The sequence below is a fragment of the Hipposideros armiger genome, unplaced genomic scaffold (genome assembly GCF_001890085.2).
Source record: "Hipposideros armiger isolate ML-2016 unplaced genomic scaffold, ASM189008v1 scaffold_146, whole genome shotgun sequence".
NCBI lineage: Eukaryota > Metazoa > Chordata > Mammalia > Chiroptera > Hipposideridae > Hipposideros > Hipposideros armiger.
In genome coordinates this window covers 2,361,271-2,505,449 of record NW_017731496.1, presented here as the reverse complement: position 1 = coordinate 2,505,449, position 144,179 = coordinate 2,361,271, and the positions used below count along the sequence as shown (strand labels likewise).

Here is a 144,179-nt window from a genome sequence, read left to right as displayed (position 1 = left end):
ACCCTCCCTCACCTGGATTATTGCAACAACCTTTCCAATAATATGTCTACCTTATGCTTACTTTCAGCTAGCTAATTCACTCACCATACTGTTACCTGAATATTATTTTCAAAGGCACAAAGTCTTTAAGCTAGTACATAACACCCTTTCTGATCTAGCCTCACCCTCAGCAACTATTTCCCATCTGCACCTGACACCCCAGAATCACAAGCTACTTACTTGTCACTCCCTCATTCCCTCAATAAATTGTTATTTCACCCTTCTACGGTATTTTATTCTACTTGGAATGCCCGTAATTGTCTATTAAAAACAACTCAGTTGTCATCTAAAATTGGAGACACGCCCACTCCCCAGCCACCCCATCACAATTAATATCTCCCCTGCTCCACCATGCTACTACTTTTGTTGCTGTAATTGTTTTTTTGTTGTTGTTGTTGTTTTGTTTTTTGGGTTTTTTTTTACCAATCTATTATTCTTATTAGACTCTAAGCTTCAGAGTAGCTTTAATGAAATGTTCTCAACATTCTACAGTGCCTGGAACCTTATTTAGGACTTGCTGCACTGAATTTGACAATTTGGAGATGCCAATTGGGTAACCAGATGAAAGTCTGACACACGGACACAGAAAAATGTCTGTTGAATAGTTTAACTGGTTAGGAAACAGTTCTCTGTCTTAGCCTTAATAATGTGATTCGCTTCTTGTATATCATTTGGGAGACTCTAAATCTTTCTGTTCCTTATTTCTACATTTTCTGATTAGCAGCGAAGGGATTTGATATCCAACACCATGGTGACCAAAACATGTTCCTTACTCTCCATTATTCTGTAATCCATCAAAGAAAAGAAAGCATAGTTTACTTAAACCTAAGGTTAGTAATGGTGGAAACTAGAGGCTAAAGCATTAACATTAATCCCTTCCCATTGTGAAGTGGAGTACAAGCCACTTTCACAGCCATTATCTCACTTGATCCATTGACTTGTGAAGCACATATCACAGAGGCACTGAAATCTTAAATATATATTCCTGGCACATTCCCAAATGTTTAGAATTTCTCCCTACTATTTGTGCATATTCCACAACTCAATGTCTCATAAGATATAAGTTTTCCCACCTCCTGTTGCTTGAGAAAAATTTTCTACAAAAAAATATAGAATGAGACATGAGCTATTTGTGGTTAAAATGTTCTCCATTTCCTTTGGGCATCAAAGAAAGGGGATTTTATAGGTGCTTTGGAGTTTCCCAAATCCGATTGATCATTTCTTTGCTTAAGTAATTTTGCTTTCAATTTTAAAGCAATACATGCTCACTGAAGAAAAAAAAATTTAAGTCAGAAATTTGAAACGCCACCCTGATTTGAAGGCTTGGAAATAGATGATAGATCAATAGATAGATAATAGATAGTTATATAGAGAGAATATTTTATAAAACTAGGATTATTATAATAATTTATATTCAGTATTATACATTGCATTTTGGTTTTTCTTTCTATTATGAGCATTTTCCCTTAAAATTGAACATTGTTCCATTTGCCTGGGTAAAACTGTGTAATATAATTTTATTGTCTTTAAACTGCATGAGGCCAAATTGAGTAAATTTAACTTTATTTCTGAACTTGCTCACAACAAATGAGATAAAAAGGAACTCATGAAAGCTATCATTTTTATAATGTAAAAATTTGCGAATAGAATGAAGATATTTTTCTTTTTTTTTTTAAAGACTTTTATTGGGGAATTGGGGGGATGGGAAAAGTGCTGGGGAATCAGGGGAAGGGGAACAGGCAAGTTGCTGTTGTTTTGTTCTTCAGTCTAGTTGTGGAGGACGTTGCTTCACTGGCCCAAGTTGGCACCATCATTGCACTCTTCCTGGGGAAGGCAGATCAGTCGCCAACTTCTGGACGGCCGCTCACGGCGGCTGCTGGCCACTCACGCTGGCTGCTGGCTATATACAGTAGCCCATGGCAACCCACTGCAGCCGGGGCTGCAGCCTACGCCATCACTGGCGACTCACAGCAGCCCAGCTCCAGGTTGAGCTGTTGTTCAGCATCTTAGCTGTGGAGGGCAGTGTCACTGGCCCTCATATGTGGGATCCGAACCGGGGCCCTCTGGCGTCCCAAGCCAGTTCTTAACCATCGCACCACTCAGCCGGCCCTGAAGATATTTTTCAAAAGAGTTTGTATTTCCTTAGTAATTTTATGTTCACAACATCCCTCTGAAAGGTGAATCATTAATCCTGGGACATTTCAGTACTGTAGCAAGCAAACATTTTGGGAGGAAATTAACTGGCACATATGGATGTGTGGGGAGTACTTTCTTAAGTAGCTCTACCCTGCCACACATTCAAAACATTTGTTTCAAGCCACTGTGTTCTGCTCTATGAATGTGAGATTTCCAAATAACAATTTTATATTATATGTGAAAATCCCTGGTGTGCCAGCACCCATAAATAATATGGGCTAATTAAACATGGCAACCATTCTACATGGTACAAAACCACGAGGTATTTTTATTTATTTAATTTGTATGTTTCATTAACATTTTCTTTTCATGGATGTACATGGAACATGTAAGCAAAAGAGCATTTATCTACTGAAAAAAAAAGTTATCTCTAGGAACTATAATGGAGAGATTATATAAAAACTCATTGTAAGTCATTTGTTTTGACATTGTCATGAATCATGCTTTTAGCAGGATAAAGTTTTAGCAGAGATTTATAAAGCTGTTAGACAGCAAAACCTATGCTGCATTAAAAGTCACTAACCCTGTAAAAAGGCTATTTAATAGTAATTTTATAGCTAATGAGCCCCAAATTATTATATCATTTCAGGGAATTAAAATTGAGCAGCACAATACCATCCCACACTTCATCACCTTGATACATTTCCTTAAATAATATTCAGTCTTGACGTTTATGTATCACACACACAAAACAATGGAACGTTCAACAAATGAGAAAGTTGTTCCATAGAACTCTTGAATAGGCAAGATATAGGAAGAAATGCAATAGGTGTTTGAGAATTTAAGAGAATATATTTTTTGTAATTAATTTTGCGAAAGTTAGATAATTAAGCTGTACATCACAAGTTATTAAAATTAGTCATGTAAAACACCGTTTTAGTGCTTAGTTAGTGTTCTATCCAATTCTACACAATTTTAGCATAATTGACTTTTTCAAAGTAGATTACCTAAAAGCACAGGAGAATAAAACCTGTTAATTTCCCAAAACGTTGACTATATTCTTTTTGTTTTTATCTCTAATTCTCTTAATCTCCTAGAGGTTTAAAAAAAAACACAGAAATATATTTGATACTAAAATAATTCCAGTCCCTGACAACACTTTATAATTTGTTATACATTTCTCTAATCTTCTATCTTCTAATTTTAGTTCAGAGACTTTATAAAGCCCCAATAACTCAGAATGAGATTAACACCCTTATTAAAAGCTTTAGTTCATGTGTCATTATTTTGTAATTAACTTAAAACCTGAATATTTCATGGGAACAATTATTATTGTATTGAAAAATATGTTTTATTTTTCAATTCGTTTTAAGAGAAAATTCAAAAATTCAATTTTAAGTAATGAAAAAAATAGTTTGTGACTATTACTATCTGTAGAGAACTGTTCACATTTTTATTTTAGCCCCCAGACATAAGTTCAGGTAAAGACAGATTGCAGTTCTTGGAACCTGATACAAAATCCACAATTTGTTCTAATAGCTCACTATCTGCACTAATTTTTTCCTTTGAGAGAACTGAATTTTCAAAGAGATAAGCTTATCCCCCTTTAAAAATTATGTTAAATTATGATGTATACCTTGTTTTTTAAAGTCTGTTAACATGAAATGAATGAAAGAACTGTGATATCAAAGGCTACCCCAGGATCATAGATATTCATTTTAGATGTTCTTACATTAATAATTTTTGCTACTTTTGCTTTGACTGAAAAAAAGAAGGTATAAAATGGTCTAATTTTTCATACTCTGAGTAAAATATTACTTTACTATGCTTTATCATTTGGGAACATGTTTCGTTATGTCCATACTACAGGAATTCAAAGATAGCCTTGATTCTTATCCAAGTAGGATTCTTATAAACAGTTTTCATTTAAGGGTGATGAATTTCTTGATAAAAATATTTTGGTGAATTTTTTTGTACCCTGGAATATTTCAAAGGAAAGTTCATTTTCTTAAGTTTTAATCTATAATTTCAGTTGTATGATCCTAGCTTTTTAAAAATATGTTTTTGCATGTTAAATAGACATCATTATGTTTAAGTACATTTATTATCACTTGTATTAGCTTTGCTTATGAGCTTCCTGGTTTGTAATTTTTTTACCCATTTACTCTGATTTAGAATCAAAAGTAGACTAGAGTGAACCAAAACCAATAGATTGATTCAGTGAAAGAAATGATTTAGAGACTGTATTGACAAGGCAATAAATGGTAGTAATCTCAAGCATACAACAGTTTAAGCAGTAACACAAAACTGATAATTCCAATGGTTAGTAATATTAATTAGATGTCAGCAGACATTTTCTTAAGAAAAATAATCCATAGTTTTTCTTAGGAGTATTTTGCACTATGAAAGGCAAAGACAAAGTGCTCAAAAAAGTATATTTGCTTTTGTGCATAAAATATGGCCTATTTCCTACTTAACAGTGGAATTACTAGAATCCTTGGTGTGTGTTCTTCTAATCATGATTTGTTCCATGAAAGGTGAAAAGGCAAATATTGACACTCTGTCAAATGGCAAAAACAGTTGAAGAAACTCTTCCACACTGAATATACGAGAACTATTTAGAGACCATTTACAATGCATACTCACTCCCCCAAGTAGCCACCAGTTTGATGGCATCTGAAAGCAGTTCTGACTCTACTCAATATAACAAAATTTTACGTGTTAAATCTTAGACATGGTGGTATTTAAAATACCTACCTATGAACTACTTTTGCAATTGAAGAAACTAGGTGTAATAAATTCTTCCTAAAACTGGGTCATATGGGTAACACCTTGAGGAAATAGATTAAAATTTGAAAGAAGCAGTAGCTTAGAGAAGAAAAATAATTTGTTTTTATTTGGGAGGATGAAGAAAAGATTGTAAAGGGAGTAAAAGAGACATGTAGGAGAAAAAGAGAAAAGTTGGAAAGAAAAGGAGAAGAAAGGAAGGAGAGTTAAGTAGACACAAGAAAAATGAGGATAGATACAATTATTCAATATATTATATTATATTATATTATTATATTATATTGATTATTCAGTTCTATTTCAATTTCTTAAATGAAATAGTAAAGCTGTTTCACGTCGATACTATTTATAAAATTTATTTCCTTTTTCTTTCACAGATGGTTACGTCCTTCGGAGTTACTTGGTGGACAAGTAAGCCCATTTTCTACTGTATACTTGTAAAAAAAGTTATGCTTTACTTTAAGAAAGATATTAATGTCATTTAAATAATATAATCTACTGACCTATCATAAATAAATTTTAGAACAATATTCTAATATCAATATGGTGGTACCCATAATGAAGTGAAGGTTTCCATAAAGTGTCACTATTCAATAGACAAGAAGCCCTTCTCATTCATGATTATACAGCTCATAGTTTTATATATTCATTGGAGACAGACAGGTCAGAGTCACTAACACTTTCATTAATACTTTGCATTTCACTTGCTGATTAAAGCAGTTGGTTGAATTGAATTAATCAGGGATCAATTAGTAAGTCTACACAGTAGGTGCTAATATCTCCTGTTAACAGTTTGTATTTTAACCCCTAACTGAGAGCTTTTCTTTACTCACACCAGGCATAGTAGAGTATTAAGTTGCCTTTTTTGGAAGCATGCCAGAAAAAAAGATAGTAGTCAATGATTCTTCTATTTTTATGAATAAGACATTGTCACAGTCTGGTATTAGCGTGCTATTAGAGTCCCCCCAAAACATAATAAGATTCTGTTCCAAGTAAACCAGTGCAAGAAATGAACTCCATTATCAAATCAGGACATATACCAATACAAATATTTACTGAATTCAGCATAATAAAAAAAATCAAGGAAGATTCACAAACTGGACCCATAAACAATGTGACACCGGTCAGAAAGACACGAATCCATGTTAAGTGCTCTGTCTTCAAACTAGTACAGCGTCAAAAGAAAACAATCATAATACTTTTATTTTAATCAGAGCATACATCACGGTGGTAGCCATGGGACTTTTCAATAGGTTTTAGTCTACGAAAGATACAAATTTCAAGGAAAGAATATGTCGCAAACAAAAATAATCTTCATCAGTGATTATTAAGGATGGTTAACAGAGGATTTAGAAATTGTACTCTCTAAGTAATGATTGATTTCCCACCTATTGAAGTGAATACTTCGTAAATGTTTATGGAATGAATGAAAGGAAAATCTGTCCTCTTTGCATTTCAAATTTCCCTTAGCCAAACCCTCCCTCAATCTCCGAGAAAGGATCCAAACAGAATACATAGGGAACTCACAGCATCTGCCATAGTTGGCAGCAATTTGAAGGGCCTGCTGCTGTTACCATGATGAAAGCACAGAGGTAGTACAGTCATGAAAAGTGGGTCTGGTCTAAGTGACAGTCACCTTAACATTTACAGACTTTGAAACTGTATTCTACATTTCAAGGCTATGTTAATATTTGTAATACTTTCTGTTTTAATTACTTGTATATCATTTTCTGTTCCATTAAATTATAAGCCGCTTGAAATCAAAGCTAGTGTCTTACTCATATTTATATCTTCTGGTACATAGGAGGCACTCAGTATGTATGTAGAATAGAATATTTCACAGATTCAGGGCCAGGTAAAATGTGTAAAAAGAGCCAGAACTATTATTATGAATGCTGCCTATAACCATAAATTTTTTAGAATTACATATATAACATAAGAATCACCATACTAACCATATCTTGGCTACTTATTTTATAATGAATATTTATGTTTTTTTATAATTAATACTTTTAAATTATAATTAAAAACATGCAAAAGTGATGCACCCATTTCCTATGTCAAATATTATCCTTTTTCATTCAATGTTTGAAGTTGAAGTAAAAATAGAAAGCTTATATTAATAGATATAAATGATGCATTGCAGTTTGGGATTAGAGCCCCCAGTGGAATACTACACCATGATTTTTCAGTTTGCTTAGTTCAACACTTCTTACCAAGCTCAGCTGTGTGGTAGGCTCACAGGTGGGTCTAAAGATGAGTGAGGCGTGGTCTGTGCTCTTAAGGCACATTTCCATTATTCTATATCTATGATAATCAGAATAAGTTGAGGGTTGTTGTTGTTTCAGAATGAAACAGAGGATTAGGTTAAGCCAATGAAAGGAGATGCAAATAACTATGATATTTCTTCCCACTTATAAATGCATAACATGTAACTTCTCACCCTTAAATGCTTTGCCATATAAAATCAGATCCCTAAGCTTTTAATCTAAAATTGTTTTAATGCTAAGAAGATTTTTTTTAATAAAAATTATTTTCTACATTTACAGTGATGGAGAGATCTACGATGACATTGCTGATGGTAAGTCTCCCATGGCACCACTACAGGAGACAGGAACAGTCAACTTACTGTTCTTAGAACTACTACAAATAGCTCGCTGGATTAATTAGAGCTTTCCAATCTGATCGGAATTTGAAGCACTTGAAAACGTGAGGAAAGATAAATGCCCTGGAATAATGAGAAACAATTTATTTTTGCACATGACCAGAAATCAAGGAAGCATCTCTTATTTATTTTCTTTGAAAATAGAAGTATGAAAATATTTGGTGAATTTTTCGTTATAGTATGAATCTTAATAAGAATTGCTTTTACCCACAAAAAAATATGTGTACTTCGCCAATAAGTAGGTACTTATTTCATAACTTACAATGCTCACTAATATGCTCTAAGCATTGTACATTTCTAAATTATGATCTAAAAAATTAACCTCAACTAACATGAAGCATAATGTTAATAATGTTGCCTTTTGGTCTCCTTTTAAACTTATGATGCAACCTCATTCAAAATGACTACCAAAAAGCACATTTAATTCAGTGCCAAATAAAATAACTCATTTTTGATAGAGAATAAATTTGTCCGGAAGCTTTGTTGGAATTGTATACTGAGCAATAAAAGTTAAATCAATATGTGGCCTTCCACATGTGGCCTTCCTCTACTTTTTCATAAAGTGAGCCAATTCTATTTTTTAAAATCCTAAACCAGGAAACTATGAATCACCCATATTTCCAACCTTGGAACTATATTTAAATTTGTATTTTTTTTCTTTCAGGTTGCATCTATGACAATGACTAGCTTTCAGCTTTGATCATTCTGCAGTGTTCATTTGATGCCAATATGAAGTCTGGGTTTTAATTGGGTATCATAGCAAGTGAATGTACAAAACTACTTAGTATCATTTGTTATAAAGTTCAGGTTATCTTTATAAAGTTTTGAAATTTCGGACATAGAAAATGATATCTTTGCTTAATCAACATCTTGGAAGACTGCATCAATGAGATATAATATCTTATAATAAAAATAGTAAGAACTATTTTCTGCCTCAGCTACAATTACGAAGGCACTTCTTTCATATCATCAAAAGACAGCCCTTCTTTTAAAAAGCAAATCATTTGAGAAGAAATGACTGTGTTGTCTAAAGAAATATGGGAAGAACAATAAGGAAATATAAAAAAAGGAAATTTTAAAACATCCCACAAGAAGAAAACTATTGTTTGCTCCTCTAATTGCAATTATATCTTATATTCTCTATTCAAATTATCTGTCTTTAAAAAAGCAGAACTGTCTTCTCTGTTGCTGGCGGGTTAAATGTTTTTGAAAATTACAGTAGTAACAGAACTTTTGTATAAAGTTTGTCCCTATTTGTTAATTGTGAATATGTGTTAATTATTTGATAAGGATGTATGCATTTTGGTATGCACACATGAGATTAAAACTATAGAAGAGTCTAAAATGTTTTCTTTTTGCAGATTCATATGCTAACAGTATAATTCTGTATTCTGTTTAAAGTACTATTGTAACTAGAGTATAAATGAATGCGGGCTCCCTAAAATTATTCAAAATGGACTTTGAAATTAGCCTTTTATGGCACTTCTTCATTATGAAGACTTTTAAAAAGATTTTTATTTCTATTTTTGTTTTTCAATTACCTCAATGGAGCTTTTTTTAAAAAAACTACTTTACTGGAAAGTTGGCCAGCAGAGGGAGTACAAATTAATAAACCCCGGTGTTTGTATTAGGGTGTTTCTAGTCATACATACTCTTTCCCAAAGCAACCTAACAACAAAATGTGAAGCATTTGGGTCTAAAATGCTAAGAACACTAAACACCATGATACAAAAAGCAAAACCCAGCACCCAAGGAAAGAGCTTCTGAAGAGTGGCCCCACTGAATCGAAATATTTTCAAATAATTGTAAAGGAACTCAAAGCCTTCATATGGGTAAAGTGGAATTTCCATTAGATGCATTGAAATTTGAAAATAGATCATCAACTTCTATTGCTCAATTGACAGATTCTGGAAGTCTGAGGCCGCCCAAATTAGAAGCCACCAATCTCAAAGACCCCCAGCAATTATGAAATACTTTGATGTCTACTTTTTGGTAGGGGAACTTGCATATGCTCACATGATGAATTTATTTTAATACCAGATAATATTACATGGTCCAAAATGTTTTTTGTTTGTTAAATTTGGTAACAAGTATGCCTAATACGCTGACAGTGTATTTCCAGTAACATTTTTTTCTGATTGAAAATAGTATAAATTCAACAGAGTATGAGCTTTTAAATTCCAAATTAGATCAAGGGAATGTTTTAGAGTTTTGGTTTATACACCAAGAAATAGACATGCACACCTATAAAGATTTATGTAATAGATGACCACCTTAATATAAAATAAATATTTGAAGTATTAATTTTAATATACTAATTATTTCTGTGTGTGTGGAATCCTGTCATGTGAGAAGAGCAACAAATAAATAATACCTTCAGCAAATAAGTTTGCCTCCGACTTCATCAAGAAATTGAGGCCATCCGCCTTTCTCTACCGAAACTGGATGCCAATCTACAAGAGTCTTTCTCTGAGTCCATCCGTACCTATTTTTGCTTCAGTCTCAGGGGATGGGGTACCTCCTGTTCAAGACCAAACCTTCCATCAGTGCCCCTGATACTTTGTCTTCCTATTTTGTAGTAGAAATTGAGATAATCAAGTGCAATTTCCTTCAACTGCCAACAATGTTGAACTTTTCTTCCTCTTGCCTTTCTTCTTCCACAATTAATTCATTCTCGTTCCCTTTCTCAATCTCCCAACCTCTCTCTCTCTCTCTCTCTCTCTCTCTCTCTCTCCCCCCTTCTTTCATTCCCTCCCCATTCATCTTTCCCTCCCTTCTTCTCCCATTGTGTAGATTCCTTCCTTTAGGCTTACAAATATACTGAAGTCTTTCCCCTTCAAAAAACAACAGGAAAATATAGCCAAGTTGTTGTCCTTCAATCTGAGTTGTGGTGGGTGCAGCTCAGCTCCAAGTCCAGTCGCCATCCAGCCATCTGTCGGCAGCTTGCAGCCACTCAGCTCAAGGTGCCATGTTCAATCTTAGTTGTGGGTGGGTGTAGCCCACCATCCCATGCAGGAGTCCAACTGGAAACCTTGTTGTTAGGAGCATGTGCTCTCACCAGCTGAGCCATCCTGCCACCTGTTGGCAGCTCAGCTCTGGTGCAGTTCACTGGCCCATGTGGGAATCAAACCAGCGACCTTGTTGCTCAGAGCTCACGCTCTTAACCAACTGAGTCACTCGGCCAGCCCAGGAAAACTTACTTTAATTCAGATACCTCTCCAACTACAGCCTATGTCTACCTACCTTTTCTCATCCCATTGTCTTAAAATTGTAGGGTACATGTAGTAACCAGGAGAATGTGCCTCACAGACCCACAACTATGGGGAGCTTAACTGACCAAAGAACCCAGCTTCTGCACTCTGAAATCCATCACCACAGTTGTGCCAACACCAGGCCTCCCCCAACTACTCCTGCATAGCTAATGACTGGGCATGGCTGGCCCATGCCTGAGAGATACAGAAGCCCTTGGGTGGCAAGCTTTGGTTTGAGGACTCCTCAACAGCCTTGCTACACCTTCCTTATCTTGCATAGCACTCTGAGATACTGTTTTGGAACCATCCTTCCCTTCCCTAGGGTCAGACCTGCATTGCTCTCGGATGGCTCTTCCAGCCTTCCCCAGCTCCCTCCCATTTTCTCTAATACACGTATTTTTCTCAGAAAAAAAAAGAAAGAAAAAGAAAAATGATTGCCTTTCACTCCATCTTGGTGTCATGCTTTCCAAAGGATCCAAACTGAACACAGTACAACTGAGGATTTGAAGAAGTATACATCTTCCTCCTCAGATCAACTCTGGGGAATGAATTTTTTATTGTCGTTGTTCTTAGTCTTTATTAAAATCAGTGTGATAGGATTCTGCAACTAGCAAAAAAAGAGGGGGGAAAAAAACAGTCATTGTCAAAGATTAAGTTGTCGTATCCAAAGGCTCAACTCTACTGTTTTCCATATTAATATTAATGACTACTTTTCTTCCCAGGGAAGGAATTTTTAAATCAATTTTTAATTAACTTTAACATGAGTGTAGTGCTTACCACTAGCATCTTCGTGAACCAGACTTGGAAGTAAATGCTGCCCTTCAGAGTTATCTTCCTTCAGGACAAAATGGCCAACCTTTTTACCCCTGCCTCACTCATCACCATATGTGGGCCACCCTGGGAAGGGCATGACCTTGTGCCGGATAACTGAAGCTGAGGCAAACCCTGAAGGGGCAGACGGCTGAAGGTGGTCTACAGATCGCACTCCTCCCAGTAGGAAGGTTAGCTGCATGCAGCAATTCCCCCTTCCTTAAAGGGGGTCTGGCAGTCCGTGTCCATAAATGGATTGAGAGGTAAATGGAAGGTTAAAAAATTGAGACAGACTTTATGGACACCCCTTTCTAGAAATTTTATGGTAAAAACGAGAAACATGATATAAAAATGAGAAAACGAGAAACATGAGAAACATGATACAACTGATAGCCAGATGGGAAAATAAAGTGAAGAGAGGTATTTTTTATTTTGTTTTGAGAAATTGTTTTCAAAGAAAAGACTTGAGCTTATTCAAAAGTAAATGAGAAGGATCTAGCTGAGAAGGAAAAATAAAAACATAGGAGAGATGAGGAATAGTCAAAGATCTAAATTTCTTGAAACGATAGCATTTCTTGAACAGAAATAAACCACAAATTACAATTTTTTTCCCTAACAATTTCTTATTACATCTCTGAAATGCTAAGTATTGTTCTGGACACATGATAAGGACTCAAATATTACCACATTATTATGCTAATTTTAAAATACTTGCTGATGCTGCTTATATTGTCATAATTATGCCACATACTTAAGGGTACATTTTAGTGACTGTGTTCGTCATTTTTTCTGCCTCCTCCTTGAGATTACCAACTAAGTCATGTAACCTTAAATAAGAGTCTAAATTTGGCTAAGATTCAGGATCTTCGTTTATAAAATATGAAAGTACTTACTTTACAGGGTGTATATACTTAAGCACTTAGTACAGTGTCTGACACCTATTAACTATTATTGTCATCTCCCTGCTTGCTAGTTTGCTATTATACATTTTGAACATGTCAGTGCAATGATCCTATTGATGAGCATGCCTTTGATGGTGGTAAACTTGCTCTGAGTCCTAGTTATTTGCCAGCTGATATGTGAGGGTAATACAGAAACATTTAAGATTAAATACAACAAAAATAAAATAATAATAAATAAATGCAATACCTGGGCCAGGTCCAGTTTCTACATCTGAGTATTAGGTTACAGTGTGGTACATCTTTTTTCATTTGGTATGAACTACACTGCAACTACACTGTAGGGAGAAAGCCATCATTAGTTATATAGATAGATATAGATATAGATAGATATAGATATAGATAGATATAGATATAGACATAGACATATAGATATATGGAGAGAGACACACACCAAGGTATATTTTGTTTCCATATTAAACACAGTAATAAGGAAACACACACACACACTTTCTCGGTTTTCTTGAAGGATTTGGACTTCTATCTTTTCTTGTTCACTTTGGATAGAGACATTGGTAAAGAAATGGTTCTTTCCTATAAGAAACATGACAGTGCCAACATGATGATAAATGGCAAATAATATTTCGCTTTGGTGTACAGATAATAGAGAATGGTGGGGACTGTGGCAAACAGTAGACTGTAAGCTCTGTCCACAGGAATGAGTGGCTAATTATGCTATTTTCTATTTGGCCTTCCAGATTCCTCTCTCCAACCTTCCCCATCATGTTCTGTGCCCCTCAAGACTAACCTTTATGGACTGCCTCAAGAGGCTCCCTTGATTTACAGCTTCCAGTTTCATTTGGCCAATGAGGAGCAATAGCAGGCAGTCACAGGGTCAGGAGAGTGAGGTTTGGATATTTATTCCTCCATTTTCTCTCTGAGGCATCATCATGAGCTGGCTGTGTCCTTCACCCAAGGTCACGGCTGTCAGGCAGGCTTCTCCACATTGTGCTGACTCTAGGTCCCAGGTCTTTTCCTTCTCTCTGCTCCTTCAAGATTGCAACCACTCCCTGAGGTTACCATTTTCAGAGGATGATATTTCCTTTTTGATTACCCTACACACTGTCCACACATTTGTAAACAGTCCCTTTATGAAACCTTTCTCAAATTTCCCAACTTGAGATTGCCGTTTGTTTCCCATACGGGCCCTAATGATAATATGACTCAACTTTGATGGATTGTAAGTCCGGTATTGATAGATTCTCCAATTTTTCAAAAGAAGCTGGATATCAAGGTATCCATAAAAGTAGGACATATAATTCCTACTTTTTAAAAAACTGTCAATTTGATTTTTCTTAAATGCACTATTCAGACCAAACAAATTATCCCTGTATGACAGATTCGACCCAGGCAGTCAGTTTGCAACATCAGCCATTTATGACGGGAAATTAATCAGATGAAGCATGGGCTACTCTGTAGCTGTCCAACTTGCCAAGAATGAGGAGTCTTTTTATGTGGGTGAGTGACGGACAAATTTATTTAGTGTCCATGACAACCAGTTTACATTTCTGCTAGCAGCACCAAATGCCACTGAGAGGTCTAATAGGAATACAATCATAAAAAACTAGAGCTGCTGCACACAGATTCCTTAGAATCTGATATGTTGGAACCAAATAGAAATCTAAAGTCGAACTGTGGTTTGGCACTTGCCCAACTGAGAATGATTTTCAATAGCTAATATAGGCTATTTGTGGCCATGTTCTTATTAGCAAAGGAAAGCAAAGACATACCTCCTGTGACCACCAATGTCATCTCGGTTCTTGGGAATAGACCTTTGAAATATAATCATGTTCATACACTTTAAGTCGAGAAAGAGTTTTAATCAGGCACATAAACTATCTTTTCCATTTCAAATTCATAATCTAATCGATGTCATCAGATAACAAAGCTTGACTCTCCATCACATTTCTTGAAATTTAGGTTCTTATACTTTAGCTAATATGATATGCTTGTCAGAGCTTCTCCCTACATGGTGGAAGTAGTGTTAGGAAAAGCATTGAAATGCTGTTGCCACCCACACATCTCAGGGGACCAGAGTTTTCTTTTGGTTTCTCTTCTTTAATATGTATCAATCTCAGAAAAGTACATTAAGCTATGACGGTTACTAACCTCCAAAAACTAAACAAATATACAGGACTAGAAAACCAAAACCACAAAGTATTCAAGGACATGTAAAGGTTTTTCTGCAAGAGCAACAGCAAAAATCTCTCTTATTCTCAATATAGCTGTAGAAGTAGACATATTAGGAATGTTTCTTAGGTAGCGTCCCCTAGAAGCAGAGCTTGCGACTGGAAATCTTGTGTGAGGGGTTTGTCGAAGGGGCTCTCCCAGGAGTAACTTGGAAGGTGTAAGGAAGCAGGATAGCTCAGGGGAAGAAGTTGGGCAAAGATGTGGATCCAACGGCAGCCCAGGCTCAGCCTGATTCGAGGAGGAAGCTCTGAAGCAGGAATGACTCCACTGAGTCAGGCCACACTGATGCTGGGGAGCTCGGCTTGTGTCCCCACACCCCACATCAGGCAGCCCTGGGCTGCCAGAGGCTTGCTCCTCCCCCAACCTCCATCTCCTGTGCTAGGCTTCTCTGAGCAGCAGTGCTCCTTTGGTCTGAGGGCAATTCTCTGAAGTGAGGTGCAAATGTGAGCTTTAGCAGACAATTCTTATGGCAGCTGAGGGATGGAAGCACCTGCCAAAAAGTTACCAGGTATAGAATAGAAATAAATTTCCTACAGAAATTGTGGGTTTTAAAAATAATCTTAATTTTTCAATTACAGTTGACAATGTTACATTAGTTTCAAGCGTACAACATAGTGATTAGAGTTTATATAAACTACGAGGTGATCACCCCAATAAATCTAGTACTCATCTGACACCATACATAGTTATTACAATATTATCGACTACATTCCTTATGCTAAACTTCACATCCCCATGACTATTTTGTAACTCCCAATTTGTACTTCTCAATCCCTTCCCCTTTTTCACCCATCCCTGCAACCTCCCTCCCATGTGGCAACCCTCAAAATGTTCTCTGTATCTATGAGTCTGTTTCTGTTGTGTTTGTTTTGTTCTTTAGATTTCACATACAAATGAAATCATATGTGATTTGTTTTTCTCTGACTTACCTCCACTCAGCATAATGCCCTCTAGGTCCATCCACGTTGTTGCAGATGGCAAGATTTCATTCCTTTTTGTGGTTGAGCAATATCCCATTGCTCAGCCACCTATCTATATATGTACCACCACCTCTTTATCCATTAAGCCTTTGATGGACACCCAAGTTGCCTCCGTATCTTGGCTATTGTAAACAATGCTGCAATGAACATATAAATGTCCCTTTGAAGTAATATTTTTAATTTCTATGGATAAATAACCAGAAGTAGAATTACTGAATCCCATTATTACTGGGTCATATCAATTATAATTGATATGGGAGGGTAGAAATCTCCTTTGTAGCTATTTGTATAATAAACTTCTTAATTAATCATTGTATACCTTGAACTAATATTGAAACACTTCATATATCATATGAGAAGTTTATAACAGTCCAATTATATTACATATTTTGCTTCTATACCTTAAACCCACAATGCATTGTTATTGCCTTTGTTTTAAATGAGATATTATCTTTTAATAAACATCTTATTTATTTACCACTACATCTATATTAATCATTTTTATTTACCTATATATTAACCAAAGCATTCTTGTCCCATCATGTAGATTTGAATTTCTATCAGATATTATTTTCCTTAAGTTTGTGGAACTTCTGTCAACATTTTATTACAGAAAACAACTGTTCATGACAAATTCATTCAATATTTTTTAATCTGAAAATTCCTTAATTTTACTTTCATTTTTGAAAATTGATTTGACTACATATAGAATTCCAGCTTATAGACATTTCTTCCCTTTTTTATTTTAAGGATGTTATTTAATCAAATTCTGGCTTGTATTGTTTCTGACTAGAAGTCATCAGTAATTCTTATTGTTGTTGCCTGTAGTTAATTTGCCTTTTGTTCTCTTCTCCTATTACTTTAGCTGTTTTCTCTTTACCTTTGACATTTGACAATTTGATAATTATGTGCCTGGAGATGATTTTCTTTGTGTTTATCTTGCTAGTGATTCGCTTAGCTTTTTGGAGCTGTATCTTAATTTTCATCAAATTTGGAACATTTCAGCCATTACAGTCATGCACTGCTTAATGATGAGGATACGTCCTGAGAAATGCATTGTTAGATGATTTCATCGTTGTGCAAACATGATAGAGTGCACTTACACAGACCTAGATGGTGTAGCCTATTACACACCTGGGCTATATCGGATAGCCTATTGCTCCTGGGCTACAAGCCTGTATAGCATCATACTGTAACTGTATAAAACATGAGATTAAATCAAACACAAAAGAAAATGATACAATCAAGAGATACAGTAAACACAAGATGTATGAGGCTGCTGCCAGTGTAACACGGCATACTGTTTTACAGCAAAACATTTCTTTATAAGTAAAAAGAGCACTCTAAAATAATTATAAAAAGTATAATACAGTAAATACATAGACCAGTAACAGTCATTTATTATCAAGTATTACATACTGTACCTAATTGTTTGTGCTCTGCTTTTACACAACTGGCAGTACAGTAGGTTTATTACCAGCATCACCATAAACACATGAGTAATGTGTTGTGCTGTGATATCACAATGGCTATGATCTCCCCAGGTAACAGGAATTTTTCAGCTCTTTATAATCTTGGGAACCACCATTATATGTATATGCTGTCTGTCATTGACCAAAATGTCTTATGCAGCACATGACTGTATTTCTTCAAATATTTTTCTGCTCTAATCTCTCTCTCCACTTTTTTGGGAACTCTAATTACACATATTTCAGGCTGTTTGACTTTTTAAATATGGGTGACTAAGGTGCTTTCTTCCTTCCTTTCTTTCTTTTTTCCTTTCTTTCTTTCTTTCCAGTCCTTTTCTTCTCTATTTTTTCTATTGGTCTGTTTTCAAATTCACTAATCCTTTTATTTTTTAATGTCCAATATGTTATCATCTGGTGAATTCTGATATTTTTGGTATTGTATTTTTCATTTCTAGAATTTTCACTTGATTCTGTTTTACAGCATACATTTCTCTAATCAGAGTCTCCATCTGTTTATTCATTGTGTCCAATGTTTCTTTAAAATCTTTAGCCATATTTATAAAATTATGCTAATTTCAATGGCTGTGTTATCTCTGGGTCTGTTTCCATTGACTATTTTTTGTCATAACAATGAATCACATTTTCCTGATTTTTCACATCTAAAATTTTTTTTTATTACATGATGGACATTATAAATGCTGTGTTTGAGAGTTGGGATATTGCTGTTTACTTTTTAATGAGTTTTGTGTATTTTTTTCACTATTCATTTATTAATTTATTGGCAGATTAGCTTGATCCTATTGAGACTTGGTTTTAGGTTTTATTTGGATGTGTCCTTTATCGTAGCCTTTATTTTAGGGCTAATACAGCTTTTCCCCTAAATTATGGCCTTTATGGGGTCTCCATGCAACACATTCCCTAAGTATAGCCTTCTGGGGGTCTCAGAGTGTTCACCAAAGTCTCACTACTTGCTGGTGGGAACTCTAATGTCTTTTAGAAATCTGCAACTCCTGCAATCTCTATTCAGTTCAGAGCCTCCAGGAGCTGTTCCCTGCCAGGCCTCAGAGTCTCACCCTGTGGTTATGCAGCTTAAAAATTTAGTTAAATAATCAAGAGGATCCATGTACAGGTTTCTGGAGCTCCTGCTCGTCCCAGGAGAGCTTCCCGCTCGCTGATATTCTGCCCCTCAGATGTCAATTGCCTCATTACCTCTGAACTTTAAGCTTTCTTTCCTTTATCTGGCTAGACTGATGTTATCTGTTTGGTTTCCACAGCTTATGTTGCATTTTGAAAGATGTCCCCAGGAGCTCACCTTGTTTTGTTTCTTTCATTTCAAGGTCACAGTGCCACACTATCTATTGTCCAAAGCCTAAAAACAGCTTTTAATACATTTTTTCTAGGTTAATAATTGATTATTGTGGGAAAGTAAATCCATTCTCCATCATGGATGAAATCAGAAATCCTTCGTTTAAAAACATCATTTCATATATAGCTCCTTTATATTCTGCTTTCTAACATCAATATCTGGAGTCCATGGAATATAATTCTATTTTTTTTCTTTTTATTAATACTTAAGGTGACTTTTTCTTACGTGTTTGATGATCTTTAACACGTGAGCTCTTAATTGTTTTATCTTACTTTATGAAGAGCCCAGGAACTGACAGAGTGCATCCTTTCCTCTGGAAAGGATTTGTAATTGCTACTATTAGAAGCCAGGGGGCGCTACCAACTTGGGTCCATTCGGTCCATGTCTAGGATCCTGGACTTAATGGAGAAGTCTCCGGTTCTGCTTTTCTACCTTCTGGGAGTGGCTTAGTCTTCAGATCTAGGGTATGCTATTGCCACTTGTCCTCTGTCTAGCTCTTCTTTTCCAGTTTATATTTGCTCACTCTAATTTTAGTCACTGTTTTGTTTGTATGTTTTTTGATGGAGTTTTTGATGTTTTTTTAACCAAAAAAAGAAGGAAAAAGAAAGAAAAAATTAAACTATTGATGTTTATTATACAGATTAACAATGGAATTGTCATTTGGTCAGTAGGTTACATTGGCATGAATCATATAAGTTTTCCTGAGGGAAGATTGGGAGTTCTGCCATTCAGAGCAGTTCACAAAACTCCCTCAGGTATTCTCTCCAGTTAGGTACATGACTACATATTATGCTCAGGTAAATGGGTTTAAGGAGTATAAAGCATGCTTCACAAAATGGACACATGCCTTAAAAAGAATCTGCAAAGAAACTGCATGTATATAATATAAATAACGAAAGCACATGCACAGGATTTCAAAATATGAAAGATCAGATACTTCTACTTCTGATATTAGTGCTTTATCAACATTACAAGAAAAAAGCAACAGTAATTTAATCACATGTCACAATGTCAGCCAAATTGTTTTAAATTGAAATTAAAATTATGTGAAATATGAATTCATGTACGTTATTCTTTACTATTATTTAACTCTACGTGTACATTATTCGCTGAGATGTTAGCTGATTAGCAAAATATTTAAAAATAAGTATTCAGAATACAAAGGTAATTTTCTATATTTTTTTCAGCGATGTTAGTTAGAAGTCATGAAGTATTGAATCCTTACTTTGCAAAAAGAAAGACTTCTTTTTAGTAACAGACAAAAAGGTAAATATTTGTGGGGAATATGGTGGTATTTACTGTTATTATTTTTTAAAGTGGCTAAAAAGAACCATCAAAGAAGATAATTTGTTGACAAAACTAAAATGCATTTGTCAACCAAGATGGAAACAGGAAAAAAAGGGGAAAAAAGCTGAAGATTTGAAGTAAAAGGTATTTGAACAAACAGACATTATAGAAGCTTTGCTGTACAGTTAGATGGAAGCATAAATGCTTCTATGCTTGCCTGAGTATATGGTATTTGCTAAATTATGTTCAGTAATGAAATACATAAATAACTACTTTTTTTCTGTGCCACCAAAGTAAAGATGCATCAAAGAATGTGTATTCTTATCAGTGAACAACTTCCTTCATAAAAGCTATGTTTTATGAAAAATCAACAAGCAGTTGCTATAAATGAAATTTAAATATTAGGGATTCACAAAAGAACAGAGATAGTACCACATGTGATAGTTTTATATAATGAAGACCTTTAAAATACAGTTTAATTTTCACACACTTTGGAAAGAGAAGGAGAGCGACTATGAAAATCTTTTGTACCATACATACAAATGTTTGATACTTACTGAGTGGCAAACTTTTTTTTCATGATGACTGGTGGCTTAGAGTAACATGCTATCTGTCAGGTATTTTTTTAAAATATTAAATCTAATCTTTCCTTTCAAAGTAAATGTGAAAACAATGACTAAGTTATTATTCATCAAAAGAAACTTGTCCTACAAAGAGAGCATTTAGCTATTTGAAAACATTTCCACTATTTTGTGATTTTGTGTGTGTGTGAAGACAATTAAAAATATAAATGTGTCACCTTTGTAATATTTGCAAACTTAAAAATCTTGAAAACAGAGTTTTCTAACTGCTTAAAATTCTTTAAACAAAGAGTTTTAAAACCATTTGTTAAAAATTTCTAAATTTTATGCCTTCCAGTTGGCTATGAAAACAGGTTGACATTAAGAAAGAGAGACAACTATTAGCCAAATTACATAAAAAAACCTTTGACTAACTGATGAGTGAAATTGAAAAATGAGTGTTATGATTTAGAAACTGCAGCCAATAGAGCAGTTCTTCCATTTTTAATTTGTATTTTGTGAAGTTTCAGCTACGAAATCTGAACATGCAAATAAACTTTTCTTAAAATTAGACTTTTGAGTTGCTGTATCACAAAGTTTTTAACAAGAAATTTAAAAATATAATGAAATATATTCAGCCCATTGCTTTTATTTGTGCCATAGTAACATAACATTAAAAATTACTTCTAACCATTTTTATTTCATCTTTATGTTTTATTTACTAAAAAAGTAAATATACATGTATTGGAGTATATGGACAAATGCTTTTTAATGAAAAGATGCACAATTTTGATAGGTCCATAACTTAACAAATTATAATCAAATATATATAATTGTGGTTTAGGATCACCAACAAAATTTCTCTAAAATATTTTCCTTAAAAAAAATGCACAAGTAGAATTTTGTTTTAAAACAATTAAAATGATAAAAAAAAGTTTAACAATCACTCAAAATTCTACCAACCAGAGATAATCACTATTGAAACTTTAATGCATACCCTTCTAGATTTTTATAAATATATGTACCTTCTTCTTTCACAAACATAGGTTTATTCTTCATTTAAAATTGTGCTCATAGAGGGCCTTTTTACCTTACAGATTTAAAAAAAAATTATATTTAAAGGAGACTTCTGTGAGAGAGATTAAAATTTACAGGAACAATACTAAAAGGCTACTTCCTGTAGTGACCTACGCTGAATCTCTATAATCAACCCTGTGTAGGAATAATATTTGTTGAATTCAGTCTATTGCCTGTTATTTTAGTGGTCTTTATCTAGATGTTAAATGTGTAATTTAACTATAAAGAGAAATTACCGAAAAAGAGACTGACCAAATATTGTGGTTTTAGACTGGCTTTATCTTCACAAGGCCTATGCAATAAGGCAGATAAAGGGAACTAAAATTTTTGCAAGACTTTGTTCAACGTTACCACTGCATCTGAAACTGATAAAATCTGCTTTATAAACTACAATTATTAACTGTGTACAATAGGATAGAAAAAAGAAACCAGAGAGTGACTCTATCAATGGAGCCATTGTATCTTCAGGATCAGTTATCTCTTAGAGGTGTGGTCCTGGACCCAATCTCACATAACATTTTTTATCAATGACTAATACCATGAGAAAAAAACAGCAACATTCATTCACACAGCAAATGTAACCTAGTTGGGAAATGAAAACTAAGAAGAGGAAGTCACATTCTCAGTGACCAAATTAGAATCAAAATGACCCGGAAAATTGGAGAAGTAGTAAGAAGTAAACAAAATGAGTAAGACTTGGGGTGGGCTAAAATAAGGAAGAAAAACAAGTTTCAAAAAGAGAGTGGCTAGCAATTGGCAAGTGTAGAAGATAGAGATTTTAACAAATAACAAGCTAACTAGGATCAATAATGTAGTGCTATTGTTTAAAAAGCAAACACAACATTATGAAATGTATTCCTTCCCAAAATTTGCCTAAACTCCTGCTTCCTAGTTGAGTGTTACTTGCAAACACTCAGAACTTGTTCTTTTTACCAGAAATGCCATTCACCTTAAGAACAAATGTGGAGAACACAGTCACTCAAATGACTGAGACAGTAACAGAGGAAAAACTAGTTTCATTGTAGATTGGAGAAAGATGATGTTTTTCTTCTGGAAGAGGTGGGTTCATTGAATAACGATCTTGCAATAGGAACATACAGTTATAAAGATGAAAGGCAACTACTGGATTCAGGCTCTCATGTACCCCAAGTAATTTAAAGGTAGATCAATCGTTCTCAACTTTCATGAAAGACAGAGAGAGAAAATAAAGTGAAATTGTATTAGTAAGGAGTTATCTTAGAATAGATATGGATAAGAAAAATAATATAAAAAGGGTTGGTTGGAAATTGGAACAATTTTAAGAATCTGGTAGACTTTCCATTGATAGATTTCTACTCTTCTAAAATGGTGAGATATGATGCAAGAAGAGATGAAATACGAAATTTTTAGTGTCCTAGCCAGACCTCAAGTTTTGTGATTTCTGACTTAGGTTGTAACTATAATTATTTGCACCAAGACTTAAAAGCTAGAAAAGAGGTTGCAAATTTGTTGTTAAAATTAGTACTGGTGATGTCAGGAGATATTTTTAAAAAGTACTCTAATTCTGTTGTATCCTTGAATCTAAGTGCAATATCAGCATGAGACATCTGATTGCAGACCTAGTAAGAAAAGGACCTGGGATATACAGAGAACATTTTAAAATTATAGATAAGCAAACAAGAACAAAAACTGTATATGTAATTCCACTACTGAGGGAGAAAAAAATCAGTTAATATTTTCATGTATATTTATCAGACTTTTTTCTACGTGCACAGATATGTAAAATATTTTATAAAGTATTCTTTTAATTTGATATTATTTTAAACATTTATAAAATGGGAATTTTGTAATCTCTCGCTTGATTTAATATCATGAACATTATCTCATATATATATATACTACACCTATATTGTCATTTTTAATAGCTGCAATAATTTGCATAATCCTTGGGTCAAGTGTTTCCAATTGTTCCAGTATCTCCAATATTATTATTATTTTTTAAGCAACAAGAACTTTGGAACAAAGTAGGAATCAGAGCATTTACTCAACCAACAGATTATGTATTGAACATTTATTTGTGCGGGACACTGCATTCGCTGGAAGCTGGGAAAAGAGAAGTGGTTACGGCTAGATCTCCACTGTCAATTAACTTCGTCTCACGGAATAGAAAGACAAGGGCTGAGGAATAGGAAGCAACAAAACGCCCACCCTCTCTTTAAAGTTAATCTAGTTTAAGAAAATGGTGCTGGCTCAGGGGCCAGGGGTATATACATTAATTAGTAAAGCAGTTTCTAGCATTAAACTCTCTAGAGCTAGCAATTGTCAGGCTTACATATTAAAAATATCAATCCACAATATTTATATTAGCCACTTTTCTAGGAGCTACACAGACCGAAAACCCGGACACAGCCCTCAGCAGCCTCTCCTCCGTTCCAGGCAGAGAGGAAACCCTTTCCTCGGGCCTCCTGGCGTCCGCGCGCGCGCGGGACCAACCCCACGCACTGCCCGGGACGACCACCCTGCACTCCAGCCACACAAAACCTCCACGCGACCACTTCCCCTTGTAGTAGCACTTTGGCCGACTGGGGCTTTGAAGATCAAGTGCAAGGCTGCTTAGTTCGGTGGTCAGAGCGAGGGTGGAAAACAAACTTTGTTACGTGCGTGCTAAGTTGGGTGGGAGCAGAGGGACGCGAGAAATGGAATGGAGTTATGGTAAAACTGTGCGCAGCGTTTTGTTTTCGTTTTTAATAAAAGTCGCTTTAATTCATGGGTAAGGAAGGGGCGTGGGGCTGTCTATCCCAAAGCTTGAAAGCAAACACGAGAAGCACGCCGGATGGTTTCAGCAGGTGGTCAGCCGGCCGCAGCCCGGCCTCCTCCCAGCTCGCTGCGGTTTTGACTACGGTTTCCGCGGCGGCTGGAGGGGACGCATCCTCCACGTTTGTAAACTCGTATCAATGGGAGTCCCGCCGTGGGAAACGTCCCCTCCCCGCAGACGTGCTCCCAGAGGGTCAGGCGCGTCGCCGCGCCCTCTAGGTCCCGAACGAGACGACGCGTAACCGCGAGCTCCACAGACCCTGAGTCTGCACGGAGGTCCCTGCGCGCCGGGGGCAGACTCGCCGCCGCCCGCCGCCACGGAAGGGCGGGGGAGATGCCGCTGGGGGCGGGCGAGGCGCGCGGGGAGGGGAAGGGGTTCTCGCGCGATTGGGCGAGGTTTCCGGTGTTGTGACTGAAACCCGTCAATATGGCGGCGATCGGCCGCGGCCGCTCGCTGAAGAACCTCCGAATACGAGGTAAGCTCGCTGCAGCCTTCATCCCCGCCGCTCGGCGCCCGCCACCCCTGGCCCTTGCTCCCCCTGGCCCTGGGCGGGGGGAGCAAGCGGGGCTCTGGCCGGGGCCAGGTCTGCCGCCGCTGGCCTGCCCTCGAATCCTAATTGGGTCTGTGTGTCTATTTCGCGCAGGGCGGAATGACAGCGGCGAGGAGAACGTCCCGCTGGATCTGACCCGAGGTAACGGGGGGCGCCGCGGGCTCCGGCGAGGGCGCGCTGCCGGGAAGGAGCCGGGTCTGGGGGCCGGGGACAGGGGCGGGCTGCGCACGGGACCGACGGGGGTGCGGGCGCCAGAGACGGAGCCCGGGGCCGCCTCCCCGGACCCATCCCCCTTCCCGGAGCCCGCTTCCCTCGCCCGGAGCTCCTCTCCGGGCCTCTGGGTGCTGTGGGTGCCGGGAGCACGGAGCGGGACACGGCGCAGCCGGCGACCCTCTGGGTTTCCTGGATTCCCGAGGAAACGCTTCGCTCCTGTCCCGGGGCTCGTGCAGCCGAATCCTGGGGGCGGCCGGAGGGAGGTGGAGGCTGTTCTTTAGGTTGCCGGAGGATGTCAGAGGGAAGAGCGACCACATCCTGCCTTCCCCGTCTCCCCGAGCAGAAGCCGGACCTGCTCGGTTCTTGCTGACTGCGTGAAATGCGTTCCCTTTGCCCACCGCCCTGGGGGACCCGTAGCCCTGATCACTCGGTAGCGAAACCGAGCGCGGGTGGGTACTGCAAAGTGTCTGATTTGCGCTGTATTTCCCTCCCGTTTCCCTTTCCCGGGCGGCTGGGATTGTAGTTGGCAAAGACCGCCCCCTCGCCCTCGCCGCAGGTTCATTGTTTACCTTCTGCAGTGGCGATGGGTTTGTTTACACCTTCGAAACCGGGTAAAAACCCCGGTTATATTTTTAAAGATCTAATCCGGCTACTGGTCAGCGTATCTTCTCAGTCATCGCACTGGAGTCCATTCGATAATATCTTCGCTGAAGATTTAGTAGTTGTGTACAGGGTTTTTCCTTTCTCGTCCACGGTAAACAGGATTTGGTCTGCTGATTCCGAAGAAGTCATATTTCACACCAGCCTCAGCGTAGAGTGTAGCCTGGTTCAGCTGTACAGAATCAGTTTCCTTTTTGAGATCCGAAAAACACATTAGGAAGTTAAGAAAAGTGGTTGTAAATATTCTACAATATATAAAACAAAACAAAAAATTTTTAACCTATGTTGTACTTGACAGATGGACTGTTATCTACAGTGTTAGACGCAGGGTCATTGTTGAGGCTCATCTCTGTATTTAAAGCATAGTGCGTTCTCTGTTTTATTCTGTATATCATAATGTAAGATTACTGTTTAATAAACTAAAAGGCTAGTTTTTAGCTACCAGAATACATTTTTGTAACAATATCTTATTCTGAAAGTTCAGGGACTTAACTTTTGGATGAACTAGGTCCTTTTACTGGCAGAAGAGTTTCTAAACTATAATAAGGCTTAGGTATAGAAATGGCAACTAATTAGATCACTAATGCTGTAAATTGGAACATTTTTTCAGCAGAGAGGGTTTGAATATTAGTATAGAAAGATGTAAAGTTTTTGACTTTTTGTAATAGTTTGGGAACATATGTAACACATATATGTTACGAACGTGAAATGTACATTAAATATATGTGGGAAAAGATTTTCTGGTAAATTTCCTAACAAAATTAGCAAAATTCCATCAAGGCTCACAATTGGCATTTGAGTTCTGTAACAAATGTAGTTTATTAGTGACTTAATTTGTATATGAGAATATATGTTTTAGATGGAGGTGAAAGAGCATTTATTAGATAGATCTTGAGTCTAACTTCTGCATTAAAAACCTGGTTGGATGTGGTGCTAGAAATAAGTTACAGTTGTGCTTTAAATTGAGTTTGTTGTCAAAATTTTGGATTGTGAAAGAGCTGTGTACAGTGCAAATTTGATGTGATACCTTTGGTTTACTCCAATTTTCCTCAAATACACAGATAACTCTCTATGTTTACTATTTAAAATGCAATATTCCCTGAGCATTTAGTAGATACCTATGTCCATAGGCGTTCCTAGATAATACAAAAAGTGCAGAAAATGGTATTTCTACTTTCTCTGACAAAATGTACTTCAGTTCAGAATGAAATACACACAACCAATTGAAACCGATTGCAAAAGCAATATACAACTAAGAGTGAGAGGTTATATGAGAACTGTATTCCTAAATGCTAAGGAAGTTTAGAAATAAAGTAATCTGGGTTAGATTCATTATATAGTGACGCTATTGTTTAAGCAATTGCTATTCTGACAAACATTTCATTGTTAAAAGAAGGCTTGCGGATCTAACATGAAGAAAAGTTCATGAGGATTTAAACTTTAGTAATAATTTGAGAACTGTGGGGGAGTCTGAGTTGCAGCTGAAGGGCAGCTGTTTGTGGATTGGATTACAGTATGTTTTAGGTAAAGTTTAGGTAACCAAAAATAATATATATTTTTTTAATGGTACCTCAATGATTGTGCTCATTCTAATTTTTTAATGTAATCTTTGAGAAATTCATTGTGTAGATATCTAACAAAGTTCATTATAAAATAGAGGTCATGGTCATTGTAATTCCTTTAAGAAAAGAGCAGATTGTCAAGTCAAATAGTTCTGGGTTTTAATTCAGCTGTGATGCTTAATAGTTAGGTGATTTGGGGCAAGTATTTGACCTTGCTTAATTAACTCTTGGTTTCTTCATCTCAAAAAGAGAGAGGGAGAGGGAGAGAGAGGTTGAGTGGGAGAAAGAGAGAGAACTTCAAAGGTTATTAAGAATGGGAAAGTAAGTGAGCTAGTGCTTAATGGAAGTACTCAGCATAGTACCTTAAACTCTGTGAGTGATGTTAATGAAATGCTAGTTGCCTTCTTACACTATGAAATCAAATGATATATTTAAAATATTTCAAATGATTGTTTTGAATATTATACACTTGTTAATAAAGAATTATGGTATTGATGTCATTTTATTGAGACATTCTATTAAATTGAATATAGTCTGAAGTAGAGTTCTTGAATATAACAATTGTAAAAAAGTAATGGGAGATTAACAGCAAATTAGGTCTAAGCAAAGAGCAATGTATTAGTGAACTTAACATAAAATGGGATATTTTATTTTATAGAACCTTAGAATTTTTCTCCCTGACTCCAGAAAATGTCCTAGCAGTCATAACTTGGCTGGCCTTGCAAGTGTCTTGGGGCCCAGAAAAGCTTTAAGGTTCTTTGGTTTTGATGGTGGTGTTAGTGCTGTGGTTCATACGTAGTCTGTCTGCTTCAGTTAAACATTGTTGATGGATTAATTTTGATCTAGTTTAGAAATTTCATTGTAGTAGATGTTGTAGTCAACTTATTGTTAATTGTTGCTTTCAGTTTTGTTTTGACAACTACTCTATTTAATTTGTGAAAGTCCCTGATACTTGCTATTGATATTAAATACATTCTCTGTTTTGCAATCCAAAATCTAGTTTGAAACCCACAGGCTTCCCTTTTAGCCACTTCTACTGCAAGGATACTCTATTTTTTATCAGTCCAGTTGTGCACCTCTTCCTGGTCCAGAACAACTTGAAAAGACACAGTATTTTTCCTGTGTGAGCCCTTCCTAGTATAATGTAATTGTTGTATTCAAAGTGAATTCTGAGGACATCACACGCTTATATTCAAATATAACTATTAGAATATAATTTATTTAACAGTATTGAGTTATATACTTTTTGGTTATCCAACCTTTTTACTTTCCATTAGCAAGAATAAAAAAAGTGATTGTCTTAGGTGATGTTTTAATAAATAGAAAAGTAGGAAGGTTTTTTGAATAATGACTTGAACACTAACTTTTTGTTTTCTAATTTCTTCTGGTTAGGAGATTACTCATGTTGTTTAATTGCTCACTTCAGTTAAAACAAACATTGAATGCTTGTAATATACTAGATGCTGAATTGAGTGCTAGAGGAATAAAGATGAGGAAGATGTTACTCCTGTTTTAGAAGTTTACTGGAACAGACAAAAAAAGTGATTGCAATATGGAACAATAAATTGAGTAATCAAAGTGTACAGGAACAGAAATAGCGCGTAGGAGAAAATGATTAACTGGTGGGTAGAGGATCAGAAAAGGCTTTACTGAGGGGTTGACTTCTCATAAGAATAGTCATGGACATAGTGGAAGGAAATGTGGGCTCTCAGAATATACCACACACCTTGGGAAAGGTGGAGGTAAAGTCAGTGGGCAGAGGAGCTGCCTAGGAGGCTACTGATATAATCTAAGAGATGATGGGGAACTAGGCCAGGGTGTAGGGGGCATAAATGAAGTTGAATATATACTGGAATGGAGGAGTCACCTAATTTTTTCTTCAGATTCCATACTGGGAATCCTACGCTGTACAGGGAATTTTTATTTCTTTATTAAGAAGGTACAAGCTGTCTAATGTGAATTCGCTTGTCTTCCTTTTATATTTTACCTGTACGTAGCTTCTGTTTCTGTGAGTCAGAGAATAAAGAATCTCTGACCCTTTCTGAGATTAACCTGGAAAGAAATTTTATGCTCCTAATACTTTTCCTCTAAGATGCTTTGTAGAAACTAGTATCTCTTGCTTCTTCATGTTTCCTTCCTATTGGCTCACATTTCTCATGTTCAGCAACATTTGTTGTATCCATATGGATCAGATACTAGACTAGGTAGGCATAGGATGATGATGGGAGATGTGGAAAGATAAAAACAAAGATTATGAAACAGTTATTTTTCTGTAGGCTCTACAGACAATAGTTTATCTTCACTCCTCTGCTTGCTTTCTTAACCACTATAGTCTTGCAAGCACACCTTTCCCCCTGTACTGAGAATAGCTTCTTAAACAATGCTAGTAGGGCCGGCTGAGTGGCTCAGTTGGTTACAAGTTAGCTTAAGAGCACGAGCTCTGAGGAGCAGGGCCGCCGGTTCAATTCCCACATGGGCCAGTGATGCAGCTCCTGCCGCTGAGCTGCCAGCAGGTGGCAGGATGGCTCAGCTGGTGAGAGCACGTGCTCCTAACAACAAGACTGCCTGTTCGATGGTGGGCTATGCCCACCCACAACTAAGACTGAAACCTTGAGCTGAGCTGCCACCCGGATGGCTCAGTGGATAGAGTGTGCACTCTTAGCAAGGCTGCTGGTTTGACTCCCGCATGGGATGGTGGCTACGTCCACCTGCAACTAAGATTGAAGACAGCACCTTGAGCTTAGAGGCCACGAACTGCTGACAGGCAGCCAGATGGTGACTGGTGCCCTCCACAAGGAATATTGAAGAACAGCAACTTGGCTGGTCCCCCTCCCCCAATTCCTCAATTTAAAAATAAATAAATAAATACAAATAAAGAATGCTGGTAATCTCATGCAAAATTAATTGGCATTTTTAAGTCCCCCGTTCTATTAGTAGTAGTATTGTATTAATAGTTTTGTTCTGGGCACTAAAATATATTTTCTCACTTAATCTTCAGCGGCTCTTTGAGGTACTCTTATTATCCCTATTTTACAGTTGAGGATATAGGCTTTGAAATTGTAAAGGATCGGACTCAGAAGGTAAGTAATGCAGCCCCGGTCACAGGGTAGTGAGTGAATAACTGCAGATCATGCATTGTAGCTACTACACTATTGCTGTTCCTCCCGCTCTTCCTCACCTGACTTCTGTGAAGTAGTCTCCTGGTTCTTTCCCTGCCTCTCGTGCTGCTGCTGCTGCGCTCTCACTGGTTTTCCAGCTCCGTAAGCCAATGAGCTCTAAGGTTCTGCCCCTGCCGTCTTTTCCTCTCTACTCCTGGTGCAGCCTTTTCACTCTTGGCTTCAAAAACCCATGAACTGAGAAGGTTATGATAATTACATTTTTATTTAGACTTTTTCTTCTGAGCTTGCAAAACATGTTAGCATCTGTATTTGGTAATCATCTCAAAGTCGTGATGTGTAAAATGTTGCACCCCGTATCCTCCCTACTTCTCACTTCCTCGGTACCACCACCACCCTGTTATTCAAGCTAGAGACCTACAGTATTTCCTCATGTAAGACAGACCCTGTTTTGAAAAATTTGGGGTCTAAAAACTGGGTGCGTCTTATACAGTGGTTGCAGATTTTATTTTACTTGCATTTCCCGCAAGTGATGAGTTGTATGAATTGTATGATGAATAAAACTTGAGTTCAATAACTTTATGTAATACATTTTTTTCAAATTTCGGGCCCCCAAATTAAGGTGCGTTGTATACATGGGAGCGTCTTATACATGGGGAAATGCGGTCCTGTTCATCCTCTTTGTTCAGTTGCCAGGTTCCTCCAGTTTGCCTCTGAAATATCTAGTGAATCCAGTTTCTCCTTCTGTTCCCATTGTTTGCTCTAGTTCACATCCTCATCTCGTTTGGATGATAGTAAAATCTTTTCTCTCACCTGTTTTCAATCCCTCTGCTGTATGATTGCCAAGATTTCCCTGAAATCTAGAGCTGATCTTGTCATTCCCCTAAATAAAAAAACAAAACACAGACACTCACGCTGTACTGGCTCAGTTTTGCTCACTGAATAAAGTCCAAATTCCTTAGCTTGGCATTGAAGGCCTTTTATGATTTATTTCAGCATTTTCTTCTGTACTATATTAATCTTACTATTCTCAATCTATCTGCCTCTCTGCAGAGTTCTCTTATGTAACACACTCCATCCCTGATTCACACACAGTACTTCTCAGAGGGATTGGGGCGAGTTTGCCAGCTTAAAGCACCACCTCTGCTTTCCTGATCTTTCCCCTTGGAGACTGTGCTATGCCCCTGATTGAGAATCACTGCTTTAGTTGAAGATGATTGTTTGTTATTCCCTGCACATGGCGTGCAGTTTCTATTTACTTGAGCTTTCATAGGTTGTTTCCTCTGCCTAGAATTCCATTTGCAGCACTACTTATCGAAATTCTAGTTTAAGGCTTAGGCCACGTGCCACTCTGGAAATTCTTCCTAATCGTCGCAGTGAGAATTCGTTGCTTCCTCCTTCACTTCTCCACATCTCTGTTTCTTTTCAGATATCACTTATCACTGCCTGATTTAAATGTTTTGTCCAGCTCTTTTTCCCTCACTGGATCTTTAGCTTCTTCCCCAGTATCTATCATGTAATAACTGATATATTTAGCAAATGGAGAAAGAGACTGGAAAAGGAGTGGTACTGAGCTGTATCAAGGAGAGCAGACGTATTATATTAATAAAAGAGCATTTTAAGTTTGCACTCCTCAGGGACAGTGCAATTGATGGTGCCATGAAACGGAGAAATCATTCTGGAAGGGATGATAATGAGCTGCATTTTGAATTGAAGTCGGTTGACTGTCAGAGATGTGTAAGAGGTAGCAGCAAGTACTGGGATGGAGGTTTCAGTAGTTGTGAATTTGTATCGGGCATTGAGGGAAGAATGTAAATGTCGAAACAGCGGAAAATAGGAGTGTTACAGGGTAAACTGATGAGAGTGTGTGTCACAGTGGAGGAATCAGTACAAAGAAAGGGGCCAACAGAAGAGGAGAAAAGGAGCAAGAGTAGGACTTGTGAAGCCAGGAGGAGAGTCTTGGGTTGAAGGGCTTGTGAGACTAGCATTGAAGTGGAAGTCTGGAGCACTGTTCTGCCCTTTATAACCTGAGGGTGATTTGGGGTTGCTATTTACCCTCTGGGCTTCAGTGTCCTACTCTATCACATGCGTACTTTATTGCATTTGTAGCACTTTCGCTTTCTGTCTTTGTGATTCTCAGATATCACCTTGTTTCTGGGATATTGAAAGGTTAAAGAGAAAGCATTTATAGCCTTGTTAAATCACTGTGAGAAGTATTCCCATAAACAGTAATGAATACATGTAGGAGTGATCGTGTTTCATAGCACTTTAAATGTAAATTATAGTCAACTCTCAATTTCCTTTTAAGTGATCATCTGCAGTGACTTGCTGCCTCCTCCCCTCCCAGGTCTCAGACTACTGAAAATAGGGCTCTGAAAAGCACAGTGGGGTGAGTGAATGGTTTGCATGCCTGTGTATCTGTGCCTCAATCACCAAACTAAATACAGTCCACTCTCAGTTACCTGTACTTAATAAAAAAGTGAATAATGGTGGAAGAGTGCTAAATATATAATCTAAATATCATTATTTATATGGACTTTGGGAAGATTTTATTTTCTTTCCTCCCCTACAATAAGTTGGTGTATCTGAATTTTGTATTTGAATTATTAGCATCATTTTTTTATTTCCTAAGCAAGTACTATTAAATAGTGGAAGTAAACAGGCTCAGAAATTTATTAGGTAATACACATGAATAATTGAGAGTTGACTGTGCTTTTTGGATCATCCATTGTTTTGTATTATCTGTGATTTTTTTGTTAGCGTGGCCAGGTTAAAGCTGAATAGCTACTTTAAAATTATATCTCTACAATTATTGTACTTATAAAATTATATAGATACCAAACTAAATTGAAAATAATTATGTAAAACTAGCTAAATATAACATTCATATGTCCAAAGTCATAAGGATTGAAATAGAGCCTAAACCTAAATACATTCTTAAAATTCTTCTTCAACAGTCTTGTAGCCCAACAGATTGCATAAACTGAACAATGTACCTGGTAATGATGACTTTTATGTAAAATATAATAAAATTGAGGATATACTGAGACTTCAAACATATCCTGTTTAAGGAGTCGACTGAGTATATTAAGAAATACAGAAAAGAGTAATAACATTAATTACCAAGATTTAAAAGAATCTGATTTCTTCAATTATTTTACCATTTTTTACCCCAATATGTTGAAGAATTTGGATTTGTAGTGGTTTGTTAATGTCAGAATTTTTTTTTTTAAGATTTTTATTGGGGAATTGGGGGAGGGGAACAGTGTTGGGGAATCGAGGAAAGGGAACAGACAAGTTGCTGTCCTTTTTGTTCTTCTGTCTAGTTGTGGAGGATGTCACTTTACTGGCCCATGTTGGTATTATCATTGTGCTCTTCCCAGGTGAGGCAGATCGGTCGCCGGCCACTGGATGGCCGCTCACAGCAGTCACGAAAGCTCACGCCCGGCCAGCCCCACTGCAGCCTACGCTGGCAATGGCAACTCATGGCAGCCCAGCTCCAGGTCGAGCTGTTGTTCACCATCTTAGCTGTAGAGGGCGCAGCGTCACAGGCCCTCATGTGGGATCCGAACCAGGGCCCTGCTGTTCAAGTTGGGAAGTGTTATTATAAATCAGGAAGGCATAATTCTTGGCTTCAAGGAGTTTATACTGTAATTGGGATATACCTATATTAGGACATAGCATAAGACAGTAGTATTTGAAGCACCTGCCAATTATCTTTATAAGGGAGTCAAAAGCTGGAGAAATTTAGGAAAAAATGCAAGATAGGTAAGGAATGACCTAGAGGGAAGACTTCATAGCAGTGTTGATACCTGTAAGACCTTAAGGTAACATTTGACTAGAGCTCTGGATCAGTGTTTTAAAAAACTCATAACTTGTTTTTGTGAACTAACATATTTCTGGCATATTACTCAGTTTTTGAAGAAAATGTTGGGGAAAAGTTGGTGATGTGTTTTGTAATCTCTTAACTGAAGATTGATTATATTTTAGGGTTCTTCTGACCTTTGAAGGCAGTGCGGGGCTGGACTGAGAGATTTTAGACATATTTTGAAGTAATTGTGTGCTTCTGATTATGAATACATAAATGCTTGGTTGCATTCCAAACCCAAGCATAAGTGATTCTCTTCCATTGCTTTGTAGTATATGTGTCTCCTCTCCCCTTCATTAATACCACATGTCCAAAGGGCTCTGTAAATTTGTTATCCAACTTATTTCTAGATGTATGCAGTTTGGAAATAGAGACTAGAAATGGGATGGTTAATATTTTTGTTACTTTTAACACTAAAATGACTGTATTTTCTGATGTCTAAAATCAAACATGTGACCTGACAGTAATGTAGAATATTTGAAATTAAGATTATCCTGAAAAACATGGAATGTTTCATTGCCAAATCTAGATACCCTACCCAGACCTCTAGTTATTTGGGTAAAGGATAAACGGTGTTTGAGGAAATTATTGCTCTATTAAAGCAGTAAAATGAGAGTTGAATTGCCAGTTGCAGGAATTTTAGTAATTTTGTTCACAATCCATTGTAATTTTATGTGTTTCTTATAATATATAAAGAGTAAAGACACACAGAAGCTGTAAACAAAGAAGATTGCCAAGTAATTTACTTTTAGTGACGAAGAAGAAACAGTTTGCCAAATAAAAGTGTATTTAACGGTTTTAAAATGTGTGCACATATATATTATCAGTAGTTTCATACTTTGAGAAATCACATATTAAAATAGTATTGCTGATTATTTCCATGCTTAATGTTCATCCCTCATATACTAAAACTTCTAATTGCACTATTTTTTTCTACTCATAATTCCTATAATCCTATAATACACTTTACCACACCACCATCACCACCAGCCCTCTACCCCCAAGGGGAAGAAAAAAAAAAAAAGAAAACCTGAGGGGATAGAGTGGCAGAAAGAATGAGAGGACTCCAGTGGTTGGAGGTAGCTGAGCTGTGAACTGTAACATTTAGCTGTATGGAGATTTCTGTGTGTGTGACCAGGTGGCAAGTGGAATACTGGGGAACATTTTATTTAGCACATCTGTTGTAGATAAGTTTTTAATCCTGTCACATTTGATATTAGTATAAAATCATGATAATGGAATTTTGAATACAAATAGGTATTTCCTACCTTGTGTATTTAGAATGACTTGTGGTTTTATTACTAAGGTTGTAATTTCTAGTATTATTTTTGAATGGCATAACTTGGTACAAAGCAGATTGTATTAATTTTTATGCCACATAAGATTTCATGTGTCATGTAAGAATTTTTAACATGAGATTTTATAAGTTTAATGATTTAAATTTTAGATTAGCATAGCCTTAAAATGTTTAAATTACTTTATGTATTTTATTAATAAAAACCTTAAAATAGCCTTTTTCTCCTTTGTTAGGGGAGAGTTTAGCATTGTGTATTCATTTTTCAACATTGTTTTGAATACATAAATATATATTATTGTTTTTACCTAGCAAAATGGAAGACATTTTAAAAGATACTAGTTGTTTTTAGAAGCAAATGAAAAAGAGAAGATTAAGATATTTGGATAAACTGTTGCAGTTGCCTTTTTGTATCTTATTATTTCTTCTAATAGTTTTGTTTAAAAAGTTTAGACTTATTTTTGAGTCCTAAGAATATTTTTTTCACTTACATCAATAATTATTTATATATTGTATAGCTACCACAAGAGAAAAAGTGTAATTATTTTTAAAATACGTAATTATGTTGCCACTAAATATTTACCTGGGGTACTTGAATATGAGTGGATTTGGGGGAGATATGTGTGTATGTAAGTATTATGTCCATTTTTAAGCATATTTAGAAGCTACTTTAGGAATTATTTTATTAGAACCCTCATTCAAAACACATCTTCTCTACAATATCTGACAGGTGTCATCCATCAAACCTTCCACTGATAGGTAGCTTATTCAGCTTATTTGTTGAGCAGCTGTGTTTGCTAATAAAATTCATAAATTAACCAAAAATATAATAAAATAATACTTTCGTAGTAATAGGTCCTAGTTATTTTTTTGAAACAGTTCTTTTATAAGTATTTACAGATAAAAAGTATTAGGTGTAATCGGATTGTACACTGCCATAGGCTGTTAGAGAGAGACTCTCACTCTTCCTTTCCTTTCGTGGGCCAGTCACCAAGTATTTTCTGATTCCATTGTTGTGTCCAACATTGTTCTGGTTGCTAGATGTTTAAGGCATGGTCTTTGATTACAAAAAATTCCAGCAGCTACCGTGTTTTGAACCTTATTATATGTTGGGGACTGTGTTAAAAAAACATTACTTAAATTATCTAATTTAATCTTCTTACAAACCTAGGAAATATGTATTAACATCCTTAAGTAACTGATGAAGAAAGTGGGGCCCAGAGGCTACCTAATTAGCCCAAAGGTCATATTGGCAGTAAGTGAGAGAGGTAGGATTCAGATCCCATTCTTTGTTTTTGATTGTAAAACCTCTGCACTCAACCTTTACAATCTCTCTAAAAACAAGTACGATAGAAGATAAATCATATTGCTGGAATAATTAGTAACTAAATGAATATCTATTGTAGGACTGTTTGTTGATTTGGAGCCCTCAAGAAGCAAGTTACTTACTGGCTGAGCTCTGAAATGTACATTTTAAACATTTTAGATAAAATTGTTTCTAGAACTGTTATATATTTCTCTCCTTTCTGAAGAACATATCAACTATATTTTAACTTTTTCTCTTTGGTTAGGGTCATTATGATATCAATTATTGTTTATATTACTACCCTATGTAACATTGGACTGCTCTTTTTAATCTTACGTGCTGTTTCATTGCTGTCAGCTATCACTTCATAGTGCAATTATTGTTCCTATTTTAGTGGTCTATTCTTTATTTTTTACTTTTACTGTGCTATAAAATGAAAACTATTGATATATAACTGGACTTGTTAATATATATGGACAATAAAGTTCAATGGGTTCCATTTTAAGGAATTAAGGGGGCTTTACTGTCAATAATATATATGACCTGTAGTGAATAAATTTGATGAGGATACATACTTTGAATTTTTATTGCCATTTTTTTTGAAGTGCTTATTTTTGCATCCTGGTTGTTTTCTAGGTAGGTGATTGCCTCATAGCATAGTTCGAGGTAGATGATGCACGACTTGATAAGTTGGTGTATTTGTATACAATATTAATAGCAGGATTATATAAAATAGATAATAAGGTACCAGACATGACTAATATGGACAAAGGAACATTTAATGACAATTGCATGATTATTAATGCTTAATTAATAAATGATTAATTGCATAATACAGAGCCAGTCTAGCACTGGAGCTAAGAACATGGGCTTTAGAGCCAGACAGATCTGGATTTGAATCTTGACCCTGGCCTCTTAGAAGTTTTTGACTTTGGACGAGTTGCCTTTTCCGAGCATATTTTCACATCTCTATTGGAGATAACACTTAATTTGAGGCATGAATGAAATGTTTGTAAAATACTTACCACAGCTTTGGCACACAGATAAAAATAAGTAGATATCAGGTGTTCTTTATGTGGTCAGTTAAAGCAAAGGAGATGAGAGAAAGGAGAGATCAGTGTGAGCTGGAAAAAATAAATGCAAGTGAGGCATTATTTCAACTTTGATTAGGATATGGTTCGATCAAGAGGAATGGAGCATGAATAAAGGCATGGAACATTTTACTGAGAGAGAAATAGTAAGGATGTAGAATTTTAGTATTTATGTTGGATTTGTAGGGTAGGGATAAGTTATTGAAGCCCTTGAAGACTATGTGGGGACTTTAGACCCTCTTCTCTTTTTACATGTTAAAAGATCTAATATAGTGAGAGAGCAGTGAATATTATTATTATTATTATTTTAATTTTTGTTGGGGAATTGGGGAAGGGGAACAGCCAAGTTGTTTTCCTTCAATCTTAGTTGTGGAGGGAGCAGCCAGCTCAGCTCCAAGTTTAGTCGCCATCTGGCCGGCCGACGGCAGCTCAGTGGCAGCTCAGCTCATGCAGAGCTCACTGGCCCATAAATGGAGTCGAACCGGTGACCCCGTTGCTCAGAGCTTGCGCTCTTAACCAACTGAGCCACTAGGCTGGCCCGGTGAATATTATTTTTAAAAATATTTTGGAAGAAAACTTAGATCCAAAAAATGCTTGTCATCATAAGTGTACAGTTCTGTGAATTTTGACAGACTGAACACATGGATAATCAGAACTCAGATCATTAATTAGAATATTGCAATACCCTAGGAGCTCCCATTCTGCCCCTTTCCAGGTACTACTTCCCCTACCGAGGATACTACTACTCTGACTTCTGACATGACAGATTAGTTTTGCCTGTTTTTGAACTTTATATGATGTACTCATACAGTATATATCCTTTTGTATCTGACTTTATATGCCCAATGTTGTGTTGTATTACTGTGTTGTATGTAGAGTTAAAGTTACTTTAATCCAAGTCTGCTTATGTGTGTCTGGTGTGTCATGGTGTGGATGAATTCTCTCTTTTTGACTGGGCAGTAGATTTGTATGAGTGGATAGAGTGGAATTACACTAATTCCAACTTTCTTTAAAATGTTTAAATCATTTTCTGAATATTTGTATCATTTTCCTCTTCAGCTTAACCTTTTAATAGGTTTCAGCCAGTTATCACATCTAGATAGGTAATTTTTTAAAAAAGTTTTTTCTTATTGACTGTTTAACTAAAACAAAGCATAGATAATCAGATCACCATAAAGAGTTCAAAGCTACAGTTTAGAAAGTTGGAAAAATCAGAAGTCCAATTCAATAAAAGTTTTTGTTAACCTAATTAAATTGGTGGAATGATACCAAAATTGGTTTAGAATTTCTATAGAGAAAAAGGGAGGATGATAAACATTACTTGGTCTTCCTTCAATAATACGCTCATGTGGACAATAATATGCTTATGTGGTAATATCAATATGTGTTACTATGTTAAATTTACAACATGTAGTTTTAAATGCACATCAAAGTTGAAAAGCTGTTCAAGTACAAAATAGAGATGCTTCTCCTTTAAAAGGCATGCATGTTTAAATGTCTGGTTCTTTTACTGAGATCTCAATAGGACATGCTATAGAAACGTACCACGTTTTTCTTTTGCTGTATGTGATAGTGTTTTGTGTTCCTTGACTTAAAATTATTTTTATTTTAACTTTATTAAAATGCAGTTGTTGCTTTTTTTAACTTAATTCTTCATTGAATTTTAGTTCTTCCCTCCTGAGCGTCGGTGATGCTTTGATAGAAGATTCCATTGTCCATCTCTTGGTGCTTGTCCCCAAGAAATTAGAACTGAATGTTGCGTAGGAAATTGATTAAATACTTACTGGAAAGCAGCCTGGCAACATGTGCTTAGCATAGATGAGTAGAATGAAGAGCATTTTACTTATTTCAGTATGCAAAAGAAAGAGTGAATATGAAAGTGAAACAAAAATATTCAACTATACTGAAAGTGAAGAAGTTTCTGATGAAGTGCGTTTTCTAAATATTGATAATTTAAAAAATTATTAGTACTTCATTTTAAATATTCACAATGTTTTAAATTTTTTATGCACTTACTCTGGAAGTATGGGAAACAATGACTTTGGAATTCTTTGAAGGTGAGAACATTTAATAACCTTGGAAGATCCTTGCTGATTTTGAGTCTAGACTATTTATTTCACTGAGCAGATTTAAATTGAGTATGGATTATTAGCTACCAAAAGAATACTTGTTTTTAGTGGTGAATTTTGAGTGATTGCTTGTTTGATTTTATTTGATGATTTTATTAGTTACGAATTACAAAATGCAGTAAATCTACATTTTTATCCATGTTTTTCAGGATTACATTACAATTGTTCTTATACATACTGGCACATCATCTTTTTTTTTTTTTTTTTCAACTGTTGTACATGATTTTTCCTAGAATAGAGCAGGAGTATGGTAAACTGTTGGCTGGCCAACATGATCAGAACGTGGTCTGAAATAATATTTTAATTACTAAAACATTACAAAATATGAAGGGTTTATCAAATGAAGTGTTGTTTTAGCAAACAATCTGGAAATTTTATATGCTTTGAAGTACATGTTTCCTTCTAAGCAGTCAGTCCCCTTGGAAAGGCATGTACTTGATCCAGTGGTAATGGCACTGTTCAAAACATTTTTAAAATTCTGTTTCAGAATTTTATGTTTCAGAAGATTGCTGAAACTTATAATATAGTCCTTTAAATTGCTGCTTGGTTTGTCCTTTGGGGATGAATTGGATTTTGGGAAATGTCAAATACAAATTGGGCTCAAATGTAATGGAAGTTCATTAATTCATTGATTTATTCACTCATTAATTTGAAAAAAATTAGTTGAGCACTGGACATACTGTCAGCACTGTATTAAATACTAGAAGGTGTATGACAAGATAATTTTTCTAAAAAATATACTATCATTATTTGTGATGACGACTGCCATTATAATCTAGCCCCTGGCCACCTCTACAACTATTCTCATAGCCTCTTCTCCTCTTATTCATTATATTTGGCAGAATGGCCTCTTTGCTCTTCATACCTACTCATATTCTCTTTTCAGGGCCTTTGCAGTCTGCTGCATTCTGTCTGGACTGTTCTTCCTCCAATATTTGTAGGCTTGGTCGCTCACTTTATTTAATTCTTTGTTCAAATATCACTTCGTCAGTGAGGCCCTTCTCTGATCATTCTATATAAAGTACAATAGCCCCCATCTCCATCACTTTTCATTATTTTATACTGTCTTTTCTTCCATAGCTCTTGTCACTTCTGCCATTACAATATTACTTATTGTCTGTCTCCCTAGAATGTAAGCTTTATGAGGACAAGCACTTTGTTTTGTTTACCATTGTATCTTCAGCGCCTAGAACAGCCCCAGCATTTTGTATTATGCTTGGTAAGTATTTATTAGCTGAATGAATGACTATCAAATTTGTGCTTTAGCTTGAGGGCTCCAGACCAAGTTTTTCACTGCTTACTCAACATCTTAACTATGTAGTCATGTATATCAAGCTTTTCTGTTTCAAAGTTACTAATTACCTTATTCGGAAAGTCTTTCTATATATCCCATGTGGGTTAAAAGCAATACTTTAATGGGGCCAAATCAGACACCCAGGAGACATCCTAGCCTCGTTCTTTGTCCTTATTTTACACATCAGATCTACAACCCAAAAGATGATTGTATCTCTGAAACGCCTATAAAATGTTTCTTTTTTCCATTTCTGTTGCCATGCCTTTATTCAGGCCCTCATATCTTTTCCTGGATGATGACATTTACTTTTAACTACACTCCCTGTTTTAGTTCTGTCCCAATCCACTCTTTTCATTGTAGCCAGCAACAGTTTTTCATGGAGTCAGTCTTAATTTCCCAGCAGCATTGAGCATCTTCCTTCTCTGAGCTTCTATAATACATTATGTTACCTTTCTTATAATATTGCTATAATTTGTTCACAGTTAACATTTATTGACTTTTACTATGTGCCTAGGTATTATTCTTCTGCTGGTGCTTCAGTGATGAAAAAAATGAAGTCTCTGCCCTTGAAGAGTTTATATTCTAATGGGGAGAATGCAGACAATACACACATGAATACAGAATTTTAAGTAATAATACATTCTCTGAATAATACAAAATTGGGATATGAAAGAGAGTTGAGTGGTGGTTGGGGACATTGTATGAGAAAGGTTCTCTGAGGCGGTGATATTTTCAGTTGATAACGGGACTAACCAGAAGGAACCAAGTGAAGATGGAGGGGAAAAGTCTTCCAAGCAGAAAGTACATGTAGTACAGAGGCCCAGAGGCAGGAAAGAACCAGTGCGGCTCATGCTTCATGAGGGAGAGGGAGAATGGAGAATATGAGACTCGAGAGGTAGGCGAGTAACAACTTGGGGATCGTGGTATGTTTGTAAAGGGGAAATCATTAGAACGTTTTAGGCAGGAGAGTGACACTATCTGATTTATTTAGAGAGATCACTCTGGCTGCTCTGTGAAGATTGGACTGTAGCCCATGGAACATGTCACTAAATCAATGTTAATTGAATCAGTGAATGAATTAATCCTTTCACTTTATATCCAGTTTGAATCACATGAGATTTAAGTATCATCATCAAGAGGAGAAAGCAGCAAAACCAACATTATAGAAATGATGGTTGTACTAAATGTCACTTCTTTGTAAACTGTGTATATCTAACCCTAATTATTTTAATATTTGAGTCACCAGATAATACCTGAGTTATCATTATTTAATGACAGTTCTTTGTCACTGTGTGTGGAACTGCTGTATTCATTCCATTAATTATTGTCTACCATAGACAGAGTATTCTGCTAAGTTCTCTGAAATTTCAAGGTTGAGGTTACAAGATGAATCAGACCATGCTCTTAAAGAAGCTCCAGTTAGTTGCATGCTGTTCAAAAAATGTAGTCGATTGGATGGATAGTTAAGCTTGACTGACAAAGCAGAAGGCCAAGAAGGGAGTGATTAGCCTTATGTGACCTCTGTAAAACGCGATTCTGCTCATTTTACTTTCCTGGTGCTGCTGCCAGATGCTTTCACTTAAATATTGAATCTGTCATTGGAAGTACAGAGAAACAGGGAAAATAGTAGAATGGGTGAAATTAATGTTACCTTTATTCTTTTAATGTTTTAAAATTTTGTTCTGAATTTGAGCTAAGTAAGCAGAATGGCTAATAGGCAAATTTTGGTGGAAAGACTTCTCTCGTATCACATTTATTTGCGTATTTTTAAAATTATTGTTTGTATGTCTTTCTTTTTTTTTAAGTGAATGAAGTCCCTGTAATCTGTTCTCTTTTAGCATGTAGATTTTCAGCTGGTTGTTCAAGCTAAAAGCTTTTATTTTTTACCTGATTTTGCCTTTTAAGTCTGTGGATGAACATTTATTTAATAAATAATTATTTTTATGTGCTATTGATGTCCTGGGTCCTGAATAATTTTAGAGGAAGGGATAGCATAAGCATATTTGTGCCTTTGGTAAAGTAAAATCATACTTTTGGGTTGGCAAGTGAATGTGTGGACTGTGGCAGAGGCCGCTCAGGGACCATGGCACTTTTTCCCTGGAGTGACAGGCACTGAAGCTTCATAATCCTCAGTGTGTCATCAGCGTAGTGTTCCCAGCAGCACTTGGGTTGACATTAGGCCTGTCTTGCCATAACAAATATAACTGTATAATGTCTGGGTTTGGGTTTGTTGATTGAGGGATGTTTTGCCCTTTTAGCAAAAAGAGGCGGACTTAACTGTTTATTAAATTGTATTGTTTTTTTACTGTTAGCATTTCCTAGAGAAAGTATGGTAGGTGCACCAGGAACATTGTAATAGCCTAAAATAAATAAGAGAAAGATTATGAAAATTTTTGATTAATTATCTGCCTTTAAAAAACAATTTTGGGTGAAAGTTTTTGGGTGTAGTCTCAACACTGAATTGAACACTAATGTGTTGTGTAAGTTCAATTGCTAGAAGTAGCATGCGTGTGATTCTTAACTGATAATATTTTTTTGATGGCTATCCCTTGATCTGACTGAGCATTTTTAGTAAGCCAAGCTTTGCACTAAGGAAGGGCTTCATGGGTTATGAAGTCGTGTAGTTGAAGATTACTGGTGTGGAACGTAAAGGTAAAGCTGAAGAAGCACTTAGAGTTTGTTACAGTTGGCAGAAACGTTAGGGATCACTTAATGCAGTGAGGCTTTTTTAAAGAAAAAGAGGGCTCCCCGTATACCAAAGGTAGGTCAGCTGTTTATGCATTTTGAGGAGACTGGTGACAATATTAAGATCGCTTGAGATAAACTAGTCAGAATATCTCTCCCCATCGTTGGTTGTATTGTACGTTAACACACACGCACACGTAAAATAATAATTCCAAGCTATGTGAAACAGTATTATTTCAGACCTTATTGGTAATTTGTACAGGTCTGGATTAACTACAGTTTACTTTTGTAATACTGTAAAACTAAGACATGTAAATTTAAGCTATTTTGCTTTATAAAATTAGCATATCATTCCTATTTTGAAAATATACATCTCTAATTATGACTGTGAAATGAAAACTTAGTTTGTAGTAGGGAAGATCTAGAATCAAATTCTTGCTTCATAATTTGCAGGGAAATATCTGACTTGCTATTTAATTGAGCCTAAGTTTTCTTATTTGTGAGTAGGAATATGATGTGCATCTTGCAAGGCTGTTGTAAGTGTTAAGTGAGAAAATTTGTTCAAGGACACTAGCACAGTGTCTGGCAAGTACTTAGATGAAAACCCAGAGGGCATATAAATGATCATTTTATTAATAATATAAATAATAGTTATTCATCCATTCTTTTGATCATGGATGTTTGGGTTGTTTATAGTTACAAACAATGAATTTTACACAGTCTCATACATAAATCCTGGTACTCATACTCAAATTTCTCTAGGTTATAAAAGTTGGTGTAGAATTACTGCTTACATGATTTTATATATATTTATATACACACATATATCCTCATAGTAGCAATATGTAAGAGTTGTTCTTGATTCATACTTTTGTGAACAGTGGATTATCAGACTTATATTAAAAATACTTTATTATGAAAATTTCAAACATATACCTAAGTATAGAAAAAAGTATAAGGCACCCTCATATATTCTTCACACCACTGTAACCGTTATAAACATGTGGAACAGTCTTATTTCTTCTGTATATATTCCTCCTCCTCCTCATTTATAATTTTAAAGCAGATCCCAAGCATATATTATTTCATTTGTAAATATATCAGTATGTATCTCTAAGGATAAGGGCTTTTGAAATATATAGCTGCAATACCATTGATACAACTAAGTAAATTAACATCAATTTCTTTATATCATCTACCGTAATATTCAGTTAGTGTTCAAATTTTCCTGATTGTCTTACAGATATTATTTTGAGTCAGGATTCACACAAGATTCACATACTTTTAATTTTTTATATGTTAAAAAAAGGTAAACTGTTCATCGAATTGCTTTTCTCTCTGGATAATCTGTCTTTTCTGTCTGCATTAACAATTTCTTTTTGTTTTGGTCCTAAACATTTTGAATAAAGTGTGTTTAAATGGTTATTTATCCTACTTTGGGATTCATTGGACATCCTGATTCGAAGCATTTCATGTCCTTGAACAGTTATGAAAAATTCTTAATCTTTGACTTTTAGAGACTTGTATCCCCTTCATTTTCTCTTATTTCCTTTAGGAATTCTTATTACATGCATGTTAGACTTTCTCATTATCTTTCTTGTTTTTTAAAGTCTTTCATGTATTTCACCTCCTTTTCTCTTGGGGGCCACATTCTGTATAATATCTTCAGATGTATCTTTCAGTTCATTAATTCTCCCCTCAGCTGTGTTTATTCTGTTTATCCCTCCATTGAGGTTTTTATTTCAATCATCTTTGTATTTCAAGATGCTTAGAACTTTTCTTTAAATAATGTTTTCTTGAATCTTGTTTTTAATTATTTCTTTCCTTTATGCCTGAGGTTTGCAAGTTATGGCTTGCAAATCTTGCAAATATGGCTTACAAATACTGCATTTGTAAGTAGTTTTATTGGGACGTAGCCATGCTCACTTAAGTATAGTCTGTGGATGCTTTGGTGCTACAATTGCTGAGTTAAGTAGTTGCGATCCAGATTGTATGGCCTTCAAAGCCTAAAATATTTGCAGTCTGACCTTGTATGGAACAAGTTTGCTAAACCCCCTATTTAGAAAAGTAAAACATAATTATTATTTTATTGTATATATATGATCATTGTAATAGATAAAGTCATTTTAGATTTTTTTTTGTTTATTGTTTCTTTTATGGTGGTTTATTTTCATGTTTTCTTCTGCGTTTGTGATTTTTGCTTGTGTACTTAAATTGGTTAGGTTATCTTGACTAAGGATGGCTTACCTGGTTGGGTGAATGGATTAGGTGAGTCGGGGTTAGTGGTTGAATTTGCTTCAGCTTGCTGCCTGGGACTATCACGTTGGGATTTTTTTGGACCATTCAAAAGAGTACATCTGAGTTCCAAAGCCACATGCGGTGGCTTCCAAGTCTCAGGGAAGTCTCTTTTTAGTTCTTTTGTTTTTGTTTTCAGCTTTGACGAGATCTACGTTTCTTTGCTCTGTGCCTGTTAGATGAGTGTTCTTCTAATTTACACTTTTTCCTAGGGTGTATTCTTTCCTAAGGTCTGACTTTATATACAGTGGACTCCTTGTCTTGCACTGGACCAAGGATTAGCCCAGTCCTCAAGTCCTGCACTAAACTCCAGAGCAGTACTCCTCAAACTTCAATGTGGAGGTCCCCAAGGCCACCCCCACGTTTGATAATTTGGTTGTAGGACTCATTATAGCAAAAGGATACAAAGCAAAATCAGCAAAGAGAAACAGTACATGAGGTGAAATCGGGGGCAAACCAGGCACAAGGTTCTAGTGTCTTCTCCCAGTGGGGTTACACAGGACACATGCATTCTCCCCAGCAACGAATAGGGACAACACATGAAATATTGTCCCTCAGGGAAGTTCATTAGAGACGCCACCCCCAGGGTTTTTATTGAGGACTTGATAAGTAGGCATCGTCAGCCTGGTAGGTAACAAAATTCCAGACTCAAAAACGGAAAGCAGGTGTTCCGCATAAACCATATTGTATGTATAAACAGTTCAGGCCCAGTGAGCCGCTCTTACCAGTTAGGGTGGTAAGAACCCTCCCAAAATTTGTTTTCAGATGCCAGCCAAAGGCCAACCTTGTAAGCAGGCCTTTTTAAGGAAAAGCAGTTAGTCCTGCTAGGTTAACTTTCTTCTGTATAAATGTACGAATGAAGCACCAAGAATCTTGTTTTAATGAAGAGTCAAATTCAGTAGGTGTTGGGAAGGCCCAAGACTGCATTTCTGATATGCCCCCATGTGGCACCTGTGTTGGTAGTTCACAGATATACTTTGGTAGCCAGGTAGTTTCTCTGAAGGCTAGAAGTCCTTTTAACACTAGTATTTTTATTGTAAACAATAATTCTTTATTTTGAATTGATAGAAAATTTTTTTGTCGGAGGTTAAATTCTCTGTGCTGACAAACGTTTATTTTTGGAGTGATATGGTTTATTTCTTATTAAACTTTGACTTGAATAAAGAGATCTACATTGTGCTTCAGTATTGTCACATATTTTGTGTCATTGGGAGAATAGAAAAAGTGACAGTTTCAATAATGACAGTTTTGTAGAAAAGAGTACAGGATCTGAAATTCTTTAATTATACAGGCCCTCAATGTCTTATCCACAACTTTGAAAACCCCAAAACTTTGCAGATGAAAGCTATTTCCATCAATAATTTGACCTGACAAAGCCTAATCTGACCTCAACTCATTAGGCAGCAAAACCTTACCAGAATGTGTATTATCTCAATGTGCCTATTCACATTTCACCTAAAAAATATTACTGTATGTGAATATGCAAAGCTGCCCATAGCCCTGCTGGGGATGTTAAATCTGTGGTATATTATATTTTAAATAAAAAATTTTGAATTCCTAAACCTATTTAACCCCAAGATTTCAGATGAAGGATCATGGTCCTACAGTAGAAGCATGTAAAACAAATATGTCTCAAAAGTACTACTGGAATGCATAAATAAATATAAAAAATATTAGCAATTAATGGATCATATTCAAACTCCCTGTTCATGCAGCATATAACCAAAGAAATGCATTATATTGGTTTTAAATATTTCAAAGCTTTTAAGGGTTAAATTTAAAGAGCATTTGTAAATTTACTTTTAGACTTCGTTAGTGTTAATGCAGTTATTTATGCATGTTCAAGTGAAATGTAGGGAAAGTAACAAATAGTAAATTTGTACTAGAGGACCTGTTTACACTTGTACAAATTAATTTTGTGTTATGGTATTTTTGCCTGATTAAGATCATCATTGACCAGGGCTCATGAAAAAGATTAATTTATCATGTTTCCATTCATGCATGGAACTCCGGATTAGTCAGTATGTTTTTGTTTTGAGAATATTAGGTGAGCTGCGTATATAAATGATGTATGTAAATGATTTTACTTAACCATAAAAATCACAAATAGAATGCTAAATATGGTAATATCTGCAAAGTTCTTAATATTGTGTAAAAAAGGAACAATTGTGATATAGTCTATATAAGAGGAGCTTAAGATACTGTCTCAGTAATATTTGGTGACTACCCAGATGTAACTTCCTAATTTCCTACTTCAGTTAATATTACTGTTGCCTGAGGAAGGAAATTTTGGAATTTTTTCTTAAAGGGTGAGTTAATTTAATTACAAGACACATTGAATTTGAGGTGCACAGACCACCAAACATAGATTGAGACGTGTTGCTTTAGTTGAAGATAAAGTATAGAATTGAATCTTTGAAGCACTGCTTTTTTATTTATTTAAAGATTAAAATTGAATATGTTAAAGTTACGGACAGTCAAAAGAGAAATCTTGAGGGCAACAGAAGAACTTTAGGGGATGCTAAGGGGAATGAAACAGGAGAAGGGAATACAGGCCTTTAAGGGGGAGACACACAGTGAACCGTGAGAAATGAAGAGGACCAAGGTAGTGTAATTGTAATTATAGGAACCGAAGTAGAGAAGGTGGCATTGATTGGCATTGGACGGTACTGTAATGGACAAGTCAGGGAGTTTGAAAAGCTGAGAAAAAGCCCTTGAGTTGGGCAAATAGTAAACATGAGGGAAACATTAGTGGGATGGTGGCCTAAGACGCCTGCGATGGAGTTTGGGAGGTGATGAGGTAAGAATTAACTTGAACCTCAGGGAGATTTGATAAAAGAAAGGAATGATGTTACTTAGAAAATGGCAACCAGTGGGCAGAAGCATCTTTTTTGAAGACAGGAAAAAGAGTTAATGAAAGAGACTGAGATCAATGAGAAATAGTGAATAATCAATGATAGAAGTATTGTAATGAGATAAGATGTGGAATCAAGAATACAAATGGAAAGATTATAACATTATAATAACATGTTTTTCAGATATCTAACCCATACTCAAATTGAGTGTCCTGCAGCCAAAGTGTATTTATACCCTTTGCTCCTTTATTAGTTTCTAAGAGGGTAGACCTTAATTGCATTCATTGAAGCCACCTGTCAGACAAGTGATCTGAACTATAAATAGTCATGTTTCATGGAGAAAACAGAAACAAAGTAGCTGTACACCAACTTCTAAGTAATTCTAATAGGCTGGGTGTGTATCACAATTGTGTCAGCCCCTAGGCACAGCTGCTCTATTCTTTTACAGAGTTCATTTATGGTGAATTGTTTCAGAGACAAACAGCATTTTTCTCTTATAATAAGAGACTTAATTAGGGGACTGTGGAAACCTAATGGTTTTACAAATATCTTTGTGAAATATGAGAGATTGAGACATGGAAACTTTAGCAGAACATCCAGTGATTGTAATCTATACATAATAATTGCTTTTAGTTATTTTTTACTATCTTAGAAAATGTTCTAGTTGTAGACTGTATTTTCCATGTTGATTTTCTGTAGAAAAATAACATTAAAATAAATGTCATGACAAAGATTTCTTTGACAGCCACTTCTGTAATGTGGTGAATGGCCTTTGTGTATTCTTTGTATAAACTTGTGTATACTTTGTACTTGTGTAAAAGTAAAAAAGCTTTGTGCACTTGGTTACAGTTCTTTATCATAGTTATCTCATAACAAGTGTTATAATCCAAACATTCCACCCATCTCTTAATATTATTGTGAAAAAGAGAAACATGAACTTTAGGAAAGCACTTTATGATTTTTTTTTCTATCAAGCAGCTCTTCTCCATTTTCTGTCTCAAACATCTGAGCCATCTTTACAAATTCGTAAATTACCGTGTAGAAGTAAATAATGCTGGAATGATGAGAGGATTGTTAGGTAAGGTCATAGTTAGGCTTTACTTGTTTATCTGACTAGTGGAGCTTGGGAACATGATGTCTAGCACTGCCATGAATGTAAATTATAATGCCTGAAGCAGGTAGGGGAGTAGGAAGTCAAGTATCAGAAAGGTGATTTTCTGAAGGTAGATAGATAGAAGGCTTAAATTTCTACCTTTTTGTTTCCTTTTGTATGTTTGTAGGCATTGTCATTTAAAAATTTTTGATGTTTGACAAATTTGAATGGGTCAAGGCAGTTACACTGTTAATTATGTAAATTGATTTGTTCTTACCTTAGAAAGTGAGATTCCTTTTCAAAGCAATAGAAAGATATTTTGGGGGAATAGTATTTTTTGTTGTTTCTTAGAGTTTGAAAAAGAGATGCATTTTAAAGCAGTATGATCTTTTTTATTTGTTCCTCTTTTACATACAGCTGTACTGTAGCTATTGTTTTTATAATTAATCATAAGATAGTATTTCATTGAAAATACTTGTACTTTAATATTCACAGTTCTGACCTGGGTACTTCTTTTGCTATAAATGCCAGATTGTGAAAAGTCAAGTTAAAGTAGCAAATTCTTGTTTACTATAAAAGGAGAATAAACGTCTGTAGTATCTAATAATATTAAAAAAATGTTTTTTATTCTTGTTTTTTTTAACCATTAATTGAATTATACTTAGAAAAAAGTGAATATATTACGTGTATTGCTCCATGAATTTTCACAGACTGACACATTTGTGAAACCAGCAACTATTGGGTTGTTGGGAAAGTCATGACATATTTTTCTGTTTTTCAATGCAAAAATGCGTCATGACTTCTGACGACCCAGTAGATCAAGAAATTGGTCTATTTTTAAAGTTTTTATGTTTTTATTTCTGAATAGTGTGTTCATTTATTCAACAATTATTTTTTGAGTGGTTGTGTGTCAACCATTGTTCTTGGTATTAGGATGATATCACAGTGGTGAACTAAAACAGACTTGCATTGTGGAGAGATAAATGTCAAGTAACTGTACAAATAAATGAATAATTTCAAACTGGTGTGTACACTGAATATACACTCTTTTATGAAAGGCAGTATAATGAAGTACACTGTAGGGTATTTTATAGTGGATAATAAGGGTAGACTCTAGAGTCATATTGTTTAGGTTTAAATATTATTGCCACTTCTGGTATTGATGTGACTTTAGACAAGAGAACTAATGTCTCTTAACTCATTTCTTAACATAGAGATGATGATAGTAATAGTACCTAGTACCATGAGGTGTGGTAAAAAAAATATGATGAATGTTTAAATTAAAAAATTAGTTACAGTAAAAGACACATTGCCATTACTCAAAATACTCCCCCTCACTTCGAACACACTTATCCCATCATTCTTGCCACTTTCGGAAGCAGTTCTGGAAGTCCTCTTTCGTAAGTGTCTTTAGTTGTGCTGTCATGGCTGCCTCGATGTCCTGAATCATTTTGACTTTGGAGGAGAGCAAGAAATAGCACGGTGCCAGATCCGGTGAATAAGGGGGATGAGGATACACCATCATTTTTTTATTTGACAGAAATTGCCATACCAGCAGAGATGTGTGACACGGAGCCTTTCTGTTGTGATCACAAAATATGGTGAATGCTGCTGCCGAGTGCTATCCAGTGGAAAAGTGGCGATCTTCAATATGGGAAGCAACACATAGAACTTTAGTAACAGTGTATGACACGTTTCAGCTTGTTCGGTGCAGTAAGTCGGGTGTGAGCTACAGTTGAGAGAAGGTGTGTTTTCAAGAGTGCAGTAAATCCCCTCCATCATGACAGTGCTCAGTGTCACACATCGCTTCTGGTACGGCAGTAGCCCGAAGCAGTGCTTCCTCAGCTTGTGAACCTGTGGGTAAGGGTGAGAAGATGTAACCCCAGTGGCTTTTCTGGTGGAGGAGACAGATTTGCTGCTGGCTTTGCAGAGGTGGTAATACCAACTATCATCGTTTCCATTATTTTTAATCAGTTATGCCTGCTCACAATAATCATAGGTAATGGGAAGGATATAATTAAGTACATATCAAATTTATGTAGTCATGTTCCATTTTGTTATATTAAATTCTTAAGGGCCCAACTTTCCTATCTTGTTACTTGTGTAACATTTGTTCATAAATATTCACAGTAAGTCACAAAAAATATTGTTCAGCTCTGCTGTCACTCTGATTTCCTCTGAAAAATTTAAGAAGGCAAATAAGACGATAAAAGTTTCTACTTTAAAAATGAACAAACCTCGGATCATGAAAGTAAAACTAAAACATAATAACAAAAATTTATTAATTTAGACACACTATTATGTGAGTTAAACGTATGCTTCAGCTACCCACATAACTTTCACTTGATAGAAGCATAACAATTGTCTCTGCTAAACAAATAATAACTTCTAACTACAGTTGCTACTATTATCTGTTATGGATTAGGCACTGTATTAAATAAGTTACACCTCACAACACAATTTGGAACAATGCTGTCAATGTAGGTAATTACTGTTTTCACTGTTGATAGGAGAAAATGAATGCCGGTGAAGTTAAGTGATTTAACCAAGGTTACATGGTTTGTAGATGAATAAGCTACATTTGACTTCAGTTCTTTTTCATTCCAAAGTTTTTGTTCTTTCCATTACTCCCAAACAGCTATATGCCAGTAGTTCTTGGACATTAATTTACTATGTGTACTTGAACCTAAATTAATATAAAAATCAATTTTGTGTTATATTTATTAACAGGTAAAGACATTAATATAGTTTATTGCAACTATATGTTTCAAAGCAGTGTACATTAAAAACAGTTTTAAATAAATGTATGTTTACTCACACACATATACATATATGTGAGTGTGTATACACACACATGCACATTACACAGAGAATTAAGCCAGAGAGGGAATTTATGTGTATGTATGTCAGTAGATATGTAGATATAGATAAAAGATTTACTTACTGTAGTTTGCTCTTGGTGGTTTTCTGTATGTATGTGTGTATCTCTGTATATGTGTATGTGTTCATATAATATTAAATTGCTGGATACTTAGAGTTGACTTCAGTTATTTCATCACCTCCAGAGAGCTACATCAGGAACAAGCATAGGACTTACAAGTTATACAATAAGAGGAAAAGAGCCCCTGTAATTCTAGTAGTTCTTTTGTGTTTTGCTTCCTTGCAATTGAATGTTTGGCTATCATAGCCAGCTAGCCACGTTTTTATCCCTCCTTCCTCTATACATCAGCAGGTTTCCTAACCTTCAGGGCTTCAGAGAATATCCTAGTAGATTATCTCATTTGTGCTTTATACTTCTCAGTACTGTAATCAGTAGACAGTTTTGGAGAAGCTAAATTGGAAACATTAGGTGAAAGTAATAAAGAGATGTAAACCTCTCCTTGAATTTCTTTTTGTTTCTCTCCCATGTCTCCCTACCCAAAAACCACGTTGGTTTTAGCTTGCTCACAACTCTTCCTAGTGTAAGTTCTGACTGTCTAGTAGTGTAGGAGTTGACAAACTTTAGCTCCTGAGCCAAGCCCATTTTATCAAAATGTAGCCACATTTATTCATTTATGTATTTTCTACGATTGCTTTCTTGGTACAATAGCAGAGTTGAGTAGTTGCCACAGAGACCTTATTGCCTGCAAGTCTATACTTATGCTAATCTTATTATATGAACCTTTACAAAAAAAAGTTTGCAGCAGGTGAAGAACCCAGGGATTTCTCATCCCATTACCATAGGAACATGGTAGCACATCAGCATTTCATAGTATTTCATGTATAAAATGGCCCTTAAATTCTTGAATTGGTCAGAGAAGCACTAGTTTCTGGGAGGAAACGTGTTTTGTCTTTCAGCAAATATATCATGAAGAAACTTTTAAATTTTCCATAGTTGGGGGGTTCCTAGGAATTAATTATATAAAAGAAAGGGATGAGGAGAGGAAGGAAGGAGAAAGGCTGGTTCACTTTGATTTGGATTGACTAACGCCTGTATGATAGTGTGTTTGGTTCATTTTATATCATTATTCATTAGACATTTGACCCAATGCTGGTTTCTTACCACCTGTCAATTTTCAAATCATGTGCATGTTTTTTTGTTTTTCTATTAATGTTGTTGATTGTCGGTTTTCTTCCACTTGTAGGTAAGGTCCATTAAAGAAGGATCTGTCGTGCTCATTGATGTGTTTTCAGCACCTAAAATGTACCTGACCATAATAGGTGTTCAGTTAATAATAGGTGTTCAGTTAATAACTCAGATATGAGATTTTATTTTTAATATGATTGTGTAACACAATTGTGTAAGACGATTATAACAAGATTATGGATTTTTCAAAAATGTCTGCAACCAGTTTGTACCTAGAAAATAAGCAGTAATTAGAAATCAGAAAGCCTTTGTGAAGTATATATCTTCTCAAACTGATCATCTTAACTATTAGTCCTATCGAATCATTACATAGTAGTAAGTGGGTTGTCACTTCAGTGAAACTTTTTGTTTGGTGCCTGACAACCTAATTATAAATTGATGTAAAATGGTTAGGTTATATATTTCCATTAGGCGAATGGCTTTAATCCTTAACTCTGACTTTGCAAATTACTGTAAGTTCTAAATTACCTTAAGGGTGGTTGTAAAGTTTTTATAAAGTTCTCAAATATAGTTAAATCATTTTAACATCATTGGCTTATTTATAATTTTTCTTCCTCAGTCTCTCCAAACAGATACCACTTATAATAACAAAAAGATATTACTAAATACTAACAGCAATGTATCCATGGTACCTTGGAATTCTTCTTAATTAGATTTGATCCCACCCAATGATAAGCTGTTTTCATTCCACTTTTAAGATAATTTCAAAGAGTCACTAATTATAAATGTATATTCTAAAACCACTTAAAATTAGATTCAATTTCATTGGAATTAAAAAACATATTATCCAAAATTTGTAGGAGATGCTCTATGATCAAATGAATGATTTCAGTATGGTGTAATTTCAAAGTGATTGGAAATAGCTGGGTTATGTAGCGTGCTTAGTGGTTTGACACTAACCAGTTTGTGGTGTCGCGGCCAGCATCCAGTATCACAGAATGGAAGAAGGTAGGCAGATGCAAGCTAAATGCAAATTAGGATAATACAAACAGTTTCATTTACTGAAGAAAACACTAATTCAAAATACATAGCTCCTTGGTTTTGTGTGAACAGATAAAAATCTCAAAAGGAAATCATAATGGCTCTTACACTAAAATATCAGCAGTGCGATAGTTTTATTTTTTTAGATTGTGCTTTTTTTTAAAATAAATAGGATGCTGAATATATTAATAGAAAAATAGCTTATAGCAGTCTGAGGTAGCTGACAGTATTCCAGTGGTTGGCAGCTACAGACCACGGGGCCGTATTTGGTTGTGGCCTGTATTTGGAAAGTGAGGGAGCTAAAAATGGTTTTTATACATTTTATAGTGTTTTTTTCCTTTAAATATTTTAGGGATGTTCTCCTGTCTTCTCATTTGCCTTGTTTCCCACGAGAAATCTGCTGTCATCCTTTTCTTTGCTCCTCTCAGTAACTTGTCTTTTTTTTTTTTTTTAATCTGGTTGCTTTTAGGATTTTTCTTTACCAGTAGTTTTGCAGAATTTGGTTTGATTCTGATGTGCCTTGGTCTAGTTTTCTTCATGTTTCTTATGTTTGGGCTTGGTTTTGCTTCTTGGATTTACTGGCTTGTTTTCACCAAATTTGGAAAGTTTTCATCTATTATTTCCTCATAATCTTTCTGTCCCCTATTTCTTTCCTTTGAGGACTCCAGTTGCACATATTTTAATTGTTAGGCTGCTTGAGGTCCCGTAATTAACGGATGTTCTTTTAATGTATTTTTTTCTCTTTGTGTTACAGTTTGGACAGTTTCTGTTGCTTTGCCTTCAAGTTCATAATTCTTACCTTCCGTCAAGGCTACTATGGTGTTATTCCCATCCAGTATATTTCATCTGAGATACTGTTTTTATCTCCAGAAATTCAATTTGAGTGTCTTTTATACTTTTCATGCCTCTCCCTAACTTTTTGAACATATAGACTACAGTTATAAAAACTGTTTAAATGTCCTATTCTGCTAATTCTAACGTTTGTGTCAGGCCTGGGTCATTTTCACTTGATTGATTTTTTCTGCCAGTATAGGTCATGTTTTCCTGCTTCTTTGCATGCATTCCTGATAATTTTTGAGTGCATGCTAAGCATTGTTTTGCTTTATTATGTGCTTCATATTTTTTCCTGTTCTTAAAAATCTTTTTGAGCTTTGGTCTGAGACACAGTTTAGTTACTTGGAAACAATTTAATTCTTTCAAGTCTTGCTTTGAGGATTTATTAGGTGGGATCAAAAAAATGTTTAGTCTATATTTGATTTTTACCCACTGCTGAGCCAAGACTTTTCAATCTGGCTTTTAGGAAAAAGCACAGTTCCCTGTCGTGTATGAATCCAGGGTATTCTTTCCTTTAATTCTTTTGAGAGGTAATCTCGCACACATGCACCAGTCGTTGCTGTACTCACTACCGAAAGGATCCCTTTGCAGATCTTCAGAGAGTCTCCCTCTGCAGTGCTCTTTTCTCTAATACTTCTTGGTCTCCTTGGACTGTGAGCTCTGTCTCTTCAACTCATTTTGCCTAGGTTTCCCCTCTCTGCACCAAGGCCTGGAAACTCCTAAGACAGTAAGCTGGGATAAATTGTGAAGCATACTTGCTTGTTTCTCACAGATCATTGTTCTTTATTTCCTGATGTCCAGTGTCTTGAAAGCTGTAGTTTCACATAGTTTGTCCAGTTTTATAGTTGACTCAAGTAGGACAGTATTTTTTGGTGCCCATTTCTACATTGTAGCTAGAAGTGAAATTTGGGATATTGAAATTTAAGGTTTAGTGGTATAATTCCAGGTGATGACAAGAGGTGGACCATAGGTTTGAGTGGAGTATAGATGTGAAGGTGATTGCATGAATCATCCACGTGGACCTTGAAGTCACCTTAAGTAGATGGATTTGAGATAGAGAGTAAGACTTTAAACCAAGAGCCAAGTTGTGAGGTTTTAATACTGCATGTTTTATGTATTTGGTTAGGAAAATACTTTTCTAAAATTATGTTAAATTATCTTGTCTCTTCTTCCAGAACCTTCTGATAACTTGAGGGAGATTCTCCAAAATGTGGCCAAATTGCAAGGGGTATCAAATATGAGAAAGCTAGGCCATTTGAATAACTTCACTAAGGTAAGTAAATTGAATCTTTATTAATATTATCATCTAAAATTTTTTGTTCCTTATTATACTTAATAGATGCTTCTTAACCATCATTGATAAGGAATTCTTGAGTATTCACTCAGAGGTTAGTGCTTTCCTATAATGCTTCTCATGGATTTTGTGATGTGTTTTTAAATTTAAAAGTGTATTTGAATAATGAAAGTATTATATGCTCGTTGTAGAAAATTTGGTAGGTTCAGAAAAGAATAAAGCAACAAAAATCACTGAGAAGTCCATAATCCAGTCTTCATTGTGTTTATTTCTCTTGCCTTCTTAAACTTATTTTTATGTGATAATATATGATCAATTTATTTGTACATATGCACATATATGTGGTTCATTTCATGGACATAATCATAATTCCCAGAGAAATACTAGAACTTTCTTTCTCTGATACTCTATTTCCATTATCTGGATCTCAGTTAGAGCCCAAGATAAAAGTAGGGACCCTCATCCCAAATAAATATTGACTTGATCTCTATTGGCAGCCAAGAATTCCCGAGTTTGATGAATTGGTATGTTTTTTAGCCTGTTGGACAGCCAACTCTTGGAAAAACTAACATGCCTATTATTTGAGGTGATGTTGTAAATAGAAATCAGAATGGATCCTTTGGGAAAATTTTTTTACCCTTTTTAGTTTACTAAATATAAATTGTCCTCCATTTTAAACGTAGGTGTAATTGTATGTTTTAACCCCTTCCTACTGTATGATTCATGTACCAGCAGCATTGGCATCACCTTGGAGCTTGTTTTCACCCCACCCCTGACCTACTGAATCAGAATTTATACTTTAATAAAGATTCTCGTGAATTTCTATGTACATTAAAGTGTGAGCAGCACTCCTTTACAGCACTCTTTTAACCCTCCAAAATCTTTAATTCTTTGCTATCTAGTAACTGGACTGTAGCTTGGGTTTGATTTGATTTTATAGAAATAAAAGGGGATGAGGATATGGTCACTATGTAACAAAAATCTTTTTAATATGATATTGTGTATAAATATAAAATAGGTTAGGTTTTTTTTCATGGTTAGGGAATAAAGTACATATGCATTTATTTTTCTTTGGCGAAGTTTTGAAATATTCTGGCATTTATTTTTATATAACAGTTGAGAAAATTAGGGATGAGAAAGTGATTTTTTAAAAACAAATTTCAAAAACATTGAATAGATGCTTGAGAAGGGGTTTTCAGAAATATCCCTGTTTATGAATGTAATGAAAATCTTCAAACACCTTTCTTCAATGTGCTAGTCAGATAACGTTCAAGTCTTTAAGACCTCAAGTTGTTCAAAGGTTGCAGAACGCGACTCCTGATTTCACTCCCTTCTATTAAATTTCCAGTTTTATTTCACCATTCTTCACTCAACTCTTAAGTCTTACCACTTGCTTAGGTTTAACTGTTAAAAAATTAGTAGAGATTTATATCCTGTTTAAACTCATGGTTTCTGTCATATCAGGTTGATACCTAGACACGTAGCTTCACATCTCTTGACAACTAGGATTCTGAAAGTTGGAGACAGATACAAGAATCACACTGGCCCCAGTGCAGGTCCTAAAGCAATCTTAGAATCTAGCTCAGCACTGTCTAGAGGAAATGTAGTGTGATTTTAAAACTTCTAGTAGTCACACTTAATAAGTAAAAGGAAACTGAAATTATTTTAATAATATATTTTCTTAATCCAGTATGTCCATATTATCATTTGATGTAATTAGTATAAAACATTTTATATTGTATGGGATATTTAACATTTTTGATACTAATCTTTGAAATCAAGCGTGTATGTTACACTTAGAGCACACCTCAGTTCAGGCTAGCCAGTTGCCAATGCCCATACCCACCTGTGGCTAGCAGGTACCAACCATAAGGCACAGGGCACATATAGAACTTTTTGGAATAGGAGTGATTTAAACATGTATTTCTAGGAATCTGTTGGACACCTTTCTTTTTTCTCGTCTTCCCCAGTTATTTCCATCTAGTCACAGATTGTCTTGGGTTAGGGTCAGTTGCCCTCTCTCCCTTCCTTTTTCCCTCCTTCATTTCCTTGTTTCCCTTTGAGTTTTCCTCCAGTTTTTCACTAAGCTGTTTTCTCCACTTGGTCTCTCCTTGGTTTGTGCTCTCCCAGGCTCCTCTCTACTTTATCCTTCCCTCCCCTCTCTACTCTTTTCCCCTTTTTCCTTTCATCTCCTTTCTCTTTACCCTTCCCTGTCCACTCAGCCTTCTCTCCTCCCACTTTCCCTCCTCCTTCTCTTCCCCGTTGGACCACTGTAGAGTATAGAATGAGTTATCTTTGTAATGAAGGTCCTAGGCTTTGGGACTTTTTGTATTGTTTGGTTTTTGTCTGCCGTACCCTTTCTTTAGAATTTTCACATTTCCCTCTGGCCCTGGTGCTAGCTGATAGGAGCCCTTTTCTTTGTTGTTTTAAATTATTTGTGCATTTAAAAAACAAAACAACCAAACTTGCTAGAATTTGTCTACAATGTGAGGGACTAAACCTTGAGTCAGGGTTTGAGGGGCTATCCCATTAGTGAAGTCCGCAAACCTTGGGATTGATACCGCCTGTTTTGGCTGCTTGGTGATAAAATGGGAAAAGCATGAGCTTTAGATCAAATAGATGGGGACTTACAGCCTAGCTTTGGCCCTAACTGGCAAGGCAATCTCAGGCTTATTTCTTTACTCTTAGGTAATCCTGTTGTCATTAGAGAAGCAAAGTCCCGATACAGTGCCTGGCACATAATATGTACTCTGTAATAAGTAGTGCCTTTCAACTGGGGACTTGTTTTTTGTTTTGTATTGTATTTTTGCCACTAAAGTTTTTTGGCTGACTCTAAGGAGATGAGTCTGCTTAATAGCTTGAGTTGCAGATTGGTAAGCTGTTACTGTAACAGGATTTTTCAGTCTCAGCAATTTTCACATTTCTTTTTGGAGGCTGTCTTTTCACTGTAGGATGTTTAGGAACTTTCCTGGATTCTACCCACTAGATGCCAGTAGCATACCTCCACCAGCTGCAACAAGCCAAAATGTCTCCAGACATTTCCAAATGTTTCCTGAGAGGGAGAATTGCCCCTGGTTAAGAACCACTGCTGTGAATAAATGTCTGTAGATTTTATTATAAAATTTCTCCAAAGAGCACAAAATAAATGTTTACTGAATTTAATCATAATATAATGTGTCTTTGAATTCATTTTGTTGGACATGTAGGTTAATAAATATTTAAAGAGTTGGTATTCCTACAAAATATGTAAATGTATTTCCTGAGAGTAAAATTACCAGAATTCTCTTAAGAATAGCTCTATAAACTAAGAAAATAAGAAAAATAATCATGATGCGAGGAGACTAGTTAATTAGACTAGATAGTTAGGAGTTAGTTGGTCGCCCTTCTCTGTTTTCCTATAACAGGATATATATGAGTCTACTAAATTTTGTCTATTATTATTTGTTGTGGGTTACTCTCTTATTAAACTGAGTTTGTTAAACACAAATACCCAGTTTTTATTTTGCTACTCTTTTATCTCTCTCTACCCCAAAGCCTGGCACATAACAAGTGTTTAATTAAAGGTATTATTGGGAAGAGTTTGCATTTCAAATCTATTTTTGTTGTATTAGCATTTGTTTTGTTACTGTATAAGCCTATCTGTTAGGATTAAGTTAATTTAGAAGATCAATGGGGCTAAAATGTTGTATACGGTAGACTTCATCTCCAGAATTAAAACCTCCTTTTAAGGTATGAAGAAAGGGTGCTAGTGATGTGATCCTATAACCATGTGAATGTCACACACCCATGCTTGCCTTCTGACATCATTTTCCTAGATAAAGTAATATGTATAACAGACTGCTGATGAATATAATCTTAGTATTCTATTTTTAAAACTATCAACATGCTCTTAATCTAAAGACCTGTTTTTTTAAAGATGAAAATACTTCAGCTCTTATATTCTAAAAGTTCTTTTTTTCCATATTAAATTTCATATATTTATATTAAAAACTCCAAAGGAATCTTTATTTTGTTGTTTTTAAAAACTTCAAAAATAGTATAAGCTAAATATAAAAAATTAAGGTGGTACAGAACAATATATAGTAAAAAGCTAAAGTCCTTTTTCACATACTTCCCATCCACCTTCCCACTCTGACAAAAATATTGGGTTGTCGGAAACGTCATGATGCATTTTTGCAGTGAAAAATATAGAAAAAATACGTCATGACTTTTCCGACAACCCAATACCATTCGCCTGAGGTAACCACTAGAAGGTAGTTATTCTTCTCTGGTATGATTATCAATGTGTGTGTGTATGTGTTATTGAGTTATGAGAATAAAAGAGTTAAACAAAAAGAAATGTTTAATAGAGTGCTGTTTATTTACCATTTATTAGTATATGTGTATACACAAAGGTGGTTTTTTTTATGAGATGAGATATATTCATTTTTAGTTTCTGTTTTTCCAAATTCCAATATATCATAGAATCCTTTCTTTTTCTATAACTATATATACTTTTATAGCTGCATATGTATGCATAGATGTGTGTATATCCACACATACATTTATATGTGTATATATATACAAATATACGCATACATACATATATCATAATTTAATCATTTCACCTTTAAAAATATTTTTTTCCTACTTTTTGCTGTTTTAAATAATGCATTAGTAATACTGTTATGTACTTTTTTTGTGCCGGATAGAATTTTAGAAGTGTGATGACTTAGCCAAGCGCATTTGTACTTTTATTTTAAACCTACTTCTGAATTGCCCTCTGAAAAGACCAGGCTATGGAATTCTAATCTGCGATAAATTTTTGTAAAAAGTTTGGGCTGTTGTATCTGCTGTTTATTTAGGAGAACTATTCATTTAACCTTCAGAGTAAAATGGGAATAGCATTCAACTTCCCAGTTTTAACTGAGCATTATATTTTAAAAATTAATAATTTCAATAGGCATCTCAGACATTTTCATTATCAAGACGTGTTTTAAACTTCTATTTTAACTTTGTCAGAATATAGTTAATAACCCTCTTTGGGTATTTGTAAGAAAGTCATGTGGATTAATTGTAACAAGTACATTGATGTTGGACATGGATTTTAATAGCAGAATATAACAGTGATAATGTTATCAAAACCTTTACCCTATTTTAAAATAATATATGTAATAGTATTTGTTTTGTTTATATGAAACATTTAACAGTTAGGCTTATAAAATAATTGTGGACTTTGTATGATATTGAATGCTTAAAGTTGGTTTATAAGTAGCAAGTTCAACAAGCGTAATTCAACTGAACTAAATAAAATAAAAAGAAGTTATTTGCCATCATGATAAGGAAGAACAAATGTTGGGTCCTAATTTCAGGCAAAGCAACCCAGGGGTTGAAAAAAATGTTAATTGCATTCTGTCTTTCCATTTCTCAGCTTTCTCTTTTTTTAGGTTAGTTTCATTATCAAACACTTTCCAAATGACTAAGATATCGTCTTCACAGCTTTCAGTCCTAAAAGGACAGAGAGGGGAGCCCTCTCTTACCATGGCATGCTATTTGGTCACATTCAGGTAGGCATTGTGACTGATAGTCACAAAAACTCATGGAATTAGGAGCGATAGAACCCCAGTGAAAAATGTGAGTGACCTCTAATAATTTAACATTTTAAGTGACTAATTCTTACAGTTTGAAAGGTCTTTAATGATTTCTGAACATAATCAGTGATTTATTCTTTATTATAACAAACCTATGTGATAGGGCAGGCCGTGTTACATTTTAATAACTTACACAGGAGACAGAAAGTTACCTGTAATGGCTAAGGTAGTAGTGAAGAAACTGGTCCTTAATGATTGAAGATTAATTAGTAATTCAATCAGTAGTTGAGGTAGGATGAGATTTCCATTCAGCTTCTTGCTACTTCTGCCTCTTTCTTAAAATAAGCTAAAAGGTTTGATTTGTGTTGTAGGTCTTGGTTATTTAAGTCAGGAGATAATTAGTAAGGTAGTGAGTCAGTCACTACAAGAATTTTATATTAAAATAATTTATTCTTATTCCTGATAATTTGAAACTTATAGGCAAATTCCTGGTGATGAAAAGTAAAATTATAATATTTCTTTGATAATCAAAAATTAGAGTCTTGTTAATGTCTTTTCTAATTTCCTATTCCTGATATATGTGAATTATTTACATATAGAAAATTTAGTTCCTGCTTGGAATAATTCTAATTGAAAAGAGATATTTGCATTGAAGACTGATCAGTAAGGCCCTCTTCTATAATTCTGGAAACAATTTGAAAGCATTATTTAAGCATCATTGAAAGCATAGCCCTAACATCTATTATTGCTGGAAAATAGGCACATATTATGACAAATATGCTGTTTCATTGTAAATAGTTCTTTTTAGTTATTACTTGTGATTTTATAGTTTCCATCTTGGTTGACATTTTTCTCAGGAATGTTTCTTGCAATTGAAATGCATTGATATTAGATAGCAGAAAATTATACTCCTGTCTAAATACTTTCCAAATTGTGTGTATTTTTTGAGATCATAATAATTTTGATTTTTTTTTTACCTTTTCATCAAAACTGCTAACTCTAGCAAATGATAAATAGTGAACAATTATATATTTTGTGGTCTGAGAAGGTAGGTAACTTGGAAATTATGTTCTCTGAATCTGTAGTTTTTTTCAAGTCTATCTGGCAAGTGTGAAAAAGATAATGCAGGAAATGAGAACCAAGTACAGACTTACGGGAGAAACCAACCCTTGACAGGACAAGACTTTATTTGCATACTTTATTTTTAGGATTTCAAAACATTTCATTTTAACATTCTGTAGCAGAATGGAAATACTGCCTTTTTAGAAATTGAATTGATGTATACAATATATGAATCATTGTTTTAAGAAAATACCATTTTCCCATTTTACAACAATAATATTTTATATGTTGATATGAACATAAAGCTTCATTTTTCTTTTAAGTTTATGAATTAGAATATGTCCAAGGTCTCAGTAATCATAACGCCATGATAAACAGTCCTGTTTTTCTTTTTTATTAATATATGGCACCATACAGTGACAATGCTAATAATCTGGAATATCTGGGAACGCTCAAATAAATACTAAATTATTTTTAGTAGTGATAAGTATAGTTCTTTGTGTGTTTTTATCTTTTGAAATGGGCAGTTTTTGGATGTGTTTTTTTTATCCTTTTAAATGGGCAATATTTTGGAAAAAACAATAGTTAAATTCACTTACTCATTTTATGTGTATATAATCAGAGTGCAGTTCTGCAGACTCTTGATTCATACAATTTTTGAGGCTGGAGAAATGAAGTAAGATGGTAATATTCAGTTATTAAAAAAAAAAACAATATCCAGTTCCCTTTCCCTCCCCCTATGTAACTAATTACAGAATTATAGTAGTGTTTTTCACAGTGGGCTCTGGACTCCGACTGGTTTGGTCTGACTTCTGGTTTTCCCATTTACTAGCTTTGTGGCCTCGGGAAGTCATATCACCACCTCTAAGTCTCAGTTGTCTTCGTTTACAAAAATATTGCTTATTTTCTAGGGTTGATAAGATTAACTCAAACAATGTTACTTCTGTTACTATTCATAAATACTATATGTAGTATTTCTATATGTGTGTGTGTATGTATATATTATACCATCCCCAGATTATGTAAGTAATACATGTTCATTGTAAACATTTATAAAATACAGAAAAGCACAGAGGAAAATAAATCACCTGTGATTATACTTTCATTTTTTATTTAAAAATTTTGATGTATAAACTTTCTTTAAAAAGTATCTTTAAAAAATTTATCTTTTAAAAATGTGTATTTTAGAACCTTTTCCCTCACCAGTGCATTATGCATGTTTTTAAATGTTATATAATATTAACAGCTGCATAAGATTCCTCCTTTATGAACATTATGTTTCCATTTCCTTACTATTGGGTCTTCGGAAAAGTCATGACGTATTTTGTCTATGTTTTTCAAAGGTCATTTATTTATATAAAGAACAAAGATCAATAAATGATATGGTGCCCGTTCGATAACCTTTTGCCATCTTTCAGTGAGCTTCATAATTCCTCGTTCATAGAAGGACTTATCTTTATTTGTGAAAAACTGAACAAGGTGCTGATTTACAGCCTCATCTGAATTGAACGTTATACTATGCAAGGAGTTTTGAAGAGAGCAAAACAAGTGGAAGTCTGACAGCGCAAGGTCAGGCGAGTATGGTGGGTGTGGCAACACTCCCATCCAAGCTCCAATAATTTTTGACTTGTGTGTGGTCTCGTGTTGTCATGATGGAACACAACTCCTTTATAATTAACAAGCTCTGGACGATTTTGGATGATGGATTTGTTCAGACTGTCCAATTGCTGACAGTACACATTCGAGTTGATTGTTTGGTTCCTTGATAGCTCGAGAAACATGACACCTTTAAAATCCCATCACACTGAGAGCATAACCTTCCTCTGACGAATGTCTGCTTTCGATGTTGTTTGAAGGGAATCATCACGTGGAGCCTAAGACCGTTTGTGCACCACATTGTTGTAAACAATCCACTTCTCATCACCAGTTATCAGCCGCTTCAAAAAAGGATCGTTTTCCTCACATTTAATGAGCACATTGCAGATGTTTATATGCGCCGTCAAATGAACTTTGAGTTTATGTGGAACCCAAATATCGAGCTTGCTTACATATCCCAGCTTCTTCAGGTGGTCTTGAATGCTTGAATGATGGATGTTCAATGTTTCTGCAATCTCTCGTGTCATGTAATGTGGGTTTGACAAGATCAATGCCTTTATTTTGTGATCATCAACCTCGGTGGGCCTCCCTGACCGAGGAGTGTCGTTGAGATGAAAATCACTAGCACGGAGTTTTGTGAACCATCGTTGGCACTGACATTCTTGTAGAGCATTATCACTGTAAGCTTTATGCAACTTTTCACAAGCTTGATGAGCTTTCTTCCCTTTATGGAAGTAAAACAGTAAAATATGGCAAAAATGCAGTTTGGTCTTTCATCTTCGACTAGTAAAATCTCCAAAACCCAACCAAATCGCTCAAATTTTTTTTTTTAGAATGAAGCTAGAACTGTCAGCTGTCAAATGACATAGCAATAACATAGATGCGAATGACTCTAGTACTTCCAAAAATGAACTAGTGCCATCTGTCGCAAACATGCATCATGACTTTTCCGACAACCCAGAAATCAATATTGTTATGAGTATTTTGTGCTTGAACATATTATATTTTAGATTATTTTAATATAAATCACCAAAAGTAGATTCTGATCCCGGTGCATTTTTCAGTTTATTTTACAAAATATTTTCAGTTTCTAATCCAATCAGCCATGTATTTTTTTTTTTTTTTTTTGCTTTTCTGGTATAATCATGTTAAAAAACAGTTTCTTGCCAATTTGGTAAGCTTTATTTAAAATGGCATTTTTTGGTGTATTTGATTTAGGTTTTGGGAAACAGAACTATGTCATGTTTGTTTTATCAATTTTATTTCTTCAGTAAATTCCTTATAATTTTCTTTCTCTTTTGAAAAGTCTTTCCTCAGTTTGCTTAGACCTTTTAAGTTGTAAGGGCCTGCCTGTATTACTTGGCTAGGTGGGTATGGGTTTTATGGGTTGAATTGTATCCCCCTCCCCCAATTCTTTTGTTGAAATTCTAACTCTCAATGCCTCAGAATATGTCCCTATTTGGAGATAGGACCTTTAACGAGGTAACTAAGGTAAAATTCGGTCATGTGGGTGATCCCTAATCCAGTATCACTGGTGTCCTGATAAGAAAAGGAGATTAGGGCACAGACACACACAGAGGAAGGACCATATGAAGGCACAGAGAGCAGCTAGCTATCTGCATGCCAAGGAGAGAGACCTCAGAACAAAGGAACTCTGAAGATACCTTGAACTTGGACTTACAGCCTCCAGAATCGTGAGAAAATAAATTTCTGTGTTTAAGGCACCTAGTCTGTGGTATTTGTTACAGCAGCCCTAACAAACTAATACAGGGCTTTAACATTGTGCCTGTCATATTTTTGAAAATATTTTTGAGTAATATCTTATTTAATTTTTAATTTTAGGTATGTAATTTGTTTTTCAGAGATATAGAAATTTCCCTCTTGTCTCAAAGCTTAGGAAACCTTACATTTTATTAAATCTGTATATATGTATAAGAAAGTTCTCATTCTTCTCAATTTTTAAGTACTTACAAACATGTAACTAAACACAATAAAAATAACAAAAAATATACTCTTGAAAGTGTAAAGCTCCTTTGTTTATCATATTTCAGAATTTTAAGGATTTTATGGGAATACCAGTAAAACCATTTTGGATAAAGATCTGTAAAGAAAAGCTTTTTATTGGGTTGTCAGAAAAATTATGACATATTTTTTCTATGTTTTTCGTTGCAAAAATGCATCGTGATTTTTCCGACAACCCAAAAGCTTGTTTAGCCTACTTACCTATATACACATGATTTTCACCACACAAAGTGATCATTTTTAGTCTTCATCCCTGCTATGATAATGTTGCAGGATCTGAGAGCTACTCTATTCCTATCCCTGCCTTGTTCTATTTGAAACATCTCTTTTTTTTTTTTGCCCCCTAAAGAAAGTGGATAGGAAATTTTACAAGAATCCCACCAATAGGATAGTGAATTTATATCATTAGCTTTTTCTGCTGTAGTGTTGTGCCTCCTGAAATACAGTTGACTCTTGAACAACGTGGAAGTTAGGGCTACTGACCCCCACCGCCCCCCACCCCCATTGCAGCCAAAATCTGCATAAAATTTTTTTCTTTTTTTATTGTGAAATACACATTTTTAAAAAATTAGTTTCAGCTGTACAACACAGTGCAATAGTTATACTTTTTACCCCTCAAAGTGACAACCCCCTCCCCCAAATTCGCCACCCCACTTCCCCCCCAATATCATACATATCTATTACAGTTCCCTTGACTCCACTCCCACACTATACTCCATGTCCCGTGACTATATATATATATTCACTTATAGTTGACATACAATATTATACAACATCAGCTTCAGGTGTACAGTGCAGTGATCAAGCCTCTACCCCATCCATGAAGTGGCCTCCCTAACAAGACATGTGACCATCTGACACCCTACAAAATATTTACAACATTATTAATTATATTCCTTGAACTGTCTTTTATATACCTGTGGCAATGTTGTAGTTACCTATTTATGCTGTCTAATCCCTTGCATATAATTTTTGATTCCCCAAAAACTTAATTACTAAAAGCCTCCTGTATATTATTGTGTATATTTTATGATAGTAAATGATAAAATAGATTAGTATCTACATATAAGCTGTACATACCTAATCTATTCTTGATATTTCTAGGCTAGGTGGCTCATGTGTGAGTTTTTTAACTTGTCTCAAATCTCCAGAAAATTTTCCAGTAGATTTATTGAAACAAATCCACATATAAATGGACCCGCACAATTCCAACCTGTGTTGCTCAAGGGTCAACTGTATACGTTCTTAGATCTTTGTTTTTCCCAGAGGCAGATGTGATAGTCACTTCGGTTGGTTTATTCTGTATGGTTAAGATATTCATAAATTCATACTGAGGAAGAATAATAATAGCATTTGGAAACTTCTGATTTTTCAGTGTTAATTAAATGAAATGATCTAACTTCTTTTTAATATGTTTTAGGTAGGCCTAATAAATTACTTGAGAAATGTTTATGTAACTTTCATGTAAAAGTCATTTTCAAAACCCAGACTACTTTAAAATGGTATGTGGTTATTCAGATAGAATATAAATAGCTAGTATTAGATCAGTGTTCTTAATGAAAACCTGTTTGAAGGCAGTAGGGAACTGCCCAGGCAACAGAAGTATAGGAACCAAAGCTTCAGAGAAGGGAGAATGTTGTGGAAGTGGGCTTACTTCTTTAACAACTCTTAGCCTGGGGTCTACTTGCTGGCGATTGACGTGTGTGGACAGGAAGCTAAGCATTCAGACTTTAAGCCCAGGAGTACTGTTGCTGAAAGAGAAAACAGCACAGAGCTTTCGGTGGGGATGTAGGAGATAACAGCAATGAGATATTCCCCTCAGTGCAATTGTTGAATCCTGGGACTACCTGGGATGGGGAACTTAAAAACCTAAGCAGACAATCTTTGTAATCAGGGTGGAGCTTATAGTTATTTTTGTAAGACAAAAATTAGATATGTCATGCTCTTCACACTAGTCCCCTAAACAATAAACTTTCATTTGAAACCTGGTGGTGGGTAAGGAGGGAAAGGAAAAACCAGAGTAAGACTGAGTCTTACAAGGACAGCAGCATTGTCCAGTGGATTAACAGAAAGAAGGATGAAGATAAAGATAATATTATTGGTGGAGAAAGATAATGTCATCAGGCAAGTTTTTATATACAAAGATTATAGGCTCCACCAAAAGACAGGACTTATAGGACTAGAACAAAAGGAAAACAGATAATAGAAACAGACCCAGGGATGATCCACATCATTCACGTCCACTTAGATAATAAGTACTTTAAATATTTAAAAGATGATTAATATGTCAAGAAAACAGAAGAAATTATGGAGAAAGTAGATTAAAATTAGATGTTTAATTACAATATTGGATGTGTACAAAATTTAAATGGAAATTCAAAAAGAAAATATATCTAAACTTAAATCTCGTTAGATACATATAATAAATTAGCCATATCAGAAGACAAATAAATAGAAAATATCCAACTGAAGCACAAAGAGAAAAGTGAATGGAGAAAACAGTAAAGAAAACTTGTGGTTTTGTGCTATACACAGAAAGATCTGATATTTGAATTACTGGGAGGAGAGAAGAGAGAATTGGCCAGAAGTAATTTGGAAAAGTTAATGTACAGACTTTCCTAAAACTGGTAATATATATCAACCCAGAATTCTAGGAATTTCCAGTTTCCCTAACCAGGATAGATACAGAGAAAACCACACGGGAGCAATAAGATTGCTGAAAACCAAAGATAAAGAAAAAAATCCATGAAAGGATTCTGAGAAAAGGTTATGATCTTCAGAGGAGCCAAGGCTGGTATGAAACTTCTCAACAGAAACAATGGAAGCCATCTTGAAACTGTTTTAAGAAAATAACAGCTAACCTAAAAATCTACAAATCCAGGAAAATATCCTTCAGAAACAAAAGTGAAAAAAAATAATTTCCAAGCAAACAAAACCCAAAAGAATCCACTACTAGCAACCTTGGCTAAAAATTACACAAATGAAAACACCAATAAAACAAATCAACAAAAACAAACTGAAGGAAGAATATCCCATTAAGGTACCCCTGAAGTGAAGAATAATAGAAAAGGTGAATTTGTGAGTAATATAAATTGATACTGACTAAATATTAACTAAAAACAAAAATAACAGAAATATCTTATGGGGTTTAAAATATAGGTAGAAAACACTAACGATAAAGTGAAAGATGGTGGCCATAAATAAAGTTAGTGTTCTAAGAGTCTAGCATAATTGAGGACAGGGTAAAGTAATAATTTCTGTTATACTGTAATAAGTCAACAATGCATGTTGTAAACTCTGTGGTAACCACTAAAAAGAATAGTTTTTCAAACAGTGAAATTATTGAGCGGGGAGAAATTAGAAAAATAAAAATAATTATTGGTTAATTCAAATGAAGGCAAGAAAGGATGGTTAAATAAACCTAAAAATGGTAGGTCAAATAAAAAACAAAAAAAAACAAGACAATAGGAATAAATCTGCAGATTTGAACTATAGAATCATATATATTTCACAATTCTATTAAAGAAAAATACCTTATTTTCCAGGCTAAAAAAGTAATGCATATAGACAAAAATATATAACACATACTTGTATTTGTTTTTTTGACAGCTTCTTTGTGATATTGGCCACAGTGAAGAAAAACTGGGTTTTAACTATGAGGATATCATAATTTGGTAAGTAAAGTTCAGTTCTTTTTCTCACTTCTCCTGGGTTTTAATAATATCAATTTTAGTAATTTTAAAGTAAAAATAGGATAACTTAACACCTCATTTTTGATCTTATAGAAATAGTTGTTTGAACATTAGAAAAATTCAGGATTTAAATATTTTTAATTGTTATCCTATTCTGATAGTTTGTACTTATTAAATATAAAGAAGCAAAGCTAATGTTGAAAAATATTTGGACTTCTACAATTTAAACTTCTAAATTAAATTTGAAATTCACAGAATAAAAGTTCTCATGTTATTCCTCCTCTTTAAAAAAAAGAACCTAAACGATTATCTCTCTATCTCACCTAAGACAAAGTGTGCTTATGGCAAACTTGATTTGCTGAAGCCCACCAGTAGAGGCATAACGTTAGAGTGTACAACCATCTTTTTGGCACGCTTAGGAATTAAAATTGATATAGTCTGTGCCTACTGTCATTATTATTTTTTATTGGTTTAAATCAGTGATTTTTTTGGAGATGAGTGGAAGCAGATAGGCAGCTAGAGGGGAATAAATTATAGGGACATTTGTGATACAGCTTGAAAAAGGCATATTTAATTTCCCAGTATTTATATAAAATAAACTACAGAAGATAGAACAAAACTCGGTGCGTTTGTACCAAGGAGACATAGATTAAAAAATAAGAACATTAGAGAAGTTCTGTGGCTTATAGCAAATGATTGTAATATGTGTAAAATGACTAGCAGTTTTGCTTATTTCAAATGAGGAAGAATTTGGTACCGTAATTTTACGTGTATTTGAATTATGTGTATTACGTGCAGCCAAACTTGCTTTCTGTTTGTTTTTATACAGTTTGCGGCTAGCGCTATTGAATGAAGCTAAGGAAGTGCGGGCGGCCGGGCTACGAGCTCTTAGGTATCTCATCCAAGACTCCAGTATTCTGCAGAAGGTGCTTAAATTGAAAGTGGACTATTTAATAGCCAGGTAATTTTCCCAGAGCTATCTATGTTTTTATATGCCTTAAAAATTATGTATTAAGTTTTAGCATACCTCCCATGAACTGTACACATTTTTAGTGTAAAGCCTGATAATTTTTACAGAGATATACAACCAAGTATCCTATTACCCCGAATTAAGATATCCCAAATAAGATTTCAGCCTCCCAGTCAAGTTTCATTGTGTCCCCAACCAGTAGTAAATGTTATTCTGACTTTTCTCATTGTAGACTAGCTTTTCCTGTTCTTGCGCATCATGTATGGGAAGGAAGTATGCATAGTTACTTTTTTCTTTCCTCATTGTTATCTGTGAGATTTATCCATGTTGGTTTTTTTAAATTGCTGTGTAGTATTTCATGTTATGAATAGACCACAATTAATTTATTCCATTCTGTTGATGGTTTTCTGGGTTGTTTCCGTGTTGGCTATTTTAATAAAGCTTCCCTGAACATTCTTGGATGATTCTGTTGGTGGACATATGCACTTACTTCTCTTACATACATAGGAGGAGATTTGCTGGGTCATAAGGTTTATGTATATTTAGCTTTAATTGATATTGCCAGCAGTTTTCCAAAGTGATTGTACTGATTTGTACTCCTACCAGCACTGTTTGAGAGTTCCAGGCTCTCCACATCCTCATCAGCACTTGCTATTTTCGCTCTTTAATTATAGCCTTTCTGCTTGGTTTCTTGGATTTTAACCCTACTTTTGCACAACATAGAAATTGGCAGGTAGCTTGGAGAGGAGATTGCATGCTTACTTTTCTATGTTTTCTTCCCTGTGGGATTTTCCCCCTCAAGTCTCAGCCACTTTGGCTGCCCTAAAGTTCAACCTGTCCAAGAAGACTTCCACATTCTGCTAGGACTCGATTTCCCTAAAACTAGAGTGGACAGGTGCCCCCAGGGACAAAACCTGGTTGGGTGTGGAGTTTGTACTTTTCTTTCCGTGGATTATTATCCACTCCTCTATTGACAGTTGCTTTACAAAGCAGTTCAGCTTTTATAGTTGGTTTTGGTAGGAGGGTTGGTCTGAGCCAAGCCTCTCTGTTGTGGCTAGAAATGGAATTCTGAGTCTATTAATGTTTAATGATATTGCTTTAGATTAATTGTATACAGAGAAAAGAAATACTTTTTGAATAGCAGACTATCTTTATATAAAGTATTGATTAGAACAGTGAACTGCCCAAACATAAGTAAAAATGTATTATTCTGCTATGTAAACCAAAGGCTCTTCAGAAATTGAGTAATTTAATAAATTTTAGAGAGCAATGTCAATTAAGTGATATTCGAGCATTGATTTTTTAAGTGCATTCAGATTTCAAATTATATTTTGGTAAAAGAATTGTGGTTAATACATAAGACTTAAATTAGTCATAATATATAAAATTTAGGCTTTAGTTAAAATCACATTTAAACTAAATCATAGGCTTGAAATAGTTCCCCTTCAGTTTTTATAAAATATCTGTGAATTTCATCAAAGATGGGTGAATGTTTTTTTCAGGAGATTTCTGGTATTTTGCTCTATGTCTATTATTTCTGTATAGACATATATAATTCTGCAAATTATTTACTATATTCTTTCCTGGGTTTTTAAATGAAATCGTTTTGAAATGTCTCATTATAGCAAATATTTATCACTAGAGATATGTAAGCTAATTAATTAAATATCTGCTGGTACTGAAAAGTCACATGCATTAACATTTGTAAATACCTTATTGACATTACAAATATGGGTCTGATCTAGTGGTATTATACAAAATTGTTTAATAAGATTTTTTATAAATTTTTTTGTTATTTAGGTGCATTGACATACAGCAGAGCAACGAGGTAGAGAGGACACAAGCACTTCGATTAGTCAGAAAGGTACGCTCTATGTCTAAGAGTAAAGGCAGATTTATGGTTTTCATATTAAATATTTTACATTTTTAGATTTAGACTTTTGTGAAATTTTTCTATTAAAATTTAAAGACTGAATTCTCATTAAACATTTTTATTTTGTTAAAATTACATGCGAGTTAAATAGGTCTGATCAGTTTCAAGGTAAGCATTAATATTTTGCATGATTCTTCTGTGATATTGGGTATAGCTAGGACATTACTTTTTATAAAACATTCATTATAAAGAATATTTCTCCCTTCAGTAGACATGTAAATGAAATTACTGCTTTGATATGTTATTGGAGAAAGAGGATTACTTGCTCCCTACCCTGATTTTCTCTTAATTGTATGTTTGGAGTTAGTACTGTTAAAAGGATGTCACAAATAGTTATATCGGTTGTTTTGAAGATGAATTTGGATGCAATCCATAGGCAGTTGCAATAAACAATTTAGGCCATTGTACAGCATAAAAAACGAAAATCTAAACTCTGCAAGAGAATGTGTTAAAGATTATCCATAATGCTTTTAATGAGAATCCTTCAAGGAATTTTTTATTATTATGTAACGTAATGGGATGCCCTAATGGCAGAGGACGAAGTGAACTGAGAGTTAACTTGGCTAGGACACAGCTTGTGTAAGAATTTTATCATGTCTCATCTTGAAGTATATTGTTTGCTTCTAAACATTCATGAGACTCATGAAGTGTATATTTGTTCTGATGTAAAAACATCTAAAATTATTTAGCAAATAAAATTTTTAGCTCTTCTCTTTCCCTATATTGGAGTTTAGTGCATGCTCTAGAGCAGGGGTCGGCAAACTTTTGAGAAGAAAGAGCCACCAGGTGTCAGCAAACTGCGACTCTCCAACTGTGGCTCTGAAGTAAAATTTAAAATGAAAATAAAACTGTCATAGTTTTATTCATAAAAATTTTAAAGGGTATTATTCACACAATGGTGACTATGTAAAAATACATTTATGACTCTCGAATAATTTTTAAATTGTTGTGAGGGACAGGATTGGCTCTTCCAGGGGTCGGCAAACTTTTGAGACAAAACCTACCTAGAGAGCTGCATGTGGCTCGCAAGCCATAGTTTGTGGACTCCTGCTCTAGAGTTATGGAATGTTGAGTTTGTACGTTAACTAGAGTCCTCCTCTTCCTTTTCTTTCAATTGTCTAGCTTTTGGTTAGTAACAGTATCCACCAGTAAGCATAGTAAGGAAGAAGTAAATGGATGAGTAGTTGTCTTAAAAGAAGTTTGCAATTTTATGAAGAGTGATCTTGGAGCTAGATTATGAATTTTTGTTGTAGGTTAACTTATGTTGGGACCATGATTTGACTCTTCAAATTTAAAAATTAGATTTATGGTTTTTATGTACTCATACAAATCCTTCCTACTGCCATGATTTTGAAAATTCAAGATAAAAAAAAATTGTTTTCTGAAGAACCTAGAGTAATTTTTTGGTTAGTAGAAATATATATGTCAATGTTTATCATACTAAGAATTAAAAGTGATACATTTTAAAAACACTAATATATTAAAAATAACAATAAACCCATTACATGTAAATGTAACTTTTTTTTTAAAGATTTTATTGGGGAATTGGGGAAGGGAAACATTTGTGTTTTTCCAGGACCCATCAGCTCCAAGTCAAGTTGTTGTCCTTCAATTAGTTGTGGAGGGTACAACTCAGCTCCAAGTCCAGTCGTTGTTTTCACTCTAATTGTGGGGTATGCAGTCCACCATCCCATGCGGGAGTCAAACTGGCAACCTTGTTATTAAGAGCACTTGCTCTCACCAGCTGAGCCATCCAGCCGCCCTTTGGCAGCTCAGCAGCAGCTCAGCTCGGGCACAGCTCACTGGTCTATGTGGGAATCAAAACGGCGACCATGTTGTTCAGAGCTCATGTTCTAACCAACTGAGCCACTCAGCCGGCCCCTGTAACATTTTTATTAAACTATATTTTCTAAAAAGAAAATTAGTGACTAGAGTGACATTTTTGGATTTTACAAAACTCTTTAATGTTTGTCTTGATAGAAGATAGCTGGATTATCATATTCGCTTCTACATTCAATCTGTTGTGATTTCACATACAATTGAGTCTCTGGAAAACTTCAGAATATACTTGTGAGAGGATGAGAGTAAAAATACTAAACAATGTCTTTGTTTTATTATGAACATAGTTTCAATTTTGTAGAATCCCTGAAAATATCCTAGGGACCCTGTTTCCTGCACCACACTTTGAGAATTGTTACCCTAGCAGTTATATTCAGAAGAAAATGACAACTCCACATGGATTCAGACAATTAAATTCGGCTTCTTTAGATTATTCAATGAATATTTTATTTTAATTTTGTAAAATGATTTGTACGTTACAATTTATTAAATAGCCCAGCAATTGTACCAGATCCTCAAAAACAATTTAGGAGCACCATAACAAAAGTACATTCTATTCTGTTACCTTCTGCAGTACAGAGTGATTTGTGGCAGATATCATTTGTAAATCCAAGAGCAGGAACATTTCTTATACCTGGTGATAGTATGATAAAGGCTCAGAAGAAGAGTTGTGGCACAGAGTTCCTCCTTGGTTTAGCTAAAAGCTGTTAAGAGTTATAAAGGGAGAGCACACTTGGCGTATGAACAGTAGCCTCTATTGGCCAGAGGAACTGTACTTTCATTAGTACTGTTAACAGCCGAAGCATGTATTTCTTTTTTCCAGTGACAACTTGGCAACTGAGCTAGTAGAAATTAATGATCATATTATAATTTCTGGGTCACTGAGGTTTTTTTGTATACATTCAAAAGTTTTAAAATTTTCTGAAAAATTTTTTCTTTTATATTTTAAAAGAAAAACATTTATTGCTTTGCTTTAGGGTAACTTGCTCTATGAATAATTAAGGAATACTCATGTTACTTTTCTTTCTGTTTTACCTATCTCATTCTTTTGGAAGGTTTTTGTTTGTTTGCTTGCTTCTTTTTCAATGTCTCTCTGATTTTATTTATTTATTTATTTTTTCTGTCTCTTTTTTTCCAATCCAGGCAATCCTTCCTGGTTTTTGCCTCTCCGATTTTCTATAATTTCCCCACTGGTCAGCTGTTGCTTCTCTTTATCCTATTTAAAATCTACTTACTGCCTACCTAATTTGAATCATCATTTTTCTTCATATATCATGTCTTTATTTATGAAATTTAGGGACTAATATATCATAGTTTTTTTACAATTGAAAAGGATTCATCAGGGAAATCATTTGCCCTTGATTCACAGCAAGATTTTGGCAAAGTCAGAGCAAGATCCCAGTTCTCCAAATTTCCAAACCAGTATTGGCCCACAAGTCCTTTTGGTATTAAGCACAATCTGCTTACCTTGGCATTCAGAACCCATTTTTGGTCCAACCAATTATGACCTGTTTCATTATACCATTATGCGTAGAGACAAGCTGCCCTCCACTACTACTATAATCATTACTTCTTTCCTACTCTTTTCATTTTATTTTAACACTTTTCCTACATTATATTCATCTTGCAGTCTCAGCTCCAATTTCAGATATTCCCCTTACAGAACTCAGTGTTCCTCTAGTTCTGTATAGCAGTTTGCAAATTGATTACCTACTCATGGTCTTTAATTTATTTTATGTATGTGTGTCCTACCACACCTGAAAAGATGATTAAATTTTTATGTTAATAAAGATAAATTCCATGACATTTCCCTTATGTATATACTCATTGATTTGTGAGAAAACTATTTGCTGATTTACACAGAATTTAATAATTTCTTTGCATATATTTCCCTGGAAAATAAGAGATTTCACTTGTAAAAATTTAAACTACAAGCATCCTTTCCATAGCACTACATTTGAGGTTTATAAAATAGAATTTTATTCTTGAAATTCTAAAAATCTTCTGGTCATACATATCCTCCTTTTACAAATGAGAAAACTAAGGCAAAGAGAGGATTGTTGGCCAAAGTAACAATTGACTAACGGCAGATGTAGTTCTGAAAGCCAGTTGGCCTGGCTTCCTAGCCAGCTCTTTTCAGGATACCATACGAGTATATTTTATTGCTTTGGAAATTTTTCTTATAAGGTCCTTATAAGCACAATAATATATCAATAAGTATTAAAATACAAATTCATAGCATAAGAAGTTAGAATTTTGTCACCCAGGAAGATGTTTTCAGTATTTTCCCTTTCCTTCCCTCTCTTCTCCAACATTTTTTTTCAATATTTTTGATAAATGGAAAATATTGATTTAGAAGTGATTGTGAAAGCTTTTGTAGATTCTGTAGTTATTGGAAATCTCTTTATTTTATGGTTGTGGAATGGTATTCTATCATTTCAGTTGAAGTTTGTCATATCACATAATGCTACTTAAATGACATAAACCATTTACAAGTACTGTAACCAACACAGATGTTTCCTTTGAACCTCTATAGGACTTAACTGGTATCTTTAATTTAGTTATATTGCACCCTCTAATTGTTTCATAGCACAAGTCTTATTTTTCAACAGGATTATAAATCCAATAACATTTAGTACAGATTAATTATCCCCAATATTTTATCACCACTTAAGCAGAAGAAAGTATTTTCTTGTACTCCCACTCCAGGTACCTGTCATTTTGAAATACTTCATCTACCAAATAGTCTTTATTTATTAAACAGTAATTAACTACATAATTTGTTTTCTTTCTATTTTTCAAACTGAAGACATGTCATCTGTTTTTAGTTTTTCAAGTGTGTTAAACTAAATTTTTCCATTAAACTTTTCATTTAAATGAGGTTCATCCAAAGTTTTATCACCATATGCTTACTATTTCTATTTTAATTTTTGAAATATTAAAAATAGGTTGGGTTAACTTTGCCTTTCAATATAGCAGCAGGTGATTGGTAGAGATAGGGAAATTATTAGGCATCTATTGCAAAGTGAGAAAGAATGAGGGGTGAGTGTGTTCAGTGAATTTATTGGGGGCGAGAGTAGGGATAATGAGGTACATGGGTATATGGGGAAAGAGTCAGGAATGCAATAGTATAGTAATTTGTTGACAGCTGTTGTCACCACTGATTTACTTTGTCTAGGTACTGAAAAGTTGTTTAAAATGTAAATCTTATTCTAGAGGAGCTTAGAATCTCAGGAACATTACGTGTTATTGGTAAACGAATTTATAGCCTGGACTATTAGGAGAAAAGCCAACACATTTTTCCATAGTAATGATATTAACATTTATTGCATCAGTTATTAGTGTGGTCAGCCCTTTGAAATGTTCATATGAAGCAGAAGGTTAAAATTGATGCCTGAATCTTATGAATATTCTATGGTCATGAACACCTCAGTCTAAACAAAATAGGTTTTTAAAAATGTTATGAAGTAAGTAACTTTTTTTTTCTGATTTCTCCGTTACAGATGATTACTGTGAATGCTTCCTTGTTTCCTAGTTCTGTGGCCAACTCATTAATAGCAGTTGGAAATGATGGACTTCAAGAAAGAGACAGAATGGTCCGAGCATGCATTGCCATTATCTGTGAACTAGGTAGGCGAGAATTTTCTTCAAGTAATAAAAATGCATTTTAGGAGGGCTATATAATATTTATTAATAACTTTCGTGCATGGGTTCTTTAGTTATTGATACAAAGGTATGAAAAAGTAGGACATTCCTGATGGGGAAGTAGAAGACTAACAAATAATTTCAAAATGACATTAAAATTCTATAGTTTTTAAGTTTTACTCATGAAATTTAGTATATAAGAGTTGTCCAAATTTCAGTAATTAGAATAAAATTTCTTGAAGTCTGGCTTTCAGACATTAGTTAGCCACACTATATTTTGATGTGGGTTAAAAACAACGAACAGTCCATCATACAATCCATTTAAAAAAAAAATTCTAACTGCAAAAGGATTAAAGAGTTAAATGGTGAAAAAACGGGGGAAAATGGATGAATATTTATCTGATCATTGTAAGGAAGAGGAGTTTTGAATTATCAAAAGAAACGAGAGATTTCAGCAGCTATAAGTTTTATTAGGAGGCAAGAAAACATGCAGTGTCAGAACAAACAAAGAAAAAAAATGTAATAAACGTGATAGGTAAATAACTTATTTATATACAGATCAATATGAAAAATACATATCAAAGAAACACATGGCCAATCAACATATTTAAAAAGTTGAACTTCACTTATAACCAGATATATCATATAATTATAAATGACAAGTTGTTTTTCCCACCTATAGTAGAAATGTTGTAGGTTACATTCATTCTTGATATAATAAATAAGTTATTAACAAAATTTTATACTAAAGAAACAGAAGAATCAATCATCAAGGATTTGAAAGTTCTGCCTACAATACCTGTTGATTTAGAGACAAAATCAAATTTGATTAAGGAAATTTTGAAAACAGGACTTTGACTACATGTTAATGTATGGGATGCCTGGAAAGTTATACTCACAGTTAACTTATAAAATGCTTTTATAATTAAGCAAAAAGTAATGAAAATACATGTGTGAACCCAAGAAATAGAAAAAGAAACAAAAATCAGTTTAAGGTTAAGCAGGAAGAAAGCAACAATACAATTAAAAGTCTTAATTAAAGAGCATGATAGATTATTTAATCTAACCTGTGTTAATTGGAAGAAGAAAAAAATAATATATAAATATGCAAACATACATAATGTTTGAAAAACACAAAGGTCAGAGAAACAAAAGATTACAGAAATGAGAAGATTACAGAAGAGAAGATAATAGTTTTTTAAATTATGGGATACTTTATATATATATTGGAAATCTTATTGAAATTAATAAGTTTTCAGAGAAAATTTTAATTTCCAGTTGACACAAAAAATAGAAAACATGATAGTCAAGAACCATTGAGGTACTTTATGAAATAATTGCCTCCAAAAGACTCATCCAGATAGTTTTGTCTTAAAAAAATTGTTTCACTGGCCGAGTTGCTCAGTTAGTTAAGAGCTCGCCCAAGAGTGTGAGCTCTGAGCAACAGGGTCGCCGGTTCAATTCCCAGCCCGAGCTGAGCTGCCACCAGGTGGCAGGATGGCTCAGTGGGAAAAAAAAAAAAAATTGTTTCAAGGGACAGATAATTTTTATATAGTGTAATTTAATTTAAATGGAAACTACCATTTTTTTTTATGAAACTAGTATTATATATACATATACCCCATATATACACACATACCTGTACACAAATATAAAATAAAATAATTAGAAGACTACTTGGATAACATTCTAGAATATTTACCTCAAATCAACGCTCTATAATCTTAATGTTGGATCTCTACAAATAATATAATCTTTTAATTCTTAATTAACATTGTTTAAAAACTTCTAGCAAGGTTAGTAAGATAATAAAATGAACTTTATATATTGGAAAGAAGACACTGTTACTTTGTAGATGATATATCTAGAAAACTCTGAATCAACTGAAAAACAGCTTAAGTAATTTAGTACAGTGGAAATGTGAAAATTCAGATTTGATAGATTTATTTTCTGTTTCAGCAATTGTCAGTAAATATAATAGAAAAAAAAACAAACATACTATTTCCAAAATAGAAAATAAAACTATGTACAACAAATAAACTTAAGAAATGTGTATGACTTGTGTGTGTTTTTGGAAAGTATTTTTGAATTTGTCCAATTGATTCTCAAGAATGCAGAACTAATCTAACAGGTAGAAATGAAAACACTTGGAGGGGAACTGATTCAAGAGTGTTCTGAGGGAACTTTCTAGGAAGACGAAAGTTCTATACCTTGATTGCAGTATTCGTTACAAGGGTATAGACATTGTTCAAAATTTATTGAACTGCACGGTGAAGATCTGTGCATTTTACTATATTTAGTTATACCTCAGTTTAGAAAAAATCAGAGAGAAACCTAATTTTATAATTCAGCTAGAATAAACAGGAGAGATCCAACCATGAAAACATTTTTGAAAAAGTATAAATGGAGGGGGAAGGGAAAGATTTTCTAGTAATATATTAAAAAAAACCCAAAAACGATTAAGCTAGGTTATCAAGAGATAGAAAAATGAAAAAGAATTAAGAGCTGGCAGATCCAGATGTAAAACTTTAGTATACCAGAAGTATAATAATCAGTTTGGGAAGCATGCTGGAATAACTGAATAAACATTTGGGAAAAAAAAATGAGTTTATCATAATAAGCCAAATTCAATTTTCTGACATATTGAAAACTGAAATGTTCATCATGAACTCATTGAAAACACACAGATGTGTGCACGCATACGAAGAAATGCCTGATCTTTGAGCTGAAAATCTAAAATTAAGTTACAAATCAGACAAAAGATTTGAAACATAAATATTCCCACTATATTAAAAAGTCCATGCAATTGATACGGAAGAAGAACCATTCCAGTAAAATATGGGCAAAGGATATGAAAAAGTAATTCAGGAACATAAAAAGGAATCAGGGTTTCGGGAAGTATATTCAGTGATTCTTATTAGATGCATTTTATCCAAATGCCCTTTTAAATGTCTTTGACTAGAAAATTTTTCAAGTCAGAAAGGAAATTAAGTTTTAAAATAAAATCCCAGATTTATGATTACTTTTAATTAATTACCCCCTGTATAATATATTAAGTTTTTCTTTTTTGTTTTAGCACTTCAGAACCCAGAGGTGGTGGCCCTTCGAGGTGGACTAAACACCATCTTGAAAAATGTGATCGACTGCCAGTTAAGTCGAATAAATGAGGCCCTCATTACTACAATTTTGCACCTCCTTAATCATCCAAAGACCCGACAATATGTGCGAGCTGATGTAGAATTAGAGGTAGGAACTTTAATATTCTTTTCTAGTTTTAAAATATGACTTTAATAACAAGCTCTAGATTTGAAATTTTAAAGTTAATAGATGCAGCACAGCATTATCAAACCAAAATTGAGGCTGGCTTATTCTCAGCCATATTTTATAGCTCATTCAATTAAGAATTAATTGAAAATGTTCTCAAAATACTTCATTAGTGTGTAAAGTGAAGTTTATTATTATTTTTAACTACGAAAACTTTATTAATAAAATTAAAGCACGAGTAAGGTTTACATAGACCTTTTTACCTATTTATTTAAGACCACTTTTTAAGGACTTAAGTACTACATGACTTGTGTGTGAGTAGCTCCTGCTAATTATATACTATTTATTCATTAAACCATGCTAAAAGTTTCTGAACTTGGAAGCACTTGTTAGCAGAATGGCTATATATACTTGAAAGAAATAGAATATATATCTTGCTTTATAAAATAGTCTACAATTTACATTTTTAATAATTCAGTGTTTTTTACAGTTAGTTTAAAACAATAAGGCTTTTATATATACTGTTTTACAATAAAATGTGTAGTGAAGGTTGGAACAGAATTATCACAAACTCTAGTCTTACAGCTTATTTGTGTGAATATACTACATTGTTGTTCATTACAAATGTAATTTAGAGTAAGCTTAAACTCAGGATTTGTTTGTATTTGGGTTGAAATTATATGAGGTGTAAAAGATTAATCATTCCCTATTTTGTCTAAATCATTTTATAAAACTTGTCTTATATGTTATAGTTCTGGTTTTACTAGGGCTTTTAGAAATATTTGAGATTATAAAAATGACATTATCCTATATCATTACTAACAAATTTAAGTACAATACTCTCCTTAATATGTGATTTTTAAATGTTATTCATCGTAGTCCAATGATAATAAACCGGCATTTTTGATATCTTACAATGTATTTAGCTTTAATTTTTTTCTTTATCAAGTAGAAAAACTATAATTTTAAGATTGGAGAGACCATTACACTGACAGAAGACAATATGATGTATGGGCCTGTTTTTTATTCCTGTATAATTGTACAGCAGATTAGTAAAGCTTTATTTAAATGAAAAAACTTCAAAGAGTATGATAGACTAAATATACTGTTATTTCCTTATATCTTTGCTTATATCTTCTTTAAAACCACAAATGTTCTATTTTTTCTTAACAAGATCCCAATAGCATAGTGATTGAGAGTATAGACGTTGGGCTGTACAGATCTGGTTTTGATTTTTTACTCTGTGATGTACTAGCTTTGTGACGTGGGGCAAGTTATTAGCCTCTCTTAGACATATTTTTTTTCCTAGGTAAAATGAAAGTCATGATTTTTACTTTAAAGAGTTATTGTGAAGAATAAATACTATGATAGTGGTAGCAGTAGCAGTAGTAGTAGTAGCAGCAGCTAGCATTGAAGTAAAGCTTCTAAGGAGTTAGGCCGTATTTCCAAGTGCTTTACATATTAATTCTAATCTACATAAAATGTTTCATTGAGTACCTGGCTCATAATAAATATTTAACAAATAGCAGTTGCCTCGGATGTTATTTATCATTATCATCTTCATTATAGAGGCTGCTATTAATAGAATGTTGTCCTCAGGGCCGGCCGAATGGCTCAGTTGGTTTAAGAGCTCACTCAAGAGTGCGAGCTCTGAGCAACAGGATCACTGGTTCAATTCCTGGCCCAAGCTGAGCTGCTGCTGAGCTGCCAACAGGTGGCAGGATGACTCAGCTTGGGGGGGAAAAAAAAGAGAGAATATCGTCCTCATTTTTATTGATTATATTTTATGACTTTTCATTCTAAATTAATAATTGGTTCTCTTTTCTCCATACAGAGTAACTATTTTCAGTGCCGTCTCTATTGTTAAACCCAAATCTTCCTCTTTATAAATTTACCCTGGATTCTGTTTCTACTATATGTGATATGTTTTGACCTCACAGGGGGGAAAAAATGTTGATTTAATATAATAATATTAGAAGAAGAGATAGTCTGTAAGGATTGTAATTTTTATAGTGACAAACATTTATTAAACTTATACTTCAGAGCAGGATAGGGTAATTCATAGCATCCGCTATGGAAAACTAGAAAGGCTGAATAATTATGTCAATCATATATTGAAAGCAATATAGAGCTGTGAAAGCAATAAGGATCAGAGAAAATAAAATTTTAAGGAAGGAAGATACTTTGAGAGTTGCCCCGAAGATCTGTAGATGCTTTTGTAGGAACTTGTAGATTTTTGGCACAGGCTATATAGAGGCTGAGAATATGACCTAAGCTAGGTAGAAGACGAGAGTATTTGGCACTCCTAGGGCATCGCATGACAAGTCTAGAGACATGAAAAGACCCTAGACCAGGTCTGATTTACCGCTCCAGATATTTGCTGAAATAAGAATCCATGCAGGGTAGAAGCTACAATGTCAACACCTGAGGAAAGTGCTTTGAAATATGTTGTAGTCTCTAGCACATAGAACACAAAGGCTCCCAGGAGGATGGGCCATGGGCAAAAGTTGAAAGGCCTTAAGATCTAGTGCATTTACACTGCTGATATGCAATTGATTTTTCCCCTGGGTCCACTCACTGATCAGTATATAATTAGAGGCTGAAAATCCATGTAGACTTTTGCTGAGATCAAAAAACCAGAAGAGCATTTGGCATTTGTGTTGTACTAAATTGACAAAACTGGTTGTTTCATAGCTGATTTCTTAATCTTGACATTTCCCAAATTTCGGCGCTATTCTGGATTGATAGCTAAAGATCTAAGTTCAAAACTTATAAAATATGTAGAAAAAAATTCCAGCCTGTCACTGCTAAGTAGAAAAATACTTGCTAAGCACTGGAGGGCCATAATTTAGCAAAGGAAAACTAAAGGTTATACTCTAGCTTACCAAAATTGCAATGTGGTCTCAATTTAACTCAGTTGGTGATCAGGATAAGATGATCAGCCCCCTTAATCTACCTGACTAACTGGAAAGGATAAACCATTTGATGGAGATCACATCACTTGGAACCTTTTATAAAATTCACAATGTCTGACATTCCATCAGGAATTTGACTGAATGTCATACAAAAAGACGTGACTGTACAACTGAAAACCCAAAAGAAAAGGAACATTCTATACAATTGCAGTTGGGGGAAAGGACTTTAAAACAACCATGATTAATTTGTTCAAGAAAATGGAGGAAAAGAGGAAGAAAATGGATGAAATAATGGAGAATTTCACCAGAAAATTGTAATATATAAAATGAATCCAGTGGAAATTCTAGTACTAAAAAATATAATACCTGAAATTCTGAATTCAGTGAAATTAAAAACTCATTTTGGACAAGAAGATACCATTAGTAAGCTGTAAGAAAAGTCAGTAAAAAAGTACCCAGGGTAAATCATAAAGGGGGCGGGGGGGAGAAAGGAACCGAACATAAGGGATCCAACGTAATTGTTGTCTTTGGAGAAAAGAGAGAAAATGGGCAGAAGCAAATATTCAAAGAGACAATGGCCAAAACTTCCTTTTCTAAAACTGATGAAACTTCATGTTCACAAAGCTCAGAAAACTCCAAATAAGAGAATACAAACAACAACATGTAGGTATATTGTGGTTAGATTGTTGAAAACCAAGACAAATAAAAATCTTAAGAGAAGCTTTAGAATAAAAGACATTACTTTCAAAGGAGCAGGTCTGACCGCTGATTTCCCAACAGAAATAATGGAAATCAGAAGACAGTAGAATGGCATCTTTCGTGTGCTGACAGAAAATAACACCTACTTAACACAGAAAAAATGTGTTTCAAAACCAAAGGTAAAATAAAGGTTTCTCAGACTAAAGACCCAAAGGAATTGAAAGAAACACTTGCCTGCCTGCTAAAGGAGCCCAAGGTGAGGCACAGGTGTGGGGGACTGAGCCCTGTTGCCCACAGTGAGCACGTTGTGAGTAGACCGTCTGGAAGCAGACCCTCCAGCTCCCATCCAGCCTTGACGTGAGGCAGCCCTGGTCAATGTGTGGTCTACAGTCTTAAGGGGAACCTGAGCCTTAACTGCACAGCTAAGCCCTTCCTAGATTCCTGATTCACGGAAACAATGTGAGATAATAAAATTTATTGTTACTTAAAAAATGAGAAAGACATAAAAGAAAGGCTGAAGGGAGAGTCCTCAGTCAGAAGAAAAATGATCTAAGACAAACAAGGAAATGTAGGAAGGAATGAAAAACGCCAGAAAAGTTACATAAATGACTAAATACAAGAATACTATTGTCAAAAGCAATATTAGTGATGCCTTATGCATTTTAAATTATATTTAAAATTAAAATTCAGAGCACAATAATGCAGTAGACAGTAGGGGATATTAGAAAATGAGACAGTGGTTAAAGTTCTAAAATGAGTGAATTTAGCAAGGTTGCTGAATACAAGGACAATCCACACAAAAAAATAGCCTGGATTTCTTTATACAAGCAATAAGAAGAGAATGTAATTTATAAAATAAAACCATTTAAATAATGTTCAAAAATAGGCAAAATTAAATCATAGTGTTAGAAGTCAGGATTGTAATCGTGGGGTCGGTGGTGACTTGTGAGTACAAAATGGGGGAATAAGGAAGTTGTGAGGATGCTGATGTTTTCTTTATCTGGTGCTAGTTAAAGGAGTGTGCTTAGTTTAAGAAAATCCATCAAACTGTACATTGATGACATGTGCACTGTTTTATATATATTGTACACCTTACTTTAAAAGTTCGAAAATTCAATTTGTACGTTACAAAAATTACTGAAATATATTTCTTGTTGACGAGTTTGAAGAAATAAATCTCTCAAATAGTATACCCAATTAAAAATATAGAGAAGTAGAATAATTTTAGCTTGTTACAGGAAGAAATGCATTTTACAATAAGAACTTTTTCTTCTTTTTCTGCCTTTTTTTATTAGCGAATTTTAGCACCCTATACTGATTTTCACTACAGACATAGTCCAGATACAGCTGAAGGACAGCTCAAGTAAGTACCATTTGTTCCTAATAATTTATAAGGTGGTGTGTGTGTGTTGCTATTAAAGCTTTAAATTTACCTGATTGCATGTAGAGCCAGAGCAATGTGGGTTAATTTCCTCTTTCATGGAGTTAGGTTGCAGTTCTCGCATAATAAACCGTGGTTTAAAAAATTACAAGTAAGCTTTGGGAAATTTAAAGACTTGGAATTGATTTCTCATTTAAAAAATGTAAGATAGGCTGCAGTAGAAACCTAGATCTTTAATTTTTTTGTATTTTTAGCACAATTACGTTGAGAGATTAACAGAATGAAATAACCAGGACTAGAATGAAGAGCTGCCTTAACAAATGAGTGAGCAGAAAGAAGCTAGGTCGAATTTTGAGAGTAAGGTTAAGAAGGAAATAAAAGGAGATCAAGATTATTTTCTAGAAATGAGATAGGATAATTTCCAGAGTCTTTTTGGAGAGAAAAGCACATAATTCACTAGGTATTCTGGGATAACGTTATCATTAAATTGATTCAGGGATCAAATGTACTATCTGTAAAGATTTTGCAAATAACACAGTTCCAATAAATATGCTTTGAGGTATTTTTCTAGTAAGGTTGTTGGATTGCAAACTTATTATACTTATTTTGATAGATAGTATATATTAAAATTCCTCCCTAAGTTTTGGAATATTGTGAAATGTGGACATTTTTGTTGGTTTTCTTTTTTCCCTCCTGAATTAAAAAACAGTGGTTTCATATCTTTAATCACCTCCCTCACTGTGGACTTGGCATACCCTTAACATATCGTGACCTGAGCTAAGAAATCAAAATAGATGTCCTCTGTTTAAGACTTCTCAAACCTTATTCCTGCTAGGTATGAATTGGCGTTCTTAAGCCCCTTTCTTCGCTATTCCTTATGACACTTGGACAGTCTCTTTATTAACAGAGACCATTTGCATTTTCTATTGCTGCATGACAAATCACTACAAATGTAGCAGGTTAAAATAACATCGTTTTATTAGCTCACAGTTCAGTAGGTTAGAAAACTGGCTCAGCTCTTATCTGGAGGCTTTGGTCTAAAATCCATTTTCAAGCTCATTCAGGTTGTTGGCAGAATTCACTTTCTTCCTGTTGTACAACTGAGGTCCCTGTTCCCTTGCTGATTGTCAGCAGGGACCTACTCTCAGCTTCTAAAGGCCACCCTCTTTCCCTGCCACACAATTCCCTTCATCTTCAATCACAGCAAGAATTCCTTGAATCTTTGTGCTTAGAATCTCTCTCAGACTTCCTTGTTTGCCAGCAGCTAGAGAAAGCTCTTCAGTTAGAGCAGGCCTACCAATGATCTCCCTATCGTAAGGTCTGCTGGGCTATATAACATAAACATAATTACTATCATGGCAGTGATATAGGATAGTCGTAGGATCCAGGGATTGCAGCATGGACTTGAGGGGATGAGGGACATTTTTAGAGGTCTGCCTACCAGGATGAGCAAGCAAGAGATGAACCTGGATTTTTTTTAGAGTTGGAAGGGGGAAAGTACATACACCAAAGTTCTTCCTTTCCTGTTTGGTTCTGTACTTTACTTTTATTGTTTCTGGAGTATGGGCAGTTATGGGAGCATGAGTACATTGTAGCCAGGGAATAGGAGATAAATGTTTTTTTTTTAAATATTGCAAATTTATCAAATAGAGAATGGATTACCAGGCAGTCATAACTATATCACTAACATTTTTAAGACAAGGAGCATCAAAAGCTTAATCACACAGTTGTCTGATTCTCATTTCCACCACTTCACCTCCCCATTTTAGTTTCTGTTATATTCTCATTTTGATTGGTGCTACAGAGTATAGTGTGGTTTGTGTTTTTAAGTGTTGCATTTCGCTTTCTGTAGACTATATGATTGCTCACTACTCTTTGATTTGATTTTCAGTCATTATTTTTTATCCCTTTAGTTTTTCCATTCCCAGTATTCTTGATTTCTGTATTCTCACAACTGTTACAAACTTTGTTAGGGAAGACTAAAAGATGTCACAGAAAAAAGTGGGCAAATGACATGGTAGAGATGGTTGAGGTGGCATAAATAAAGAGTACAAGACTGCTATTAAGTGTTGAAACTGCCATACCATACGTGGAAAATGTTTAACGCATGTGTACAATTGACCCGTAAACAACACAGGGGTTCGAAGCACTGACAACCTGCACAGTCAGAAATCCAATATAATTTTTGACTCCCCAAAAACTTAAGTTCTAATAGCCTACTGTTAACCCAAAGCTGAGACATATTTCATATATGTATTATATACTCCTTCTTAAAGTAAGCTAGAAAAGAAAGTATTAAGAAAATCTTAAGGAAGAGAAAAATACATTTACAGTACTGTATATTTTTATTAAGAAAAATTGCATATAAGTAGACCCATGTAGTTCAAACCCTTGTTATTCAAGGGTCACCTATATTTCTATCGCTTAATTAATTGTCAAACTATTGCATAGAAAGGAACAAGTGCGACAATTGGATACACAATTACAAAAGACAGAAGAAGCTGTTGATATTAATAATATCCAGTTATTCAGTAAAATTTCATTGAATATATGGGTTGTTGAACTTGCTTGTTAGAAATCCTCAGATAAGTTTGGGGCAAGAATTTTGAAGTAACTCGAATATATGTGGTGAATGTAAGAGTTTTATGTAGTAATTTTCTTTGCTAAGGGACAGCCTCCTAATAGGTGCTTTTTAAGCAGTCTTGTGTTGTCCCTAATTCCCAATTAAAGGGTTAATGAGCTATGTAAGAATAGTTTTCCAAAGAAGCAGGAAATGTAGAACTAAATAGAAAAGTAGAATTTATAACTTATTTTAAACCATGTTGTGAATCTTAAATTGGAGGGAAGTCAGTCTGTAGGGAAATTTGCTTTGAGGTATGTCTGATCTTTGTGTTTTTTTTAACGTTTAATTTCCTGTGTAAATCCTTAAACATTAACTAATAATAGCCCTTATTCTGATACAGTAACAGGAAAAACTCACTTTTTATTTTAACATTTTATTTTTTTGTTCACTTCCTCCCCCATCCCCCACCACACACAGAGAAGACAGAGAAGCGAGGTTTCTAGCCAGTAAGATGGGAATCATAGCCACATTCCGGTCATGGGCAGGTAAGTTACTTTGTACTGCTTTATAACATCCAATAAGAAAAACTTGACTATTTTTTCAAATGTTAAATTATTGTTGCAGCATCTAATTTAGATGTTAACCTAGTCTTATATTATGTTGTTATTATAGCCGAAGGGATTTGTACAAAATTATTAAAAATAACTATTTTTAAGTCAATATACTCATGGTTACTTGGACAATTAAACAAACATTAAACATAATCTATACCAAAATGTTTTTAACGGTGTTAGCTGTATGTATAACTAAAGTTTGTTACTTAAAAGTACAAGGTAGTATGTCATAAATACCAAATAAGCAAGATAGGCCATTAGTAGTCTTAAATTTCCTGAGAAGAAGAGGGATTATGCATGTTTTATCTTTCTGTGGAATAAAAAACCAAACATTTTTCTTAATACCGCTAAATGTGTTATTTTATATTAATTACCTTTTTGACTTTGTAGAATAATTTATGGAATAGCATACAAAGGAGTGTAGCAGTAAACAGAAAATGAAAATTTGCCTAAACACTTGTGTGTACCTAGGTAACCTAACAGATGCCTTTCCCACACAAATCACTCTCCCAGCCATTGGCCCCTAGCCAGTATGTTTTCAGTGACTCCCTCTGCCTTCTCAATGCTTTGATAAAAACCCCAGCTGTGCTGTATGTGCCTCATGACTGCCTATTTCCCCTTACCTCCATGGACAAACGAGGTATTTCTGAGGGCCCAGCTATCACACATACTTTTTTATACTTAACCAACCTCCACACATTAGTATTTCAACATAGAAACCAACACAGTCCTCCTATCAAGTTTAACTATCACTGCCCTTACCTTAGAACTCACTGTAACTATGTTTTCTGTAGCCACAACTATCAATCATCCTTTACCATCCTTCAACATTCTTGCCATTAGACCTGTTTCGATCTTACCCAAAAAATGAATTCTGGCCTGCTCTAACCAATACAGCCTAGCTACTATCTTCTCATTCTCCTTACTTCCATACTCGACTCCCACTGTCACCATGTCTCTGATCTCTGCCAGTCTCTTCCCTTCTCTTAAACATCCTTTTTACTGTGCTTCCGTTTGTCCTGTAGTCCTTATACACTGATCCATCATTAGAGACTTAGAAGCTGGGGAATCTTCCACCCTCCTATTGAAGTAAGAAGAAAAATATCGTCATTACAAGTTAGAACTCTGAAAACATTTTTCTCACAGAAATAATTTCCTAAATAGTATTTAGATTCTGTGGTACTATTAAGCTTTTGATATTTGTAACATTTCTATGATATATTTTTCAAAATCCAAATAACTGATTGACAAGTGAACTTTAGAACACAGTTTCTTCATGAGTTGCTATAGCCTGTTTTTCCTGTTAGTGCAGAGTATGTATGACCTATATCTTAATCTATAATCTCTCAAATTACTATCAAACACTAAAGTTTGAGAAATACCATTTTGATGACTTAAGCAAATAAGTCACCTGTTATATTTTAATTTGAATTTTGAACCCAAATTCGAAGAGCAAATGTAGATTATTTATAAATATATGTGTTTAGCTAGAAGTAACAGGAAACTCTTCAGAGTCCTATATGACTTTACAAAAATGTTTTCCCCAACATTTTATTGTCAAAAGTTTTAAATGTACAGAAAAGTATACCGTGAACACCAATATTCTTCCACCACCTAGATTTTGCTCTGTTTGCTTTATTATGTATCTTTTCACCTACCCATCTCTCTGTGATTTCATCAGCCCTCTTGTGTTACTCTAATGCATTTCAAAAGAAGTTGCAGAATTCAGTACTCTTGCCTCCTTAACACTTCAGCATGGTCATTATTACCTAGAGTTCAATATTTGTTAATGGCCCTGACTTGGTTATTTTTGTTTGTTTCTGTTTTTGTTTGCTTGCTTTTTAGGTAAAGTTTACCCCTTGCTGTGAAATGCACAAACCTTGAATCTACCATTTGATGTATTTTGACAAACGCTTACACATGTGTACCCAAACCCTTTGCAGGATATGGGACATTACCATCACCCCACACAGTTCATCTTGCCCTTCCTAGTTAATCCCTGATTCTCCTCCCCTAAGAAGTAACCATTGTTCTGTTTATTTCATGGTGCATCAATTTTGCCTGTTCTAAAACATATAAGTGAAATCATAGTATATGTATGCTTTTGTGTAAGGCTTTTTCAGTCAATATAATGATTTTGAGTGAGATTCATTCATGTTGTTGTATATTATATCAGTAGTACGTTCCTTTTTATTCCGTTGGGTGAACATGCCAGTGTTTTTAGCCCTCCTCCTGGTAGTGAACACCTGACCTGTTTCCAGTTTGACTGTTGTAAATAGAGCTACTATGCGCAGTCTTATCCAAGTCTTTTTGCGGACATGAGCTTTCATTTCTCTTGGGTAAATGCCCAAATGGAGTTGCTGGGTCGCAAGGTGCATGTATGTTTAGTTTCGTAAGAAATTGTCAGACTTTTCCTCAAAATCTTATAATGTTTTATACTCCCATCATCAGGGTATGTGAGTTCGAGCTGCTGCATCCTTGCCAGCATTTGGTGTTTGTTGTCAGTCATTAATTTTAGCCATTCTGGTGGGTGTATAGTGGTATGACATTGTGGATTGGATTTGCATTTCCCCGATGACAAGTGATATTGGACATTTTGTCTGTGTTTATTGGTTAGTCACATATCTTCTTTTGTGACATGATAATATGTTTAAATTTTTTTACTCAATTCTCTCACTTAAAATTTTGATCCATATAATTTATCTGAAGTCTGTCACTTGTACTCTTTGGTGCTAAAATTTAAATAATAGAATTAAACTTTGAAAAGACAAATGCTATGCAAAGTTTTTCACTTTAGGTTAAGGAGGCATTAAATAAGGGAAGCAGACCATTGTCTTACTCTCTGAAATATTCTCACTCCCTGATATTACTCATCAGAAAATGGGAGTAGTAGGCAGTCAGATCATGAACATTTTTGGGTATGAAACAAATAGAAAAAGGAAATTAAATGATAAATTATTTATAGTCTCTAATCAGTGGGGAAATTCAGAGAATGTTTGAAATACACTGTCACTTATGATAACCAAATCATATAATAGTATAATTTATCCTGAATATCGCAGATTTTTTTTTTTTAAGATTTTATTGGGGTATTGGGTAAGGGGAACAGTGTTGGGGAATTGGGAAAGGGGAACAGACAAGTTGTTGTCTTTCGATCTTAGTTGTGGAGGACACAGCTAGCTCAGCTCCAAGTCCAGTCGCCATCCAGCCGCCCAGCCGCAGTTCACAGCCACTCAGCTCAAGGTGCCATGTTCAATCTTAGTTGCGGGTAGGCATAGCCCACCATCCCATGTAGGAGTCGAACCGGCAACCTTGTTGTTAAGAGCACGTGCTCTCACCAGGTGAGCCATCCTGCCATCTGTTGGCAGCTCAGCAGCAACTCAGCTCAGGTGCAGCTCACTGGCCCATGTGGGAATCGAACCGGTGACCCCGTTGCTCAGAGCTCGCACTCTTAACCAACTGAGCCACTCTGCAGGCCCCCACAGATTTTTATATTATAGATACATTACTAAGAAATTTTTCTGAAATTCAAGTTTGATTTCTTTTTTTTTTTTATCTTCTTAAGGTATTATTAATTTATGTAAACCTGGGAACTCTGGGATCCAATCTCTAATTGGAGTACTTTGCATACCAAATATGGAAATAAGGGTAGGTAAAAGTTATTTGATTGTTTCATTTCTAGACTTTTAATGGAGGAAAGTAATTATTAAAAAGTTATTTTAGGTGATGCTTTTTCCTCATGAATTGTTAATCTATATCATAGAACTTTTAAAAATACATAAATAAGTATTTACTATTTAGTTCAATCCTAAGGATAATCAGAATCATTAGAAATACTCTTGTTAGGAATTTTGGCTATATTAAAATTGGATTAAAAATATGAAATTATGCCATATTCATTAAAATATGCAAACAATGTAGAAGGGCATTTTCATTGTAAAAGTTTCAAGCAATACAGAAATATATTTAGGAAAAAGTAACTGGTATTTATGCATCTTATTCTTTCTAACTTATGGTTTTATAAAATGAGTGGTTTTGATTAAAATTGGTTGTTAATATTTGTTGGATATATTCCTAAATTATTAGTGCACAGGAATTTGTATTTCACAGCTATAGCAAATTGAAATTGGAGGGAGAAAACATTAACTCTTCGAGTAATTCCTCCTTTCCCCGTTAAATGTTTCTGTTTTAATTTTGTTCAAAGAAACAAAATTTGCTTCTTTCTTGTTACTTGTTTATATGAACCAAACCTGGAATATTAGCCAGGGGTTCCGTGCTTAAAATGTGAACTCAAAAGCATTTAGACCGTGAAAGTGGCAGGATGTGATTATGGATGGAAAGATCTATAAGCAGGCACCTAGAGCTGAGAGCAATTCAGTTGACTTCTTACTCAGCAGATGGTGCAAGAACATTTGGAGTCTGGCTGACCAAGGTTTGATTCCTGGTTGTATATATTATTTATAGTTCCATGACCTTGGGCAAATTACTTTTAGCTTTTAAATCTATTTCTTCATGTTTACAGTGGAATTAATAAAAGATTTATTGAAAAGATTAGATCGTGTATGTTGCAAGCATTCAGTAGTCATCCCTTATCTAATATAGGCCTGATAATGGTAGTTTTCTAAAATACAGCAGTTCTGTTTTTACCAATTTCTTTGTGTGTGACTAGAACACTTAAAACATCTTCAAGCAAAGATTTTTCCATAAAAGTAAATGAACTGTGTTTATTTGCACTTGCAGCGAGGTCTGCTTGAAGTGCTTTATGATATATTTCGCCTTCCTCTACCTGTTGTGACTGAAGAGTTCATAGAAGCACTGCTCAGTGTAGGTAAGTGCTGAAGTGCATTTGTATCTATTCAAACATTGTAATTTTTATGATGTTATTCCTAATGGAGCCAGAATCCTTCCAAAGAAAAATACTGATCTAAACATTGAATATCCTTTTCTTTTCTTACTACATCACCGTGGCATGAAATTAATATAAAAATAAAACCTCCAATAAATTTATAAAAATAAGAAATTTCTAATCTCTTCTCTGACACCCTTGATCTTACAAATGAGCAGTGAAATTAATAGAAAGATGGACCAAGAAAGGAAGAAGAGATAATAAGAAACCTGTGCAATTCTCAAATTAAATGATCTAATTCTTATCTTATTTTAACCAAATGACCTCTAAGTCCCAAAATAATGAAAGTTAAGTCTGTGAATGTTTACAGAAATCATCTTTGTCTCAATGCCTTTTTGAGTCCATTTTTTTTAAACATTAAGAAAAATATTTGTAGCCTGGTGGTTGCTGGGTTTATACTTACCTGAAGTGTTTTAGTAAGATCTAATTTTCTTCTAACTATCAAATTGTAACTATTTTAGATCCAGGTAGATTCCAAGATAGTTGGAGGCTTTCAGATGGCTTTGTAGCAGCTGAGGCAAAAACCATTCTTCCTCATCGTGCCAGATCCAGGTAGATATAGAAATGGTTCAAGTTTATTACAATTACTGTTTTTATGTTAAATTATGTAATATATGGAACATTATTTAAACTTTCTGTGCTTTGTTTATTCCAGGCCAGACCTCATGGATAATTATTTGGCACTGATACTGTCTGCATTTATTCGTAATGGACTTTTAGAGGTAAGGTTCATAAACCCTATTTTATTCTGTTCTATTTTCTCTTAACAAAATTCTTTCAGAGCAACCAACATATAGGATGCATAAATATTTTCGTGTATACTATTTTGCAACTGATACATATTTTTTTTTCAAAGGGTTTGGTTGAAGTGATAACAAACAGTGATGACCATATCTCAGTTAGAGCTACCATCCTTTTAGGAGAGCTTTTACATATGGTAAGTTTACCAACTTCTCACCATGTGTCATACCATTAATGTTTTAATTTATAAAGCAGGTTATTTTAATAATGTTTCTCTGTATTATCTAAAAAAACCCCACATATCTTTTGTATGTTTATCTTGGCATTACAAAGAGCTTTTGATGCCTTGTATCTTGAAAGTATATATATAGAAAAAATAAATAGAGAGAAGGTGCCAAAAAATGTATACACATTTTAAGAAAGGAAAAAAACTATTAAATTGTAATACTCAATATATACTGATAACAAAAGATGAATACAAGTCACGTTTGACTTCTGCAATTACAAGAGGTGCTCAAAGTGGTTACCATCAGCATCCAGACATTTCTGATTATGGCGAACTACTGCTTGAGCAACGTTGACCAAAGTGTCCACTTGTATACAGTTTTTTTGGCACCCCTGGTATATATGCTGATTATAAATGGAACATATATAAAACATACAAAGTACTGAATATTGATTTTTATACTTTTGATTTTGTCAATTTGAGTCCTATAAATCTTAATCTCAGGAAGGCTTTCTACTTACAAAGCAAGGTATTATGAAACTAGATTACTTCAGTCAGCAAGGATTGATATTGATATATGACAGTGCCTGAATTTTAAAGCTTTGTGCAAAGATTCTCAATATAACTGCCTTGTTTGAAGACAGTTTTATCAGGAAAGTGAGGTTTGGAGGGTAAGAATCTTTTTTTTTCCCATGATTTTATGACATCAGTAACTTCTGGAAAAAAGGAGCTAAGAAAGTGATCTGACAGTTCTTTACTCCTAGCAAACCAAGCAATGAGGGAACTCTGTTTATCAGCTAGAAATTCGTATTAGTAGATCACATCATAGTTAATAAAATATTAACAACAACAACAACAACACTTTGAGCTCATTAACGAAGAAGTAACCAAATGGCAAATCTGCCACAAAATATTGGCAGAGTATTTTTTGTTTTTGTTGTTGTTTCAGCACTCCCCGTCACCAACCCCCAGTTGTTTTTCTTTTTTGTTTTGTTTTGTTTTGTTTCTTTTTCCCTTCACACAGCAGCTGGGCTGTGTGAGTGAGGTAAAGAGAATTAAACAGAATTACATGATAATTGTTTTGAATTATTAATTATTATTTAATAATGAATTATTTAGCCATTTGCTCTGTTCTCCTTCGGAAAGAATTAATATCTCAGGTTCTCAGGTTTATTTTTAATTCTTAAGATATCATTGCCTGTAAGCATGTCACTATCCAGAATTATTTGCATTTATATAAAGGAACTTTTATAAATTTCATCTGTTCCTTTCCTCTGTATACCAGAATTCTGTGATTCTTCTGAAATATAAAAACTGGTCATTTTGAGTAGTATATCGACATTAATCACTTATTATTCATATGTCTTCTGGCTTCCACGTTTAATTAACTATCTTCATTGGTAGAAAGCAGATTTTGTGGTGGAATTTTGTTTGGAAAGCAGGAGTTAATAAGTTTCTTATTTTAAATATTGTTGGAATATGAAACAAACCTGTTTTGAGAAGGTGGTTTTTAAAACCTAAGTAGTCAACTCATAAGTTATAATATTGATTCTAGCATTTTAAATGTTATTTTTAATGTAATATGGTAGCTCTGGATCTATTTTTGATATCAATTAAGAATTGAGTTTAATTGGATACTGCTTAAAAATTTATAATTTAATGTTATAATAAAAGACCTATTAAATTTATGATTGTATTAATATTATATGAGTCTACATCTTTGTATTTGTTCCATCTTATACCTGTTGAAAGGAGATGAGAAAAATTATAAATAAGTATGTATTGGAAAGTAAATCATTAAGTTAATTTCATGAGTAAAACCTGAGTCCTTAGTATTATCTCTGTGGAAAGTCTAGAACATGAAGTATTTCTATTTCTCAACTCTTACAAAATATTATGTTTAATTTTAGGCAAACACAATTCTTCCTCATTCACATAGCCATCATTTGCACTGCCTGCCAACTCTAATGAATATGGCCGCGTCCTTCGATATCCCTAAGGAAAAGAGACTGTAAGTATCACAGCCCCTGCAAAGCTTGTGCCTGGTATCTTTAATACCCACTTAGATAACCTTCTCTTCTTTTTAGAAAGCGGTATGGATAGGTTATAGCTTAGTAAAATCAACATTTTATAACATGTTTCTGGACAAGGATATAGACTTTCTACCAGATCACTAAAAATGTTGGCTGACAGTCTTTTGGACTATTTAATGTTTTGAGCAGCAATTCAGGCTCTTTTTAAATGTCTGAAGTATTTCAAATTAATGTAGCACAAAAACTAACAATATATTTTATATGTGTGGTTAAAATTAATGTTGGAATTCAGTAACCCATACTATAGGCATTGAAATGAACTAGTACTGAAGGAGACATTGCAAACATAGACTTTATAAACAAAAGTGTGGCAGTATAGCTGTAGCTCTGCTGGAATTCCACTGCTAATAATAAATATAATTTAAAAGGTAAAGATGGAGGAGCTTGATTGAGAAGTGCTAGTAGGAATCTATTTTTATTTGGTAAAGATTATGTCTAGGCCAGGGGTGTCTTTTTTTTTTTTTTTTAATTATGATCAGAAAAAAATCTATATATTTGGACCTTGTTTTTTGTTGTTGTTAGTGAAATTGTAGTTAATTAGCTCTTCAGAACTAATGAGTTTTTGTTAGCAGTTATAACACATTTTTCAAAAGTTTAGTTAGCTTTATTAATTCAGGAGTACACATGTGAGCCTCACTATAGATAAATAATATTCTATTAATTTTAATTCTGTCAATGAAAATACTATTATTTAACAAACTGAAGTTGTATTATAAACTGAGGGCATTAGGGACTATCTCAGTTCTGTCTCTAGGCTTACATTAGTCATGGTAGCTTTCAGCTTTAATTTTACTTTCATGATGAAAACATGTCTTTCCTAAAGCCTGGTAGAACTAAACCCCAGGGTCTGATTATGGCCATGAATTTCAGGGTCCATCAAGAATGCAAATTTACCTTCAAAGTTCCGGTACCAATAGTCTTCTTAGAATATTTTTTTGTTTTGTTTCTGTTTTTATGGGGTTTTTTGTTTTGTTTTGTTTTGTTTTAGCCCAGTAAGCTCTTCACTGATAAAATAAATACTTTCCATCTCATGGTTTTAAAATTTTAAATCTGATTTTTGTTTACCAGAAGTTCTGAAGTTGAGACTTGATTGCTACCAAATTCTTGAAAACTGTGCTTTTATGCACCACAGACAAGGACTTAAAAATAAGTATTAAAAGGATACCATTTACAGTTGCAGATCTGTGGCAAATATAGAGACTGTTCAGTTGATACCAGAATCATTGATTATCCGTATTGGGGGGGGATGAAATTGTATTCCAACCTCATGTCATAAATAATAATCAGTTTTAGATGGATTAAGGATTTAAATGTGAAAAGCAAGGCTTTAAAACTCTTATAAAAAAATATAGAAAAGTAAGTTTCTGACCTTGTGGAAGGAGTTCTTAACACCAGTATTCAAGAAGTGCCCACCACCACAGAAGAAAGGAGTATGTACATGTTTATTTGAGTCTAAATAATCAGTGTTTCTTCACACACATTAGCAGTGTTATTGATTTTTTTAAAATTTGTGATTCCTAATTTGATTAATAAGTTACTTTTTAGTAATAATCTCTAGCCTTGAATTTATATGTTTTAAAAGAGTAATTTACCAAAGTGATCTCTTTAAAATTATAGTACTAGCCTTGCTACAGTATTAATTGAATTTTTTTCTCTTAGGCGAGCCAGTGCAGCCTTGAACTGTTTAAAACGCTTCCATGAAATGAAGAAACGAGGACCTAAGCCTTACAGCCTTCATTTAGATCACATTATTCAGAAAGCAATTGCAACACACCAGAAACGGGATCAATATCTTCGAGTTCAGAAAGACATATTTGTTCTTAAGGTACTGACATGAAATCAGGATTTTTAACTTAATTTCCTAAGTATGTATATACTTGCTTGGATTTGCAGTTCTATTCATGCACATGGATTTTCAGATGGGTTCCAAATTTTATAATGACTATGCAGTTTAGAGCTGTGTTTTTGTAACTTTTAAAGTTAAAAAAACTTTGATGACCCATCCTTAAATGAATAATCTTTCTTTTTGTTTTTAAAATTTAAACTTAGTTTTCTAATGTGAGACAATTTGCCTTAATTTTCCTTGTTACTTTCTGATGATTTTAGGATACAGAGGAAGCTCTTTTAATGAACCTTAGAGATAGCCAAGTCCTTCAACATAAAGAGAATCTTGAATGGAACTGGAATCTTATAGGTACCATTCTTAAGGTATGACAAGATACTTTTTGGTGATGGCTTGATTGTCTTTATTTTGTTATTCATTGTACTTCATCATAATTATATGTTTGGTAATTGATAGATACATTTATAATATAACATATTATGTTTTTCTAGTGGCCAAATGTAAATCTAAGAAACTATAAAGATGAACAGTTGCACAGGTATGTAAGAACTGTTTTGCATTTAAATGTAAAGAATTTAGATTTGATTATACCTAATACCTGCTAAAATTAATAATAGGTGCTTTAAAGATACATACATATATTTTAATAGTTAGCATTTGGTACCTACATACAGATGCTCCTCAACTTATGATGGGGTTACGTCTCTGTAAACCCATCATTAAGTTGAAAAGTCAAAAATGGATTTAATACACCTAACCTGATGAACATAATAGCTCAGCCTATCTTAAACATGCTCAGAACACAATATCCAAAAAATGCTGGCAATACAGTACCCTGTAAAGTTTGATTGTTTACCATGGTGATTGTGTACTTGACTGGGAGCTGTAGCTCACGGCCACGCCCAGCATCACAAGAAAGTATTGTACTGCATATCACCAGCCTGGGAAAAGTTCAAAATTTGAAGTACAGTTTCTTCTGAATGCGTATCTTGTTCACACCATCATAAAGTTGAAAAGTTGTTAAGTCGGTGACTATATATACATTTTTATATGTAGTCTTATTTTATAACCAAAAGCATCACTTAATTCTTTTTCTAGTTATTTACATTCTGGTTTTAGTTTTGGAACAAATGAAGTACTTGAGGTAAAAGTTTCTCAAATTGGGTAATATTAAACATGTAGTAATCTTAGCCCTAATGTATGAAGATGACATAATAAGGACATAGTGCTTTTCTCCCAAAATGGTGGCTATTTTTAACATGCCACTTCTAATTTCATTTGCATCTGACGTTGGAGGGTTAGCCATTCTTCCTCCTCTTCACACTCTCTCTTAACCTAGTTAATGCTCTACACACCTTCCAGAAAACATAATGTTGTTCATAGCAAATACAACGCTTCAAGATACTATGCTTTTCTCTAGTATTTTCACTGCTTCTGAGTTTAGGCTAACCAGCCACCAGTACTGATCTCATTGGGCGAGAGGGCCTTCATGTTTTTGAGAAGTTAATGTCATTAACATTACTATTTGATTGTATTTATCTATTCATGATATTTAATTTAATATCTAAAGTTTTGAGAAATATATAGAACATATAAATTACATTGGAATAAAGAAGCATAGCACTAACTTTTCATACAGCTTGAGAACAGAGATGATGTCTCATTCATCTTTGTTTCTTCAACTGGATCTGGCACGTTTATTGGATTTGAATATAGTGAATCAAATTAAGTTGAACTAAATTAAATGAAAGCTTAGAACATAATGATGAAAATGATAACATTTAAATATCATAAATTATGTCTTATTGCTTTATAAATTCAGTTGCCTAAATTTTACCTGCATCTTTTATACTTGGCTTTTTGCCTAATAGTGAAAATTTGACAAAATCATAGTGTGATAACATGCTTACAATTAGATTCTAGTATAATATTATTTTGTAGAGCCATGGGACAATGTTCAAAAGAAGGCAGTTTATGTCCAGGTGCCTTTCTCATATTTATCTAACCTTATCTTCTAGTTATGTTACATCTGCATTTTCCTGCCGCATACTTCTCTACATTTTCTTTTGGGCATCTCACATAAAATTTTTATTCTACAAATATATTCTTTACAATGAAGGGGGTTTTTTGGTTGGTTTTTTGTTTTGTTTATTTGGGGGAAGGGGGAGATGTGTGTGCATATGTGTGTGTGTATAATGTACTAAATGTGTTTATTGAATTTCTTGCCATTCAATGGTTTAGATCGAAAACATTCAAAACTTTTATTATAAACTATGGTTAAGATTCTAAAGTAATTGTTTGGTGTCTTACTTTGCTGCTAATTGTATTTTGATCTTAGGTTTGTACGAAGACTACTTTATTTTTACAAGCCCAGCAGTAAATTATATGCCAACCTGGATCTGGATTTTTCCAAGTCCAAGCAGCTCACAGTTGTGGGTTGTCAATTTACAGAATTTCTCCTTGAGTCTGAAGAGGTAATAAAAACACTTTGAATATTTTGTAGATCAAATGTTTTTCATTGAATTTGCTCCCTTAGTTTTATTTCTATGTAAAAACTGTATTCATCAATATAGGGAATCACTACAGACCTAGATTTGAATCCTGACCTAGACACTAGCTAGTTTTGTGACTTTGGGCAAGTAGTTTGACTTCTAGAAGACCTGGTTTTCTCCTTGTAAAATGGAAAATAATACCATCATCTCCATGCAGCACTGTGTTGAATGGGATTAAAAATAATAGGAACTCAGTGGTTGATAATCTGTTATTAGTAACGTCATCATTATCATTGAACTTTTTGGACTTGATTAAAGTTGAGTTTTGTAATTATAGACACTATGTGCTTTTCCAACAATATCACAATGTATTTGCATTTAGGATGGACAAGGATACTTAGAAGACCTAGTGAAGGATATTGTTCAGTGGCTCAATGCCTCATCTGGGATGAAACCTGAAAGAAGTCTTCAAAATAATGGTTTACTGAGTACCCTTAGTCAACACTACTTTTTATTTATTGGAACACTTTCTTGCCACCCTCATGGAGTCAAAATGCTGGAAAAATGCAGTGTATTTCAATGGTGAGCATACCTAGATTCTGTTTCGTCATTAAACTCTTTCTTTTAGAAATGTCTGTTTATATTAGGAATTTTTAAATCTTTGGTGCATAAATGAATCAATACAGTAATTTCTAGCAACCTTCATCATTTTCTTTTTCTTTTTCTTTTTTTTTTTTTTCTCCCCAGTCTTCTTAACCTTTGCTCCTTGAAAAACCAAGATCACTTGCTAAAACTGACTGTTTCTAGCTTGGACTACAGCAGAGATGGATTGGCTAGAGTCATTCTTTCCAAAATCCTAACTGCAGCCACTGATGTGAGTATAACATAAGCAATAAAACTATTTTTTTTAATTTAAAGATTTTATTGGGGAATTGGGGAAGGGGAACAGTGTTGGGGAAGTGGGGAAGGGGACCAGCCAAGTAGTTGTTCTTCAGTCTTTGTTGTGGAGGGCGCCAGTCGCCATCTGGCTGACCGTCTGCAGCTCGTGGCCTCTAAGCTCAAGGTGCTGTGTTCAGTCTTAGTTGCGGGTGGGCGTAGCCACCATCCCATGAGGGAGTCGAATCTGGCAGCCTTGTTGTTAAGAGCTCATACCCTATCCACTGAGCCATCTGGGCAGCAGCTCAGCTCAAGGTGCCGAGTTCAGCCTTAGTTGTGGGTGGGCGTAGCCCACCATCGAACAGGCAGTCCTGTTGTTACACCAGCTGAGCCATCCTGCCACCTGTTGGCAGCTCAGCGACAGCTCATCTCGTGCGCAGCTTCACTGACCCATGTGGGAATCGAACCAGCGGCCCTGTTGCTCAGAGCTCACGCTCTTAAGCCAACTCTTAACCAACTGAGCCACTCAGCCGGCCCAAAACTTTTTTTTTTATAACCAGTTAATTCAACATTTTATAAATTTTAGCCAAGTAAAATTAATTATAAATTATAAGAATATGTGATGGAATTTGAGTTTACTTAAAAATTTTAGTTTCTCCTAAGAATTACATACAGCACCCATATTTTTATATAAAAGAGAAGGAGCATCTAGATAGAAACAGACGTTTTTATTTTACTAGCACTAAAAAAATATTCTCATCAAGGGTTAAACTAGCAATTCTAATTTTCTTCCTTTTTCAAGTAGTAAAACTGTCCCAAAACAAAGTCAAATAGGTTCTCCATGGTGAAGTTTGTGCTGTTGTTGTTTTTAATGTTTTCATTTATCTTTACAGGCCTGTAGGCTGTATGCAACAAAACATTTAAGAGTATTATTAAGAGCTAATGTTGAATTTTTCAATAATTGGGGAATTGAATTATTAGTGACCCAGCTACATGATAAAAATAAAACAATTTCTTCTGAAGCTCTTGATATCCTTGACGAAGCATGTGAAGACAAGGTAAAGGCTCATTATTTTATAATAAAATGGACATCAATTTTTATTAAAATATTCAGTTTTAATAAAAAATTATGTGAAATTATACTGTATGTAATATAGGTGTTTTGGAAGTAAAGAATTTACTATCTTTCTGCAATTGTTAATTTGCTTAATAATTACTTATTTTAGGCCAATCTTCATGCTCTTATTCAGATGAAGCCAGCTTTATCCCACCTTGGGGACAAAGGTTTGCTCCTCCTCCTGAGGTAAATTTTAAGTAAATTTTTCTTAGTTATGTTTTCTGTCGTGTTCTCTCTGGCAGTGTATATTAAAGCTGGATTCAAATCTGAAAAGGAAGCACTCCAACTTCTGAAAGAAACCTATTTTATGTTAGAACCTTGGATATTCTTTAATATGAAACTGTCTTTTCATTGTTTTCTTAATGTTTCTTTTACATTTCTGTATCTCATGCTTTTCATGACATTTTCCTTTACTGTGATTGGATTCATGTGTTTTTGCAGATTGTGAAAATGTAATTGAAGCTACAATAAATAATAGTTGACCTTTTAGTTTTAGAAAAGAGCTATTCCTAAAGTTTTTAGCTCCTTAAACGTATTTTTTGTTTGAGACATTTTAATTTTAGTCCTTAAACATTTTTTGTCAGACTCAACGTTAAACTATTGCTTGTTTTAATTTATAGGTTTCTATCCATTCCAAAAGGGTTTTCCTATCTGAATGAAAGGGGTTATGTAGCAAAACAATTGGAAAAGTGGCACAAGGTAACTTTCTAACAACTGGTACACCAACACCAACCGGTTCAATTTGTGTGCTTTTATCTTGGGAAATAGATTTCTGAATTTGGAGGATTTTATATCATTAATATTTGGAAACTAAAGCGGTTAAATATTTAAACATTACATGAAGTCAAGGCTTAAATTCTATATAATTATTTGTATTTTTATTCTTTTTTAAAACCTCAGTTATTTTGTAGTGAACTATTGATTTTGTGTACATTATATTGAATTTTAGAACTTCTCATTCTATTTAATGCCTTCATAGTACATTACTATATGAGTGTACCTTAATTTTTATTACCATTCCTGTATTGATGGGGTATTTAGATTGTTTCCAACTTTTTAGTTTTGTAACGTTGTAAAACTTTTTAGTTTTACTGGATATTCTTGCATTTATATCTTTACTTTTGCAAGTATGTCTGTTGGATAAATTTCTGTAAGTGTAATTGAGTTCGAAACGTAAGTGAAATTAAATTTTTGATAAATACAGCCAAATTGCTTTCCAAAGAGGTTCTACCAATTCTTTTACACACTTTGAAGTGAAGATCTTTTGCAATAAAGATGGCAGTGTGATTGACTCAGTTTAATTTAAAAGTTTCCCAAATTTTAGTGGTAAACATTTTTTTACTTTTGACCTGATTTAAATCAGTGAGGAAAGATATTATTTCTTACCAAAAGGTGCTAAAATGATAGAACTCAGTTAATCTTTTTCTTTTTAAAGATTTTTATTGGGGAATTGGGGGGCGGGAGCAGCGCTGGGGAATTGGGGAAGGGGAACAGACAAGTTGCTGTCCTTTTGTTCTTCAGTCTAGTTGTGGAAGACGTTGCTTCACTGGCCCAAGTTGGCACCATCATTGCACTCTTCCCGGGTGAGGCAGATCAGTCGCCAGCCTCTGGATGGTTGCTCACACTGACTGCCGGCTACACACGGTAGCCCATGGCAACGTGGTCGCCGGCAACTCACGACAGCCCAGCTCCAGGTTGAGCTGTTGTTCAGCATCTTAGCTGTAGAGGGCAGTGTCACTGGCCCTCATATGTGGGATCTGAACCGGGGCCCTCTGGGGTCCCAAGCCAGCTCTTAACCAACGCGCCATTTGGGCGGCCCGGTTAATCATCTTAAAATTTCTAGTGAATACCTTCAGAGTTTAATATTAAGAAGCTAGTTTTTTTTTTGTTTTTTGGGGTTTTTTTAACAGGGATTCAAATAAGATGAAAAACAAAATTACTAACTTTCTTATTATCGACCCCACAATATTAATTGAAAATGAGAGAAAAAGTATAAGCAGAAATATTTTGGGTATGATAGAACAATTGCATTCATAATACCTTGTTCTAACCTTTTCAAAAGTTTCTTGCATTTCCTAAACAAATGTTCATTTTTCTCCTATTTATGTTCCAATGTTTGCTAGGTACTTAATGTGTTATAAATTTAGTGAATTTCTGCCACTGTATACAATTAAGACAATATTATCTTCTAGGAATATAATTCAAAATATGTTGACCTGATTGAGGAACAACTTAATGAAGCACTTACTACTTACCGGAAGCCAATTGATGGTGATAACTATGTTCGTCGGAGCAACCAAAGGTACCATGCAGCCAGTTAATGGAATAATTTATTGCTGGTCCTCAAATATAAAATTTGAAACCAGTTTATAATTATTAATATCTAAAGTTTTCTGAGTACTTGGATATTTGATATCTTACACCCACAGAGAAAAAATCTTCTTAAAGGACACAATTGATTGCTTAAAAATTCCAGTGGCATTCATCGCATTCTGTGAATACCCTTACTGATAAGCATGCAGCTATATAGCCTCCATGCTCTTACCCTAGTCTATCTTCCTAGTCTCAGCACGCTTACCAATACTCTGAGACCAGCTAAACTATTATTTTTCTAGAGAAATCCTCATGCCTTTCCATCTCCATATTTTTATGCTGTGGGATTATATCTAGTAATTCTGTTTATCTAGTACTTTATTGCTAGTCATTGTTTTAATTAGCATATTTAGAATGAGCCAATAGCTATATCAATCATCTTTGTTATACTAGATTACAGCGTCCTCATGTCTATCTGCCTGTACACCTTTATGGACAACTGGTACACCACAAAACAGGCTGTCATTTGTTGGAGGTACAGGTAAAAACATAATTTGCTTATTTTAAATAGCTAAAATCATAGAAAAAAAATCTTAATATCGTTAAAGTATTATCTTTGCAAAAATGTCTCCAAAGCCTTAAGGTCAGTGGAATAATTACTTTTACAGCCGTCCATCTTGTAATTGACTTAAGCAGTCTATGTAGTTAATTCTTTGGCATGTTACTAGCTTGTGTGCATTTTCCTGACTTACCTGTCACCTTTTACGAAACTAATTTGTTACATAGAATCAGTAACCTAGTGAAAGTCTGAGTTCTGTCCTTTATAATTTGTTGGGAAGTTCATCTTAGTAAAACACATACTGAAGAACAGTTTCTTCATTCCTCTTATTGAGAAGTTAAACTGAACCTGATACAGATTCAGTTACCTTCGGTGAGCAACAAACAGTATAAGTTGCTGTTTGTTAGTTCCTCACTATTCTCATGTACTTCGTGGAATGTAACAGGCTTAAGCAAGCAGTTGTTCTTTGAGTATAGTATGCACAGCAAGTTGAATATGTCTTGTAACTAGGTGTTTTCAACAAATACCTTTTTCTTATGTTAGGAATAGTTACAGAAGTATTTGTGTATGTGTCTGAACAATTGTAATTAGTGATTTAGTTCTTTTTTGTATCAGTGTTCATCTCAGAAGCAAAAGTTTTACAAAAAATATACTCTGTAGTTTCATATATTTCTATATCATGCCTGTGAAGATTATTGGGGCACATATTTTTATACTGTTTTCTTAAAAATTCATTAAAAATTTAAATGATTTGATCAGTGTCATTAGCTGTGTAATATGATAAAATCTTGGCGTTATTTTCTATTTAAAAGAAGTAATAATTATGACTAGCATTTTTGTAATACAAGGTACCAAGTACATTGTTATGCATTTTATATGCAATAATTCATTAAATTATTAAACCTTATGAGACAAATGCTATTATTATTCCTGTTTTAGTGATTAGGAAATCAGGGCATGGAGAAATTAAGTAACATGCTTAAGCTCACATAGCTAATAAATGCTAATCTTAGAATATGAACTCAGAGCCCATGCACTAATGCTGCCTCTTAAGAAATTTTACATACAATTATTTTAGAATTTTAAATATGCAAAACTTACTAAGTGCAAACCTTAAATAGGTGTTAAGGTGTGATAAGAAAATACATTAAAAACAATTGTTACTTATATGTATTTTTTTTTCTTTCTCTAGAATATTATTACAGAACTCTGTCACAACGTTCGTACACCAGATTTGGATAAATGGGAAGAAATTAAAAAACTGAAAGCATCTCTTTGGGCCTTGGTTTGTAATAAACACTTGTATAAGATCTTAATTTTTAAATTTGTCTAATTTCCCATTAATATTAAATAAATCAAAACCATATTGTTTGGAACTTGTTCTTAGATTAATATTCTAATACCAACATTGTTCCTGTCCATTTAAATATTATTTTTAAGCTGGAAAATAGATGAAAACTATTAGTTTCCTTGCTAAGGCAAATGGAACATTAATCCCTAAAGTTTCTTATTTGAAGTTTTTTTCACATTTATTTCTCTCTCATAGATGGAGTTAAATTTTTTGTTTTTTGGCTAGCTTTCCAAATCTCTTGAAAGAGTTACTCTTGTATTATATTTTATATAAGTGATTTCTTTTCTTTCAGGGAAATATTGGCTCATCAAATTGGGGTCTCAATTTGCTACAGGAAGAAAATGTGATTCCAGATATACTAAAACTTGCAAAGCAGTGTGAAGTTCTTTCCGTCAGAGGGTATGTCATTTAACTCAGAAATCTTTCTAATGTATACTATGTTGTTCACAAATGGGTGTGAGGAAGAAGTATTCTATGATTCAGAGTAGTCCATAAGAATTATTAATTCATGAAAGCCCTAATGATAGAAGATTTTAAATACATTAAGTTAAACATCTTAAGGAGATCCTTGTTTAATATTATCAGCCTGTTTTTGTCATGATAATATTGAAGTTTACCTGGCAAGTAAGCAGTGAAAGTGTAGTGTGTCCAATAGCCCTAACAGTCCAGATTTATCCCAGAAAAGCTAATATATGTTTTTTTCCTAAGATTCATTATGGTCTTATAAATTATTTTATTATAATTAGTATTTTTATTAACAATGTTTTCATGTTATTTATTGCTTCTAATTTACTCCTAAGTCATTTTAATACATTTTCAATTTTTAATGGCTTTTCAAGAAAATTCAAATGCATGTAGCAGACTAATATTTTGTGGTTGCTTTAAGAAATCTCAATTTGGAATAATATATTGTCATTACTGCATCTTTTATGTACAGGACCTGTGTATATGTGCTTGGGCTCATAGCCAAAACCAAACAAGGCTGTGATATTCTAAAATGTCACAACTGGGATTCTGTAAGGCACAGTCGCAAACATCTATGGCCAGTGGTTCCGGATGATGTAGAACAACTTTGTAATGAGCTCTCATCTATCCCAAGTACCTTAAGTCTGAACTCAGAGTCAACCAGCTCTAGACATAATAGTGAAAGTGAATCTGCGCCATCAAGTGAGTATCACGACAGGGTCATATGAAGTTAGCCAAAATTAACATTTGCATTTGTAACAACAAAATTTAAATGTATTTGCTACCTTCCTAATTTACTTCTTTCTAAGATAATTTGGCAATAATAGCCTCTTTGAGGAGAATGCATATCTTTTCTCAACAGAATATATAGCCACCAACATACATTGTTCTCTCCCCTTGCTTTCTAAAGAGCCTTTACAATATCCTACTTACAGAGTTAAATAACAATCCATTCCCCTTTTTTATCATAAAATCTAATAAGTAAATGTTTACCTACCTTCTTCATTTACATAGTTCTTAATTCATTTTTCAGATACAGAGATTGTTAACCAGAATATATTTAGAGATTATATTCACATGTTCATTTTTGAGGGAAGAGTTAAATAATGAAAGTGTTAAAAGATAAAAATATCAAAAATCAATTACATAAAAAAGTTTGTGATTTTAAGCCCTGTGCTAAATGCTATTAGGTTTTTAAAATATAAAACATTTTAAGAAGATAGTGTAATATTTATCAAACCATATTTTACCAGATCTAAGATGCCATGAGTTAGAAGATGCACCAATATTTTATGTACCACTAAAAAAGAAGGAAAAAAAATGTTCCCTATTAAACTAGGACATATCACTGATTGCAAGATGCATCCTGATTTTAGAGCTATTATTTGTGAAAAATGTGCATCTTAGAATTGATATAATGTGAGAAGTAACATGCGTTATGCAAGTTTAGTTAGTATTTTATTTTTCCTTCTTTCAAAATTTGTTTGAAGTAGTTTATAAGTATTCAACAGAAAAGTTAAAAATAGAAATAAAATCCTGTATATGTCATTACGCACGTGGGTTGAGTCTTTGATTAGTTAAGCACTGAATTGAGATGAGTTTCTCTAGTACCTAAGGCAAATGAGAAGTAAACTTAATTAGTTTAAACATTAATTTAAAATGTTGTGACTTGGTTCTTTGTAAGCATATTTTGTTAAAGATTGGGAATTTATTTATTATAAGATTAATTTCTCCTGCCTATTGTAATTTAAAGAATAAACCACCAAGAATCTATACCAACTAAGTGAACATCCATGGTCAAGTCTCTTTTTCTTCCTTTAATTTTATTCTGAATATTTGGAGGTTTTGGAAACTCACTGGAATAATGAAACTTCATGTAAGTTGTGCCATGAGTTTTATAGTTTTTCTTTGAAAATAACAGAAGAACCTCATAATGACATAATTTTTCGTTTTATTCAAGTCCAAACTGTATATCAAGGAAGCTCCTTTTTTATCCCCTACAATATTTTTTATGGGTGAAATTCAAAATACTTAAGTATAATTTTTTGTAATATGGATCTAATGAGAAGATTGAAATTCTTTTGGAGGAAAGGGGGGACATTGTATAGTTTCCTAGGGCTGCCATAATGAGGTACCACAAACTGAGTGGCTTAAAACAGAAGTTAATTCTCCCAAGTTCTGGAGGATAGAAGTCCAAAATCAAGGTGTCAGCAGGGCCATGAACTCTCTGAAATTCTGGGTAGAAAACTTTCTTGCCTTTGCCTAGCTTCTGGTGATAGCTGGCAACCCTTGGTTTCTTAGCTTGCAGCTGCACCACTCCAATCTCTGTTATCACATGATATTCCCCGTGTGTTTGTCTTCACCTAATCTTCCCATCTCTTGTAAAGAAGCCAGTTGTGCGGGATTAAGGGCCCACCCTACTCCAGTATGACCTCATCATAACCCATGACATCTGCAACAGCCCTGTGAAGGAAGCTGTTTTTATGTGACTCAGCAATTTAACCCTTCATTTTTGAAAATTTTTGCCCCATATTACTATTATACAATAATTTCCTGAAACATTTCACTCATAGTTACCATGATTTTGTCGTTTTGTATGTGTTTTTATTAATCAGTGCTTTGATCGTAGGCATGTTCATAATGGAGGATGACCGGTTTGGCAGCAGCTCTACGAGCACCTTTTTCCTCGATATCAATGAAGATGCAGAGCCCGCGTTTTATGATCGGCCTGGACCTATAAAGGATAAGAATTCATTCCCTTTCTTTGCTTCTAGTAAACTTGTGAAGAACCGTATCTTAAATTCACTCACTTTGCCTAATAAAAAACATCGTAGTAGCAGTGACCCAAAAGGAGGGAAACTGTCCTCTGAAAATAAGACAAGCAACAGGCGGACCAGAACACTTACAGAGCCCAGTGTTGACTTTAATCATAGTGATGATTTTACACCCATATCTGCAGTACAGAAAACATTACAATTAGAAACTTCATTTGTTGGGACTAGACACACTGAAGACACTGGGAGTACTCCAAGTATTGGAGAGAATGACTTAAAATTCACCAAGAGTCTTGGAACAGAGAATCACAGAGAAAACACGAGCCGAGAGAGATTAATTGTAGAAAGTTCAACGAACTCACACATGAAGATACGTAGCCAAAGTTTTAATACAGACACTACAACAAGTGGCATAAGTTCAATGAGCTCAAGTCCTTCCCGAGAGACAGTAGGTGTAGATGCTGCGGCCGTGGACACAGACTGTGGCAGTCTGAGCACTGTGGTAAGTACTAAGACTGTTAAGACAAGCCACTATTTAATGCCACAGTCTAACCATCTCTCTCTCTCCAAGTCAAACTCAGTGTCCCTGGTGCCTCCAGGTTCTTCTCATACACTTCCTAGAAGGGCACAGTCCCTTAAAGCACCCTCTATTGCTACAATTAAAAGTCTAGCAGAGTGTAACTTCAGCTACACAAGTTCTAGAGATGCCTTTGGCTACGCTACGCTGAAAAGATTACAGCAACAAAGAATGCATCCATCTCTATCTCATTCTGAAGCTTTGGCGTCTCCAGCAAAAGATGTGCTGTTCACTGATACCATCACCATGAAGGCCAACAGCTTTGAGTCCAGGTTAACACCAAGCAGGTGAGCGAATATATATTTAAAAATGAACAATAATGGTTGCATTTTAGCAGACTTACTGTAAAGCATTAGCCAGGTGTTACATCGCCATTAGCCTCAGAACTGACCTATTATCACTGTTTACTATGGTAGGCTATAAGCTCCTAGTTACCCGATATGATTTGAAATGGATTCTTGCAGCTGCGAGGGGGGAAAAGAAACTCCTTTAGGCCCTGAAAGTAAACATACATGCTTTGCAAGGACAAACAAGTCACAAGCTTTTTTTTATTTATTTCTCGCTTCTGCAAGGATCGATTTTAAAAAGAAGCATGTCGGGGGGACCAGGAGCTTAAGACCTACAATAACAAACCACTTTTTCAGGTAGGTCAATTTAAGGCTCCAAAAGTTGACCTTTTTTTTTTTCTTTTTTTTTAACATAACTGAAAATTTCTATGAAATTCTTTTCAGTTTAAGTAGCTGTTATTAAGTAGGAACTTAATGAGCATTAAATGAATTACTTGGTTCTCAGGATTCAGCAATCCCAGTTTTCCTGCACTCAAGGACATTTTGGGGATTTCTGTGCCATAACGGAGATTACAGCAAGCTGGTCAAAGTAAACAATTTAGATATGCAATGTTAAATTTGTTGCAAAAATTTCTGTACCTGTATTTTTTGTTATTGGGCCAAATACTTCTAAAAACCTTATTAGTTTTAGATTATTCATTTACATTGATTTAGTATTTGTCAAGTACTAAGAATAATGCCTGGCACATACTAAGTATTCAATAAAAGTTAGCTGTTATCATCATCATCACTATCATTATTGGTAATCATGTCTTTAATGTAATCTATTTGGCTCTTATATAACCAAAATCTTAATCATATTAAGAAGTGATTAAGCAGCTTTGTTTCAATAATGCTAACACATTTAGTATAAGGGGTTCCTAGTAGCAGATAATCAATTAAATCTATGCAGTAAAGTTAATGAATTCTGTTCAAAAGGGGTACCTCTGACATGGATTCAGAGTTTGTTATATTTATTCTAACAGCTTGGATATCAAGTTTCCAGGCCTATAGAAGCAACAATTAGAAGCTTCTATTGGTAGGTACACTGTACAGGAAAGGACTGGTGATAAAATTGGTAGCAGAGGAAGAAACTTACACTCCAACTACGTATTTGAAAACAACAGCCTCCTGGTAGCTGTCAGCCAGGGGCACTAAATAACATAGCACACTGAAATAAGCAGTAAGAGTTCCACCGTCTTACAGCTCAGTGCAGTAACCAAAGTGCTGTTAACTCTGAACCACCCAGTTAGGTTTGTTATATTTCTTTGAAGGAGACATTTCTATCCAAATTGACTAAAGCACAGATAAGATGTAGTAGTGCTTAAATATTCATAAGAAGAAACCAGAACAATTACTCCCAAATCACTTATTCCCTAACCAATCTGGGTTCTCAGTATCTTACTTTCTGTGTTTTCTATTAGAACAGGAGAAGGAGATTTGGAAATTTTACTCCTAGAGTAAAATGTCAAGCCATTGGCATTATAAAGAAAAAATAGGTGTTTTTTATTTCTTGGGAGGGAAAAAAGAAACAAGAAAAACAATCAAGTGAAACAGGAACCGCTTATACAGAGGCTTGAAGGCATAACAAAACTTAATGTTCATCACATCTTTCATTTATTCCTCAAATTACATTTAGTACTTACTGGGTACTAAGTTCCATGGAGGAAAAAATTGTCGGCATTAGTTTTCCTATTCCTATTTCTGTTTGGTTCAGAGAAAATGAAAACAATGGAAGATAACTATAAATTGACTTTAAAATAATAGATTGGAATCCAGGCTGAGAGAAGTTTGTTTGTTTGTTTGTTTTGTTTTTGTTTTGTTTGTTTTGTTTTTTTATTAAATTGAAAGAGTAGGCATACTGATACCTGTGATATAATGGATAGCGTGAATCCAGCAATCTTAAAAACTAATTCCATGGGGTATAATAGAAAAAACCACTGAAGTATAGGAATCCTTAATTCTGAGTTGTAATCCTGGCACTGAGAAAATGAACTTGGACAAAGTTGTATAAATTATACTGTAATGTCACATCTACTTGGAATTCAACAGCTTTGCAAACCTCAGCAATCCAGAACAAAGCCAGGCAAACCGCTCAGTTGCTCAGTTATAAATCTATGTAGTAAAGTTCATGAATTTTGAAATATCTAGGCCTCAGTTGCCTTATCTAGTGGCAATTGGAGTAGATTAGAAATTTTAAGCTTTTTAAATGTTGCTTAAGCAGAGAAACCCTTTCTTCACAAAAATGTTTCTGTGGAAACCCATGTGGAATAGATAAAAATGGAGCTACTCTGGTTGAAAAAGGGATTTGGAACACAAATAATCCAATAATTCTTCCTGCCCACTCCAGTAATCCTTGAGTTTTATGGAGTCAAGAAGTATAACACTGCAATTTAAAAACCACTGACTTATTTTTTGAAAATTTCTATTGTGAGAGATTTTTAAGTGAAAATTAGTAGAAATTGAATGGTTTTTGCTATGATGATCTTAATAGCTACTGTTTATGAAGCATTTATTTTGTGTGCTTTATAAAAATAATTCTTTGTTTTAGCACCAAGCTACATTATAATATTTTAAATGACTTGGGTTTCATAATAGCAAGATATGTATACTGTGGAACCTTGCCTAGTACCTTGTATATACTATGTAGATACCTAGTAAATGTTTTAGCATGTCTATTGCATGAATAAGAATCTGTATGAGAAAGGTGCGTCTTATAGAAATATTCAGTAGACCATATTTGTTATGGAATCACTAGTCAGGAGTGCATTGAGGACATATTAGTGTTTCATATAAGGCTATCTCTTGTAATATTTAGAAATGATACCATTTTTGCTACTTTTTGTCTGCTGTGTCACATAAATCTTATGTTGATAAAGCATTGACGTAGTTACCACACAATGAAAAGTAATTCTTATTTTTCATAAAATAATATTAGAGTTTTACCTGGGAGACCATAACAGTTGTTTTTGGTAACAGTCAACCTTACTGATGACCTTTTATATATCATTTTATAACAGCTAAATATTTTCAAGTGTGTATATATTCTCAGTAAACAAGATGGCACTGTTTAGTACTTGACTAGGTACTTATCTTTTATGAAGATACGAAAATAAATTATAATTTCCTTGTATAATTATTGCAAATTAGAAACTAACAAAAGTGTTTATTTATGGTATTATAGGTTCATGAAAGCTTTAAGTTATGCTTCATTAGATAAAGAAGACTTATTAAGTCCTATTAATCAAAATACCCTGCAGCGATCCTCCTCAGTGAGGTCCATGGTGTCCAGTGCTACATATGGGAGCTTAGATGACTTTATTGGTCTCGCTCTTCCAGTAGACATCAATGATATATTCCAGGTATTATAAATTCTATTCTTTTCTTATGAGTTGGTTTCCTGTTTTTTTTTTTATATTCTATAACTGCTTAGTAGAAATCATAGAGTGAATGCTTATTTGGAAAAGGTGTTTGTTTAAGGTAATTTCGTTCAAAGAAATCTTTCGGAAATCATTTCACCTTTCCCAGCTGTTGTTTAGTATCTCCAAGTCCCCAGAACATTATCCTTCTCTTCCCACACTGAATCAGCATCTTATTTGATTTTTTTATCAGTATATTCTCTCTATAAACTTAGTGAATTCCTAACCTTGCTTTGAGTCACATTTGACTTATTCCTTGTTGCTTTTTCAAATTGAGATATAATTGAGATATAGCATTTTGTAAGTTCGAGGTGTACAATGTATTCCTTGTTGTTTGTTTGTTTGTTTGTTTTTAAATTCTTGATCCTGTTTATGCCATACAGGGCAGCCACATGTTGCCCAGTCATATAAGGTGGCCCTAATCCCATGAGATACTCACCAATCTTTGTGTGATAGTACTAAAGAATACACACTTTCTCAGAAATCTAAAGACATTTTGGATAAATTCTAAAATAAGTACTTTAATATCCATTTCAGTCACCAAGAATAGATAAGGACTTTAAGGGTTATTTGTTACTTTGTCAAATTTTGTTAATTTAACCTTCAGTAAACTCTTTATTGTAGGTTCATGTGTTATAGTAATTCTATTTAAATTGCATTTCATTTAATTTTACTAATCTTCATAAAGTGGACTTCTTTGTATAGGAAGGCTTACCATGATTTTTATCTGTTTTAGGTAAAGGATATTCCCTATTTTCAGACTAAAAACATACCTCCGCATGATGATCGAGGTGCACGAGTGTTTGCCCCTGATGCAGGAGGTAATGCATGGTTTTGTACTCATGAGACTTCTCTTTCTGTTAAAAAGAAAGTTTTTTTCAGTAGGATGACAATACAAATTTAGGTATACTTACTTTTGAGTCATCTTTAAAATTATACCAAAATAATTGTTTGAGTCAATTTAAAAGTAAACCACAATATTTTTTTGTATGCATGAGGGACTTAAGAAAGTGTTTTCCAACTAAGTACCCAGCTCTAAGAAGACAAAAACTAGACCGGTTACTTCTGTTTTTAAAAAAATAAACAAAAAATTTGTAACACTGATCCTCATAAGCCTAAGAAACAGCCATTTGGGCAAAGGAGAGAGATAAAAATGTACTTATACATTGCATGGTCTCTTTGTTATGAACTATAATATTTTAATGAATATATGCATGTCAGCTATGGGTTTAAAGCTTCATAATCTCGATTATTGTTTTAAACAAGTATCTCTTTAGACTCAGAATTATTACTTTTTTATTCAAATATTAAGGATAATTGAAATGATGCTTTAATTGTATAATCTCAATTTTCCATTTTGCATCTAAAACCTCATATTACAGTAATATAAACATATCTGCTGACTAATTATTTTCCTAGTTAAAGCAAATTGTTGTTTTTCTTCCCAATTAAGGTTCGATTTTGAGTGATAAACAGAGTTGTGGCTTTTTTCTCTGGTTTTCCTTCTTTAAAATTTCACATAGTTTAAGTCACCTTGAAAGAAGTGTTATTCATATTGTCTTTCTCAGATTATATTTTATGTGTACTTATGCACAGGTCTTCCATCTGGAACTGGAGGTCTTGTAAAAAACTCTTTTCATTTGCTACGACAGCAGATGAGTCTCACGGAAATAATGAACTCAATCCATTCAGATGCTTCTCTGTTCTTAGAAAGTACAGAAGACACTGGATTACAGGAGCATACAGATGATAACTGCCTTTATTGTGTCTGTATTGAAATTCTGGGTTTCCAGCCCAGTAACCAACTAAGTGCAATATGTAGTCATTCAGGTGAGTGGTTACATCCTTCCAGATGAATCCACCTGAACTGCAGTCTGCTCCAGTCACAAGTCATCGCCCAGCCTGTCGATCACCCCCTTTCTCCATTCTCACTCCCTCAGCCTTAGTTCAGTCACATAACATCTCCCTGTTGGGGTGGTGGGTATTGTTTCACTCTCCAGTTTTGGCCCCTTCCGATTCCCTTTCAGACTACTGCCTGGGAATAACCTCTTGACAGTTCTTTACTGGCTATGTATTCATGCCCAGCACACACTCTGTATGAGCAGTCTAGTGTCCTTTTTCACCATTCTCCTGTCTCGTGATTGACATACCATTACTGACTGACTTGATGTTTTTGAACAAATTGTGCTCTTTTTCATATTCTAGGCATGAAAGAGGTGTTTTCCCTGCTGTTTCCTCTTGCCCCTCCCCCTTCTCACACACATACGAGTTCACACACAAGCACAGTGTATTTGGCAAGTCCATCTTACCCTAAGTGTCGGACTGTTCTATCTGCGAAGCTTTCTCTGACTCAGTTACATGTCGACTGTACTTCCTCTCTACTTTTAATTCTGCTTTGTACGTAGATCTCCTATGATAATTATTGCTTGGTTATTTTTTTTTCCCTTCCACTCAATAAGTTCCTTCAGGGTATGGTCTGTTTATGTCTTTTCATTTTTATAGTCCTAATATCTAGATGCAGACTGCTTTGTATAGTAGACATTCTGTATAGTAGACATTCAGTATATTTTTGGTCAGGGAGTAAATAAAGCAGATCTGGATTCAGCTTTTTTATATGATTCAACAAGTGACATATAGTAGCAATTTGAAATTAGTATATATGTGTTTAAAGTGTTACCATAGATACCTTTTCTTGGTGAATATCACCGAGCTACCCTCAGAAAAACCTAGTGGTGACCAAAGTTCTCTGGATTACTCTTCCAAATTTCTCCTTGGTATTCTGATTCAGAGCTCCCCAACTGATGGGTCGCAGCACACTGATATGCCACAGATAGATTATGGGTGTGCTGAGATGTTAATCCCCTCAGTGGTTCTGTGCCTCAAAAGGGCCTGGGTTTGACGAACCCCTGGATGAAGCACTTCCTACAGTAAACAGCACTGGGAGAGAAAAGGCTTGAGCAGTATTGTTCCAAAGTATTGCGTACAGTAGAGAAGATGCTATTTTAAATCATGTGGCTATATACATCATTTATGACATTTTCTGCAAGTTCGGCTCCTTCATCACTCACTCAACAGTACTTACGAAGCACTTACTATGGAGTTTGGCTATACTGTTTTCTACTTACTTATCAAATAAGAAATGGGGAAACCAGCCCCTGATTCCCCGGTCACAGCTAGCTGTAACCCATTTGTGACCTGCAGCTGGGAGAGGGATCAGGCAGTGTCACGACTGGTGAAAGACTTGCTGTGGTCAGAGGCTTTCCTTTTGGCATAGCCATCAGAACCCCTCGGCTTGTCACGTGGGGTGTCAGATTGAATAGCAGCAGGAGAGAAGAACTCTTAATTGGAAAATGAATACAATTTACTACTGATACCCATCTCAGAGGTGTGAAGGGAGGGAGGCTAATCGTTAAAAGTCACTGAACCTTGACTCATTCGTGCAATCAGCATCATATTTACCACACCACTATCATACCATGGGTAAGGTGTTAAGCTAGATGCTAGGAAAATAATTGAGAGAGAGAAAAGTAAAGACAATATTGTACTCTCTGAGCTTTGGTTCAGTGGGGAAAGAAATGAATTGATTGATTCATCGGTTGCACCACCAATCAAATTGATTATACACATATAATACTGCATTTGTAAAAAGTGCCATCAAGGATACGTACATGATATTAGCAAAGGAATATAACCAAGTAGTCAGGTCAAAGAAGAAACTTCTGAAGAGGATAATATTGACCTGCGATCTAAAGAATCAGCAGAAGCTAAGTGAAGACTGGAGTATAGGGAATTTTAAGACAGAGGGAACACCGTGAACAAAGGCCTTCTCTGATGGGAGCGAGCATGGAAAGTAGAAGGGACTAAAAAGACACCTGTGTGGATGGAGCTCAGAAAGCGAGGGGAAAGGAGATGCAAGATCAGCCTAGCAAGATCGGTAGAGTCCAGGCCCTGCAGAACCCTTGCTACCCGAAGAGGTGGTCTGTGGCCCAGCAGCATAGCATCAGCATCACCTGAGAGCTTGGTAGAAATGCAGAATCTCAAACTCCTCCCCATACACAGAACCAGAATCTTCACTTTAACAAGCCTTCCAGGCTATTCATGTACACAGTCAAGTTGGAGAAGCACTGCTGTAGACTATATTAAAGATGTCGTATATCAGAAAGAAGACATCCTTGTCCATGGCAGGTAATTAAAGAACACTGCTGCTATTTGATGATCATTTTAAAGGGATGTCAAGACTTGAACCAAGACATTTCATTCTGTGAAACTTCCCGTCTGGTGGTACTGGCAGTGGTAGTGGTGGCTCCAAAAATGTTAAAGATCAGAAGAAAGGCCTATTAGATAGGATATTTAGTAACATTGTATTCTGGGCCTGCCACCTTCATAGATATTTATACACTGTAGTTCTGAGCAAGACAAAGTGCTGGCCTTTCAGAATTTAGTATTCTGTTTCTGTTGGGTCCAATTTATATATGTCACCACATTTGACCTCGTGTAGCTAAGTAACTTAGGGGGAGATATTGGGCTGTCGGAAAAGTCATGACGTATTTTTTCTATGTTTTTCATTGCAAAAATGCATCATGACTTTTCCGACAACCCGATATTGTAAGCATTTTAGATTAGGCCATCTATGAAAGTGAAAGCATTAGAAAAAAATCAGCCAACTCTAAAAGACAATGGCAAGAAGATGAGTTTGAATGGTTAGGTCATTAAATCGATATTTTGTGAGGAGTGGACAGGACAGAAACTACACTGGGGAGGGGTGGGCCTTACAGAGACAGTGCTGGTTTACAAGCGTGTTTTAGCTGTGGAACCCATGTTTTAATCCAGGTCTTTACAGAAAACCAGTGGTATGCAGACGACGGTGTAGGGGAATGATGAAGTGGAGTGCCATCTACCTGGCCTTGCCCAGGTGATGAGATATGGGGGTGGGGGAGTGGGGTGCTAGGGCTCCAAGGAGCACTGAAGACCACTGATGTAAACATAGCAGGCAGTGAGCTTTAGTGTCAAGAAGACTTAGGCTCAAAGCGAGACTTTTCCACCTATTTAGTTATTTGATCTTGAACAATCTACCTGTTGTAATTTCATTGAGCTTTAGTTTTTATTTTTGCTTAATTCTCTACGTGGAAATAATGATAACTGCCATATGGTGTCGTTTTAGTATTTAATAGCTTGTAAGATTAGCATTCAGTAAGCTGTCTGTAAATGGTAATTCACAGTAAGTTGTTTATGTTAGAAATAATATTCTCTCATAAATTCTAATAGTTCAATTATAGTAGTGCTCTTATTTTGCTTCTAAGGGAAGTCTTCCTCACTTTCTTGACATCTGCTGCTGCTCAAGAGAATTGGTTATCTGGTAGTTGTATGTATTAGAGAGATAGAGCTCCTCACAGAAATTCTTAATTTATTCATAAATAATTGTTTCAGCATTTCCCATAAGCTATTTTGGGACTCACTGCTTTCTGGTAGGAAAAATTAGCTTCTGATTTTTCTGAATTAATCCATATGGACTTATACACATATGTATTATTTTTTGCTTAGAGCTTTTTATTCTTTCCCATATGTTTCATGTCTCCATTTTTAATTAAAAGATAAAATAAGCTAAGCTAGAATTAATTAAAACTAGAGAAAACAATAAAAGCAAACAACTACAGTTAAGCTACACATCAATCATGTAGATAAATGAATTAGTTGATGGGCAAAACGTTTCATCCAAATTAAAAATAATCTGAAATGAAATGTTTCGAGTAAAAGTGTTCATTGTGTTGGATACTTCTTAAGAGAAGATGGAAAATAAAGTTCTTAAAGGTAAATATCATCAGCCGAGTGCACAGTTTTGCCTTCAGCGGAGTTAGAGACTACGTTACCTCCCATGCATGAGTAAAAGTAGGCCAGCTAGCTGTACCTTCCCCCATTTCCAAGAGTTTTTGGTTCTCCTAATCCTGCCAATTGATAAATAGTGCCCATATTTTGCCCACATGCTCTCTGAAGTTTGCATTTAACACATTATGTCATTAAAAAATATATTCATATGGTTTAGCATGTTGGACAAAAAAATACACCCTATGTAGGAAGTGCCTTGTATTACCAGTATATTGAAGATGCTGTTTCTTGTCTCCGAATGGGATAAACTAATTACTGCATTGACACCTGGCTTAGCTAGAAAAATTACTTTTTTTTTATTTAAATGAGAATGAATGACATCTTTAGAAACAGACTGCAATTGTAACAGGCTAGAAATGTTAGGAGTCATTACTGGTTAAAGGGAGGCTGAAATAAATTATGACTTCTTAGAAACATGTTGATTGAATGACAAAAGTATAACTTTCTTTCTGTTACTTGTGCTGGAATATTTTCTCATTATACTCCCTGGGTAGCTCCGAGATAACATACTCCTCTTTTATCTGGTTATTTAGCATTACTGGCTCTTAAGTACATCTTCAGTTCTCAGATATTTTGGCAACAGTTTTATATTTTAAATCAATGTATAATTTAAGTAGCATGTTTTACTTTTTGTTGCCTGACAGACACATGACTTCTTTAATAATCAAAATTTTGAAACTGTGCTAAATTTATAGATCTTTTTTCCCAAGGAACCAAAGCATTTAATGCTTGGTATTATGTAGAGTAATCTCAGCAGGTCCTTAGAGGTGAGCTGAAGGGGCGCTGTTTCTCTTCTGTGGAAGACAGCAGAGGGGGAGGGGGATATATGTGTTGACATTGGTCTAGCTTCCTGGACTTTTAAAAATATACTTTTTTTCCCTCTGCTCTGAGAATGTGATATAATGGAAAGAGTACTGAGCTAGCTACCAAGAGGCCTTACCTTCCAGCTGAGTATGTGTCTCCTGTTTCTGAATCTCTTTTCTTTCATGAGATGAAAGCTTTAACTAATTTCCAGTATTTCTTATAATACTAAGGTTGTGTGATTCTGTAGGTTGCCCACTGTTACTTCCTAAAAGAATAACCAAAGATTTCTGGTTTCCATTTGTTCTAATCACTTAGTTAAGTGCTCAGAAAAATTTTAAATTAAAAAAAATTGATGTCATTTTAGCAACACTAAGATGTTTGGTTGACTTCAAAATCCCATCTCAGAGTACTTCAGCCATGCATGGATAGTATAGTAAATTTAATTCTAAGGAATGAACTGATAGATCAGGGAAGTATGATTCTTATGTTAGTAGTTATTAAATGGGAGAAAAAAGCAAATCATAGAATAATACATACAGTATAATTACACTTTATACCCAAAGAGAAAAAAAAAGAGATTTAAAATAGCCAAAGATCCGAAATTACATATCATACTTTTAACCATATTTTTCTCTGGAGAGTGGTATTTAGTTTGGAGATGGGAGGGATGGAAGGGATAAGGTGCCTTCACTTTTATTCTATGAACATCTTTATTTCAATTTTTAAATAATCACATTAATATTATTTTTGTAATTTAGGAAAATAAAATCTTATGTATAAATGTCTTTAGAATTTAACAAATTTCACAGTCTGACTAGTCCAAATTTACTTTGAAAATCTTCATCATGGAAAAGAATTGTTGAACACTGGAAAGAAATTACAAAGAATTATCTCCTCTGTAGTATACAGAGCAAGCATAGGAATTAAACCATTGTGATATTTTAATTGAAATAATTTTTTCTGCAGACCTTCAAGACATTCCATATTCTGATTGGTGTGAGCAGACTATCCACAATCCCTTAGAAGTGGTTCCCTCTAAGTTTTCCGGGATCTCTGGCTGCAGTGATGGAGTGTCTCAAGAAGGCTCAGCCAGCAGCACCAAAAGCACCGAACTGCTACTAGGTAAGTTTTCAGGTTCAAATCCAAGCGTTGTTAATATAGCTAAGTTGGGTTTTTGTTGTTGTTCATAAATAATGTGAATGTCTCAAAACTGTGACAGATCAGCTTTAGTGAGGCATATTTAGCCAACTGTTGGACTTCTCTCATCCACTGATATGTCTTCTCTTAGGTGTCTGCTTTCATTAGAAAGAATTTTGCTCCCAAAATGAACAAATCATGTGCAGTTTATCTCAGTTTTAGATCTTTTGGTAAAGTTTAAAAGCAAATGCCATGAGTTAACATTTTCTGTTGTGACATAGATAAAATATTTTAATCTTTTCAGGTGTCAAAACAATTCCAGATGATACGCCAATGTGCCGTATACTCCTTCGCAAAGAAGTTCTAAGATTAGTCGTTAATTTGAGTAGTTCGGTTTCAACCAAATGTCATGAAACTGGGCTTTTAACGTAAGTTAATATTAAGCATGAATATTCTTTGTTCTGTTTTTTTATGGTGAAAAAGATACTTGAAATATTTTCTTCGACTAATTAGGTTACATCAGCAGTTCTCAACTGCGTGGTATATCTATCTACCGGGGTGCCAAAAAAATGTATACAAGTGGACACTTTGGTCAACGTTGCCCACACAATAGTTTGCCATAATCAGAAGTGTCTGGACGCTGATGATAACGACTTTGAGCACCTCTTGTAATTGCAGAAGTCAAACTTGACTTGTATTCATCTTTTGTTATCGGTATATATTGAGTATTACAATTTGAATAGTTTTTTCCTTTCTTAAAATGTGTATACATTTTTTTGGCACCCTCTGTATATGAGGCTAGATTTTCTTCATGTACTTCAGCCGAAATAACATGGTAACAGATGAAATACAGAAGCACGTATATGAATCCAGCAATCTTCTATTAAGCCAGACTTTAAAGAGATCTGTAAAAATGTAAAACAGTACCACTCTTCTCACTTTTTTAGTTTTGGAAAATATAGTTACTTTTCATTAAAATATATGTATGTGTGTCACCATGTAATGGGCTTACTTTTTAAATGAATTAAATATTTTGAAATTCTCTCTAATTTCTCATATGTTAATTATTGATGGCTGTAACCCACAAGTAATATTGGGGTCCTCAATATTTTTAGAAGGTAAGGGAACCCTGAGACCAAAAACTTTGAAAAAAGCTGGTCTACATAAAACACATGGTATTTTCTTGGTTTAACTTGCCCATTTTTCCTTCTTTGTTTCAAGGTAAAAGTTGCATATTTTTATTTTTCTAAAGCACAGCAACATGCTGCAGTTCAAACTGAAACATTCAGCAGTTTTGGTTTGCACTATTTAAAGCAGTGGTCCTCAGAAGAAATGCGATTCATGGTCTCCTGTGGGGCTTCAACAAAGATAGTGATACAGATGCCAGGGTCCCACTGCCGACCTCCTGGCCAGGAGCTCTAGGTGCACCTCTGTACTACCCACCTCTGCCCACCACAGCTGATTCCAACCTGTGGTCCCAGCTAAAAGCCACTGTTTGAAGGTCCAAAGATATAAAGAGAGAGCTCAGTCAAAGATGTTAAATAATGTCAGTGTAATTTTTAAAACTTATTTCTATTTTAAAAATTTTGAAAATATTTGAGTCATCCTAGACTGATAAATAAATTTTGCCCTCTCTCATGCCAGTGAAAACAAATATTTGTAACTTTCCAGGGAACATTTGGGTTTTGACTAGTTTTAAAAGATAATCCAAAATGTAAAATATCTAAGTGTGAGGTAGGAATATTTAATATTTTATATTCTTATGCCGTCATCCCAAATATGCCATCTAATCAATATCTAGAGGAAAAAATATTTAAAAAGTGATACTTTGGAGGAAAAGTAGTTGTCATTATTACAGTTTTTACCACACCATAATCTTGTCTTTCATTTTAGAATTAAGGAGAAGTATCCTCAAACATTTGATGACATATGCCTTTACTCTGAGGTTTCCCATTTGCTGTCGCACTGCACATTTAGACTTCCGTGTCGGAGGTTCATACAAGAATTATTTCAAGATGTACAGTTTTTACAAGTAAGTAGGATTTGTACTTCTGAAATTTACCTTTCAAGAATAATTCTGTGTTTGAATTAAGTTAAAAGATAGGTTATATCTGTTTAAAATTTACCACTTCTTTTCTAGATGCATGAAGAAGCAGAAGCTGTGTTGGCAACACCACCAAAGCAACCTATAGTTGATACATCGGCTGAATCCTGACCTCATATTTATGATGTATATAGAAGGATACTATATATACTCATTTGTGGAGTTCATAAACGCCTCAGAAAACGCAGACTGACTGGGCAGCAAGGACAGGAGGATCTTCTGGACGCTGTTCCAGCCATGTCTGGTACCTGAGCAGTTGGAACTGCAGACTTCCCTAACCAAAACAACTTCCTCTTTTCCTGTTGAGCCCTTTCGAGGGATCATTGGTCATTACCACAGTTTTAAGAGTTTTAGTTACCATTGTATGCAAGAGCCAAGCACTGAACACCTACGTAGGTTTTCTGTTTTTTCATTTTAAGTTCGTAATAACAATGGAACAATAATAGGATATGCAGAAGCACCCTTCACACAGTTACTTCTGAATTCTTTTTCTAGGGTAAATAAAAAGATGCCTTGTTTGTTAACTAATTCATGGAAACCAGGAATCAGTTGTCTCTGAGACAGCAGCCTGTTACCACAATGGGGTGTGCTCTAACTGCTGGTATGAGGGGAATTTTAGCCCTTCCACACTTTTCTTAATGTTTGTAACACTACTTCAGAGGAAGAGCCTCAACAACCCAGGACTTATAAGTTATTTTTATGTTACTAGACTTGCAAAAAGTTTATTATTTGTTTTCCTTCTCTTCAGTTTGTTGCAATGTGTTGTTATAGCCTATTTGAACTGATTAAGGTTTTTCACTACAGTTCCTGATTAAAATCAGAAAATCATTTTATAATTGAGGTATTTCCCATTGACAGAATGCATATATTATCAGTGGACTTCCGTTTTCATCAACTTCCCATATCAACTTTCCATTTTAAAGAGGAAATTGAACAAGCACTATTAATTTAGACCTAAAACAAAAGAAAGCATTAAATAATACTTTGGATCTCCTGAGGAAAAGATGTTTGCCTACAATTTACATTCCATGGGAAAAGAAGAGCCATATTTCCTTTTAAAAAATCATTAATGACACTTTTATTACAATTGAAAATTGTAGTGAAAAGCCTTAAGTACCAAATTTTAAAGCAGCAGTAATTTAATTTTTATATCAGTGTTCTTGTTTTGCACAAACTAAATGCAGTGATAGGTGAGTTTATGAGTACAGTAATTGCCTTTATCACATTTGTGAAATTGTTAAGTTGATGAGGGCAGAGTTTTGTTATTTGTGTGTTTAATTTGTGTATGTCTAAAGATATTTGGAAATCTTCACAGGAATTAAACATATGCAAATTTGTATATAAAAATAGCATGGCCATCATTAGAATGCTTGTAAATGAAAAGGATTCTCTTTTTTGAGGTCTATATATAAATAGAAAAAAAAAATCCAGCTGGGCTGATTAGGACCCTTTTTTACTTCATTTGTGTATACCATTTTTACAGTTACACATCAGCTTTGACACAGTCATAGTAAATTGAGTAATGTTTTCCCATATTACAAATCCTTTTTATAATGGGCTTGTTCTCTGAGATCTCTGTAAAGAACCCTGTGAACTAGAAAATGTAACTCAGAGAGATACATTTTTGTTTTAGTTTACTGGCACTGAAAGTTCCAATTGGGATGAAGCATTTCATCTCACTTCATAACACCTCTTTGACTGCACTTCAGTGAATTGTTCTTATGTGCACTGTGTAGCAACTTCACATTATAACAAAGCAGATAAGGGCTGTAAGCTGCTGCTTATGTTAAAAAGTGGTTCTTCAGATTTTCTCTCATAAAATCCAATTAAAGATAAGACAAACAATTTTTTACACTTTAACTTATCACTGAACCCAAGTGTTTATTTAAATGTCAACAGTACTTCTAAAAATGTTGCCTGTCACCTTGGTCTTTGGTCTTGGACGATTAAACTGCCTTCCAGAGAACCAAATGTCAGAGATACTAGACCAAATAGTGGTTAAAAACTCCAAAGGAGGTAATAGAGTAATTTTATTCACAATGGGATTAACATATTTTAGACATTCATTTTAAGCACTACCTCAGTTAATATAGGGTATAAAATCTGTGGTTTAATCCCTCAGAAGTTAACAGTAATTCTTTTCCGTCACCCATAACCACCCCCATCCCGGACGCCATTTTACTCATCCACCCTGAAATGCAGTCTTCTTTATTGTTAGTCTGAACAGTTGTTTTGACTATTACTTTGAAAGACTTGTATGTATACATCATAATATTTGCCTATAGCACTTAGTTTGGGGAGACATTCAGAGCTTTGTGGTTATCAGTAATTTAAGAAAAAAAATGTACTTTAATGTCTAGTGCTATTTGGTTTATCCATGTTTCACTGACAGGCCTAATAAGTTTTCTTTGAGTACGCGTTTGTATAAAAGTAGACTAATGATGAAAAATGCTCACATGCAGTGCCAAGTGATTAACTTAGGTGTTTAAAAACATTAAATTATAGCAGAAAAGATTAGGAACGATGTCAGTGGTAATAGAAATAATTGAAAAAAGCATCTATAAATCATAGATATTACCAGACTATAAAATACCAAAATAAGGTCAATACTGTAGTTTTTCAAGACTTTAGAATTAATCTTAGTCCATATAAATTTTTACTATTGCTAATTATTGATCATTTGGAGGAATTTGGGCAGTTGTGCTGGTTGTAAACTGTGAATTTTTAATTGTAAAGTGAATTGTTATTTCTAATTGAAAAATTTTTTTTCAAGAACAGATTTCAGCTTCACATACTAAGTAAATACTAGTAAGTAGGGAAATTAGAAATTAGTCTTTGTAACTATGGTCTAAAATTTCTTACACTTTTATTTCCTGTTTGTGCTTAGGTAGATTGGAGGGGGGGAAGTCTCTTCTCCCTAATAAAAATTTTTTTTCTAATAAAGATTGGTAGCATAAGGACATTCTGTAACACAGTGACGTTAAAAGAGGCTCTTTGGAGGTAGGTAGATACATTATTATACTTGTTACTCAATATCACATGTATAAGTCTTTTTGAAATAGTGGCTTTAATACTTTTCAGCTCTTTTTATCCAGAGCTTGAAATGATTAAAGCTGAGTTTTTCAGGGCATATTACAATGGCAAAGTGTTCAACAGTGAGGTGTCAAATGCTTATTTAGATTTGTCTACTGATATTTATATAAAATTTTTTCATTCCATTCAGAGGATGCCTTTTATCCCCACATTAAAGCACAGATCATTAAGCAATAAAAACCAAATTGTTATCCAAATTATAACGGCAGTTATTTTTGCATGGTAAGCGTGAGGTGCTAATTTTATGTGAGATGAGCTTTGGAAACTACCTTGAGAAAAGGTCCTTTGGAGGTGAGGTTTTTTTCCCCTCTGTCCTGTGCTTCCAGTTTTGTCTCAAATTCACCATCCATTAAAACATGGGAAAAAAAGAAAAAGTGGAATTAATTGCCAGAGTTTTGTGAGAACTGCTGTTGGAATAAAAGAACATTTCAGATTTTCCAAAGTGTAAGTTGGGAAAGGTCTCCCTTGTCTCGCCGTTCAGGAAATGCATTATTACCAGTTTATTTTCAAGAGCAATCCTACAATAAGAGTTTTATTATAAAAGCATACCAGTGAAATGAATAGGGATGCTTATTAAACAACATTGAAACCTGAAGTCTTTCTAGGAGCATCCTTTTCCTTTTAGTCCTAGCTTCCCGGGGTGGTTTTCATTCATGGTAGGTTTATGTGACTCACACAGACTGTGGAACTTCCCCCCGCTGGAATATTTTCATAATGTAGGTGGATAGCGATGCCACAGCATGCATAAATTGCACATTTTGTTTGACTTTTTTTATAAAGTATTTAATCTGAAAACTATAATTTATGCCAAAAAGAAGTATACCTTGTAATTTTGCCACTAAAAAAGGTTGACAGCACAAAATGCAAAGTTTTGGGGCAGAGGGGTAGGGAGATAAAAAATTTTCATAGATAATAGTTGAAATATGTTCCATTGCTGGCCTGTCAGAAACCCTAAAGCTGCATTGTAAAACAAATGGTGTAAATTAGTTTTTAAAAGTGGTAAGGGATTGTGAAAAAATCTCAGATTAATACTCCCTGACCACATGAATTTCTTTTTTTTATTTAGTAATACGCTGCTACATATTTGGAGGTTCTGGTGTTTGTAGGTCACTGAACAGACATTGAAATATGATTTATATTGTATAACTGTAACATAGAAAGAAAAAGTATTTATATATTTTCCGTAAGAATATTTCATTGAGTTGTGTATAATTTAAATAAGGTTTGTCCCCAAATGGTTTTGCTCACCTTGATTTTTTTTTGTGTGGTTTTCTTGTTTTTGTATAATGTGTACAGTTTATGTCAAGGGCATTAAAAGCCTCCTGAAGCATAATCTTATCAAAGGGATACATTCTTAATAAAATGTATTAAAATTCTTAAACTTGTGTTGTTCTATTTGAAATTTTTAAAACCATTTTTATTAAAATACAGCTAACATGCAATTTTATATTAGTTTCAGGTGTACATCAATTATTCAACAGTACCCACATGGCACTATACAGAGTTATTACCACATTATTGATTATATTCCCTTTGCTAAAGAAATGATCACCATGATAAGTCTGCCAACCATCTGACACCACGCTATTACAATACTACTGACTATATTTCCTGTGCTGTATATTACATTCCCAAGACTTACTTGTTTTATACCTGGAACTTTGAACCTCTTATTCCCCTTTATCTTTCACCCCTTTTTAATCTTTCATTTACAGCTTACGTTCAATATTATACTAATTGCAGGTGGACAGCATAGTGGTTAGACATAATTCATGAAGTGATCCCCCTGACTGGTACCCACGTGGCACTATACAGTTATTACCATATTATTATATTCCCTAAGCTTTATATCCTCATGACTATTTTATAACTACCACCTTGTACTTCTTAATCCCTTCACCTTTTTCTTTTGCCCCAACCCCCCTCCCATCTATCATCCCAATAAACCTAGTACCCATCTGACACCATACATAGCTATTACAATATTATTGACTCTTACGTTATACCCTCCCTATATCTCCATGATTACTGTGTAACAACCAATTTGTACTTCTTAATCCTTTCCCCTTTCTCTCCTACCCCTAACTCCTCTCCATCTGGCAAGCATTAAAATGTTCTCTGTATTTATGAGTTTGTTTCATTGATTTTGTTCTTTAGATTCCACTTACAAGTGAAATCCTGACATGTCTTTCTCTGTCTGACTCCACTCAGCACAATACCATCTAGGTTGATCCATGTTGCAGGTGGCAAGATTTCATTCTTTTTTACAGCTGAGTAATACTCCATTGTATATATGTACCACCCCTTCTTTATCCATTCATCCATTCAGGGACAACCAAGTTACCTTCCTATCTTGGCTATTGTAAATGATGTTGCAATAAACAATGGATGAACATATCAAAGCGTTTTGGGTTTCTTCAGATAAATACCCAAAAGTGGGATTGCTAGGCCTGTCTTTGTCTCTTGTTATAGTCTTTGTTTTAAAGTCTATATATTTAAAGTCTCTCTATATATTTTGGGCCGGCCGAGTGGTGCATTGGTTAGGACTTGGCTTGGGATGCCAGCTCTGAGCAACAGGGCCACAGTTCGGATCATACATGAGGGCCAGTGATGCTGCGCCCTCTACAGCTAAGATGGTGAACAACAGCTCGACCTGGAGCTGGGCTGCCGTGAGTTGCCAGCAACAGCATAGGCTGCAGTGGGCTGCCATAAGCTACCGTGAACGGCTAGCAGCCAGCATGAGCAGGCAGCAGCTGGCATGAGCTGCTGTGAACCACCGTGAGTGGCCGTCCAGTGGCCAGCGACCTATCTGCCTCACCCGGGAAGAGCACAATGATAATACCAACATGGGCCAATGAAGCGATGTCCTCCACAACTAGACTGCAGAACAAAAGGACAGCAACTTGCCTGTTTCCCTTCCCCAATTCCCCAACGCTGTTCGCCTCCTCAATAAAATCTTATAAAAAAACTTTTTTTTAATAAATATATTTTGTCTGGTATAAACACTGTTACCCCAACATTTTTGTTGTTTGTTTCCATTTTCATGGGATATCTTTTTTTCCTGCCTTTCAGTCCGTGTGTGTCTTTCGATCTGAAGTGAATCTCTTGTAGGTAGCATATGTGAGGGTTTTGTTTTCTTAATCCATTCAGCCCCCTTATCTTCTGATTGGAGCATTTAATCCATTTACATTGAAAGTAATTGTTGATAGATATGTAGTTACTGCCTTTATTATTATCATTATTATTATTATTATTATTATTATTATTTTATCTTAAATCCGTCAAGATTCCTTGTAATACTCGTTTGGTGGTGATGAACTACTTTAGATTTTTCTTGTCTAGGAAGTTCTTTATCTGTTCGATTTTAAATGATAGCCTTGCTGGGTGGAGTACTCTTGGTTGTAGGTCCTTGTTTTTCATCACTTTAATATTTCCTGCCAATTCCTTCTGGCCAGCAAAATTTCTGTTGAGAAATCAGCTGATAATCTTATGGGAGCTTCCTTATAAGTTACTAGTTGCCTTTCTCTTGCTGCTTTTAGGATTCTCTCTTTGTCTTTAACTTTTGGCATTTTAATTATAACGTGTCTTGGTGTGGGCCTGTTTGGATTCATCTTGTTTGGGAACCTCTGCGCTTTCTGGACTTGTATGTCATTTCCTTCACCAGGTTAGGAACATTTTCAGTCATTATTTCTTTAGATGAGTTCTCAATCTCTTGCTGTCTCTCTTCTCTTTCTGGTACCCCTATGATGCAAATGTTATGTGTAACATTGTCCCAAAGGCCTGTTAAGTTATCCTCGGTTGTTGTTTTTTCTGTTTTTTTTTGTGTGTGTGTGTTTTTTAAGATTTCATTGGGGAATTGAGGAAGGGAAACAGTGTTGGGGAATTGGGGAAGGGGAACAGCCAAGTTGTCAAGTTGTTGTGTTTCAGTCTTAGTTGTGGAGGGTGCAGCTAGCTCAGCTCCCAAGACAGTCGCCATCCAACCGCCTGTCGGCAGCTTGCGGCTGCTCAGCTTAAGGTGCTGTGTTCAATCTTAGTTGCGGGTGGGCGTAGCCCACCATCCCATGCGGGAGTCGAACCAGAAACCTTGTTGCTAAGAGTGCATGCTCTAACCACTGAGCCATTCTGCCACCTGTTGGCAGCTCAGTGGCAGCTCAGCTCAGGCGCAGCTCACTGACCCATGTGGGAATTGAACTGGCGACCCTGTTGCTCAGAGTTTTAACTCTTAACCAACTGAGCCACTGGGCCAGCCGATTTTTTTTTTCTTTTTGCTGATCCGATTGGGTGTTTTCTGCTACCTTGTCTTTCAAATCACTGATTCAATCCTTTGCTTCATCTACTTTGCTGGTGATTTCTTCTAGTGTCTTCATTTCAGTTATTCTTCACTTCTGACAGTTTTTTTTTTCGTGGTTTCTATGTCCTTCCTTATGTTTGCTACCTCTTGGTTAAAGTTCTCACTAAGTTCCTTGAGCATCCTTATAACCAGTGTTTTGAACTCTGATAGGTTGCTTGCCTCCATTTCATTTAGTTCTTTTTCTGGAGTTTTTTCCTGTTCTTTCAGGTGGGAAACATCTCTTTGTTTTCTCATTTTGGCTGCCTCTCTGTGTTTGTTTCTGTGTATTAGGTAGGGCTGCTATGTCTACCAGTCTTGCCAGGTGGCCTTATGTATTTGGTGTCCTGTGGGGCACAGTGGCACTTGAGTCAGGTGCTCCAGGAGTGTCCCTTATGTGGGTTGTGTGTGCCCTCCTGTTATAGTTGAGCCTTGATTGTTCTTGGCAAATCAGTGAGTGGGACAGACCCTTAGGCTGACTCTCTGTGGGATTTAGCCCTGTCCACAGCTTAAGGGCACCTGTCCAAGAGGGTTACCCTACCGAGTGGGATTTGCCCCAGCAGACTCTGGTGCCCATTGGGACTGCCCTTTTTGTGTGCCACTTGTGGGGCTAATTGGGTGGGGCTCCGCTGTGGTCTGAAGCCAACCTCCAAGTATGTTGGTTCTGGGGCCTCTTGGGAGGGGCTCCAGTGTAGGCCCAAGTCAACCACTGCCTGTGATGGGTCGGGGGCTACCTGGCAGGAGCTACAAGGTAATCATTAGTTGTTTGCTGCCTGTGTAACCCTGAAGGCATAAGGGAGAGGCCATGCTGTAAACTGAGGATGGCTACCACCAGTACTGGATCTGGGGAACCTCCGCCAAAAGCCAGGATACCCTGAGGCCTTGCCACCTGACAGCTCCCTTAAGGTTCAGCCACTGATAACATCATGTGTGGTATGCAAATTGGATGAGGCAGGACCTCATATAGTCACTAGAGTGGGAAGAATTGTGGTCACCAGGTTAATGTAAATTCTGGTTTGATGCCAGTGCTGAGCCTGGATCAACTCAACAAGTCTCAGAGCACATCGAGGCCAGTCACCGCCCCCTGGGGCCTGCCAAACTCTGATAGTTTTCTAGGAAAGAGTGCAATGTGAGCGGGGCAGGCTGCTAGCTGAGAAAGTGCCTTCGGGAGGTGTGAGAGTTGGGTGGGGCAGGGTCCCAGGAGCAGGTTGGAGCAACGGAGCTCACCAGGCCAATCTGATTCAGATTTGGCCAGAGGGGGCGGGCTCAACACAGGAAAGATGGCGCCTGTCTGCCTGCTCATGGAAGGAGCACCCCTCCCTGGGAGAAAGCCAACTGTCCTGCAGTCATCCCCCTGAATGAGTCTCCGAGGTCTCACGAGTCACCGTCCCTCCGCTGGAGCCCAAGGTGTGCCTGCAAGCGAGTGAGTCTGTCCTTGGGCTGTTTAAGAGACACCTGGATTTCCCACAGCCTTCGTTCCCACTGGAACAGTTGAATCCCCACTGTTATTCACAGCCAGATGTGGGGGCTCCTCTTCTCACCACCAGTACTCCAGGCTGGGGAGCCTGGTGTGGGGGGCTGGGATCCCTAGCTCCTCCGGAGAGAACCAAAGCAACCTAGGTATCCCTCCTGATTCTCAACCACCACACACAGGTTCCACAATTAAAACTGCCCCTTTTACCAGTCTCGACATGGCTGCTGCTTTATATTTTTAGTTATAGGACTTCTGTTCAGCTAGACTTCAGACGGTTCTCCAGGTTGATTGTTATATAATTTGGTTGTAATTTTAAAGTGTTCATGTAAGAATGCAAGCACAGTGTTTACTCCACCATCTTGGATCTCTGTCCTCAGATTCTAAATAATAGCTTTGCAGGGTAGAGCAATTGTGGTTGTAGGTCCTTACTTCTCATCACTGAATATTTCCTGCCAATCCCTTCTGGCCTACAAAGTTTCTGTTGGTAAATCAGCTGATAGTCTTATGGAAGCCCACCTGTTAAGTAACTAACTGCTTTTCTTTTAAGATTCACTCTTTGTCCTTAACCTTTGGCATTTTAATTATGATGTGTCTTGGTGTTGGTCTCTTTGGGTTCATCTTGTTTGGGACTCTCTGCACTTCCTGGGCTTGTATGTCTATTTCCTTTACCAGGTTAGGGAAGTTTTCCATCATTATTTCTTCAAATAGGTTTTCAATTCCTTGCTCCCTGTCTTCGTCTTCTGGTGCCCCTATAATGTAAATGTTGGTACACTTAATGTTGTGCCAGAGGCCCCTTAAAGTCTCCTCACTTTTCTTGGATTCTTTTTTTTCTTTTTGCTGTTCTGATTGGGTGCTTTCTGCTACCTTATCTTCTAAATTGCTGATTGGATCCTCTGCTTCATCTAGTCTGTTGATCCCCTGTAATGTATTCTTCATTTCTGTTATTGTAGTCTTTATTTCTGACTGGTTCTTTTTTAGTTTTCTATCTCCATTTTAATGTTTCCTATTTCTTTGTTGAAGTTCTTCCTGAGATCACTGAACATTCTTATAACAAGTGTTTGGAACTCTGCATCTGATAAGTTGCTTGTCTCCATTTTGTTTAGTTCTTTCTGGAGCTTTGCTCTGTTCTTTTATTGGGACATGTTTCTTTGTCTCCCCATTTTGGCTGCCTCCCTGTGTTTGTTACTATGTATTAGGTAGGGATGCTATGTCTCCCAGTCTTAGTAGAGTGGAATTATGTAGATTTGCTGTGAGGTTCAGTGGTGCAGTCTTCCAGGTCACATGAGCCGTACACTCCAGGTGTGTCTCTTGTATGGGTTGTGTGTGCCCTCCTGTTGTTGTTTAGCCTTGTTTGCTGTTTGCTTACCAGTGGGAGGCACTGACCCTCAGGCTTATTGGTTGTGAGGACTGACTGTGACTACAGTGGAGGAGTTGTAGTACAGGGCCTGACCCTACAGAGCAAGATCTGCCTCAGCAGTGCTCTGGTGCCTGCCCAATCTGCCTCTTGAATGTGTTGTCCTTGGAGGCAGCTGGGTGATGCTCTGGCTCGTTTTGATGCTGGCCACTGGGTGCACCAGGGCCACCTGGGATGGGACCTGCTGATGGTTAAGTTCAGCTGCAGCCTGTGATCCACCCGGGGCCACCCAGCAGGAGCCACAAAGCAATCTGAAGATGGCTGCCACCTGCATCATGTTTGTAAGTGCCTTGAGAGGTTAAGCTGTAAACCAAGGCTGGCTGCCACTAGTGCTGGGCTTAGTTAGGGCTGCTCAGCCAGAGGCACTGAACATGCTCAAGCCAGATGTTGCTTGTCTTGCTTGTGTTCCACAAAACTTTGAAAGACTCTAGGAACATCTGCAGCATGAGCCAAGACAGGCGGTTTGTATGAAAAAGCCACTGGAAGTGGCTTGGGTGTGCCTGAAAGTTGGGTGGGGTGGGGTCTCAGAATCATCAGGGTGTGGTGAGTGAATGGTATTAGCCAGGTTTGATGGAGACCCAGACATGACGGCCACCTGCATCTGCACGCTGGGAAGGGGGAGGGCTAAACAAAAAGCAATGACTTCTGCCAGCTCCTGTGTCTGGGGGAAGGCTGTTCCTTTAGCTCTCATCCTAAGCCAGACAACTCAGTTTCATCCTGAATGTTCCTGTCGCCTCTCCAGCTGCTACACCAGCTCAGGATCTCAGAGCCAGTGATTCTGTCAGTGAATAAGTCCATGCATGGTCCTTAAAGAGAAGCGCCTGGGACTGCAGCCGCCCTCCATCTCAGCCACAATCTCCCCTGGTTTCACAACCAGACATTATGGGGACTTCTCTCCCTGGCACTGAAACCCTGGGCTGGGGAGCCTGGTGTGGGGCTGGGACCACTTGCTCCTTCAGGGTGGTGGGGGAGGGGTGAGGAGGGGGGACAACCTCTGCAGCTAGATAACCCTCCCAATTTTTAATGGTCACACACCGATGTGGACCAGCCTGTTTTGCATCTCTGCCCGTCCTGCCAGTCTTGAGGTGGCTTCTTCTTTAGGTACTTAGTTCAGTAAGTCTTTAATTCAGTAAGATTTCAGGTGATTCTCCATGATGGTTGTTTTACAGTTAAGTTATAATTTTGATGTGGTCATGAGAGAAGGTGAGCACAGCATTTACGTACTCTGCCATCTTAACTGGAACTCCCTATTTGAAGTTTTAAAATCATCTATGTTGATTTTAATAATGTACCACTGAGGCTGATATATGTTCTTCCCAATAAAAGTAACTTTTAGTTACCACAGATAATAATCTAGTTCAGTAACACATTAATAGTTTCTTCCAAATGTTTTAAAATAACTATTTGCATTTTCTTAAACATACGTCATAATCTAAAACACATACCTGTACAGTTCTTTTTTCAACCTCAAATCACTATCAAGGGTTTGGAAAAATGGACCAATCATCAGACAGAAAAATTCTAACTTTTTGAAGAATTAATATACAATACAAATGATGATGATGTAATTTCTGTGGAATGTATTTGATTTCTCAGGTAGAAACTGACCTGATCAGATAGGGTAAGCTACAACCACCTAGTGGCAAAAGAAAATACCACAAAGGAAATTACCTAGCTCGAAGAATAAAATTCAATGTCAAAGTTAGGGTCCATTATAGTTGCTTAAATGTGGTAAAATGTGTATCCCATTTTTAGAAATAGATTTGTTTTGGATATTTTTGTCTTTAAGCACATTTCTGTATATCATTTCCCTATTGCCTTCCACTATATATGTATGTCATTCAACAAAAACAGTAGGCCCCCAAATAAACTAAAAAGTACAGTTAATCATCATATGGCTGATCTTTGAAAAATATGATAACAACTTTAGAAAGCTTGTTTCATTTTTAAAAAATTCTTTGATGTACAAAAAGATTCAAAAATAAAATACTATCTTAGTCCCTTTGGACTGCAATAACAAAATACCACAGACTGGGTAGCTTATAAACAACAGAAATATATTTTTCACAGTTCTGTGGGCTGGAAGTCCAAGATCAGAGTGCCAGCATGGTCAGGTGAGGGCGCTCTTCCGAGTCCAGACTTCTTATGTCCTCACGTGGTGGAAGGGACTGGGCAGCTTCCTAGGGTCTCATATAAACATTAATCCCATTCATGAGGCCTCCAGCCTCATGACCTAATCACCTCCCAAAGGCCCCACCCACCAATACCATCATCTTTGGGGGTAGGATTTCAACATACAAATTTTGGGGGAATAATCATTCAGACCATAACAACTACTTTAGTACTGATTTCAAAAAAAAAAAAATGAAACCAAAATATACTAACATTTTGTTTCTTTAAGGCTTACAGAAGACTAAGAAAACTCTATTTGCTTAGTCCTTTAAATTGAATATGCTTAGTTATTGTGTTGTATATATCCTTTTAACTGCTAATTCTGAAGGCTTTTTATTTTTCTGTTGTATCTCTTCAAGGGCTTTTAAAGTTCTGCTTTGTGCAAAATGTTTAATATGTTTTGTAAATTCTTAGAGATGAAAGCCAGCTTATCTTTCCATAGAGCTCTTAGGACAAATATTACATGTTGTCTAATTCTAGTGGAGAAGCAGTTTCACTCGAATTAGTGTGAGTCAGGTGTTAGAATGTCAGCAGGGGCCATGGCTCTGTGGTGTGACTAAGTCCCTGCTCCCAGCCTGAACCATCCTGATACACTACACACAGCTAAGGACTGGTCTCCAGGCCCATGAGGTATTTATAGGTCACTAATGCCAGTCCTGCCCCATCAAAATATCCTGATATTTCTAAGGAATTATTACTAATTTGAATTTAGGTATAATTTCTTCTTTTTAATTTTTTTTAAGTGTGATTTTTTAAAAAGGGGTATTATGGCTATGTTAGGAAAAGCAAAACTCATTTAGAGAAACAAATATTTACAGATGAAATCATAGGATTTGCCTTAAAATAATATCAGGAGGGGGAGTGAATAAGGGTATGAATGGTCTGAAACAGCCATGGGTTGGTAGCTGTTGGGGCTGATGGCAGTACATAGGGGTTCACTAAACTATTTGACTTGCGTGAATATTTGAAATTTTCCATGAGTTTTTTTTTTTTAATCCTAATAATTCTATTGATACATGAATACAAATTTCTGAGTTTCTGAATAACACTCCTTAAAACAATGCAGTTAAGGTTGTGTATAGTACTAAAAATTAAGGTATAAATACTAATTTATTTGGTTGTTATGAATATGTGAGAGGAATGTCTATAGCCAAAGCTATAGTTAGAGTGATACCATAAGCACAGAGTTATGTAATCTAGCATTTCCTACTGGTGTGCTGTTATATTTCAGAAAGATGTCTTCATTTGACTTAGGCCAGTGATTCTCCAAGTTGAGTGTGCATCTGAATGCCTGATGAAATATATGGATTCCAGGCCTTGTGCCACAGAGATTCTGATTAGGAGGTTTGGAATGGTACCCAGACATTTACATTTTTAGTAAGCTCATGAGGTGATTTATCGGCTATACTAATTGTTAGATTTTCATTTCACTGAGGCAGAGAAAACACACAAAATAATGCACTGGTAAAATATTTTAATTAAGGCTTGTTGCAACAAAAATGACTTCAAGGTTTTATGGATTATTTTTCAAAGAAAATCTATATGAAGGATACTATTTACAAATCAGTCATCACTGTTATTGACATTTCTGTGTACATTCATAATTGCATCATGCATGACAAAGGAACACAAAGAGGATAAGTGGTGACAATACTGGCCCCAAAGTCTTCTTGAAACTATTACACTAATCAAGATACTCGTTTGTACTATGTTAGGTTTTCATAACCAATTTTCCTAGCAAAAGGCTTAGATGTATGTAAGGAAAAGGTTGAAAGGCCTTTTGAACAGAAGTCCTGGTTTGTCTAGGCCAGATGACAGCCCCCTTACTTTGAGGTGTGGGTCCTGCCCTTCCTCTCTTCTTAGTGTTGATGGCACAGTGCAGAGCATTTGGTACCAAAGTCACAGGCAGTGTCATGTCCACCACAGCAAACAAAGAGGAACCACCATTTGTGCTTGTTTAGAAAGGTGGTTAATAAACATTTAGGGTTGGGCAGAAGGAGGAGAAAGGAACTAACATGTATTGAGCACCTATTATACACCAGGTGCTTTGCATATATGCTCAAGGAGACAAAGCTGCTGCCGAGCCAAAACAGAATGTATCCACTCCAGATAGCTTTTGATTATTCTAGACAATGCCCAACAATGTGTTTTAATTTTATCTGTCACATTACCATAACAGGAATATAAATCAGGGTGTTATCTTGATTCAAAACAACTTATTGTAGAGTTCAAAGGATGCTAAATGAAAACAGATCATTTATATGTTGTAGTTCTTGAAATAAGAGAGCAACCATAAAATGTGAATGGAATTACTCAATGATATACTTTCCTTTTTCTATCTGAGGTAGTCATCAAAAATTATGGTAGAAGCCTGGTATCTAAGTAGGAGTGTGCTTAACTTGACACTAAGTCAGGAGTTCCTTGCCAAACCCACTCTAACTGTGGTAAACTAGATAAAATGACAATTGTGGGCGTCTTACTGATTCATTCACATCTTACCTATTAGACAAGGTCTGTGCCCCAGAAGAGTTAATTTTATGGTACCAATGAACTCCCAATTCTTATTACTGCAGGATGAGGTTAACATCTGTTTTGGTCTCAAACATCTGTGACTTTTCATTACATACATTCAGAATAAATTATCACCGACAATCTCTGCTCTAGTGACACATCTTCTGTGGCCTTTATTAAAGTCTTAAGTCTGCTTCCTTTACCCTTAATACAGTAAACGTGGGCGTAAAGCTTAATGGAAATAATTTCTCAGCTAAAGGCTGACCTGGTAGGACCATAGCCACCCTGTCCAGTACTGTGTGGATGGGAATCCATTCCCATGTCAAGTGCCAGGGTGGCAGTTATGAAGGTGAGCCTAGAACACACCGCAGCAAGGGAGCCTGTTCCCACGATCCCGCCATTTCTACAGCAAGCCTGCTCCAAGGAAGGATATTAAGTTTCAGAGCTTCTGAACTTTGAAACCTAGCAAGATAGTGGTCTTATATGAATCAGACCGGCCAGTGGTGATAGCTCACTGGGATGAAGCACCAAGTCATCTGGTGGTAGAACGGTGCCGGCTGTACTTCCCTTGGTGTCTATGTAGCATAAAGGCAGGAAATGGGTACACGATTAGCGGCAGTGTTCACCTTGGTCTAAAAGGGTAACCGAGAGGCTGCTGTTCTCACTCGGGGAAGGTGAGGCAAGACCCAGGGTTACAGCCATTTGCATTCTGTACTCGGAACCGAGTGCTGGCCCTGGTGGATTTGTTGGAAGACTGTCCTTGTCTCCAGACATGGGTGAAGCCAACTGGGACACATAATTCAAACTAGTTTCTCCAGCTGGGCTTTCTCCCAAGGAGTTCATATAGTTTTGCTCTAGGGACTTGAGTAAATTTTCAGATGAAGTCAATAGTGCCAGCTGACTTGGTGGGGTTGTGGGGCGTTTAGGTACATGGCCACAAGAACCAGAGTCAGAAGCTGCTTGGTTATAGGTAAAGTTCTCAAAACAGATGAAGGGGCTGGGGCCGGAGTAGTTCTCTGCTGGGAGGACGTAAAGGTAGGCAGGCTTAGTCAACTCTGTTTCTGTGAGTGACTTCCTAGCACCTAAGAACTGTATCTTACTCCCTTCCAGCTTGTTTACAACTTCAATAGCATCTGGGATGCAATCATTGACTTTCATTATTGTTGGGTGATGACTCTCCTGGAGCAGAAACAAAAAAATATGTAAATATAATGTGTGTGTATATCAGGGTAGTTAAGTGTGTGAAATGGACTTAGAGCTTCCGTTTTTCTCATGTTTCATTCTGGTCACATGTTAACTGGCCATGGTGTTGAAAACCAAAGGGTTTCCCCTGACAGCAGAAATCAAAGCTCCATTCACCCATTTCAAGGCTATGGGAACAGAGGTGGCTTTGCTCTCCTATACCTTCCTGAAGAAGTCTAGGAGAGTGTCATTATCACAGCCCTCACCCTGGATTAGAATTTAACAGGTATATGGGGTCCATACAACTTCCCAACATTTACCTTGTATTTTATTAATGACAGGACACTGCTCTTGTAAGGGTCTGGAATGTCAGGATAACACTTGTCCTTCATCCTAGAAAAACAGTGAACATGAGACTGAATTTTGCAATATGGCGGAATAGTTAAGAGTTGAGAACCCTGGAGGCAGAGTCCCGGGCTCTAACCCTTGCTCTATGGCTTGCTAACTGTGACGCTCGGCAAGCTACTTAAATGAACGCTTCTATGCTTTAATTTCCTCATCAGCTCAGTGGAGATCATTACTGTTCTTATGGCAGTGTTGTGAGGATTGAATGAGCTGT

General features: G+C 35.3%; 3 protein-coding genes across 11 annotated transcripts in view; 2 read left to right on the top strand and 1 right to left on the bottom strand.

Annotated features, from left to right (window-relative positions):
• Nucleotides 1–9,355, top strand: part of FYB1 (FYN binding protein 1) — a 154,792-nt gene extending 145,437 nt beyond the window's left edge. Inside the window, exons 16-18 of the mRNA XM_019650737.1 lie at nucleotides 5,340–5,373; nucleotides 7,512–7,543; nucleotides 8,292–9,355. Coding sequence (XP_019506282.1) covers nucleotides 5,340–5,373; nucleotides 7,512–7,543; nucleotides 8,292–8,314 — 89 coding nt within the window. The 3' untranslated portion in view covers nucleotides 8,315–9,355. The remainder of the gene's footprint in view (nucleotides 1–5,339; nucleotides 5,374–7,511; nucleotides 7,544–8,291) is intronic.
• A 15,220-nt stretch (nucleotides 9,356–24,575) lies between these two features.
• Nucleotides 24,576–131,861, top strand: RICTOR (RPTOR independent companion of MTOR complex 2). Of its 5 annotated transcripts, none has more exons than XM_019650742.1 (39): nucleotides 24,576–24,845; nucleotides 25,014–25,061; nucleotides 57,498–57,595; nucleotides 71,476–71,540; nucleotides 72,388–72,519; nucleotides 74,329–74,392; nucleotides 79,804–79,930; nucleotides 83,022–83,191; nucleotides 88,119–88,186; nucleotides 91,245–91,312; nucleotides 94,947–95,029; nucleotides 96,122–96,209; nucleotides 96,749–96,839; nucleotides 96,943–97,009; nucleotides 97,144–97,224; nucleotides 99,165–99,265; nucleotides 101,007–101,172; nucleotides 101,454–101,555; nucleotides 101,682–101,728; nucleotides 103,529–103,664; nucleotides 104,065–104,264; nucleotides 104,430–104,556; nucleotides 105,452–105,616; nucleotides 105,785–105,861; nucleotides 106,296–106,374; nucleotides 107,868–107,977; nucleotides 108,442–108,523; nucleotides 109,740–109,832; nucleotides 110,191–110,297; nucleotides 110,836–111,065; nucleotides 112,993–114,001; nucleotides 114,287–114,358; nucleotides 117,225–117,402; nucleotides 118,196–118,280; nucleotides 119,056–119,289; nucleotides 125,113–125,268; nucleotides 125,588–125,711; nucleotides 127,177–127,315; nucleotides 127,424–131,861. In XM_019650742.1, the coding sequence occupies exons 1-39, from the start codon at nucleotides 24,797–24,799 to the stop codon at nucleotides 127,496–127,498; spliced, it is 5,193 nt and encodes a 1,730-aa protein (XP_019506287.1). In that variant the 5' UTR covers nucleotides 24,576–24,796; the 3' UTR covers nucleotides 127,499–131,861. The 5 variants fall into 5 exon arrangements, with proteins under 5 accessions (XP_019506287.1, XP_019506286.1, XP_019506288.1 ...); XM_019650741.1 differs by having other exon boundaries at nucleotides 24,577–24,845; nucleotides 108,442–108,529; XM_019650743.1 differs by lacking the exon at nucleotides 114,287–114,358 and having other exon boundaries at nucleotides 24,577–24,845; nucleotides 108,442–108,529.
• Nucleotides 131,862–141,324: 9,463 nt separating this feature from the next.
• The window catches only part of OSMR (oncostatin M receptor), a 59,750-nt gene continuing 56,895 nt past the window's right edge, over nucleotides 141,325–144,179 (bottom strand). For all 5 annotated transcript variants that reach the window (XM_019650764.1, XM_019650761.1, XM_019650763.1 and 2 more), the window contains 2 exons: nucleotides 143,881–143,953; nucleotides 141,325–143,557 (listed from right to left, as the gene is read on the bottom strand). In XM_019650764.1, the coding sequence (XP_019506309.1) occupies nucleotides 142,988–143,557; nucleotides 143,881–143,953 (643 nt within the window). In that variant the 3' untranslated portion in view covers nucleotides 141,325–142,987. The remainder of the gene's footprint in view (nucleotides 143,558–143,880; nucleotides 143,954–144,179) is intronic.

What these genes read in the sequence shown, in the direction of transcription:
- RICTOR (XM_019650741.1), top strand. Translation starts at nt 24,797, where the DNA reads ATGGCGGCGATCGGCCGCGGCCGCTCGCTGAAGAACCTCCGAATACGA. An exon ending in GTGGACTATTTAATAGCCAG is followed by an intron (nt 72,520 to 74,328) that starts GTAATTTTCCCA and finishes TTTGTTATTTAG; the next exon opens with GTGCATTGACATACAGCAGA. An exon ending in ATAACAAACCACTTTTTCAG is followed by an intron (nt 114,359 to 117,224) that starts GTAGGTCAATTT and finishes ATGGTATTATAG; the next exon opens with GTTCATGAAAGCTTTAAGTT.